The 144,179-nt window shown below is 40.6% G+C and overlaps 6 protein-coding genes across 8 annotated transcripts; 4 read left to right on the forward strand and 2 right to left on the reverse strand.

Moving 5' to 3' along the window:
- Positions 1–17,427: 17,427 nt before the first annotated feature.
- Positions 17,428–47,192, forward strand: rab11fip5a (RAB11 family interacting protein 5a (class I)). 2 transcript variants are annotated; one of them, XM_083924387.1, is made up of 6 exons: positions 17,428–18,108; positions 32,303–32,814; positions 34,335–34,911; positions 37,463–39,892; positions 41,864–42,026; positions 43,676–47,192. In XM_083924387.1, the coding sequence occupies exons 1-6, from the start codon at positions 17,729–17,731 to the stop codon at positions 43,931–43,933; spliced, it is 4,320 nt and encodes a 1,439-aa protein (XP_083780513.1). In that variant the 5' UTR covers positions 17,428–17,728; the 3' UTR covers positions 43,934–47,192. The 2 variants fall into 2 exon arrangements, with proteins under 2 accessions (XP_083780513.1, XP_083780514.1); XM_083924388.1 differs by lacking the exon at positions 37,463–39,892.
- Positions 47,193–48,423: 1,231 nt separating this feature from the next.
- Positions 48,424–70,250, forward strand: sfxn5a (sideroflexin 5a). Of its 2 annotated transcripts, XM_083924291.1 has the most exons (14): positions 48,424–48,661; positions 50,555–50,623; positions 52,347–52,424; positions 52,762–52,788; positions 54,591–54,645; positions 55,152–55,177; positions 55,411–55,464; positions 56,105–56,161; positions 56,269–56,334; positions 57,248–57,338; positions 61,538–61,653; positions 61,801–61,886; positions 67,439–67,556; positions 68,735–70,250. In XM_083924291.1, exons 1-14 carry the CDS (start codon positions 48,614–48,616, stop codon positions 68,810–68,812), a joined length of 969 nt encoding a protein of 322 aa, XP_083780417.1. In that variant the 5' UTR covers positions 48,424–48,613; the 3' UTR covers positions 68,813–70,250. The 2 variants fall into 2 exon arrangements, 1 of the variants encoding a protein (XP_083780417.1); XR_014593422.1 differs by lacking the exon at positions 68,735–70,250 and having other exon boundaries at positions 61,538–61,649.
- Positions 70,251–72,882: 2,632 nt separating this feature from the next.
- Positions 72,883–77,529, reverse strand: emx1 (empty spiracles homeobox 1; the record flags this gene model as incomplete). Its single annotated transcript, XM_083923718.1, has 3 exons — positions 72,883–73,050; positions 74,875–75,059; positions 77,181–77,529. 3 exons carry the CDS (start codon positions 77,527–77,529, stop codon positions 72,883–72,885), a joined length of 702 nt encoding a protein of 233 aa, XP_083779844.1.
- Positions 77,530–88,542: 11,013 nt separating this feature from the next.
- Positions 88,543–89,556, reverse strand: noto (notochord homeobox; the record flags this gene model as incomplete). Its single annotated transcript, XM_083923962.1, has 3 exons — positions 88,543–88,749; positions 88,870–89,057; positions 89,166–89,556. 3 exons carry the CDS (start codon positions 89,554–89,556, stop codon positions 88,543–88,545), a joined length of 786 nt encoding a protein of 261 aa, XP_083780088.1.
- Positions 89,557–111,417: 21,861 nt separating this feature from the next.
- On the forward strand, positions 111,418–119,284 carry cdc25b (cell division cycle 25B). The gene is made up of 15 exons (XM_083924480.1): positions 111,418–111,831; positions 112,002–112,084; positions 112,615–112,666; positions 113,974–114,015; positions 114,302–114,335; positions 114,618–114,755; positions 115,142–115,261; positions 115,356–115,493; positions 115,611–115,688; positions 115,946–116,137; positions 116,582–116,686; positions 116,773–116,835; positions 116,943–117,041; positions 117,292–117,537; positions 118,235–119,284. Exons 1-15 carry the CDS (start codon positions 111,617–111,619, stop codon positions 118,373–118,375), a joined length of 1,746 nt encoding a protein of 581 aa, XP_083780606.1. The 5' UTR covers positions 111,418–111,616; the 3' UTR covers positions 118,376–119,284.
- Positions 119,285–126,509: 7,225 nt separating this feature from the next.
- ap5s1 (adaptor related protein complex 5 subunit sigma 1) lies at positions 126,510–131,151 on the forward strand. Its single transcript, XM_083924930.1, has 3 exons — positions 126,510–126,777; positions 128,926–129,217; positions 130,480–131,151. Exons 1-3 carry the CDS (start codon positions 126,596–126,598, stop codon positions 130,606–130,608), a joined length of 603 nt encoding a protein of 200 aa, XP_083781056.1. The 5' UTR covers positions 126,510–126,595; the 3' UTR covers positions 130,609–131,151.
- The last annotated feature ends 13,028 nt before the right edge of the window (positions 131,152–144,179 follow it).

The raw sequence follows: 144,179 nt of genomic DNA on the forward strand, positions 1-144,179 counted from the left end.
TAAAGGCGGGGTTTTGACATCAGGAGCAAGTGGTCAGCGTGTCAGTTTGGAGGGCAGGTTGAAGGTTACAGAGAGCAAACAGTCCCTGGTAATCCTGACCTTCCCCTTTTCTCAAGCAAAGAGGAGTTGACCGTGACAGTTAAGAACCACCGTGACTCCTCGGGCACGTCTGGACGCCCCTCAACTTCGAGGGGACAGGACAGAGACAGACGGGCCTGCCTTGAAGGATCATGTGAAAGGATTCTTGTTATATTGTAAGGCTTATTTCCAGGAAACACTGACTGTGAATCAACTGTGAATGAGTCAGAGGTCCCAGATTGTGACACATCAAGTGATATCGTCACATTTTTAGGCCCCTATGAGAACCCTCAAAGATATCTTACAGCTTTCTTGATTGTCTGAGTGTCTCTCAGTGTTTCAGGTAACAAAATTCAAGCAAAATGCACTTTCTAAAGCTACGTTTTCAATTATTTGACGTCAAATTATCAATGAATTCACGAGAGGCGACAGTCTATGATTCCCTGAGTGTGAAGTGTTTCCAGCACTCTCTCTGCCTCTTTCTTCAGGCATTAATCCCATGCAAACACACACACTCAGTCCTGAGGAGGGTCACGCTGCTCTTCTGCCCTCACGACCTGCAGGGGGTCAACGAGAGCATGCTTTACAAATCCTGACTTTATAAAAACACCGGGAGAAGGTCCTTGTGGGAATTAACCCTACCCAGGCAACCCCAAACAGTAAATTACAGGGGGCTTACATGATTTCTGCGTTCCCCGGGGACATCAAACAGTCAGACGGGCTCCGTTAAACTCACCCCACTCCGCTCTTTTGTTCCACTGTATTAGTTCAGTCCCTTAAAGACGGCAGGGAGGCTGCCCACTCTGTTCACGCTTTCTTTCTTCTTCTGTTCATGAATCTTGTTTAAAAATGACATCTTCCCGTTGGTGACGACACCTGATAGAAGCTTGTTTTGTTGCTCATGTGGATAAAAAACAACATAAATCCAGAATGGCTGCAGTTTTTTCTCTCCATGCAATTGTCTGTATAAGATGTTACTTTTAATGATGAGGTGTGCGAACTTTCTACCTACTACCATACTTCTACTGTAATGTACATTTACTACATTTCCCAGGTGGCCTTTCGCACACAGAATAAATGTAAACATGTTTGATTTAGTTCTTGGTGTGGTCTTGTGTTGTAAATGTGTTGCATTCTGGTCTATTGAGGCTGGTGTCGGTCTAAAATGGGCTTCCTCCTCAAAACAGGTGCAAAAATTGTGAGTTTTTTCTAACCCATCTGTAGCTAAACTTTGACATTTTGCAATGTAAACTCATGCTGTCTTTATTATTCCAGTTATCAGGGATAATAGAAGAATGGCCCTAAAAATAAATCAATGACAAACGTTTTTCTTTCGGCATGAAATGGTCAAATGCAGCAACATATGCTAAAGATGTGTTGTAAAAGGGTTGTCACTCACATCAAACACATCAAACATGACATCACAAAATGGCGTATAAACAACCCGCACTTTACATGTAGTCGCACCTGGATTCCCCCTCTAAACCTATCGGCACCATGTGACCTGCTCAGAGCAACTGCTCCAGAAGGGAGAAGATGTAGTAAAAAGACAGAATTCCTGTCCAACAAACACAAGACTTTGACTCACGAGAAACAAGTTTTTGAAACTTAACTATCGATTTTGGTTATTTTCGTTAAATACACAAGTTAATTAACATCACAAAGTCCTTTTTTTTTTTTTAAACCTAAACAATATTTTTTTTTCAAAATGTAACCACCTAGTTTTGTTGCCTGAACTGAAGTTTTGCTTGAATTCCCAAAACTGCAACTGTAGTGAAGCTTTTGGCAAGGAAAAGTCTGACCCATTCAACGTATTCACATCAACAGGTTCATGTAATGTCATACGAAACATGAAACTCTATTTAAGGGCACCAATCGGCGACCAGAAATGGACTGCTCCGGTTGAGTTTAGGCCCCAAAACTACTGTTATGTGACCAGTTAACTTTAAGCAACAAAAGTAGACGGTTATGGGTTAGGCATCAGAACAATCGAAAAACAGCCTAAAGATGTTATAGGCTTATTCATCCAGGACTCAAACACGGATCCCCCAGGGGAAAGTCCTGTGTTTTGTAGCCTGATTTCGTTCTATACTCTGGATGTAATTTCTACATTAATAAATATGTGGGTTACTCACAAATTACAGTGCATAACCTTTCATCGTTACAGTATTTGAGAGGGATGAGAACAGCCTAGAATGAGAAAAGGGTGTAAAATGTGTAACAGGGCAAAACATGACGTGCTCTTCATACGCTTTCCCATCAGATCACATGATTCAACAGCCATTTTTTTTTATGTGCACAGATGTTTTGAGGTTTTTTTCATCGTAAACAAAGGATATTTCTCAGTGTTCATGTCTCAGTGTTTACGTCTCAGTGCCGTTTAAACATAATTCCACAAATGAGGGTACAGTACTGTTGTAATAATGAGCCCAGCACAGGAGCTTAGAGCTGCGCTGCTCACTGCTGAATGGTCTGCAGTGACTTAGGGGACAATAGCTCGTATGTCTGAGTGTTTTTTCTCAGCTCTTCATTGGGAGGAGCCCCGCTGGGAGCAGATTAGCCTCTTCATGGGGGATGTGACGCCCAGAAAGGAAGTATCAGAGGAGGACAAACACAAGGACAAATCATCCGGCCGTCACTTAATATTCACCACAGACAAGCGGACAGCAGGAGAGGGCTTCCTCTGAGGTTTTACATTTCTTCTCCTCTTTGTTTCCCCCACATTTCGATCTCTGTGGCTGCTACTGGTGATTGTTGTTTCGTCCGTGGAGGCTGGGATGTTTTAAGGAACAGCAATGGGAGGGAAGAAAATGTACGATTTATCATACGTTTATTTCATTTGATCAGAAACTGAATCAGAAATATGTTTTTTGTCATGATTTTGACTTTGGTGCTCAACGGTCAGAGAGAAAATAAAAAACAAGTGCTGCAAAAGTCAAGAATCACAAATATAGTACGTCAAATGCATCAGTTTTAAACAAAAGGAGCTTTACAGTGTGTGTACAATAACAAACACATAGATATAATGGATACAATAATTAAGAAGCACATACAGAAGTCCCCAATAAAGATGAAAAGAAAACATAATCATTGATCTTTATCAGCTTTAATGTAATTATGGATGTTGTCTTTACCATCACATAATCTTTCAAATCTGGAGTTTGCATTTTTTTTCTCCAGAATATGTCTGGAGGCTGTTCGCATTTATCCATAAAAAACATAAATCAGTAGTTTAAGGGACCTGAAGAGGAAAGTTCACACTTCTATTTTGCACTTTCTGCACATTTTATTTTGTTTAGAAGTAGTTTCCAGTGTTTTATTTAATGTGGGAAGTCTTAACTGTGTATTCTAAATCAGTGCACACATTATATATCCACCCTGAAGTCCTGTATGATTTTATTTGTTTGTTTTCAAAGAGAAAATGTGGTTTGGAGCAAGATTAGACATGTAAATCATATAGATTTATATTATTAAATTCCTTGACATTTATTTAATGTCTTTAATTTCTTAGACCTGATTTTGTTAAAGGTGAGAAAATGAAGACCTTTGTCAACAGGAGTCTTTTTCTGCAGAGGTGGATTTCATGACCAACAGATGGCGTCAGATACAAACTTACTTAGATTTCACTGATCATTGTTTTAGATCACCACCTCAGACACTGATTTGGGGGCAAACTCTAGTACAAATAGCAGTAAGGTACTTTATTTAATAGCATTTCCATTTTACTTACTTTTCAAATTATGATTACAATATATAAACAAACGTATATGATATGTCTTTATAGATCAAGCTGCCCTGCATTATATGAAGTAATTAAAGTGATGAACATACATCAATAATGTATTTTATTCTGAAATGTGCGTAATGATACTTCTTTTATAAATGCTTTTGTATTTTTACCTGAGAAAGATGTATTGTACTTGCGCTGTGGCATTGTTACACCCTGTAAGATCTTATTTCATATGATATTCTATAAACCATATGAAATATTGTGTGTATGAATGTTCAGTCCTCCTCTTTGCCGCAGTGATTGACAGCTGCTGGGGTCAGTGCTCGGCTCTTTCCCACATGGCCCTCAGCCGCAGTTTAGCAGATAATTAAAATATAACTCGGACAAAGACCACTAAGTCGCTGCTTAAGCGTTACAAAGGGAGAGCCCGCATCCCCAGAGCCGGTAAACCAACACCGTCTCATGAGCCCGCAAAGAAAAATACGCCGCTCTCTGCCAGCTGTTCAGCAAGTGCTCTCTCTCTCTCTCTCTCTCTGTGTGTGTGTGTGTGTGTGTGTGTGTGTGTGTGTCGGAGCCGCGGAAACGTCTGCAGGCCGCGGGAGGCGCGCTCCGTTCAGGGCCGTCGGAAACACGAGAATCCTGCACATAGAACAGAATAAAAAAATCTTTAGTGTCGTTGCACAAGACAAAGACATTTTGTAGGAACAGTTCCGGCTGCAATATCAATAGCTCAAGTTAAACATATGGAAACATATATACACACATATACATTAAATAACATTCCACAATATAAACAATTTCAAAATCCATAACAGTGTTAATATATACGTATATATATTATATATATATACGTATATATACTATATATACTGTATATACTGTATATACATATATATATATATATATAAATATATATATATATGGCAATACTGGCAGGTGTGTGAGGGGTGGGTCATCATGGGAGGGGTGTAGAGTTCAGTAGTGTAGATGACTTGAATCAGAATCAGCTTTATTGTTTGTGTGAACACATTTAAGGAATTCGACTCCCATTTAAAGTGGCTCCCAATGTCCATGAGGATAGAAATACGTAGATAGTGCACCCCCAGAAAATTTGGAGCATCAAACACTTAATTTCATGCATTCAAGTGGATTTCTATTCACCACATTTTGGTGGAAATGTCTTTATTTTTGTTTTATTAAAATATAAATGAATAATATAATAATAACAATAAAATATAATAATGTGACTTGAAGCAACTTGAAGCAAGCAATTATGACTTCATTCTTGAAATATTGCAATTTCCCCATATATTATGACTTAATTCCCAAAATCTGTAGCAGAAGTCCTAAAGCTGCAGTAACTGGCCAACTCCAGTCATTTGAATGAGGGGCAGAGGGGAAGTGTTGTGCTCTCCCGCCCAGAGTTCACCGTGTTGAACTTTAAATATGATTTATTTGAGGAAATGTTGATAAAATCGTTGTAGCGTTATACAGGCAGCTCACTATTGTGACGTGGTTGCCTCTCAATGTCACTAATGTGCAGACACCAAACCACTGAGGTCTCCTTGTAAACGTTGAACTGAATGCAGCGATACTTTGAAAGAAACAGTCAAACCATCCTGCAACTTGTTCACATGTATTCTCACACTCTGCTGCAGAAACTGCTTTTGAAAGTTGATTTTAAAAAAAAACCTAACCACAAGGTTTCCGAGGCTCATTGCATCCAACATTACCTTTGAAGTTACAGCTTTTAAAACTGACTGACTGCACCTGAACGCAGCATGCAGGGCAGGCTGGGGGTCTGCTGCTCTCTGTGGGGCTACATGGCTTTTGGCACTGAATTAATGTCCTGTGCTGTTAAGAAAGGATAACACTCATCTACCTTCACACAATGAAACACAGATCTGTTCACTCATTTACATCAACTCCACAAACCTTCTGATTAACAGCCTGGTGGTTGCCAACATGCATCATTACACTCCTCAAAATATATGCAAACGTTTGTTTTATGCCTGAGAAAAAAGAACAGGTTACTGCGTAAGCTTGCAGCAGTCATTTGTTTCAAATATTTTTCATTGGCTATAGCTTTATTTTGACAGTTAATGTATACTTTCTGTGTCCCTGAATGATTCAATTGTCTTAAATGCTAATTAATCAGCAGGTGAACAGCATTATTATCTTATTAACTCATAGCTTCACTGAAGCTTGACAGAAATTTTAAGAGATCTGTAAAATTAAAAAAAAATGCTTCTTTTTTCTATTACGTGGACGAATACTGTGTTTAAATATCACTGTGAGGCCGATGTAAACCACACCATCTGGCTTCAGACCCTTGATTCAGATAAGGAAAAACGTCCCCCATATAAAAATAAACATCTGAAATAAATAAATCAGATATTTGATTGTGCAAAATTCACAGTTGTATTAAAACAAACGCTTTAGCTTCTGGAGGAGTTTGGTTTAGTTTCTTCCTCAGTGTCACTCTCTTCTCCGTGATCTCCTCTAAAAACTCATTATGGTCCTGCAGACACCTGATCTCCTCCACATAGTCTAAATATTTGGATTTACATAAAGCCCAGTAACACCAGTATCACCAGTACTCACTGCCCACTAACAGCTGCAGCTCACCAGCAGTGTGATGGCACAGACAGGAGGACGTGCCATCACACTGCGTTATATACTGACATTGGTTTCTGTCAGTTTGTCCGCCCCATTTTAACCAGTGAGGGAACATCATAACCTTCATGAAGGGTGGATTTATTGCAGGACTGCTTTAGTTTTAGCTGATTTAACGAACTGGCAACTGAGATGTCAAAGCATACACAGTTGTCTACAATACAGACTTCATACCCTGGTTTTCTACTAGAACATGTTGACACACTTTAATGTTCAAAATACACATTATCTTTCTCATGTTGTCTGTCTGAATATACCTGTATTCACCCTCTGTCTGAAACCCTCCATTTAAGCGTCCGTCTCTTTAAGACCCCCTCCTGAAGAAGCCCAGTCTGCTCTGATTGGTCAGAGTTTCCAGGTCTTCAGCATCTGTGTCTCTGCACCATCATTGCAGCTGGGGATTGACTGTAGCTGCTGTAGCAGCACTTACTACTTATATATAGTAAAGTTGTGTGCATTGCTCTGTTGATTGAGCATTTTGATACTTTCACAGTATTTATACAGCACGTTTCTCTGCTTTATTATAAAACAACAACATTGAAATATCACTTTTTACAGTGTGGGGCCTGTAAGGGCCTGTGTCCTGGGGTGCACTTCATCAGTGCTTTGAAGTAGCTAACTTAACGCTGTCATAACAGAGGCTTGGCCACACAGGAACAACAAGCTAACAACAAGCTAACAACATATACGGTGATAAAAGCAAAAGCACTCATGAGCAACATTCAGTGTCTTTGTTGTGATCATTTCCTGAAAAGGAATGATGCGACAACAATTTTCTCATAAGTTCAGAGATTCTCTAGAACTAAAATTCTAGTTGTGTTTTTGAGCGCTCCGACCTTTTTGTGCGGCAGCCAGTGGCGGCTGGCCCATAGAGGGCGCTTGGGCACCGCCCCTCCTGCTCTGCATCCAAATTTGTCTTAATGTGTCGTGCACGCAGCTTGATGCTCTATAGACAAATATCTCAGGGCGATATTTCTAAACTTCAACTTAGAAGTTTAGAGTTTTTCTATTTGAAACTAAATGTGTTTAAGAGAAGATCACTAACAGACAAACTTGGACTTGGACCACATCAGGGGGATGTTAAAGTTGTCATGATTGACAGTTTAACAAATGGTTTGTAAAAACTTCACAGCTAACTGTCTGTTGTGATCAGAACTACTCTGCTTTACTATCCTATGTTCACTTCAGCAACAACGTGTCAGTCATTATCTTACAACTATATTATTGATAGGAACCAAATAGGGACCATATGAACTGTGTCTGTGAACATTATATTGACACACAATCTTCTCATGGTTTCTTGCCAGGACAGGTTTTATTTTTCTGAGAGAACTTCTGTTTTAAGACAAAGCCCCCCCTGAAATAAATTCCACCAGCCGCCACTGGTGGCTGCCCTGAAAAATTGCAACGCCTTTTCCTGTAGTTAAGTTTGGGTCAAGAATCACAAATCCATTTTTATTGACTAAAACAGAAGAGCAGCGTTCTTTTTGTTGCTTCGCTGGTCTGCTCAGCTCAGATGCTCCTTCTTTGTCTTTGTAGAAACTTGACCTCTGTGATCTCTTCACTCTCGATCGCGTGGATTCTTTATGTATTTTTGTAGTTCTGGGTCCTGGTGGATGTGTAAACTCCTGATGGTGCTTAGCTACTGTTGCATGCAAACAAATGGTTTAAACCTGTGACGGCCTCACCGGTCACGTGGCTACTTGAATTCGCTCGCCAGGTATCCCAGCATGCTTTGTGCAGCAAATTCTTCACTTCCCATAAACAATGAACGAGTGTGAATTTTGTCGCCAGTCAGGTCACGTGCAGTGGGGAGGCACCGTAAGGAGCTAAAAGTACCTTAAAGAAGTTTTTTTTTTTTAATTTTTTATTCCTATTAACTGCAATCAGCTCTTTTAACTAAGTAAAACAGTGTTTTATGTTATATCCAGTACTGGGAAACATGAAGCAACCCAAAGAAAAATGTTAATGTTAAGAATTTAATGGTGCAACATATTTCCCAGTTATGGTACAGAAAATTTGCAATATGATATTAAAAGAAAAGATATTCCAACACTATCACCAGTGCTAGATTTCCTGTATTATAAAGAGTTACCTGCATTTCTACTCCATTAGACAATAAAGTAATATTCTCAAATCATCAACAATTGTTTCATTAGTATCAATTAGTGTCAGTGTTGATATGAATAATAAACCATCCATTGCAATAAAGACAGAAGTGTCATCTTAAAGTGTCAAACTGAACAAGTCACTCCCGTTTTCCCCATCTTTCCTGTCTTTCAGGCGCTTCTTGCAGGATCTGTTTGAACACATCTGTTGACATATTGTGATGTGCGGCGTGTTTACAGGCACTCGCAGCTGTTTTGGGCCCCGGTCGGTGTCAGTGTGAGTGTCACGCATACGAGGACAGGAGCATTTCATTACGTTCATCAGGGGTGAGAAAGTGAGCCCTGATTAGGTTTCTAATTACCCCCTTTAAACTCTAAGTAGGCCATTTGCACTCTGGTGCTTGATCTGGATCCATCTCAGGGCCTCATCTATCTGTTACTCTTGGCTCCACAGATAGCGTGTGTGTGTTTGTGTGTGTGGCAGCTGCCGGCCCTTAATGTCTACCAGAGTGTGTGTTCATATCTGTGTGTCTGTGTGTGTGTGTGCGTGTGTGTCCTTCTTACACGAGGATTAGCTGTGGTTATGTAACAGCTGGTCTGATATGAATCTGTGAGCCTGATGAGGGGATGATTGGCAGCTCGGCTCCAAGAATAGATGAGGAATCTCTCTTTGATGAGGCGCTGAGCTCTACTCGGGGCTTTCTATAGAAATCTCTCTGTCGTCTTCATGATTGGCGGGGATAATATCTTAATTAGACAGATTAGTTTGTAAAAAGAAAATATTGCTAAACATTTCAGCCCCTCGTTAAGAGCCTGTTAGATGCCTTTATGGCTCTCAAATAGGTTTTGTCTCTCGTGTGATTAGAGGTCGTCGAGGGATGTTAGGCGTCCTTAAAGCCTCATATTGGTCTGCGGTGCATTAGGGAATAATAGGAAATCTGGCAATTTATCATGGAAAAAGATACAATCTCTTCACAAGGTTCTTCAGTAGCTGTTCTGTATCACACAACTTTTGTCAGCGGTGGATTTGTTCATGTTGAAATTTCTTATTTTTCAGGAAACTTTATTGACTTAATTTTTTGTATTTTTAAAAACTATTTTCTGACATTAATATTGTCGGTTACGTGACAATATTAATGTGAAACAAATGAAATATGAGTTACAGGCAGGATTTTGTGACATCAATTAGTTTGGGAGTTGTCGTCATGATCCAATATACAATTTACACAAGTCTGATGTGGAAACTCGAACCCACCAGCACACACACACACACACACACACACACACACACACACACACACACACACACACACACACACACACACACACACACACACAAACACACACACACACACACACACACACACACACACACACACACACACACACACACGCACACACACACACACACACACACACACTGAGAGACATCTTGTTTGTAGCAGTTACACTTTTGAAATGAAATGTATTTTTATATTCATAGATTATTAGTTTTCCAATTAGGGAAAGTGAGGAAATGGGATTTTTGAAGTAAGTAATTTTTAATCTGTAATTTTTTTTTGTGTGGAAACGATCAGAAACAAATTAATTGATTCCACATTGAGTCAAACTTCTAACTGTTGATGCCTGTGAGGCCCAACAGAGGGCGCTGTAAGCCTCAGCTGGTATCAGTGCAGCCCACTCATCACTGACTGCAAACTTGGGTTTACAGAGAGAATGCAGCACTTTTTTCATTTTATTTAACTTAATCTAATTGATACGCACTTTTTTCGCACTGAAATCTTTGTTTGTAGAATAAGAATAAGCATTATTTACTAAATGTGTTTGTTCTCAACATTCAAAAACAAATGAGAATACAGCAGAGAAAGAAAAGGTGAAGAAGAATGAAAGACAAACAAACAAGTGAACAAACAAACGCAAGTCATTTGTGTGTTTTCTACCAAATGTCCATCAAATCTGTCGGCTGTGTCGGTTAAACCTGAGGGAGCCCTCATAATTCATGCAAAGCGTGTCAGCCCGTCCTGCACATTCACTGTGTTTTTGACTTGCATGGATACAGCGTAGAGGTTTATATGATGTAATCCAGGTCACACTGAGGTCAGACTCTTGCAGTTTTATTCCACTCAATTGGATTTATAGTCTCAAATCATAACAAAAGTTATCTCAGGACACTTCAGTGGCAATACCCCCATGAGCAAACTGCAAGTGACTTCGAAACAGTGGCGATGAAAACCTTCCTGTGGCAGAAACATCAGACAGACCGGGATCTATCAGAATCACAATCAGAAATACTTTAATAATCCCAGGGGGAAATTGTTTTTATTTCAAACTCAGCTATACAAACAACATATTTAACAACAACAATATTAAACAGATAACAGATAATATATCTGTAAAAACTATGTTGGTTTAAGACATCGGATCAGATCTCCAAAACTCTTCTTCAGTCTCCAAGTTCATTGGCTGTCAGGTTTTTCTACGATAGCAACCACGATTCAGGGGAATCGAATATTAGACCAAATACATAGTTTGCGTTTTCAACATTTACAGGGGTGACACATTATGTGGGAGGACCAGGCAACACATCCCCCTCAATGTTTAGAGCATGTGCATTTGTTGTTTGGAGCCGTATTATACCATTTTCTTTTAAATTGTCTCCTGTGTTTTCTTTTACACTTTCCACAATAAATGAATGCTTAAAAATCCACCGAAATCCAGGAAACTGAGTGATCGATGATCAAAATTTTCTGGGCAAGGACCCCCAACTCTCCACTTAATGTGTCCCATTGGTACATCCTGCTTCAACTGTGCATAGTTGCTTCTTTGAAGGTAAAAAAAAAGTAAGATTTATTTTCTAATGCTGTTTAACGCAAGTCTGGACAGAACAACCATGAAACGGGCCTGCTGCAGTGCCCTCAGATATCTGGACTTCTACCAACCAAACCTGCTTCATCGCTCTGCCAGCATCATATCTTCCCACGGCCAAAACTCTGTCTTGGCAACACTAAAATATTTCTGTGGCATCTTCCGACTCTCAGAAAACTTCACTCCACATTTGCAAAGATCTGCATTCCCTCGAAACAAATTTATTCTCAAACCGCAATACTGCTTCAACTGAAATGAGCTTTCTATAAAAAATGGGATTTACAACATCCTTAATATTACAATCCAAAATGTTCTCTCTCATTTTATTTGCCACTCTGATATTTAATATTGTTGGCGGTAGAAATAAGCTAATGAAAGGACAGAAAGGATGAGTAATTGTGGAGGTTTGTCGATGGAAAGTATGACAGAGGAAGGGGGGTTTGCTGTCAGACACATTTTCAGACTAAAACCTCTCGCTGCACTTCAAATTTCATGGATGCAAAGATTGCAAAGTGTCTCCCTCTTCTTGATCACCACTTCAGAGAACAGACTGTTTACTCTGCCTTTACCTGAGTGGAAAATCTCAAGTGCTTCTGTCAAAATACCCTCAAAGAAAGATAATTCTCTTCCTGTCAGCACAAACTGGCCCATAAAGTAATATTTCGTATGTGGGCGGATATACACCGGTAGGGACTTTGTGTACAGTTGTTCAGTGACATAGCCTACACATGCAGGAAGCTTTTATGAATATGTGTAACTGTTTGTGTTTAATCTATTCAGGAAATCTCCTGTTGAAACCTGTTGAGTCCTGAGAACAAATGACATGGATAACTCAACACAGAAGAGACAGTATTCATCAGCAGTAAAGGAAGAAATACTCATATTTTTTTATTTTAGTAAAAGTTGGGACAACAACTTTGGTTCAGGCCTGATATTTTGGGCCTGATCATAACTAATAGTGAGCAGACTCCTGTATGCCAGCAAGACACGCAAACTCAGGTTCCCCAGGAAAGGAGACTTCATTCCTTTCATATGTGCTGTCTACTAGGCAAGGCAAGGTCAGTTTATTTGTATAGCACAATTCAACAACAATGTAATTCAAAGTGCTTTACATAAAATATAAAAAGCATTGGGGGAAAACACATAAAACATATACAAGATTTTAAACATATAAAAGATGGTTACAGTTACAGAAGTGACAGTGCATTTTACTGAAAAGCAGCAGCAAACAGAAAAGTCCTCAGTCCTGATTTAAAAGAAGTTTAAATGAGTTGGAGCAGACCTGCAGTTTTCTGGAAGTTTGTTATGTTATGTTATGTTATGTTAGGTTATGTTATGTTATATTATGTTATGTTATGTTATATTATGTTATGTTATGTCGTGTCGTGTTATGTAATGTTATGTTATGTTATGTTGTTATGTGGCACATAAAAACAAAAAAACTGTTTAGTTGTGACTCTAATACTCTGTATTCTGGATGTTCTGTTGTGAGCAAAGATCCCATCCGTGGCTACACTCCTCAAGCAGAACCATCTTTGCTGACTTGGTCACGTGCGCCTGATGGAGAATGGCAGAATCATAGACTGTGAAATATAAATTATTTTGAAAGTCTATGTGCTGAATAAGACATCCTTTATGCCTTTACGCAAGGCCACCAGGATGGCCACAGCTGCTATATATGACCTACAAACCATCAGTATGGACACAAATACTTATATATACTAGTTAATGTTGTTTTGGAGGAATTGTCAGTAACACATATCTAAAGCCTATAGCCTTTTGGCCCATATATAATGAGATATCTACTGTAATGTTATCTTCCTTGAGAAATAACTTGTGCAAGATTCCTTGATTTTTCAGAATTTCTACCAATTTGTAGGCTGCCTAGTAAATTTATGAGCAGCCCTTTTATATAAGCGTACTTTATATCTGCTCCTTGAGGCCTGTGTTAGCTGTAACAGACTGGATATCAACACCTTTACAAAAGTGAATGCCAGTCAATGTAACACAACACAACACTGCTGAGTTGCCTTTGGGCATGATGAAAATGCTCCTCAGCTGGCCTGACTTTTGGTCTGACCAAAAAGAGTGATCCCTTTCACTTGTTTGCCAATAAATACACATGGGATTTGATGTACAGCGAAGGCCGTCAACTCCCCCCATGTCGAGCCGCAGCAGATTCTTTTCTTCATTTATTGATTTCCTCATATGTAAGCTGTTCACAGTTCAGCAGTACATCACCAACACCAGCAGCAACATTAACTTAGCCTCAGTCCTCCCATCAGTCACTCTCAGGCAGGCGACGTAACCTCACGCCTCGGGTTGTACGAGGCCTTTCACAGCCGCCCGTCAAGTACATTAGGATGGATGGAAGCAGGCGAGTCAACTGGGAACAAATTCTCCTTCACAATGACAGCCGGGAAACAGAGAAACAAAACAAGGGGTAACAAGTCCACTAGTATGCAAAAGATAAAATAAATCAGCATTTGAAACAGCTTGACAAATGGCACAATTGACCCACAGGGACACGACGAGCAATTTAAACATGCGGCAGACATAAGGCAGCACTGAGAGCTTCATTTCAGATGAACACTCGCATCTGTTCCTTTACAAGAACATGGGTAAAGTTGACTTTACTCTACACCCAAGGGATTTTTAAATTTTTAAATATTGCATTATGCAATCATGATAAAGAAAATATCTTTATCATGATTGCATAATGCAATATTCGGGCATCTAGTAAGGATGCCCCCTGGGCGCCTCCCTAGGGAGGTGTTCCAGGCACGTCCAGCTGAGAGGAGGCCTCGGGGAAGACCCAGGACTAGGTGGAGAGATTATATCTCCACACTGGCCTGAGAACGCCCCGGGATCCCCCAGTTAGAGCTGGTTAATGTGGCCCGGGAAAGGGAAGTTTGGGGTCCTCTGCTAAAGCTGCTGCCCCCCCGACCCGACCCCGGATAAGAAGTTGAAGATGAGATGAGATGAGATGAATCATGATATTTGCTGTCACATCCTGGACACATTCAATATAGTGAAACCATCAAGCAAAAACACTTAACAGGATGTGCCAAAAACCTATGGCCAGAAATATCTGTCAGGTGGATGTGGTTGACTTAATGTCATGACCTTTGGGGTTTCACTTTGGAAAGTCCTGCCATCAGTGCTGACGTAGAAAACACTGCCAATAGCTTCACAGATTCCATTTAACGCCCTTAACCACATAGACAGTAATCATAATATCATATTATCAAATTCTATGTGTAGAGCACTTTCTACCATCAGCATGCTAACATACTAATGTTACCATCAGTTCAAACTAGGCTAAAAAATAAAATCCATGTGGTGCTAGAAAAAAAGTTAAATGTTCACAAAAGTTATTGTATTCACCCTGAAAGAACCACAAATGGTTGCACCAAATTTTATGGCGAGACATTTCATTCATCAGGGGATCACTAAAGTCATTAGGATTCATCCTCTGGGGAACATGAATTTCTGCACGTATTTTCATAACAATCCATCAAATAGTTGATAGATATTTCAGTCTGGACCGACGGAGTGACCATCCATCACTAAAAAACAGCCTACTGCTTCTTGTTGATAGTTTCCATTTTATAACAGCCAATACTCACTTGTAGCTCCAAAAGGATGTAATACAGTTCATATTTACATTTACTCATTTGGCAGATGCTTTTGTCAAAAGTAATGTACAAATGAAATCAATCCAAGCCATGGTAGATCAAAGGGAAGCCATTGGCAACAGGACTGCAGGGGTAGTTGCTGGTGAATACCCGCTAGACATGTTGACATAATCACTGCTACAGTTACGGAGTAAAGCAACACTTTACTGTCAGAAAATGCCAATAAATATAAACTAAAAACTACATAATGGAACATATCCTGACAGGATTATGACCTTAAAAGACAACAACAGATGTTACTGCAGTGTTTACATATTACATAAACTGCTACACGTCTCTAGCTGAATGCTAATGTAAGGGAAAGCTGCCTCTTACTTGATGATGTCAATTTCGCCCTTTTTTCAGATCACATTCCTGCTGTAACTTGTTAGGTTGAGTACTTTTTGGCTTATAAGCTTTTATTGGTGATTGGTGAATAGAAAGTGCTTCAATAACGTTACTCCAAAGTAGAAAGTAGTAGTAACGTTACTCCAAGAAAAGCTAAAATCTTGGTTGCCAAAATACTTGGTCTCCAAATTTCAGATTCCAACTGTTAAATGTTGAGATTGTGTCGTTTTTGGTTCAGAAGCCTTTCTGGGTGATTTCTTGCTGAGAAAAAAGTGCTGCATTAATAAATACCGGTGTTAAAATTGAGCACTCCACAATAATCTCAGACAAGATCCAGAAGGCAAAAAAGGAGAAGACGGACCTCCATGTCATCTGGCTCGATCTAGCAAACGCATATGGATCAGTCCCACACCAGCTGATCAACAATGCCATGGAGTTCTTTCACATGCCCTCCTGCATCAAGACCATGGTTGCATCCTACTTCAGCGACCTGCAGATGTGGATTTCACCAACGGATCGCAAAAGTTGGAGGTAGGCATCAGAATAATACTAAACTAATCTGAACTGCTGATGAAAACCATGCAAGCGATAGTAAGTGGACCTAGATTTGAGGTTGTTTTTTGTTAAGGATGAACTTAAGACCACAGGGAAAAGAAGGCTAATGCAGCGCTCGAACATGCATGTCTATCGCATCATTTCCATGACAACTAAGCAAACACGATCCCCTGATAATAACAGATAATGTGGTTAAAAGCTATGGGAAAAGCTAGCAAGTGATCTCTAGGTTCTCTATTGCTCTATGATGTATCATGTGAACTATGTGCACTTTAGTAAAAAAAACAAAAACAAATAAATACCCTCAGGTTTCACACCTTATCAGATAAGACAGCTAAGTAAAGGGCGTCATTGCTTAATCAAGCAGCTTTTGTAAAGTAGTTTTGTATTGTACTGTATCGTACATATGCACACATATATATATATGAACATGTGCTATTAATATATTAATGCATTTGTAGCATTTTTTATTGTTCGAAACTGGGACAATAAAGTCTGTCTTATCTTACTGTATTGTGTTGTAAAGTGTTGTGTTGTGTTGATAACATTAAGCCATTTGTAAAAACTTGCCCAGGGTTGACAATGAAAATTAGCACATCAGCTAACTCTGGCACATTTATATTGAAGTGGAAACTGAAATGATCGAGGTACACTGTCCCTGTATATAAGTAAATAAACAAATAAATACATTTAAGTCAAGTTTAAAGCAAGAAAAGCCAAATATGTCCTGCTCCAGCTTCCTAAAGATGAACATTTTCAGCTTTCCTTATCTTAGCAATAAAGTAGATTAAATAGATTTGGAATTTCTACAGTTGGTTGGATAAAACAAGACACTTGATATCACATTGGGCTGTTGTAATGGGCATTTTTATGATGTAATGAAAATGATCATTACTTCCAACCTCTCATTAGATGTGAAATATAATAATTTGAAGTGTTGTATTATTTAAGCCTACATATGATACTATAAAATGACTTTAATCAGCCTCACTTGGCTTTCATGTAGTTTTTCAAAAGCCTGTTTTTGCAGTTTGCAGTCAGAGGCCTCTATCAGGGTGTCTGCAGTGTGGACGGCCATCCCCACGGCCACAGAGAGGCCAGTTTAAATTCTTTCACAGGAGTGCATTTGATTTGGCTGAACTATCAAACACACCCTTACATTCCAGAACAGGCTCGTGTTGTGTGTGTGTTGTGTGTGTGTGTGTGTGTGTGTGTGTGTGTGTGTGTGTGCGTGCGTGCGTGCGTGCGTGTGTGTGTGTGTGTGTGTGTGTGTGTGTGTGTGTGTGTGTGTGTGTGTGTGTGTGTGTGTGTCGGAGCTCAACTTCCTCGTCCTGCAGAAGAAGAAGGAGGATAGAGGCGTGACGTCGCTGCCCGCAGACAGGCCCGTGTGCGGCTGCAGGAGGGAGGCAGCAGAGACACGCCGTGCAGGGGACGGACGCTGCTGCAGCTGCAGAGTACACTGCTGTGAAACACGGGGGGAGCAGCCGCCAAACAACCGGCGAACACTGCAACTTTGCAGAGACGACAGACGGCCATAATGCGGCACCGCCCGCCGACCCCGGAGCTGATGTGACTGTGCACACCACCCAGAGAGCAGGGGAGGAAGCGGACACCACCACCACCTCACCCCCGGTCGCCTCGCCTCGCCGCGGTGTGCGAGGCTGGTCGGGTCTGTCTGTCTGGAGGGGGACATGTCCTCGCTAACCGTAGAGGAGGACCAGAAATGGTTACCGACTCACGTCCAGGTGACGGTGCTGAGAGGTAGGGGCTTACGGGGCAAGGGCAAGCACGGCACCAGCGACGTGTATACCATCATCCAGCTGGGGAAGGAGAAGTACTCCACCGGCGTGGTGGAGAAGACTACCGAGCCGGAGTGGAGGGAGGAGTGCTCCTTCGAGCTGCAGCCCGGCGTGCTGGAGAGCGGCGGGCGGAGCAGCAGCTATCCGGCCGGGAGCAACGAGCTGGTCCTCATCGTGATGCACCGGGCGCTCATTGGGATGGACGTGTTCCTCGGGCAGGCGGTGATCCAGCTGGATAAGGTCTTCCATGAGACCAGATACGTGAAAAACGAGTAAGTCCAGCTGTGTGTGTGTGTGTGTGTGAACATGCAGATGACCAAAAGCTTCATGCATGTGCTTGCCATCACTGTGTGTGTTTTCCCATGCTCATTGAACGCCTCAGGAGGTTTCTAGTGTGCTTTTGTGCTGTTGTAGTTGCTCCACAGTTTTCTCTGGGATATAAACACAGCTGTCAGGTCTCTGGTGCTGCATCAGGGCCCTGCAGACACACCCTCCCTCCTCCCACAGACGCCAAACTAAACTCTGAGCACATCTGACCACTATCTCCACCTCACTGAGGCTGGAGGCTTCCCCCTCTCAAAAAAACAAAAACAAATCCTAGACCTTCTGGAAAGTTCACTTCCACCTCCTCTGTCCACGCCACAATCGGGTGTTTGTTTGTTTTGTTGTTAAGATGTTTGTTTCCCAATAGCTGAGGCATGACGTAGAGCAGGGGGATTAATGGCTGTCCCAATTCCAGGGATTATCTAACAGATTCATGATCCTAGAGCTCCAAGGTATATTTAGCACATGTTGTTTGACAAAAACCCACCCACTGGAGCTTGTAAAGTTTGGTGCTGCATACATTTATCATCTGCCAAATGTTAAAGGAATTTTCCAACCTCAGATAACTCTTCTTTATGATCAATATTGATAGTTATTGTTAGTTATTGATAGGTGAAGGGAAAGCAATGTTCTGGTGCACCAACTCTCTATTAATCTTTGTGTTGTTCTGTTCTTGAGTTGCATGTTTGATAGGGGAAAAAGCAACGTTTGAACTCTGGAGACACTTTGCATGAAAGCAATGCAGTATCATTGGAGAAATTAGACTCTTCTTCTTTGATTGATTTTTCCCTTTGATAGTAAATCAGTGCACAATTCAAAGTGTACAAAAACACATTTTTGGTTTAGAGACACTTACAGCAGAACCTGCCATTCACTGCTGACGATTTGGACAGCTAAAACGTTTCCTGCCGTCAAATCAGAATGAGATGTGGTGGCAGATTGTTTACATTCTTTCAGACTGAGGATTGAAAATCTTCCATGAAAAGCAAAAAAGCATGAGGATACTTGTCTTTGTCAATACAAGTAACTAACAAAAGTCCATTTTCTCAAGTACAGTTCTGATGTACTTTAGTTGAGTAATTCCATTTCATGCTACATTATACTTCTACTCCTCTACATGTCAGAGGAAATATGGTACTTTTATTCCACTACATCTATTTGGTAACTTTACAAATTCAGATTTTTTAATACAAATAATATCAGCTGCAACATTAAAGTGATATTTTCATGAATCTATCAATAATTTAAATCTGAAATGGGCCATTCTGCACTCTGTACTTGTACTTTTTGAACTTTACGTACATTTGGATGTTAATACTTTTGTACTTTATTTATGTACTTATTGTTGTGATCAAATTTCACTGCCTTCCTTAGAGCCACAGTGCCAGGTTCATGCTTGCACCGCTTTGCAGCAACTCACCAAACTCACTTTATCAACATTTTTATCCCACATCTAAACAGGCAGGTAAATAGTAACCTTCTGGCCCTTGAAAAAGTTGTGGTGGAAGAAGTACTCAGTGTTTACTTAAGTAAAAGTAGTAATTCCACACTGTGGAGTCAGTCAAAAGAACTGTTTGTTTGCAAACATCACATCTCTAATCATCCTCAATGACTGTGGTTAAAACACTGGGGATGAATAAAACTATTGGAGCTTAGTGTGTGGTCATCCTTTGGTGTGCATTCAGCAGACGATTCATGCTGTAGAGGTGAATTACAGCACCAATCATCAAATGTGACCTAGCAATAAAAAGTGCATCACTAGCAGGTGTATTTGTACAAGTGCCAGAGCAGTTTTGGTCCAGTAGTATGCATCTAGCCTGGAGACCAGCTCATGTTTCACTTGCTCTAGCCTAGCAGACGCATCTGGCCCCCCTCATGTTCAGACAGCAACTTGAGATCTGACGGGCCAATCACAACCGTTGATCTCATGTGGGGCGGGTTTAAGACGATGACTCAAGTGTCTTAGTTACTGAAAGTAACTGCCGTTCTCCATCCAGCGCAACTTACCAACCTAACAAATATCTGCTCAAACTCGTCAAACTAGGCAGTGTGGATCAAATAGGAATATTATGTTCCTGTATTGCCTATTTCTCACTTAAAATGTTTCAGAAACATATTTTAGTGTACTGTTTAGCTGTAATTTGATGCTGCTTCATCAAACAGAACAAGCGCCGCCTCAACTTGCATGTGACGCCACGCTGCTAGGTGGTTTTGTTGCTGCGATTGGTCGCAGGTCTATCCAATTGCAACCAGAGATGTTTCGTTCTGAATAGTTGATAACGTCTAACATTGAAAATGGATGAATCAGAAGTGCTACATGATCCAGGACATACCCCGTCATGCTGCCACCCTGTTCCCTGAGCTGAAACTGAATATTTTAGCTTGATGATGAACACAAATGTTCCTCTTCATGTCTTTTATGGCAGTTTGATTAAATAAGGACTAGCCCAACCAGCCCCACTGTGCTTTCACTGAGACAGACCTGTGAATATGAGCGCAAAGGGGAACCAGTCTCCTCCAGTTGGATCTGGACACTTGAAGGTTAGAGTCAGCCTGTGATGTTGAAGTGTCAGCAGTTTGGTGTCTTGGTACATTCAGTGTCTCCATGTGGTATTCAGTGAATCCAGGCTGGTCCAAAGCAACACTTCCACCACAGTCAAAACGGCTTACGTCATATCAACAGTTTGAAAAAAAGAAAACACTTCAAATATCTTAGGTTTGACAGAGACATCCCCCAAAACATGAGCCACATTTCAGAAGAAGAGGAGCTGTTTTTGTGCTCCTGCATACCCCGTCACAATCACCTCTACAAATGAATTCCTGAATAAACTTTCATTCTGTAGACATTATTCAGTCAGCCCCTATAATATTGTCACACTCTTGATGGACAGTTAAAAAGAAAAGGATCAAAATTCATCCAAAGATATCATCTCTTTTTCAGCATTTTTCTTCCTTGTCTAAACCTGGTGCCTACATCACCCACAATGCAATTCGACCGTATTGTTTTTTTTTTTACCAGCCCTCTTTAAAGACACAATTGAGTTTGAAATTGAGGTTTGACATACTGGTGAAACATCCACTTTGAGATCGGAAGACTAGTTGAAGTAGAAAAGGATGTTTGGCTTTCATTTTGTAGTTTTGTAGTTTTGGGCTGTTCCCAGTAACGCCCTTGAAAGTATAGCGGTGTGATTTGTGTTATCTTTCAGCTCTCTTGAGAGAGTAATAATAGGTTTTTCAAGAATGTTATTTTGTTTAAGGTGAGCTTTATTTGCATGGCGATAAAACCTAGGCGGACGGATTAATGGTGGCAGTAAATCTGATAATAAAAGTGCAATAAATTAGCTGCTCAGGTGAGAGGGAGGAAAGAAAACCATATAAACCAGGCTCAACTCCGCACAAACAAAGCAACAGCAGAAGTCAGTTTTACACACAGACGACTCACAATCCTTCATTTCAAGTATTTGCTGTTTTCAGTGACAGTAGTGCAGAGGTGGAGGACTGTACCAGGACTCCTTCACTTCACAGTTTGTAATATTTATAAAGGCCTTTGGAGGAGGTTGGGGGCGTCACAGTGATGTAGTGCTCTGGGTTGTATATGCTCAGATTTCAAATGGAGCTACGTCAGGTCAAAATGGCTCTTTTCTTCTGAGCCTCTGACTTGTTTTATTCCCTCAAGGATTCATCCGTTTTCACACAGTGTTCCTCTGAATCAGCGTGTTCCAGTCACAGTCAGTGGAAATGAGGGATGAGGTTTAAATATAGATGTGGTTATGTTGGAGAAGATGAGTTTGTTCTGCAGGTGAGATGATGAAGAAAAAAATGTCCATTAGTCTAGTCAGTGTGCCAGAGGTGGGTCGTTAATCTGGCCACTTTAGCCACTGTTTTTCCAAAACCAAAAACATGAGAGCAAAATGAGTTTGTGGTTGTGATGTATTTGAATGAAGAGCTATCACTGTAGAGCAGATTTCCGGAAAGGTGGGCGTTGGGTGAATCCCCCCCTCCCCTGCAGAGCCTGCCAGTAGGAAGCTATACAAAAAACACTGCCAGCTCAATACACTGTGGACAAAAACAAGCAAGCAACAAAAAAAATAATAGATTTGCTCGGCATACACAATTTTCCCTTCATAATCATGTTTTTTTCCAAGAGACTAATTTAGAGTTTCAGCTCTTTATTTTCTCCAGATTAGTGATTCTTCACTGTGTCGGTTGGGTGGTTTTTGCAACGCTGATATTATAATTTAAATGCTGCATTCGGTAGTTTAAAATCGCTTCTTTTTCGAGCCATTGCAGTCTCAGTTTCGCCTGTCACGCTTTTTATCTGCAGGTAGCGAAGCTCGGATGTTGTTTCAGACAAATGAGTGTTGACTGTGTGATGTACATCCAGAGAAATCCTCTGTTAAGAGCACACAGACTTTCAGTGGCTACTGCAGAGAGAGAATATGGTCTAATGGACATCAGAAGTTATATAACAGTGTGACCTGACAATCCTAGATAATACAAATGTAACTGAGAATGTTGAAAACAAGGAGATTTATCAGATTAACCTAAGCAAAGCACATTATATAGGTACCAGGGTACAGCAGGCTTCATTTTACATGGAGTCATGAGTCATGTAGAGGCTGTTTAGTTGCATCACAGATCTCCCATCAGCCTGTCTGGCATCACCGCGGAGGTACAGTGAGGCAAAGACAAAATGACTGTTGTGTTTTAGGTAAAGGACCTTTTCCCTAGCCAGAGCCAGAGGAGACAGAGTTGTTTTCAAATCTAGGTCACTGTGACACAGCAGACTAAACTGTCTTGTCTTTAGTTCCTGTCGGTACTCTGTTCAGTTCAGGTCAGACCACTCTCTTTGTGGCTAAGTAATTAGCCTGCATGCTAATGTAAGCAAAACAGCCAATGCTAAGGGATGCTAGCCACCTTCAGGATTTTGCAATTGTGTATATCTTTAGCCGGCCAAATATACATTTTATCTGACTCTGCAAAATAAAGATTCATTCCTCCTTAATTGATTCCAAATGTGCTCGAAATGATTCATATTATTAATGGAGCATACAATTATTTGTCAGAATAGTATTATTAGTAATATTTTGGTATAAAAAAGGGCTTTTTTTTTTCTTCATTTAATGTAAAAATGAATGGTATGCTTTAATCATTTTAATTCACTACATTACTATAAATTTGTTGAGAATTCTATATTTGAACCTTGGCTGTTGTTACCAATTGGATCTTCATTAAATAGACTAATAAATATTAATGTAATGGAGAAAATAAGGACATTTTGAGGGATAGTGAAAATGAATCAGATGTTTTATTAATTGTGTTAATAAATTGTCAGCTTGGTTGCGGTGATGAATTGGCCAGTCTCCACTCAATATCAGAATTAAAGTGTTTTGAAAATGCGTTGAGAGGGCGAAGTAGCACATTAAGAAAATGCCACCAGCTGTCCAAAACTGTAGCTCATGTCCTCAAAAATGATTATCAGTCCTGAAAGATTGTATTTTTTAAAGTGTTGCTATTCAAGAGATCTAACACTTCTGTTCTACATAAAAACTGGCATTACACGGTCGTTAAAAGAGTAAAGTCTGCTCAAATAGAGACTCAGCCTCAGTGCATTAGTCTCATGTAGCTCGACAATTTTGCTACTTTGCAAACAGAAGCATCTGGACACAAAGTTAACTGGAATCTGCCTTGAGCTTCACATAGTGGCCTTGTATAATAACACCACAGTCCGACAGAAGGAAAGTTGATAGTCTTATTATTTGTTGCAGCCTTTGTGAGCAATCAGACAGCAGCAGCCTTGTTATCAGCATGGAGCTGCAGCTCCTGCTTCTGTTTGTTTGTCTGTTTCCATAAACTGCAAGATTGGAGGGGATCATCAGCCGAGCATTTTTGGTACAGTTTTTGTGACTCCGTAGGGACCGGGAATCACAAAACAAAATCACATAGCAAAGGGCATTTACGGTAATACAGACAGCTAAAACAAACCTCATGTAGTCTGTTGCAGGTCACTTTGGCTGGAGAGAAGTTGGTTTCCATACCTGATATGTGACGAATAAATCTCCATTTTTTTATATCGTCCCCACCATTTTTGCTGTAAAGGCCCCTACATATAAGTCGAACCTCGTTGCCGCTGACCTTTCAAAAGCGCAACCAAGGAGATGGAAGCTTTGATTGTGATGTTTACGTTTCCTAGGCCACCAGAGAACGACATCAAGCCTGTTAGAAAGATGGAGGAAAAACTTATTGTGTGTCCGAGTTTCCCAAACTATTTAACGTTACATTAAAGTCGTATCAAGATCTTGGAAGAAAATGTAATGCTTGGAGGTTTATAAGCATCACACAAGGTCTGTGAATAGGCAGTTCACGATGCTAATGCTAATGCTAACGTTGATTTAGCCGTTTACTGGGTCTCTGCGCCCAACCTCGCGTTGAGCCCAGGACAAAACACTTATCAAGTGAAATCTGCACTCTTTCCCTGTTTCTCCCAATTATTTATATATTTTATGGTCTTTAAGATTCGTTTTCCTGTGATCATGAGGAAAAATTGCTGTCATTCTGTTGAAGTGACCAAATAATCTATCTTCTATCCCATTTCTGTTAACATCACAAATGTTTCTTACATCCTTTGATTTTGCTCATGACATACTGTAACTATTCGGGGATCTCAAGAAAACCATCTTGTCCTATGAAGAGCAAGACATTTGTCTATCTACTGTACATATTTTGCATATTTTCATAAAAACATGGTTAGATGGAGTTTAAGAGCCCATCTGACGTCTGTTTTTTTTTCTTTCTAGCTGACCTTTCCTCTCAGTCTGCTAAGGATTGTTTCCCTTTGTTTTTATGTCTGATACATGAACTTTTCACAAATAGAATAACAATTTCCTTGTTACTTTTTTTATCACTGTGGGCCTGAGGAGGTTTGGTTTTAAGACACAATGCCTGGTTGTATGAAAGTATTGGGAGGGAGTTGGTGCTGAGGTTAGAGCTCATCGCATCCAGATGTGGAATGTGGTCTGAGTCTCGCTGCTACTTCTGCTGATGAGGCAGGAATTCAGGCCACATTACCAGCATTACCCACAGTGCTCCTGGAGGGTTTGTTGGCTCATATTATTGAGAGATGCAATGGGAAGTGTCCACTTGATAATTCAAATGAAGGAGCATCACTAACCTACCTTGCATCTTCTATAAGAGGCTTGACACACTAAGCCGCTAATCTGCCTGTTTGGGCCATTCTCGGAGCGCCATCTGACCGTGGATTGTAGTTTTTACTGTGTGCTCAGCACTGTTGACTCTAGCGGGACCTTGCCTTCGACTGTTTTGCTGAATCAGGGACAGTTGAGCTTTCTGAATGGCTATTTATCCTAATGAACCCAGTCTAATGTTTCAGTCCCCATTTCTGTGGATAAAAACCTAAAGAAAAATGACGATCCCATACAACAAAACTCTGAATTATGTTTCCAGTCCTACAGGCCTTTCAGCCAGGAAGCCTTTTCTAACTTGGGCATGTTGTGAAAAACTGTTTGGTTTGGTTTAGGTTCTATTGACTTTTGGGAATCATCTGACTTTCAACAGATTTTCAATCATCTGACTTTCAACAGGTCAAAATGTGTCTAATACTTTAGTTTAAGACGAAATGTCTTCAAAACCAGTGACATTCCAGTCCACCTCAGCTGTGCTTAGTGTTTATTTCTAATTACATGTTTAGCATGCTATGCTGAAAATCTGTAAATCATAAATAAGTCATAGAGTGGGGTTTTTACCTACACTATATGTAAAGTGTCTTGAGATAACGTTTGTCTTGAATTGAAAATGGTCATGTCGAGGTGGTAACCCAAGATTTGCAAAAGTCTTGCGACATGGTTACGGTTAGACATTGAACTTGAATAGTTAAGGTTAGCTGTTACGGTTAGGTATTAACCTTGAATTGTTCAAGTTCGATTGCTGCAGTTAGATGGTTGTGGTTAGGCATTGAACTTGAATAGTTAAGGTTAGCTGTTACGGTTAGGTATTAACCTTGAATTGTTCAAGTTAGATTGCTGCAGTTAGATGGTTGCGGTTAGGCAATGAACTTGAATAGTTAAGGTTGGTATAGGTTGTCAAGAAGCAAGTCTTGCAGTAGGTTGATATGAGGTTTTGCAATGCATGTCAGCATGATGACGTTAGCTCAAAGCACCGCTCTGCCTAGAAGTACAGCCTCATAGAACTGCGAGAATGACCCTATTTGTTTTGTTTCTAAATGTGTCAGGGTGCTGAAGCTCTCGTCTTCATTTGCTTGTGCATCAAGCTCTTGTGGCCCCTGTAGAGGCCCTTGAGCCTCACAGCACACTCCTCAACCAAAAAAGGAAGCACCTCCGAGCGATCTATAGCCTTAAATACCAATATGTTTGGTGAGTTTAGTGCATCGCTAAATCCCACAGTCGACACATTCCTACGCCCTTGGCACCAGTTTTATTTCAGGGAGTCTCTTCTGCGTGGCTCTGATACCACACAGCCCCTCAGAGACTCGGTACATGCTGGATAAAAAAGGTTGATAGCCTACTTGTCTTGTAATTTCAGCCCGGTCCTGCCTTGTAGGGTGGTTTCTAGCGATCGAATTGTTCCACGGAAGACTTTGTAAGCTCAGAAGAAGGCAGCTCAGAGAGAAAAATGTTCCTATCAATTCCTCAGTGGATGAGGGAGGTGGGGGTAGATGAGGAGATGGTGTCATGCTGGGATGGGGTGGAGTGTTGTGATTTCCTGTTTTTGTAAGATGGGGAAGCAGATATGCAGTCATGCTCTGCAGCTCTGGAATGGGACTGTTTATACAAATAAAAAAAGAAGACTCCCACAAACTCCAAAAAAGCAGGCAGTGCATTTGGTCATGAAGATGTTCATACACTGTTCTGTGGCTTTTTATAACAAAACAAGCTTTCCAGCAGACATCTGTGTGGGACGGTGCTTTTGGAAACTGGGTAACAGAATCTGCCCTAGTATGTGGGCTTCACAGTGTAGGCTGCTGTTTTTGTCTCTGTTGCAGTTTCTGCATTCAGGCCTACTTACGTGTACATCTGTTGTTGTCAGGCTTTCTCATGAGTTGCATCACGACCCACAAACACAGGTGCACGTACATAAATAGGAATGTTACTTTTTACTGCAACGTCTTCAAAGATTACTTCTCAAATGTTTTCAGTCAGCGGAAAGTTTTTACATGAACCGTTTTCATAGAGCTGGGCAGTAATTCAATATGAAAATGTCTTTCAATAGAATCGCATTGTGATCACATCATATAGGAATATATCGTGATGTACAGTTACCTGGTCCGAATTTATAGCTCACAAACTATTTCAAGGGAATATAATTTGAAGATTGCAGTTTTATTTTCACGTCACACTATTTTTGTGAATACATACAAACATCGTCAGTGTATAACTGGAAAAAAATATTTATTTTTTTCTCTACAATTACCCTTGACTTTGCATTGAAGTTCCCTAATAAAATGAGAAATGCTTCTCATTTGTCAAGTATTTATTTCACACTAGAGTATGTATTCTTAGTTGATTAGTTGACTAGTGGGCTGTTTTATTCTTAAGATTTCTTAAGTTGTTAAGTTGTTAAGATGTTAAGTTTTTGTAATGCTGAGAATTATCTCCAAGAAACATCTGTCCATTAAATCCACTAATCCAATAGTAATAGTTCCTTTAATAAAATACAGATCTAACAAAAACAGACTTTACCCGGTGATTATTTCATATAAATTATTTATTCATTGAATTATCAGAATGCATGCTCTATATACAGGTACATATGCTGATATATAACAAGAAATGAAATGACCTATATTGCAATAGAACATTTCTAAGTCAAATAACTTCAACACACATGAATCACAAATTTGCATGTTTTAGCTCCATGATCTTCTAAAAAAAAAAAACAAACAGAGGTAGAGGCAGAGAGGCAGACTTCCTTCATGAATAGTGCCCTAAATTCCATTCCCTGCATGGCCTATGGTACGATGATGGTAGTAGTAGCTTTAATACTGCAAAAGAAAACCCTCACACCAGGTCCTGTGTTTGGAATTCGAGCCCCACCTTGGCTACAGGGAGTTGGCTGCTGAATCAGGAGGAGGTCTGATACTATTGTTGGAGCATCGATGTGAAACTTGAGTCCACACCCAACAGGCATGTGAGGTAGAGGCACTGGTTTTTACAATTGAGCAACAGCTTTTGTCTTTTTTGGATGCCTCCAAACAATTAAAAAGACACGACAAGTTAAGAGTTAGACTTCTCTTTATTGACCCCTTTGGGACGACTCCCGCAAGGAAATAGAAATTCAGGATTTGGTTTAGTGAAATGCTCCAAAGTTAATATCCCGATTAAACTGTAGATGCACTTGCTTCAGGGGAGTGTCACTCATTCCTACGTCTTTTTAAAGGCTGTGAATGATGTGTGGATGAATTAAAAAATTTCTGATGGTTGCTCATGTTGCACATTTGTTGTTTACTCATTTGAGATGTAATGTTGGTTGTTCCTGTGGAGCTATAAAAAGTAACTGCATTCCTCTCTCTCCTGTGCTCCGGGCTCCACCTGTTTGTTGCTTGTGGTTCTCAGTGTTTCGTGCTGGAAGGAGTTCGTCTACTAATTGTTTTCACTGGCGTTCTCCTTGGGTGTTACCGTGTTTTCAGGGCTGCACTCGAGGTCAAGACGAGGATGATTGCATAACAGCCTGTGCTGTGAATTAAAGGACTTTGCATTCATGTATTTGCTAGAGAAGGGAACTAATCTGTTTCTCTTCCTATAAAATCAAGAAACTATGTTAGAACTGAACAGGACCTGGAAATAAGGGCTCCGGGTTTAGACTAGGACTGGGTGGTAATTTCATATGATCATTTATCATCTTTCAGTGGACTGGTATTGTGATTAAATCATATACTACCTCAACATTTTCAGCACATCTGATGTCATCTTGAGTTTACAAACATTGTGCACTAAAATTGTCAATAAATTGATAAAATACTCAGTATTTTTCATTTGCTAAGGCTTAAATTCACACAGGAGTTTCTCAAATGGGGGTTCTAGTGCACCATCAATAATATTATTTATTATTGTAATATTTTAGTATTGATAAAAACAAATATGAGCATCCTTAAAGCACAATATTAATTAACAGTTTATAAAATCACATTTTGGTTGAGAAGAGAGAAGATGACCATTCTGCAGCCTTAATTTAGAAGTGTTTGTGTTGTGCCCTGTGTTCATTTTCTGCCTTGTCGAGTTTCTGCACAGTCATACTGATGGTAAGAGGGGGAAAAAAGGAGGAAATCTTGTGGGGGGGAAATAAAAAGCTCTCTGGTTTTTAAGATAACTGAGCAGTTAATGTGTGAGGTTCCTTTCTCAGATCCTTCGCACATCAGTGGGTTTGTTTCAGTTTCTCGTTTTCTTTCATATCTACTCTTTGAGGTTTAAACCTCCGTTCTTGTGACTTTTCTTCAGTTGCACATTTCCACCGCATGACATTTAGGTTTTCTTGTTGACTCAACACACTGGGGCCTTTTAGTTGTTTATGAAGCAGAATTTGGGTTACTTTACCTCCTGGAACATCCTGTTGTTTTGCATTTGTGCAAAGCTACATTTAATTGCATTTAATTGAGTTAAAGTGAAATTCCGGTAAAAAATCATCTCAGGGTCTTTTTTAGGGAAATTAGGTCATCAAATAAGCCATTGAGACAATTTTTTTAGTATATGAACGATTTTCCGGAGAGACGCTAACAGCCTGCTGCAGCTAACACGGATAAACTCAGGGCGGTGAGTTGAACGCATTAAAACACCCTTTTAACCACTAATACTGCTCCAAAAACCACCAAACCTCTGCAGTAGCATGAGCAGAGTTCTGGTACATTAACCGAGGCACCAACAACGTAGTTTGTGAACATGGAGTTTATTAAGAGTGTTTTGAAAGACTTACCTACTGGCCCCTGTACCAGCTCCTCCATTCAAGTCAATTATCAAAAGCAATCCAAAGGGAAGGAGCCCATTGATGATTTATTCCAGCAAAAGACATTGGTAATAGATTTGAATGGAGCAGCTGGTACTGGTGCCAGTAGGTAAGTCTTTCAAAACATTCTTTTTATAAACTCCATGTTCGTATACTTATTCACGTGCTTTGGTTAATGTGTCAGGACTCTTCTCATGCTACTGCAGAGGTTTGGTGTTATGTGGAGCAGTATTAGTGGTTTAAAACGGCGTTGTAATGCGCCCAACTCGCTGCCCCAAACTAATCTGTGTTAGCCGCGACAGGCTGTTAGCGACTCTCCAGAAAATCTACGTTTATAGTTCATACACGAAAAAAATTGTCTCGATGGCTTATTTGATGACTCAATTTGCCTAAAAAGACCCTGGGATGATTTCACACCGGAATCTCACTTTAGAGATGGATCATAGATTCATTTGAACCCTTTTGTGAAATTTGTGTGGGTGTGTGTCACTCAGTGCCCCAGAGCGTATTCATGAACAATAGAGAAAGGCACTGTGGTGGAGGTGTGAGGTGAAAATAGCCCCGTAGCACAGGAAGTGACAAAATAAAAGCAGGTGGTTAGTTTCAGGCCCAGTTTTCAGTCTTTGCTCCCTGAACTGATAACTTCCCGTTGGCAGCACCAAGTGTCAGAAACACATGTTAACTGGGGGAATTTTCTCAGCCATACCATGTTTTTTTGTTATTTTTACCGGTCACAACAGAGCAGACGAGACTTTCCCATGAGTCACAGTGTGGTGAAGTTGTTGCCGCGGTTACGCCCACCGGTGCACAGCATTTCTAAGAACTGCTCCTCTGTGCCCGTCAAGTGAAGGAGCTCACGGTCCTATTTCTGTAGGACACTCACTGTTAAACTGTTCAGTCAGAGAGGAGCATTGTTTTACTCCATTGTTCTTGTTTACCCGCTCTGATGACAATGACGAGAGGCCTCCCCAAGGTATTGTGGGATGTCTGGACACACACAGACTTGTGGTGCATTAGTAGGACACGCTCTTTACCCTGTGTGAGGACAGATTAGCCCCATTCATGATAACAATACAGTCATTACTTCACACAGTCATTATTTAGTTGAGCATTGAGTGAAGTGTTCCAATTAGGTCGTAAATTGTAAAAAAATGTGTCCATTTGTAATTTAATACTTTTCCCACACTGAATCCTATTTCTATCATGTTTATTTTTAGTTATTTAACCATTATTGCAGTGAAGATTTCAATGTGTTGTGAAGTGGGAGGGGCTCTTTTTTCATATTCTGCACTCCCTTTTCTTTTACATATTTCCCCCTAAGTACAGCCTCAGCGACTGAATAACATAATTCAACATAATAAGTCTGCCGTCTATTAATGACACCGGCAAATTATTTCAGACAGTAATAAAATGTATTTATCTTCAAATTAAAAGCCAGTCACATAGACTTTCACTTAATTTGGCAAGACATGGCTCCAAATGTTGTTTTTTCCTGCGACTAGTAGACTACTGAAATTTTGGTAGACCATTGCTTGCCAAAACACCCACATCTTTCGAGTTACTTAGCATAGAAAAACAGTACTGTTGCAGATAATGTAATGATCCTGAAGGTTCTGAAGGTATTTAATGGTCACTTCTACACACTAAACTTCTGTTAAATCCTGTTTTGTGTTTCATTTGTTACGGCAGGCAAGTAGGTGAAAATGAGGCGCGGTGGTGAATTCAAAATGCTTTGTCTGTGTGGTTGCTGAATTCCTCTTAAATTTCAGACTGAATTCATTTAAGCTGCAGATTGTGTTATCTTTCTCTCACCATTAACGCTGCATGTAATAGAAGCTTGGTGATTGGCTCACTGAAATGCACCTAGTAGGCAGAATAGCCTCTCCAACCCACAACTCTAGCCAGGGCAAGAAACTCAGTTTGTTAGTGTTTTTGATCCATTCATGAAAGTCAGAAAAGAATGAAAAATGTCCACCAAAGAGCCCAAGGTGGTGCGCATAACACAAATACATTAAAGGTGCAATATTAAACAGAGAAAAGCAGCAGATATATCATATTTGAGAGGCTTGAACCAGTAACACTTCTGCATTTGTGCTTGATAAATGAGTTCAACAATGAATTTCTTTTCTTTCCAACAACTACTGGATTAAATGTTGTTCTCTGTTGCAGGTGGTACAAGCTCAACTCTAAGACGGGGAAGAAGGAGAAGGAACGAGGAGACATTCAAGTCACCGTCCAGTTCACCCGCAACAACCTGACAGCCAGCATGTACGACCTCGTCATGAAGGACAAGGGCGCCTCCACCTTCGGCAAGCTGAAAGAGCGCATAAAGGGGAAGAGGAGATGCAGCGACGAGGACTCCGCGTCCGCCGTCCTACCGAGTGGTTACGGGTCCCTTCACCGGATGCGGCAGCGGTTGCCGAGTGATGGGGGCGGGGAGGAGGATTACGAGGACGACGAGGGGGGCGAGGCCCGGCGGAGCAAGATGAGGACCTACTTCCTGAGAGGGAAGCTGAGGAAGTCATCAGATACGCGTTCCAGCACATCACTGGGCTCAGAGAGCAGCGAGTCGTCATCCCGGGGTGGGAGCCTCAGTCCCACGGCCGGCATCAGCGTGGTGGTGTCCGACCTCTCCAACTCACCCAGCAACAGCAGCAACCTGACAGTCGACATCAGCCCAGGTGAGCAGGAGGCCTCGTCTTCACTCACTGAACCATATACGACTGTTATGTCATCCATCCTTTCCCTCAGTCGACACTCTTACGTTCAGATGTGATGTAATCTTTAGTGTATGAAATGTCAAATAATAGTATAAAAATGCCCATCGCCACTTTCAGTCCAAGGTGACATATTAAAGATCAGCTTTGTGTCTAAAACCCAAAGATATAAAGAAATGCATCAATTTGAGATTTTTTTCCAGTATTTTTGCATGAACAATTATTAGAGTGAATCCAGTATTGAAATAATTGCTGATTATTTTCCTGTCAATCAGTTAATCTGATTAATAGTTTCAGATCGACGCTAATCTTCTGCCTCAGCTTTACAACTTTCAAGATTCAAGATTCAAGATTCAAGAAGCTTTATTTATCCCAAGGGAAATTATTCTGCAACAGTTTCAATACAAAGATGGGAAAGGATCAGAGTAACAATAAGCATAAACATAAATCAAATCAAAATAAAGCTAACGTAAAATAAATCAAGCAATTAACTAAGTGTGACAGAGTGCAACAGACATCGTGGTTAAGCGTAGGTATATACAATATACAACAATACGCACTGTTCAGTTTAGCAGCAGATTGAAATGAAATAAGTACAAACCAAAGAAGTGAGAAGGAGCGATAAGTTATAAGTGTTAAAAATGTTAAAAATGTAGCAGCATTTCCTACAGAACTAAGTGACAGTATGGCACAGTGAAGTGTAGCAGCATTTCGTACTGAAGTAAGTTACAGTAAGTTACAGTAAACCACAGTGAAATGTAGCAGCATGTCCTAAGCACAGGCAACTTTAACCGTAACTAAATTTCGCGGTAATTTATGTCAAATGTATTTTGAAATAAACCACTTCCTCAAAATTCTTTCACGTCAGTTCACTCAGTGTGTGAGAACTGCATAAGTCATTCGAGGTTTAGTTTGTGTTCTTGTTTATAAAGTCACTTGTCACTTAAGTCTGAAAAGGAAGCTCCATTAAAAGATAGATGGATGACTGTGAAGATTTCAGCTTGTACATGTTACAGGAGCAGTAAAACAGGAAGATGCCACTTAAAATATAACTCACTATAACAAGCTAACATACTGAAATGTGTGCATCTCCTGTTATAAAACAAGATGATAATGTGCCTGCAGAAGATTTTTTGTAACTTCGGGTGAAAATCCCACCTGTGAAGCGGCTGTATTTTGACTTTATGGAGACGTGTGCTCTCCCGAGTGCCGTCAACATCGTTAACTATGATCGGAGAGATGCTGCAGTGTGAAGCACAGAGCAACAAGTCTCATTATACTAGAAAACAATCATTGTTACACCTACTGTGTGTCTGCAGGTGATGCTTATCCATCCTGTGGTGAAGATATTGTCAGTCTACTCCATTGAAAGGCTTTATGCCCTAATTAAGCGGATTTAAGTGAGTGAGGTCATTGATTATCTGCGTCCCTTTTTTCTCACGCTCTCTCCTCTCCACCTCTTTTCATTTGCCTTGTTATTTCAGAGCACACAGCAGACACGTCGTCCTCTCTCAGATGTGAGTTTGGTGACGATGAGCCCGGTGAGATCACTATCTCGGTGCCTCAGCCCACTGTGTGCGTTAACGGAAGCCATGCCCACGATGTCCAGCCCCTGGACCCAGGCTCAGGAAAACCTGCAGGTTCTTTAGGCCTGGGACTGTTGCAGAAGACTTTGCCTCTCTCCACATCTCTGCAGAACCTCAGACCTTCCACGGACCTCCCCAAAAGCTCTGTCGGAGATGGTCGTCGCTGGTCTTTCGACAAGCCCGGCGAGGAGGAGAAGGCTGCCATAGCGGCGGCCCTGGAGCAAAGCGGGCCCATGCTGGGGGATGAGGAGGAGAAGCTGGGACAGGCCGCTCCGCCCAAATCTGCCTCCTCCTCCTCCTCCACAGTAGAGTCGGAAAGCCAGGGGAAAAAGCAGAGGAGGAACTTTTTCTCCCACGGAAGGAGTGATCCTGCAAGGAAAGGGCAGTCCAAGGATGAGTCTGAACACGCCACCGCCGCCAACGAGGAGAAACACAAGGGATGGTTCGGATCTAAGGACTCAAACAGCAAACCCAGGTGAGATACACACTGTAATCACACACTCACAGTGGGGCGATAATTCACTATGATCATGAATTGTCATATATCAAGGTATCGTGATACAGAACTGATAATACCAAGAACATACTTACTCAAAGTTGTCAGGATTAGTAATCTCGACCTGGACTGCCATCATTCGTGTGGTGGTGTTTCCATAAGTGACAAGACGGTTTGTTCTTCGATCAACTGTACAAACAGATGGTTTAGGAACACACCGTGTTAACGTTAGCTCTGTAATGCTAATTAAATAGCCGCACTTGCACCATGACTTGAATACAGCATACTATCTATGAAACATACACTAGATGCTAATCTGGAGCACCGGGAGGATTCGGGCCGTGAGGGTCGATGTTTTACAGTCTATGAGCATGGTACTGTGTTGAATATCAGTTTAAATCAGAGTTCATAAATGCTGCCTGTACTTCACTCCCTGAGCCATTGTAATATCCGCGGTAATAAACGCGTTCTGTTAGCCTAGCTCCCAGGCGCTGATGCAAATGTTGCTAATTCAGGAAACGTCAGCCAGATTGACGTATTCCCTCCCCCCAAAGACACATCAATGCCCTTTTTTGTTAAGAGGAAATGAGGAGGAGTCAAAGTCTGACAAGATGGCGGCTCCCGTAGGCGAATACGATTGGATCAAGTAGAGAGAAGGGACCTCGATGGAGAGGCTACGTCCATTTTTTATAGCCCCGCTGGTTATATGTAGATCATTACCGGTTTTCTTTTCACTAAGAAATAGTTAAATTACCCAATTTTCCCTTTCGTGCAATTGGTGCTTTTAATGAGTCTGTTTTTGAACTTTAGACGGAGACAGGCTAGATTTTTCCATACGTTTCCAGTCTTTATGCTAAGCTAATAGCCCCCTTACTCCGGCTACTTAACACAGAGACATCTAACTTCTAAAAAAGATAAGCCTGTTTCCCAGAATGTTAAGATATTCCTTTAAAGTGTAGTATTCACTGTTTTATTGGTTGCAGTAAAGAATATCTTTTGTGTCCTCCGATAAACATTACAGAGGGTTAAATTGGAATAAAATTGACCAAATCACAACAGGGTTACATTTCTGTATCTTTAGTCAGAGAAGAAGCATTATGTTGAGAAGTTCTTAGAGTTTTTACTTCCTGTGTACCTGCATGGCTGCTGGAAGTTGTCTCCAGCTCTGAACACGTCCAGTCTCTGGTTACAGCAGGTATCTGCAATGCAGATGAAGGAGAGGAGCTGCTCTGGTGAAATAAACTCCTTGTGCACGGTTCAGTGATAATGTCATTTTCATTGGGAGGACGATGATGTGAGCTGGAACAATATTTGTGGTCGTCTTTGTGTGGAGAGGGGAGGGAAAGAAACGACCCCATCTCATTTTATTTCCACTTGTAACACAAGCACTTCCTTTGGTGGGTAATTTATCTGGAGGGTGTCACCGGCTGCACTGTGCTGCTCACTGTTGTGTTGAATTGCTCCTGCAGTTTGCATTGGAGTCTTATATAAAATAAATCTTTAATTTAGGTCTATAAGAACCCTTAAACAGCTGCCTTTTTATTTTCATCAATTTATTCAACCAAGACAAAACAACAACCCCGGTATCGTAGTGTTTGTATCCGCGGAGCGTAAACAAAATATTGGACTGATAAGCACCTGCTGATCGAAGGGAGGTCAGCTATTCTGGACCGTAGTACACTCAACACCTTTCTGCCAGCTCTGTAACTATACTTTTTCACGGCCTACACACTCACATGCTTTTATATCCTTAGGGAAAATTGCCAAGTTGGCACCAGCGGCACTAAGTAATCATTACACCCAGCTGCATCAACTTTCCTGCAAAATATTACATCATAAGCCAATGAATGTGTGAATTAATTTAAACAATTAATGTACCTTTCTAATTAATCTGACAGTAAGATTTAGTTTGTAGACAACAGAAAAAGATGTTCAAATTGCACCAATTAGTATTTTTTTTTAACAATGAATTAGAAAATACCTGCAATGTGAAAGGGGTCATTAGTAGTAATGAACTCACTGTATTTTTGACTCTGCTGTTCCCCTCAGACTCTACGGAGCGCTTTACCGTGTTTTAATTTATTGTTTTCCTGCCTGCAGCTTTACTGTTTTGGTTCAGTCTGTCTGCTGAACTTGCACATAAACACAGTTCGAGACTAGTTAGTGGAGCATTTATCAGCTAAAGATACAGATGTTTCCCTGAGGAGTTGGCTGAGACCAAAACAGAGCTAATACTGGACTAATCGAAGGTCGAAGAAGCTACAAATGAGCGCCGGAGTTGCTCCGTTTCTGCTGGATAATAAAGAAAACTTCAATTATAATCAACAAAGCTGAAAGAGCTCAATTAAAATAGGGTTTAAAGGAATACAAAGTGCCGTACATTTTGAATAAACGGGGTGTAACAGAAGCCAGTCTGTAAAAATGTGTCATTAAGATGTGAACTGAGACAGTAAAGGAACTGCAGGCCTGTAGTTGGGCTGTGTGAACAACCCACAATAATCAAAAGGACTGTGTGCCCTTCCTTTCACAGCCTGGTGGTGTCACCTAAACTAGAGCCAAGCACTGACCCGCACCCACCACCCCTTCCACCCAGTCACGACCCCCGGGTGCCCTCTGTAGATCCCACCCCTCTGGTTTCTTCGCTGCATCACTCTAACCCCTTTTGCCACTCACAGACCACACCACCTCCCATGTCCCCCTGCAACCCTTTCTTCTCTCCTGTCAAGCACAACCCTTTCTATGACCACATGCTAACCGCTCAGCCCCTAAAACCTTCGCTGCCTCCTCTGCCCTATCTCTCCAGTGCCCGGCCCCCCATAGCTCAACTCTTTCCGCAGGCGAGTAACCCTAACCCCACCATGGACTCCATCGTTGGCACCGTTGCAAAGAGCGGAGTGATGGCCAAAGCTGAGAAACAACCGCTTCCTCCGGCTCCCATCGAAGGGGAGAAACTTTTAAAGTTGTCAAACCCTTTTATGTCTGCCTTGGAGATGGACCCCGATTCAGAGTGGGACGAATCCTTTGAAGCGTTTGCAGCTGGCAGGCTGCAGTCTCCTGAGGATCTGACCACAGACTGCAAAACACAGCAAAACACACCCAGTGACCATCCACTGGAACACTGCAGTGATAAAGGAGCAATACTACCCATAACAGACCAAAACACTAATGTGAACCACTCACTACATCAACAACCTTGCACAGTATATGAAGCACATAAAGTCACCAGCCATCTTGACACATTTGCACAATTTCTTGAGACAATCCCAGAGCACACAAGCTTTGAGAGTGAGAGCACAGCTTTAAACACGTCCGCCAACTCACCAAAACTGGATGCTTGCACTGAAACTAATCAAGCTAACAGCACTACTAACACTAATGATTTAACCGACACTAATGTGCATCAAGCCCCCTGCCAAGCCTCGTCTGTAAAGCTCAACAGCTGCTCCCCAGATCCTGGTTCTTCAGGTCTCGGCAGTTCAGCAGAAGAAGATTTCCTATCCTGTTTCTCTTCTTATTCGGACAAATTCTCTGCATCCTCCTCCGAGGAAGCGGAGGCACAGAACCTTGAAAGCAACACCCTGGGCTTTGAAAAATCCTCTTTTGAAAAAAATGCAAAGCCCTCCGAATCAGAAGATGATATTACTGACACGTCCGGTGATCTGTCTTTAATGGATGTAGCCCAGCACTGTGTTATTCAGTGCAGTGATGGTGATGAAAAGGCAGATTTAAACGGTTTAGAGGGGCCAGCGGCACTGCAGTCCCCAGTGCTCGATAACCAGCAGCCTGTGATCGCTGCGAGAGAGACAGGAAGTGAGGATGCAGTTACTCAGGTGGCAAACCCTGACTTGTTACGGGAAATCTCAGAACTACCGCCAGTCTCTTCACAGCCTGACGATGAAAATGGAGAGAAACTTGAGGATTTTTCAAAAGTGTTAAAAGATTCCTCTGTACCTGTGAGGAACAATATGGATGTGATGACAAGTCCAGATGATGAACTCTTCTCCACACACCCGTCGTTTCACATCATAACGTCCTCCCCTGATGCGAGGCAGAGTTCGTCAGACACTCCCACTGAGAGAACTAGTTCCAGAGGGCCGGATGCAAGCCAGCATCCCTCTATACCATTTGGGCTTTTTGGTGATTTCCTCAACACCAGTTACATTGCGAACAGTCCCAGCCGAGACTTTGACGACACACTGTTGCACACTCGGGCGTCCGATCAGAGCACCAGCAGCTTTTTCCAAAGCCTTTACGTCAGCACCGACTCAAAGCTCTATCAAACCTGTGCGTCTCATCCGTCCTCCATATGGTCCAGCGGCTCGGAGCCAAACGGGACGCTGCACTCTGCGAACTCGACTCTTTGCGGTGAGGCGAGTCAGATTCAGACGCCTGCTGATGCTGTTTTGGTCCAAGAAGATTCCACCAACATATGCAAGCCATGTAATGAAGAAACCAACCACACCAGCCAATCTGAAGAATCCTTCTGTGGAGCCGAGGACAAGACGGCTTTCATAATAGATCCAAGTTTCATGATAGGTGATAACTTTGGTTTACTCCCTGTGGCACCGACAAGAAAGCTCACCGAAGGAGGTGTGGAAAGTCACCATGTCGTTTTAGGTGACATGTTCTTGAAATACCCTCAAAGTGCTACACTTTACCGCACCCAGTCTGAGGGCACACTGACACCTGCCTTTGACGAACTCCTCCAGCCCTCCTTTGGGAGCGATCCCGGTGCGATACAGAAGTCCTCCTCAGCTCAGCCTGACCCTGACCTCCCCTTTCTGACCACCTCTCCTCCCTCTCTAACCCCTCAAAGTAGCAGTTCCCCCGTAGCGTTCTGGTCCCTCCCTCCTCTTGCCAACGCCACGGCGAGGTCACCACCCAGCACGGCACACGCTGCAGCGCCAAAGCCAATGCTCCAGGAGACGCAGCAGCAGCAGGCAGCCAATCAGCAGAACAGGTGAGGTTGAAAGTGCTCAGTGAAAAGGGAGGATAGGAAACACCTTTTTTTCCCACTTCCTAGAAATGTCTATCCTGTCGTCTCTTCAGTCTCCCTCTGCTGCTCCGCTTCCGGCTGCTTTTCATCTGTGCCGCCGACTCTCAAGGGGATTCTCTTTTGTGGTGTGACCTTCTCTTTTTCATCACTTTAAGACACACACACACACACACACACACACACACACACACACACACACACACACACACACACACACACACACACACACACACACACACACACACACACACACACACACATACTGGTGTTAACAGGACTCCTCTGCAGGTGTCTTGTGTATGTCCTGGCTCTGTGGTAACAGAAGGGGGAAACAGAGCCTCGGGCCAATTAGCAGTTATTATTTTGCCCTGATTCCTACCCCACACACACAATCACACACACATACACACACACTCACTCCCTCCCTCCCTCCCAACACAACTACACGGATATACACATCAATGCCACCCCTCCCTGCAGGGCCAGCTAGTAGAGTGTAGCAACACTCATTTGTCAAGAATGTCAACCAGAAACCAAGTTTTCCACGAGGCAAAGAAGGTGTTGTTGTGTCACTGATGGCATTTCCTTTTCACCTCGTGGTATTAACACATTGAACACAAATCTACATGTTTGATTGCACCAGCACATGCAATTAGGTCTTTCAATTTTCACCAGTATTTCCTTTAATGAAGACTCTTACACGTCTCACCTTCTCTACTCCTGATCACTAAAATGAAGAGTTTCTGGGGATTTCAAAAGGTCGATCTGTAACATCCATGTCTGGTGCCATCCTGGAGGTCCACAGGACAATCTGTTGTGTTCAAATAACAGCTGAACCTATAAAACCTAAAGAAAAGTATACGTGATAAAGTTTGTGGTTGAATGAATGCAAGTCCCTGCAGTAAATAATTAAATAAGTGAGAAGATCCATCAGGTTGACCTGAACAGAGAGCTGGTTGTTTGTCAGTGAACTGGCCAGCAGGCAAATTGATTTAATTTAATAATTTAACAACGCAGCAGTGGCATAGTTTAGCCCGTGCAAGAAGGCTCTGGTATGAAAAAACAAACGCTCAAGAGAGAGACTAAAATAAGGGATGTGTTGTGTGTGATTTTCAGAATAAAAGCTCAGTTTTGATCCTTTTAAGGTTGTGACCTCTGTAAAACAGAGTCTTTTGTGACCTTTTATCACAAGCTGTGGCCTCACTCATTTTCACTAAAGAGGGATTTGTTCCTTTCTTTTAGAACTGATAAAGTGAAAGATTCCGGTATTTGAGAAAAAAAGCTTATATTTTGTTATTTTGTAGGAAAACATTAAAAGAAAATCTTTTTTATCATCTTGGGAAACCTCAGATTGATTTTAAGGTCGCCTGAAGGTTCCAAACCCAAGATTGAGAATCTCTTCTGTAAAATAATAACATCTGAGTTTGTATCTGTGTAACAACAAAAAGTGTTTGGTGGATAACTGTAGAGGATTTTATTATTTTAATAAGATTTAAATGCTTAGCAGTAGGAAAAGTATTATACCTTACATTAATAAAAACAAGTCTGAGTATCACCTACAGCCAGAAGCATGTTTACTTATTTTTTTTTAGCAAAATTTGTGTTAGTTGCCACTTTTACTTTGAAAATCACACGCCATGCTAACCATTCCCAGACTTCCCTTCTGGTACTTTTTAAATAAAAACAGACAAATGAAAAATAGAAGTCTATTCAAGTCCTCTTTTTTGAATTAATGTAAGATGAGCATTTCAGACCTGTTGCTGAAATATAATTGTCTTTTTTCACCCCCGCGAATATCAAAGAGCTTTCGACCTCCAGTATGGCAGCCAGTCACCTCAAAGTCGTCTGTGTAACACTAAAGGGCCACAGAGGCATTGTCGCATAAATTGGAAGGCCTGACCGTATACGTGTGCTTCTTGTTGTTGTCCCCTCCAGCCCTCACCCAGTGAAGCCCCTGACCACTGCCATACAGGCCGAGGAGAAGCGGACTGAGGGCCGGTCAGTGCTGGCCACCGGCCTGGAGAAGCTCAAGTCCAGCATCACCATCCACCAGGGGAGGAGCAGCCAGCTCAGCGAGCAGGAGACAGACAGGAAGAAGGTACAGTATAACAATGTAAAAAAACTGCAACACTGCCCTTCAGGGGCTAACAGCAGCCACTATGTGTTTGTATTTTGAGTTTCAATGAAATTAAACTTCTGCTAATCAAACAAAGTGCTTTCAATCAGATTATCCAACTCCAGCTTGTTTACTTTTTAGAAGCACAACAATAATGATTAATAATAACTTCATTAAACAGCAATAAGTGTAACAAATGTTGCTCAAATTGCTTTATGAGTAAATATATTTAGAGGAAAAACAAACTGGAAATTCGAGGGAGTAACAACAAAAAGGAAAAACAGGACAACCCACAGAACACCTGTCTTAAAAATGTGTAAGTAATATTTTAATAGGTGACCAATAAATGAGAGAGGAGCAGAGCAATGGAGAAATAAAGTTTATCAAGCTATGTGTGAACATGTACAGCAGCTACAGTTTTCAGTTTGAGAACTAATAAAGACCAGCAGAGGAGTCCCGTGTGTTGTAGAGTTTCATCTTAATAAAATGCTCTGAATAAATTTGAGTTCCCTCTGGTAAACGGTTAACTACGTAGTGTGTGTCTACGGCTTTTATTGTGAAAGGTAAGAACGGAGTAATGAAGCTATCTGCCCGGTTTTTGTCAAGGATGAAGTAGAGAAGTAGTTTTCCGTCTGCACACAGCAGATCTCTGTTGTTGTCTTATAATCCTCCGAAGTAAACAACACAATGAGATAAAATAACAACTTTAGCATGGGGCTAAAAAATAAGTAGACCTCCACATTATGGCACATTCAGGTTATTTATGCACCCCTATAACACGCAACACGTCAGGCTCACTGCGCACAATGCATTTACTGCCGTTGTGCCTTGTGCACGCCCTCAGTCGCTGACGCATCCTTCATTACATTGGTTCCCACAAAACTAATGGTAATGCGGGCTCGTTCCCTAGATGGCACCAAGGTTAAAAAATTCTGAATGGAACCGGTTCAAGAACCCGTTCCCTGTCAGTCGAAAAACACTATAAGTAGCTTGTGAATGTTCTCTTGTGTCCAGGTCATCGTTATCCCCAAAGCAATTTCAGTCAAAAGCCACTGGACTTGGTTATTTGTCTAGGAAGACGTTTCACCTCTCATCCAAGAGGCTTCATCAGTTCATGTACGCATCTGACCAGGCTGGGACTGGTCTGGCTATAAGTAGCTCTACTAGAGAGGTTGGGGTTAAGGGCCTTGCTCAAGGGCACTTCAGTGGTGGTAATGAGGGACACATTTATCCTGCCGGTTATGGATTGAATTGCCAACCCTCTGGTCAAAAGCTTCCTTCCCTAAACTGAATTACCTATTAAATTCTGCATCGTGGGTAGAAATCCATCTTTTCATTTACTTTGATTATCTAAACACTGTCATTTTGTTTGCATTTATGGATGACACTGATGTGTCCTAAATTATTAAACCACTGGATTTACTGTTTGAAACCTTCTTTTTGGGGTGAAATCTTCTGGTGCACAGGGTTACACGGTACTAAATTTTTGTTGTGTTTGGAATAAATCAGCATAACTACTGATCGCCACTACGGCTGAGCAGACAAACTCAATTTCATCAACAGGAGCATGGGCCCCCCACCACTGTGCTACACCTTTATTCTTCTTCCTGTCTGTTTCTGTGTGTCTTCAGTTGGTGACAGAAGGGGCCGGCTCGTACTACCACCTGAACCACAGTGAACTGGTCGCCCTGCTGGTGCAGCGGGAGGCGGAGCTGCAGAGGCACAAGGCGGAGTTCGAGCGTCAGAAATGTCTGCTGGCTAAGCGGGAGGTGGAGCTGAAGAAGTTGAAACCGCAGGTCAAAGATCTGGAGGACTACATTGACACGCTGCTGGTGCGCATCATGGAGCAGAAGCCCACCCTCCTGCAAGTGCGCTCCAAGTTAAAGTGACGAAAGGGGGGAAAAGGGTTCGCAAGTTCGGTTCACTCTGTCCTCCACAACAGCTCTTTAGTCTTTTCACTGCTATGCTGTCCTTTTTGATACAAATACCTAGGCACTGAGAGATGTCGAGGCGATGTTTTCCAGCCGGCATGCTTTACTGTGCTGAAACACGTCCTCTTGGAGGGCTTCAGTTCGGGCGGTACTGAATGTAGCGGGTCCTCAGGTTGTTTTCAGGTTCACACAGCCACTTGGTTTTGAGCTCACAGAGGAGAGCCCAGATGCTTCCATTTTGGGATCCTGATTGTAGAAACATTGATTCCTCCTTTTCACCTCACTTCACTTCTATCACCTTATCACAGAAGAGAGAAAGGGTAGAGTCCAGTCCATAACAGTGTATATCCAACTAGCTCCTCACACAGTAAAGTGTCTCAGCTCTGCAGCAAAAGGAGAGGGAACATCTTTGCCACTCTGGTGATTTTGCATGTTTCACATTATTAACCACAAATTGCGTATACTTCAAAACAATGCTGGCCATTTCTGTAGCATACCATCAGGTTTAGATTGATTTCATACCTTCAAGGCAGTTGCTCGTTTCACTTTCAGTTAAGCGTGAAACTCAACTTGCAGGGACTTGATCAGTGGACATTTTGAAGCATTTGTTTTTATTTCATAGTTGTGTTATGAAGGTAGTGATGCAATTGAAACAAGGGAACCTTTTCAAAATACTGCAAAAGTGCTCTATTATCTGAGCCTTAACAAGCTTTACTATAGGTCTGCAGCTAATGTTAATTTTACAGCTAAAAATCCAAAGATATTAACTCTATTGTAATGTAAGACAAAGAAAAGCTGCAAATCCTCAAAATCTGGGAAGATGGAAGTATTAAATGGTTGACATTTTTGCTTGAGAACTGGTTCAAACTATTAATATCTTATCAAAAACTGTTCATCAATCAATAAATGGACTGAAAAGACTATTAATTTGTAAATCTCAGGCTCTCTGTCAGGCTTTGGATTTTGTTCAAGATACGCCAAAAAGGCCCTGCTCACACCTGCTGCATTACACAATGTTAACTCATCTATGACAATATTTGAAATAAATGTAACAAAATGCAGTTTCTGCAAGTGGTTTTTCATGCTTAAAGCAATTTGGCTCTTTGGGAAGTTAGGGAGTTAGAGGTAGACGTGATTGATGCTGTTCTCATGTCTGTATTATAAACATGGAGATGCTGCTGGACAGACACTTCCTGGAGTCTACGCTGGTTTGAGATGCAACCTTATGCTGACAACAAAACAAGCAAGTCCAAGAACTCCACGAAATCACTGTGCCCTGACGCTCGGTTATTTCTAGATGGTAACTCAAGGTTTGCGAAATTCTGGCGGGATGTTTAAGGTTAGGCATTGAATTCGAATGGTTAAGGTCAGTGAGTCTCAAGAGAGTTTTTGCAAATCTGGTGTTACCATCTAGACACGACCCAGAAGCTGTTCGTCCAAGAAATACTTAGAGCACATAACTCCCCATGAAACCAACTCTTAGTGCTTTAGACATGATGGTCAGCAAAATGTTTTAACTTTGGAGAGAGCCAGGCTTTCCAGTCCTAATGCTAAGCTAAGCTAATAACCTCCTGGCTCAAGATTCAAACGTAGAGATTTGTATCAGTCTTTTCATCTAGCTCTCGACAAGAAATCAAATACACTTCCTAAATTTTGTGATACTCATGAAACGGTTGCTAAGAAGGAAGGAAATAAATCAGTGATCTTGGAGTATGCTTTGGGAAATAATCTGCTGCATTTTTATGAAGTATACACAATATTTGGTTAATTAAGTAAATTCATGCAAAACCACCAATCGGTTTCTAATATAGTAATGTACTTGTGGCTTTTCCACATGCTGTATATGTTGTTTTGGATTGACACTCTACAAATGTTCCCTAAAAACTATCGAGAGCTCTGACTAGTTTTTGAAACTACAAACCAAATGAGCAGTGTGAGAGTTCAGCCGTGTCGCGTGAACATTTCTGGGAACTGATGGTCGCTTCTGAATGTTCAAAAGTGTTCTTAGCCAGCAGGTGAATGGTTTTATTTTCCACGTACGATAAGTGCGCTTTGTCTTTTGCTTGCTCCTTCCTTTCCTTTCTTCCTTCTTTCTGCTCTATGGGCATGTCTTGAAATGACCCATAATGCTCAGCCACATAAGCTAACTGATTCTTGTATGGGTCACGGTGTTATCAGGTGAAGACAGTATCCACTCAGTATCAGATGAGCCATCACAGCGTCTCTGATCTCATGCTTCTGCCTTCCCACGTGTGTGTGTGTTGTCAACACGACTCCACTGCGGAGAAAATGCCTGCGAACATGCTGGTTCTTGACTCCCCTCCCTCAGTGTCTGTGTCACATCCGCTTCTGCTCAAGCACGCATATCGCTACTGCTTTCAGGTGTTACAAAGGGATATATACCGCATTTTACAGCATATATGCCGTATTGAAATGCCAAATGCTGCCTTAGTTTTGTTTGGTTTTGATGCTTGTCAAGAATCTAACACTTGGTTTTATTCGTCTGTGCAGGGTCTGAAGAAGAAAAGCCATCTCTTCACTTTTTTTTACTTCTTCTGATGCTTTGTTATAATATTGTTTAGATCACTGCACAGTAAAAAGTTATGCATACCAGTAGAAAATGAGCAGTTAGTGATATCCAGTGAAATGCCAAAAAAAAGCCTTGAAACTGAATCTATGGAGCAGATTGATACACCGCAAAGTATTCAGATATGATGCCACTTTTAACAGCGTTCGTGGATGTTCCTGCACTACTTAATCGTCAGAACATAACTCTACTGTTCCCGTCTGTTGATATCAGTATAGTTAGATCTTCTTTTCACCGTACTGCACTTTCTAATTGCTCTGTGATTTAAGCACTCTGCCTACTTTGACACCACAATGATGATTTGCCAGTGAGCTTGAAGCATACAAAAACATCCAAAAACCCCTTTGTCATCTCAGTTCTGCTGTGCATCTGCAATATCAAGTGCATAGATGACTGTAGAGACATATTTACATGTGACTCGGCACTTATGAAGCGCAAGAATTAAAGTCCTCTACCATGTCTTCCATTTTTATTTAAGTTTAAACTGATTGTCTTTTGTCCTCGAGTGTGTAGCCGGTGGAATGTGCTTAAAGGTATGTGAGATTGGAAAGTTTACAATTCGTGATGCAATTCTGTTTCACAAATTTTGTATATTTAATAAAGAATATTTTGTGTTTCTTGCTCACCTTATGTTTGGTTGTAAATCCTTCTTTCGGGTGTTTAAATTGATTCTTTGTTTACAGTGGGGTGTCATGTTTGTTTCTGATTGTAAACTGTAAGTTGGTAAAATACCTAACAAAAAGAACCTTAACAAAGACATTGATTCAATTTAGTTCAAAACACAAAAATGCATAAAGAATTCAAGGATAAACTGTATGCATTATGAACCTAGTGTATTGGTAACTCACACAATCATAGTTTGCTGCATCTAAATAGAAATTTCAAAAATGGACTGAAAAGATTTTATGAAATATATTATATAATATATAGTATATATTGTTATATATAAATATATATATATATATATATATATATATATATATATATATAGTTATAGTAGCTGTAGTTATAGTTATCTTAACTCCTGGTACTTATTTTATGTATTTATAAATGCTGTGATTACACATATTTTAACATAATTTTGTTTAATGAGTTCTTCAGTGAGGAGATTCATAATCAAGTCCAATTGGGAAAAACATCAATAATAACATCTGAAATGTGCCTGTATGTGATGTGATTTAATCACATCTGTACAGTGTGTGCATAGTGGCCACAGTGAAATTGATGTTTTCAAGTTTGATGTCTCACATTTCACATGAAATATCTGAAAATATGTGTGAATTTTGCACATGACACGATACATTTACACATGTTTTTCTGTCGGGCTAAATACACAATGTTTAGTCCAAAAACACTGGAATCAGCATACAGTATACTTCCCACCAGTGTGTCCTACGTGTCATGGATCACAAACACATATCTACCTACAGATGGAGATGAGCAGAAGAAAACCCACACATACAATCAAATGTAACACAGCTTGTTTTTTTAATGAAAGTGGGGGGTTCATGTTAATTTGTCCAACGCCTGCACCTTTTTGCACACTTTACTACTGCTGACTGTAATTCATAACCACCACTAGGGGGCTATGTTATCCTCTATAAACTCAAACATTAGCGCTTTAACCATCAACATTAGCAGTAAAAATGTCTCATTTTTATTATCTGTTGACTAATAAACATTTTCACCCATGAGCTCACCCTGTTCACTTTAAAATACTATCAACAAAGCACGTCCTCATGGGAAATGGAGTCCACTTAACAAAGGTTCAAAGCAACTTTCCGTAGGAGCAATGTACCCCGGAAAAACTACATTACCCATAATGCCACCTGGCAAGTGCTCAGCTGAACGTTGACCGCGCAGCTGAGCACTACTGTTTAGTAAAGTGTTGAAGAACAAGAAGAAGAAGTAATAGAAGTAGAAAAAGTAGAAGAAGAGGAAGAATAGGAAGAGGAGGGAGTAGAAGAGTGTAGAGTGCAGAAGAAGAAGAGTGCAGAGTCAGAGTCGTGTGTGTTTGTGTGTGTGTGTGTGTGTGTTTTCGTAGCAGCAGCATGTCTGAATATGTGACATTTCAGCATGGAAAGCCTCGTTTCGACCAGGTACTTGTATGTTTTAATCGATTAAAAGTTTGCCACAAGAACTCTACTGTTCACTTGAAAACACCAGCAGCACGGGCAGCATATGTTAGCTGTCGTTAAGCTCACATTTGTTTAGTCGTTAAAAGAGCTTTACATGTTGAAGTGTAAAGCCTTTAGTTCGTCTCTGTTGTATCTTGTCAACAGCTGTATGTAAACATTAGCATTAATAGTGTTAGCTAGCGATGTATGCCCGAGTAAAGACTATATATATATATATATATATATATATATATATATATACATTTATATTAAAATTAAACTAGTGTTATCACATTTGAAAATTTGCCTTTTTTTTTATTTCGAGCCTATTTGTCAACTGTAAAGTGAAAGTTTAGCAGTGGATGGAGGTTCACATACTTTGAACTTTGACCCTTGAGCTATGTTTAGAGTCAGGATCATCTGTATTGGGCAAGTGTTTTTAAAGTTAATCATAAAAGTCATTTAACTCTGATTTACATTAGGATCTAAGTTACATCTATAGGCATCTCAGGTTCTTAGCCTGCATATTACTTTACCTTAGTATTTCAATTTTAAGCAACTTGATACTTCTCCACTACATATCAGAGGCAAATATTGTACTTTTTACTTCACTACATTTCCCCACATTTGGTGATTTTCAAAAGAGACTCCTTCTGATTAACTGAAAGACTTATTTCAGCCTACAAATATACCTTATTAAAAAAACCTTCAATTACCTGGGACGTGCATTGTCACAACTTTATGCAACTATTAATCCCTGGAGTACACATTTTATTAAAGATAACTGGTAGTAAATATAGTAATAAAGTAATAATTAATTAATTACATTAAAGAAATACTGGGGCTATGTTTACCTCTGTAGGTTTGACAACTTTTCATTGTTTAAAGTAAGAATTGTTTGCATATATTTTTTTTAAAAATATGAAAGCAGAGTAAATATACTTGAATGGGGAATTTATCCAAGAAAACTATCATTTTAACAATAAAGAGGTGCTTGAATATATTCATGGCATAGACTTTTAAATCAAACAACACATGTTCAAAACATAAAACACGTTCAGGTCAAAAAATACTGTCCATGACAGTTATCAAAATGACTTTTGAAATGTAGAGTGTGTAAAGGGTGCACCAATGATTGCTCCCCGGTGTCGGCTCAGGCTGGTCAAGTCTGAGTGGCTCTGGTGAGTAATTGAATTGAACAGATTAAAAAAAAACTATTCCCCCACATCATGTTTTTACCAACCGTCCATATGTTCAGGAACACAGAAGGCGCAGCAGTGAATCAGATACCAGATTTTCATCCAAATTAGCAGTGTGTGTAATTAAACTAAAGTTTGTGAGGGATGGGGGCCCTTCAACGCTGCGTGGTGTGTTGCTTTATCTCTGAAATTATTATTCCTTATGTTCAGTTATGAATAAATGATTGAAAGGTATTTCTGGCACAGTCATTATAGAAATTAATTGAGAATGGTGTGAGTGGATTCGGGTCCCTAAAAGATGCAGATAGGAAACAGTTTGTCGGAGGGATTAATGAGGAGGCTCCACGCGGCGTGTTAAAACAGCTGGCGCTCTGTAATATCACTGTTTACTGGGTGACAGCTGGAATCTCTCAGCCTCTCTCTGCTTAAAGAAGCAATGCAGAATCAGATTGGGCTCCTGATATTTGAGCAAAAATGTGATTTATTTGACTGTAAAAGTCGATGAAAAGCTATTCCTTTGATTACAAATGGAAAACGCAAACTTTAAAGGCCACACGTTGCATCTAATATCTAATGTTTAGGTTTTTTGGAAAAATGTATGTTTCAATTTAGTTTTTTAAACATTAGTATGGCATTTAAGATAATGTTTGTGTGATGTATTTTCTTCTTCTCTTAGAACACATTCTTTGGTCGGTTCAGGCACTTCCTGGATGTGATTGACCCCAGCACACTCTTTGTGACAGAGGTACACAAACGTAATGATATATTGAATGGATGTGGTCTGATAAAAGCTAAACTGAACCGTATGTCAGTCTGCATTTAGCTACAATAGGACAGTCCTCTCAGTACTACTTTTTTTTAAGGGAAGTTGTTTATTCACTGATGCTGCCCTGGAGGATTTGAACTCCATCAGAGTAGGGCTTTTTTTGCAATTTAGCTATTTTTAGTTTTGCATGTGAGAGACTGTAGGAAGAAGAGGCACTGCAACTCTAACAAGTGCAGAAAAACTGTTTGCTTTTATTGTGGCACAGTTTAGAAATGACTCTCAGATGGTTCATTAGAATTGCTTAGCACTGAGCTCAATATGCATATAATAGGAAAGTAAAACTGCAATATTTTTTAGGTGGTAAATCATGTATTTTCCACTTTAGTGTTACAACCACCCCCAGTGTTCATACACCTGCTTTGTATGTCTTCTTTTTGAAATATTCTGATGAAACTTGCAGAGAACAGTGTGTCTGTATTCAACGTCCTGCCCGTTTTACACTTGCAAGGTAAAACTGTTGTTCATGATGTTACACCCCGTTGGTTGTGAGAAGCAGCCGTTGATTGACTGCAAGAGCTGAGGTTTTATGGGCATCATCTGCACATGTGCTGTGTTGATGTGTTGTGGTAAGATAACAGGCAGGCATACAGACTCATTTTTCATTTTTTATTCAGCCCTTATTTAACCAAGTCTCTTGCACAACAGTAGCACTATAATGATACGTGAAACAACGCAGACAAGAGTATTTACTGAAGAGCAACAAAAGGAAGAAAACTTAAAATGTCCTTGGCTTTTTAACATAACTAATTAATTACCCTACTAAGGGACTCTCTGTTACTGGGAACAAATCAATAACTCTTTTGGTTCCATACTTTTCTCCCTAAATGCCGTTTGGGCCACTCGTCAAAACATTTCTCCAGGTCTTTGTTGTGTTTTGGTAATTTTGTTCATGGAGTCATCAGTGCTCTGGTGCTCTGGGTAATGAAGCTGTTAGCGGGTCCTCTTTGGTGACAGTAATAGCGGCAGTAGCTCCTGGGATGTGATGAGGTGTGGACATGTGGGGCAGCTGTGAAGGGCGGAGAGTGTGTACGCACACACACACACGCACACGCACACACACACACATACACTTCGCACCCTGCTGAGCCGGGCGTAGCCTCAACTTGCCCCTAATGATGAGAGTGGAACAAGGATGGTTGTGATTTTGCATACACACACACACACACACACACACACACACACACACACACACACACACAACCTCATGTGTGCACGGTCAAAAGGGCACACCTAACACTCACACTCGCACACACATAGAGAAAGGAACACACACACACACACACACACACACACACACACACACACACACACACACACACACACACACACACACACACACACACACACACACACACACACACACTCTCACACTCACATACATACAGTTAAGCTCATTAGATCAAATTGGGCCACATGACCTTGTATTTTGCTCAGCATTAGACAATGATCACACCACAGAAAGGTGCTCATTACTCTTTAGGAAACTCATTTATCAAATGAAAATCAGCATGAAAGTTTTAGTGAAAGACAATTATCATATGCATTGAGCCGTGTGGCTTATATAGTGAAATATATACATTTCTAAGACAGGCTTGACTTATCTTTACATTTAACTGACTTTTATCTTATTTGGTCCAATCAGAAACGTCTGCAGGAGTCAGTAGATCTGCTCGACCGCTTCAAACAAGGAACTATGCCTCCAGGAGTGACAGATGCTCAGGTAAAGAGAAAAAAAACTTGACAGTTGAAGTTGACATTGTTCAGGGTATGTTTATTGACAGAAGGGTTAAAGAAACATGTGTGTTTGTGAAGCGTTGAGAAGTCAGAAAAGCAAGGATAGTGAGGGAGATGTATCCAAAAACAACCAAATATCTCCTATAGACATTTAAATGCTGCCCACGTTTTATGTCTTTAATCAAGTTATAAATAAAGGCATATGTTTCTATTTCACTCATTTTAAAAACAGATGTCAACTGACCTGTAGTGACACTTGAGGGACTATTCAATGCTCACAAATGAAAGTTTTTTTCATTAGAGATGTTTGTTTGTCTCTACAGCTTTGGCGAGCTCAAAAAATAAAGCAGGTAAGATGTTTCTCTCTTTCACTTGATCACCAACGCACACGCTTGCATGTATACACAAACTATGATCACTATCTTTTATCATCTCTGGGTGTTGGTATGGTGTCAGTGGACTGGCAAACAAATCTGACACCAGTCTACACTTTAGCCTAACCCTTACCTGTTTACACTACAAACATACAGCAGAGTGGACAAAAGCAGGAAGATGCAGCATTAAAAAAGAGAAGTTACTACACTGAAATGACAAAGACGGTGAAGCAGGCGATTGGTATTAACTTCAGTGCTAATTAGTGCCAGTGCCAGCTTCAAAAGGCGTCAGATAGCCACTGAACTGCAGGTCCAGTCGCTCAAACCAACATAAAAATAATTTACAGTAATATGGATACAGCCGCAGCTTTACTTCTTAAAATGACTCATCTTAATTAAACTTTTTTTTTTTGCAGTAAAGTGGAACGTCCATATGGAAATGTCTGAAATTGACTTTTTCTTACCCTTTTTTTCAAAATGTGTTTTTCTGTTTGAAAAAAATTGTTTTAGAGCCATCAAATCTCAGTGTTTTGTTCACACTTAACTCTGCACTAAAATGTGTCTTGCATGATTGGATTAGAAGCTCTAAATACAGATGTGAACACACGCACATCTCACCCAGGACGCACTTGTATTTAAGATGATTGACATTGGTGTGCAATGTGTTGGGCCATATATTAAAGTCCCAGTCGGCAACATTTGTCTGATCATATTCACCGAAGCCGACACTATACTCCGATAGAACAACATAAATCATCTGCTTTTAGAAAAAAAAGTGCCTCTCTGTGCACGTAGAACCTGTTGTTTGTTTTGCAAAAATCCACAGCGCCCTTGTCATCCTGTCCACTCATCGCAGGGCTGCCCCTCCGCGCCTGCGCATGTTACAATATCAAAGGCACACGCCTCAAGCTAGGCATACGCTAAATTACGTTAGCGGTTGCTATATATGAGTGAGTTAGCCAGCCTACCTCCATGTAACGTCTACCCCATGCCGTTTATTCTTGAGAGAAGACACAGGCGCGTTCACAGGACTCTGGTGCAAGCGCACTGACGAGCATTCGATGGGAGGGAGAGGAGGAGCTCGGTGGTAGAGGAGGAGGTGCGTGAGAGTTGGAAACATTTGAAATTTGAGCCAACTCGATCTGCCAGACTTGCCGACTGCAGCTTTAAGTCTATAAACATGTCCCTGACTACAAATAAATGTTGCTCAGTTAAGTTTGTTGTGTTTGTATACTAAAAGAGAATGCAGAACTGTATCTGTAAGAGGTTTGAAGGTCAATTGCAAACTTTTAAACATGATAATTGGTCTGTAGTTTTATGGGCTGTATGACTCGACTGTATAGACCAAATAATATATGAGGCCATTTTTACAGACTTTTCAGACATGATAGTGCCCTCATTCGGGGTACTTCACATCTTTACGATTGGCTCCATGAGCATCAGAAACATTCCCGTTCCCTCCAATCAGCAGATCTCATCACCACTGAAGCAGCAGGGGAGACAGATTTTCATCTGCCTTATCATGGCAAACACTTGTGTTTGTCTTTGGTGCGTACTTATGAGAAGACTTGAAAAAGCTTACCCACGCACAAAAAAACATAGAACAAAACCTTAAAAAGTAATATAGCTAAGATCAAAAGTTTTGTCATTTTAATGTACTATTCCAAAGTGCATTTGTGCGTAAAAAGCAGAGCCAGTTATCAAGAGTAGAACAGATCTAACCCAAATCATTCTGTACTCATTAGCGTCTGATTCTTATCATTATGCTCATTTTACAGGCCATCATCCACCCTGACACGGGGGAGAAGATCCTCATGCCCTTTCGGATGTCAGGTACGGTAGCTTGGTGTGGAAGCCTTGAGGGAGGTGGGATCTAGGGGCTTGTTATGTGGTCCAACATGGAGGCGTCGTTCACCCTGGGAACTGTCACGGCTCAACGGGGCTCTTCAGGTTGTCTCAGGCCTGAAAAAGGTCACACGCAGCTGGGCGCTGATTAAAACCTCTCTCCCATGGTGACGGAGAAGTCCTCAAGGTTCTCTAAAGAAGCAAACAAGTTTTTGGTCCTGTCTCAAACGCACCTTTGAAGTGTTGGAGAGTGGGTGAGAGAGAACGAAAGAGGGAGTAGAAGTGGAGAAAGGGACACTAGCGATTAAATACTGGGACCAACATTCACTATTTATCAGACAAAGGGAATAAGATTCAGAATCCCGTTGCCCTGTTCAAATTATACAGATTAACACACTGATGTGTTTCTAAAGAACTTCACAACTGTCAGCAGAATAACCTCAAACAAAAGCAAACAATTGGTAATATTGATAATACTGACTGTCTTTTACCAGGTTTTATCCCATTTGGCACACCAGTGGTAAGACCTTTTTGAATACATTACAGTAATGCAAAGCCAGTCATATTATTTCTGATTAATCTAAATGTATACGTTTATTCATATATATATATAAATATATTGTATGCTGATATGAATATATTGTTTTAAACTAAGACTGGCTTCAATATATCATTTAGGCTCTGGTTTTTCCTTTTAAATAATCTATCTGTACTTCTGTAGTTGTTTTGTAAAAGGGCGTCATGTTTGTGCAGGTTGTCGGCCTCCTTCTCCCAAATCAAACACTGGTGTCAACTATCTTCTGGCAGGTAAATATATCTACTTCTTGACCTGTAAAACTCTGACTGACATAATATTATCAAGACATCTTTTCAATTTCATGCCATTAATGAATGTATTAATTTAAAAAGAAAACACACGCTAATCAGCGTTTCCGTAAACGTTCCAGCCGGACAGTTTTCTGCTGCAGTCCTGGTAAGATGTTTTAAAAACCAATGAGGTGACAGGTTGTGACAAAAACAAAAGCAACAAAATTAAACGTCTACTAGCTTTTCCATAACTTTTGACTGCTCTATTCATTGAAGAGGACCTTGGGATCCAGTTGAAAGCTCAGGGCTAGTAAGTGAAGGTTGAGCTTCACATATGGACTCATTAGGATATTTATGGGGTAGTGATCAGGGGCCTGTTGTGGGAGGGACTGGGGAATCATGTACCCTAAATGGTTTATTGCTGCTGTCTGAACATTTCTCTGTTTTACTTCTAAATTTGTGTGTGAAAACTATAAAAATCTATCCACAGATGTCTGTTTTTCAGGGTCAAGAACCTTCATGGTCCCATGTTTACACACTAATGAATCAGACAGGGACATGATGTTCAAAATGCTAAAGGTCGCACCTGTAATTCGAGTAAAACTTCTGGTTTACTGACGACTTCCTCTCCTTTTCACAGTGGTTAAACCAGAGTCACAATGCCTGTGTGAACTACTGCAACCGCAACGCCTCCAAGGTACTGCATCAGTAACGTGACCCAGTCCCATTTAGACAGATACTGTATACAACCAGAGCTGCATATGGATGCTTTCATATTGTAATCTCACTAATGTTCCACTTCAGCCGGCTCCAGCTTCCAAATTCTTCCAGGGATACCTCGGAGCGGTGACGAGCGCAGTCTCCATTGCTGTGAGTTCCCATAATGCCTCTGCTCTTAACTGAACACGCCCTGTGACTCCAATGATTCATTGCACAGCAATAACTGAGTCACTTATTAATCCATTACGTCGTTTATACCAGGCGAAGAACAATATAGGAGCATCATATTGGACCTCTGTCAACTGCAAATTGAACTGTAGGTTTAATTTTTTTTCAACATAAAAAGCCGGTAAAACCTGCATTCACATTGTGGTTTTTTTGCAGACTTTTGTCTAGTTGTTATATGCCAAAGGTTCCCCCAACCACCCTGCTTATCCAATAAAAATGCCATTAATCAGGGCTTCAGTGCAGAATTAGTTGTTTCAGATTGTTTCCACGCTGAAAAGAATATACTTTCAAGGTTTGACAGGTTGAATATGAGCATACACCTTCATCTACCAGCCATTACAATACCTTTATCAGTTGAACCCTTTTTTTTTACCTTTCTGTCATCAATGACGCAAATGTCAAGAAGGTATTACACATGTTCACACACCTGCCTGACACAGCCCTTAGTGTGGACACGGGGCTCAAACCGAGCCAATTACTGGTCTCGCTGGGCACTCATCCGGCCGCTGTCCTCAGGCTTGACAACAGCAACAAGCACAGAAAAAAATTGCAGGGTGTCTTGAGGGCGGAACGACAGGCAGAGGGGGGCAGGAGCTGTCCAATTAAACGTCTGCTCTGGTGACGACCCCCCGATGGGCTGGGGAGAGCCGGAGGCTGAAGTGGGGTGGTGGTGTGTTATCTGAGAGCACATATAGCCTTTTGACTACAGCCCTCAGTGTGGTAAAATATTGTACTGTTTTTATATCAGTGCTTCTGTGTCCTCAAAGGCCAAAAACACTATCTATTCAGATATTCGGTGATTGACTGAATCGTGTGCGTCTGGTTTTCCCTTCAGGTCGGGTTGAACGTGTTAATCCAGAAAGCCAGCCGCTTTAGCCCCACCACCAGGCTTTTGGTGCAGAGGTTCATCCCCTTCCCAGCAGTGGGTGAGTTCAAAGAGCTCAGCGAAACACTTCATGGGACAGACAGGGATTAAGCCCAGTTCTCTACCAAAATGGCCTTTTAAGCTAAATGAGTGTGTTTCTTAGCTTAGATTTGGTCTTGAATTAAGTAACAGGAGTTGGAAGACTACAGTTTCTCCAGCTTAAAATAAACCTCTGAGGTAGAAAATGAAGCCGTCACATCTACATTATTAAGTTATTAAAGTCTGTTTTTATGTTGCTGTCCATTGGCAAAGAAATTATATGGAGATAATTTTGTTGCTTAATTGCAAACTTCTTTAGCATACTAAAGTTAGGGTTAGCCAATGCTTCAAATTAGCATGTGACTGCTGGATGTTAGCAGGCTGATTATTTAGAATATGACTGAGCATGATGCTGCTGTCAGTGAAGTAACAAGCCTTCAGTTACTGTGTTGGCATAATAATATGTAGTGTGTTAATACAGGGTTCCTACGCAGTATGGAATTTAATTTGAGTCATTTCCAGGTCTAGATCAGTATGGAAAAAGGGAAAAGAGTCTGGAAACAACAGCAGCAGTTTTCCAGACTGTTATCTCACTTTCTAAAAAAAAAATGTATTAATATATACAAATCAAAACAAGTTTACTAACGCAACACAGCCGACCTGTAGATGATATGAAACTGATCAAGCTGGCTGTAGAATGGTGTTGGGTTACCATGGTTACCGTTTGCCGTGCAACTGCGATTCTCATTTATTGAATTTATTCCATGCGTGTCGTCTACATTTATTTATAATTCTGTTTTTATTCATCTTTTTAAAATGTATTTACAGTGTGTTTACTCCATCTAAAGCCAATAAAGCAAAGACTTGTGTTTTCTTTTGTCGTTCCTGTTCCATAATTGCACATAGTCAGAATTTAACACGTGTTAAAAGTTGGATTTTAAAACCATTTATTTACATAATAAGCATCAGTTGGTATTCAGATGTTTAATATTGACTGAAAAATCCTCGGAGAAGTCTGGAAATTTGAGTCTGACATAGTATGGAATTTTGAAATGGAAAATGTGTAGGAACCCTGTTAATATTTAGTTTGCAAGCACGATGACATATAGTATGTAAACTTCAGTGTGCCGGAGCCAGTATGAGCATTTCAACAAGCTCGAGGTTAACATGATATCACACAAACATCTAATATATGTTAAAATAAAATGTAATCAGGGTTAATTTATTCACTTATTCTAAACATTTAATTCAGTATGTGGCTTTTCTTATGTAGTGTTTGCTTGTTAGCGTGCTAAAAATAACCCTGTTAGTGGAACATGCTAATGTTTACCATGCTGTGTATCTAGGGATCTAAAACTACAAGCAGGGGACAATAATTTGGTCATTCATTTTTGAGGTGTGTTGTAATAACATAACGTGAAGTGAAGTGACCTGCTGATGGGGCTAGATGAAAAGTCAGGGCGTCATCCAAGTTTTAAGGGATTCTTTTCTGGGCACCAACAATATCGATCCTGTTTGTATACGATACAACAAATATTTCTGTATTTATTTACGCCTGTTTTCCTTGCCGCTTGTTCTTTTTTAATGATGTACAAAATGACAGACCTAATATGAATTTGAATACAGAATGAGCTCATTCATTGATAAATGTAGCGTGTACCCTTTATACTCTTCCGTGATCATCATAAATGGCTGCATGGGAGCCAACCACAGCTGAACGATATCTTTCACCTCACGGTCCGTTTCCCTCTCTGCGGGGTTAGAGACATGTTGTGCGCTCGCTTCGTCAGACGTTTGTGGAGCCACAAAGCTGATTTTTATGCCACTCTTCGGCAAACACACACCCAGGGGTATAGACCCGTGTCCCAGAACGCTGCTGGCTCATAATTAAATTGTTTGCCCCCCCCCCCCCCCCCCTTTTTTTTTTTTTTTTGCCATGGTGGTTATTTTAATTAAATCAACAGGTTTCTACAGCGCAGCCTTTGCCTGGTAATTGGCTGCTTGTTGGAACTCTGCTGTCTCAAACAAATTGGATAATTACCCCTAAAGTGGCGTCTACAGTATGTCATTTACCTGATTTATGTTTGTTCATTGTTGTTGCCGTTGTTGTTGTGGTAGGCCCATATATAAGGTAATTAAAATGGCTAATTGAAGCGAACGAAAGTAAAGTGCTGTTTGAATTTTCACTCGCTTCGTTCTGTTTGCTTACTTAAGGCTTGATTTATTTGTAATAACCTAATCAAGCAGCGGCCTGTCATTCAATTAGATTAGGAAGACCTTAACCGGAGGGAAAGACGCGCCCCAGAAATGTATGGGGAGAATTAATTTGTTGTCTTTAAAGAAATGCATCATTATTTAATTATTATTAATTATCAAGTAATTACGTCAAAATATCTTTAATGCATTTCCACAAATGTACCACGAGTTATTAGATGACAATTAGAATGGACATAAATGTAATTATTTCAAATAATTACAAATTACAGCAACACATTTCAACATTTTCATTATTGGAGAATATGATCTGTTTGCTGTAGTTTTTGTTATATTATATTCTTTGCCAAAATCCCACTATCTGTCCCTTTTTATTAATTGGTCTGGATTAAAAAAAAAATCCCTTGTAGGTAAAAAGAGCTATTTGCTCAGTCAATTGAATTCCCCTCACAGAGAGCCCTGCGAGCCCTGCAGCCCTTAGTAAAGATAACTCTGAACGCTGTTGTCTTAAATTAAAAAGCCTTGCGGCGCCAACACTAAACTCTCTAAAATGAGTTTTTCTTATTCCTATTAGAGTCAAGGAGAAAGGTCCATCTATATTAACATACGTTTATGTTCATTTTGGCTGTCGTGAATAAATCACAGGGTAACATCACCGCTCTTTGTCGACCTATCAGTCACCTTGGTCACAGTGTTGGCTGCTGATTTGACTGACTGAAGTTGAAGTTACTCACACACGGTGACACACACAGACACACACACACAGACACATACACACACACACACACACACACACACACACACACACACACACACACACACACACAGACACACACTGACACACAGACACATACACAGACACACACACACACACACACACACACACACACACAGTGGCGTGGTGTATTCAGTGTTATGGAATACGACACAAATGACATTGATGTACAACATTTGGGCTTTTCTGTGAGTAAAGCAAGTTCGGTTTCAGAAAGACATCGGTTTGTCTGTCGGGAAGATTACGGGAAAAACTACTGGCCTGATTTCCACGAAACATATCGGTGCCAAGGAACAACTCATTACATTTTTGGAGCGGATCTGAATCCCAGTGCAGACACACACATTAATTTTCACTTCCGTTAACATTGTGAGATTATGCATTCATGTGGTGTCGGAGTAATGTGAAAAATGAGCTCCCGACTGGGAAATGGCATGCCTCTCTGAGTGCCCTTCTATTTAACCATATAAAGTCTAAGGTGACTTAAAATATACCATTTTCTTAAGGAGGGACGAGAGGACATGGGCAAAGATGATTTCTTCTTGATTTTCTCCTGATCCAAATGAACGGTATATTGATTAACACATATCAAACAGGACTCTCTCTCTGCTTTGAGCTAATGCTAACGTCCTCACACTCACATGCTCAGTGACTACAATACCATGATGTGAAAATGCCTTGAGATTACAGCTGCAGTGATTAGTCAATTAATTTTGATAATCAAGTAGTTGTTGGGTCATTTTTTGAGAGAAAATGGCTTTCATGCTCTGTGACCATAAACTAAATATGTTTGAGTTGTGGACAAAACGAGCCATTTGAGGACGTCATCTTGGGCTTTAGGAAACACTGATCTAAACTTTTCACCGTTTTCTGACGTTTTATTGACCAAACAACTAATCCAATAATTTAAAAAAAATGATGGGCAGATTCCTCCATGAAGAAAATAATCGTTGTTTGCAGCCCTAGTTGAGAAGACCCAGTGAAAAGTCGATGACACAACAATCATTCAAGATCCTCCTTACCCCCAACAGTACCTACCGCACTACCTTTGAGCAAGGATCTGAACCTCTTCCTGCTGCGACGCTGGCACTGCACAGGCTGCCTGATCTTAAACCCCAGCCAGAGAGTGAAAAGACAATTTGCTCACTTGTGAACTAATAAAATATGCCAAATTCCTAGAGGTGAGACAGTTCCCTTTTCATATTCAAAAAAACATTCTCACCTTCCTACAGCGAGTGCAAACGTCTGCAACGTGGTGCTCATGAGACACTCTGAGCTGTCGGAGGGTATCAGCGTGCTCGACGACAACGGGACCGTGGTGGGAACGTCGAAAATTGCTGCCAGGCATGTATGTTGCTTTTTATCTGATGTGAATCCTTCAGGTGCAGCTTTCTTTGTTTATGCAATATATTGAACTTGATGAAAATGGTTGGTTTCTTTCTTTCTTACTTCCTTCTTTAAATGTCTCTTTGCGTCTTTTTTATTTTTGTGACAGGCACTTTTCGAAACAGCTCTGACCAGAGTGGTCCTACCCATGCCAATACTAATCCTCCCTCCCATCATCATGTCTGCACTGGAAAAGTAAGAGACTGTTTTACTTTTTACCTTCCATGAAGTGTTTTTTCTCAAACTTATTGGTTGTTTGTTTGGCTTCTGCTAAGAGATTTAGATATATAGGGACGGTGGTGGTCTTTGGTCTTTTCAAGAGATTTGTTCACAATAAAAAAAACGTTGTTGTGGAGTCTTACAGCCTCTTTTGCCACGGATACGAAATAAAGTAGACCCTCAATTTTCACCGCTTATCTTCTGATTGTCTGCTGATTCAGTTTCTGGAGGTGCTGCCATTTCCTTTGTCCAGTCAGTCATTGTGACTTCTGCCTGTTTCACCTGTGTTGCTGCTGTTGAAAACATCACATGCATCACTTGATGTGGGCAAATAACATTTCCTCACAGGAAAAGGAGACCAACACTTTGTACATGATGTTTGTATCAATCTGTGTTAGAGAGGAGGAATTTCTTAATTAAATACGTTGATTAATACTATAATGAATGTGGTGCTTTGGCATAGTACAAATTAGATTAATTAAAAAATCAAATGACCCCTAATTAAATGATAATTGAGAAATGAGTAATAAAGTCTCAGATTGCTTCATCCTCAGAACTGCAGCCAGTGAACCTTTTCCACCACTGAGATTCAGTGCTGTGTGATATGAGTGTAATGATGTCTTAATGATGCAATGTGTTTATACGGACGTCCTGTGATCGATGGTCTGACTGTGCCTGCGGTGTGCCGAGGAATGCAGCCATCTCTGTAAATCCTTGACAGCACTTGTCCCGACCGCTCCGAGCAGGCGGGCTGAGACAGCGGGGCCGGCTGCCCAGGTGTGTTTGGGATTCCTGGCAGCTGCATGACTGAGCGGGAAGAGAAAGAAAGAAAGAGAGAGAGAATATGTGTGTGAGAGTGAGGTTGACTGTGGTTGCAGGTGAGTAGTGCTCAGCTATCCTCTATGTCAGCTCGCCTTCACTGGCTCTCAATGGAGCGAGAACAAGGGGCCAGAGACGGGTCCCTGTGCGGCCCCTCCATGATGGATTACACTGCTGAGAGCAGATCCAGGGCAGTGACAGCAGGTTCTGTCCTTCACAAGGGGCTACAGACCCATACGTGTATTCAAAACATCTATCTGTTTTTGTGAGTTTTGAGCTACATCTGAGACTCTACATTGATGTTTCAATTACTTGGAAAGAGTGCTGGGCAATATAGATAAATCTGTGTATCGTGTTATGTTATTTTGTATCAGGATAACTATAAATAACGTGATATGGTGTATTTTTAGATTTTAAAATACCTGGTGCATCAAGACGCTTCATCCCTTTTAAAAACATGAAATTTTGTTTTTAAGATGTCTATATGGTGTTTTTTATCAGCTACAACACAAATCATGACTGAAATGAGCGGAAAACGCATGGCTGAGCATGTCGGCCTTGAAACTGCAGTGTACCAAATATTATTATTGCCTCGTTTCTAAATTGTGGATTCAGACAGCCAGGGTGTCATACATCACGTACCTAAGGGACCGATCCGTGTAGGTGGGCGTGGCTCGAGGCCATATCCAGAATTTCTCAGAGGGAGAAAAGTAGATGTGCCTTCTGTCCCTTTTCAGATTTTTTTTTTTTTTTTCAGGGAAAACCATGTTAACAAAATATTTATCATAGCAGAGTATTTTTACATACCCTAAAATGTGTCTGGAAGAGAACTATAATACAAAAATCCTGCAAGAATAATATTACCAAAAAGTAGATGTGTGTGTGACCTGTGTGTGTGTGACGTATCCAAGTTTAATCACTTGTTTTCTTCTTCCTTACTTTTTCTGGCACATGCTTACATCCCTTTTGGTGTTCAGGAAATGTGTATCACTTGACCATGTGTGTCCTCAGTGCTGTGCACAACATACACATACAGTAAAACAGGGCCCACTGGTGAAGACATCGCTCCATCGCTCCCATTAGTGGTCAGATATTCTACAAGGTAACGCTAATGTTGCAGAAGCCCAGACGGGGAAATATGCAGAACTATTACAGAATGGGAGCAGAAAAAAAACGCTACAGAAATTAAACAACAGCTTCTTCTGCTTCTGACAAAGAAACGCCTTCTGGTTTGTTTTTATTGCATTTTCGTGTTCATCATCACCCCCACCTCCTTCACGAGGTGTTTGTTTAGTGTAGAAATTGGAAACCTGATTTACAGTTTATTTCCTGTTCACACTCCGTATACACAGAACAACGGGCTCTGCAGGACTACAAAGTTAAGGTGGAGTTTAAAAAGCAACGGATTGGGTTGATTTATTTGTGGCCTTCTTGCAAACAAACTTCACATTCAGCAAATGTATTGCAAATATTAAACATATAATATGTAACCACTATTATACTTTGTTTTTGTTTACAAACCGCAAAAGAATGAACTACACAAACCTAAAACAACATACTTTCCTTCCCGCTGCCTTTATTATTAATGTTTGAATTGAAATAAGTTATTTTTGAAATTAAAGTTGTACACAAAAAAAAATCAGCTTTTCTTAGTTTTAAATCTCTGGATGAAAGATTCTTCAAAGTGCAGCGATAATATTTCTGTCTCCCTAATGCGCAAAACAAATCATACAATACAATCCAAAGTATGGGCTTGTTGAACCGTTGCACCCCTAGAACCTGCTCCTTTTACACCTGCTGTTGCTTTTTGGCTTCATAAATAGTCTTTCAGTGACAGTGTTGTGTCTGTGTTTGACACAACACAAGTCAGCAGGGATATCCCATTAATTGGTCTTCTCATGGCAACAGGGATGCTCAGTCATGGTGTCAGAGGTTCAGGTAAACCGTTAAACTCAGGTAATACCTCAACCAGAATATGGCCACAGTGCGTGTAAACACAGCCACTGCCTGCATAAAATAGTGCCATTAACTATATATTAGATATTATCAAGCTTTTCACCTGAGTTGATGGGTTTCAAACTTCTATTCCTCATCGCTTGCATTCCTTGTACCTCACAACTTTTCTCCCATAGACTTTTCTCTTTGTAACTGTGTGTGTGTGTGTGTGTGTGTGTGTGTGTGTGTGTGTGTGTGTGTGTGTGTGTGTGTGTGTGTGTGTGTGTGTGTGTGTGTGTGTGTGTGTGTGTGTGTGTGTGTGTGTGTGTGTGTGTGTGTGTGTGTGTGTGTGTGTGTGTGTGTGTGTGTGTGTGTGTGTGTGTGTGTGTGTGTGTGTGTGTGTGTGTGTGTGTCCTAATTAAACCATGGCAGCCGTATGTGTTAATGAGCTCCCTCATTAGGCAGTAGCTCTCCTCGTTACGGGGAGAGGCGTTGCTGGTGGAGGAGAGATGGAGCGGCTCTTTCTCAAGCTCCTGCTGAGTTCACTGTCCCACACACTGAAGAGGGGATTATCCTACAGAGGGCAGCGAGGAGGGAGGAGAAATACGGGCTGAGACGAGAAAATATATTGATGTCGATCTTTTAAAAGTCTGTTTGGTTCAGATGGAGAAAATGCAGCTTTGGCAATAAGTATTAGAAACCGTCACAGTGAATTGGTAAAGGCTTATTTAAGTCGACACATTGAAAAGTGGACATGTACAATGCTTAGCAAACTAATATAACAGCAAACAGGAATTGACTGGATTTAAGTAGTTTTAAATTGCTACAAAAGCCTTTTACAGCTGATTCAACTGTGGAGTCAAACTTGTCATGAACAGAGAAATGCTGTTTTTAGAGGACACTTTGGTAATGCAGTGTAATTTCATCGGAGGTTTTGTAGCTTTGTGTTGGTTCTTTGAGCTACAGTGCCTGAAATAGGCACACTTTTTGTTTTACAGCATGAAACAAAAATATATTAAAAAATATATACATTTTGGCCTACAACATTCAAGGGAAAACATTTTTTTCAAAAATGCTTAATTAATAAAAAACATAAATAGCAGTGTTGGAAAAGTGAGGAGTCCCCATATGTAATCCTTTGTGGAGGCACCTTTTGCTTTAATTACAGCCATCAGTCTGTTTGGATCAGTCTCTACACCTTTGTGCACCCAGATTTGGAAATATTTCCCCATTCTTCCTGAAGAACTGTTGGAGTTCAGTCAGATTCTGTGGTGAGCGCTGATTGACTGCTCTCTTCAAGTCCATCCACAGATGTTATGTAGGATTCAGGTCAGGGCTCTGACTGGGCCACTCTAGGACATTCACCTTTCAGTACTTTAGCCACTGTGTTGTTTTTATGGCGGTGTGTTAGAACTTGTGAAATTGTTGTCACATGCACAGATCGACCAACCTCTGTCATTTAAACTTGTAACTCCTTCAAGGTCACCATGGGCCTCTTGGTAGCTTCTCTGATCAATCTTTCCCTGGCTCGGTCATCCAGTTTGGAGGGGCGGCCTGATCTAGCCCAGGTCTGGGTGGATCCATATGCCTTCCACTTCTGGACAATAGTCTGAACGGTCCTCAGAGGGATAGTTAAAGCCTATGAAATCTTTTTATATCCTTCTCCTAACTTGTGCCTATCCACAACTTTATCCTGAGCTCTTTTGAAAGCAACATTCCAACCATGATGAGTTCTTTGTGTTACTATGCACTAATGGAGTGGAATCATCAAGAACAGCTGATTTTATTCTGAAATAATCAAAAACTCCACAGTTGATGTCAGGTGGAGGCCAATTAAGTTGGTGTGTGATCTGGAAGGTGATTGGTTATACCTGACAATGTTTATGATGGTTTTTCTGAAGGGACTCATCACTTTTCCAACACTGCTATTCTAGTTTTTCATTTTTTTATTCATTTTCAGAAATTCAAAAAAAAAAAAAAATCGTCTTGAATGGTGTAAGGCAAAATGTGTAAATCACGCGTTTATGTATTATCATTTCAGGCTGCAAAACAACAAAAGTTTCTATTTCAAAAGGGTATCATGACTTTCTACTGTAAATGTTCCTGAAATTATTTCCATTGATTCTGTTAATTGAACAACCAATTTGTGTTTGTTTTCCCAGTTTTCACAAATTCACTTCTGATAAGAAAACAAACAAAAATAACCCAACTCTGATCTGTTCTCCTCCTGATCCAAAGGAAATGCCCCATTCACACTTCATAATCAAGCACCTATGTATTTTCTCGGACCATGGGTGGATAATCCAGTGAAGACATTAAGGGGCTGTGGACAGGATGTCATGTTGCTGTCACATCAAGTCTCTTTATCTGGGCGTTATCTTCTTGTGTAGAGCGAATGAAATCCTGACGGGTGGAGAGTTGATATTTCTGCATTTTGGCATAATTTTCTTAGATTTGTCACTTCCTGTCAGGACGTTGTCTGCCAGTAAGTGACCGTACCTGATGCTTGAAATTGGTTTGGCAAAGAGGACGAATACTCAAGCTTTATTCTTCTTAACTATACTCTGTTGTAATATTTAAATCATTCACTGTAACTTCTGCTTGTTGTTCATTTGTTGTGATATTGGTATCTGCATAAAAAATACCAGTATCAATTATTCTGTACATTTGTGGACGATGCATCCCATCACCAGTGCCACCACCACAACACTTATTTGTACATTAACTGTGAAGAGAATAAAGTGGCGGTGTTTCGTTCTCCTCTGTCTCACCAGGCTCCCTCTCCTGCAGAGACGGCGGAGGCTCATCCTGCCCGTCCATAGTCTGGTGTGCCTCGCTGCCTTCAGCCTGGCTCTGCCTCTCGCCATCAGTCTCTTCCCACAGATGTCACAGGTACATTATCCCAAAAAAGAGGGAGTAGAAAGCCATTTGGCAGTAGCAGGGCATAGTGGATGGGCTTGGGTGTAAGGTTTGACCATGCTCTGGATGTAGAAAGTGCCTAAGACAAGTACCATTGCCTTCAATCGGATTGGAGCCGCCACCAGGAGCCAGTGTTGTGTGTAGAGCGGTGTAGTGTGGGAGAACTCAGCTGTTTGACTCAGTGAATAGCTCCTTGTGTTATAAATTTAATGTCGCTGCATTAAATATCTGCTCATGTCTGCCATGACACGGTCTTAACCACTGATGCTGATGACCGGAGTCTCTTGACCTCTTTATCGTTCCCCGTTGATATTCACAGAGACTCTCCCCTAATGAGGTGTAGCCCTCTGAGACTTAACCTCCTCTGTTATGATCTGCCCAGAGTCTTCATCTAGGCCAGCAGGCTGAGATCTAACTTTAGCCTGACTGCTTCAATGTGTGTCACTCTTCTCATTAAGTGGCACTGGTTTGGTTTTGTTTTTCACTCCATCTCTCTCTTTGTCTCCTCTCTGCCAAATGACTTGCTGACACAAGCCAACCAGCTCTGGCTTTAAAATGTTTAAGATTTAATTACCACTGGAAATAGCTCAGACAGCCATATGGCAAAAAACTTCAGACATATGTGCCGCCAACGGTCCCGTGAAAAGCTGTCTCCCGCTACACTGAGGGGCCTGTTTTTCTCTCACAAGTCCTTTTTGCACTTTCGCAAAATAGCAGGTGAAAAAAAAAAAGAACTCCGTAAAAATTACCATGAATGCCCTGCTCCCCTGGACCCCCTGCCTACTCAATTTGCCCCACTTCCCATTTCACACCTACCAAGATGTCTGATTAGGATTCTGCCTCCAACTCCAACAGCCATCTGTTTCTGCATCAAATATTAGGAGATGCAAACCTCAAATTAGACTTCCATTTGCCAAATTGGCTCTTTTTGCACATTAGCAGTAAATACAGAACATTTAGAGCCTTTAAGAATGATTTAGTTACAAATGAAACTGTTTCGAAATTTTCAAGTTGCAGCTCCCGTGGATGATTATGGTTTGCATCTCCACAGACAATATATTAACATTTCTGATACTTCATTTCTGACAGCTTGTGACAAGTATTCCCATTTGCACTATATTGACCTTTTCATTCTGCTTTGATTCCCACAGATCAGTGTGAATCGGCTCGAGCCGGAGATCGCCATGGTAACAGATTGTAAGATTGTGACATACAATAAAGGACTGTAAGTGATCTCTACTGCCCGACTCATGAAGAAAGGACCCGCCGCTCATCGGGGTTCAAACCCCCTGAAGCTGCCAGAGAATGAATTATGGCAAACTTGGCTGCGTTATCCGGTGAGAAGTGAACATACGTTTACAGAGAACAGCAGTGGAGGCTGAGAATACATGTTGTTTACACCAAGACAATGGTTGCTAAATAAGCATTAACACACAATGACATGTTGTGATATAGGAAAATATCATATCGACGCCTCAAAAAAGTATCACTGTGACATGGACACTTACCAAAGAAATAATACAAAATAACTGAGCCACTAATAGAGACTTGCTTGTGTCCTTTCAGTAGAGAGAGGCCTAGTAAGCTAAATTAACTATCTACTAAGCTTCTTTCTTTCCTTCTTGTGAACAGGCAGTTAGTTGGAGATGATTTTGAACAAAAATGTTGAAGAATAGGTAGATTGTTAGGAGCAGGACACGTTTACATGATTGTGGTCTGGATTGTATCAATACTATGAATGAAATCAGGACAAATGCCTGAAATGTATTTTTGTGAGCGTTCTTTTTTTTTTTTTCTCTCGATTATTTTTTAATGAAGGGGTTCCCGACATCCGCTTGGGATGTGGTTTAATATAAAGCAACATCCAACAACCCAATGTCATAGGTGGCTTGTCTGTAAGATGCCTGAATGGGTAAAATTCTGATTTAATTCCTTTAGAAAGAAAAGAAGATGCCCGAAAAATAGATCCCAGTTTACTTCAGATCTGAATTTAGTTATTTCTCACTTCCTTACTTTCAACCCACTTGATTAATCTTGTGACCCATTTAAGGGTCACGACCCCCCTGTTTGGAACCACTGATTTAATGGATGTAGAAATTCGACCCCACCTGATTTTGTTATAGTGCCCCTAAAGCTGAGAAATCATTCGTTTCAAAACAGATCAGCATCTCATTTGAAATCATCCAACGACACCCTGTTTTGTTCTGTACTGAAACCTCATTATGAAGTGACTTTAAATCCCACTACTGTCAGTCATGATTCATCTTTCACATTTAAATTTACAATGTTGAAACTACATTTTGTGTAATCAAACCAAGTGAACACTGTATATAAACACATAAAAATCACAGTCAGGATATTTTTTAAGTCTTGAGTCATTTTTATTCTCTAGATGTTTTCTGAAAGCAGTGGTGGTGTGTGTGTTTGCACTTGATGTATATAAACTTCCTGTCTTCAAGTGTTATCTTTTGTCAGGATCTGTGTGATTAGTGTGTGATGGTGAGCTGTTATTCAACAAGAAGCCACATGCAGGACCAGTGGAGGGTGCTGGCTGAGACGAATAAAACCAAAATGCAATTAAACATCGTGTTTCTAGTTTAGATTCTTCAGGGTTTTACTGTTGGAGTCAGATATTAGCATCACCTTTAGGTTTCCCTAAAGAATTTCACTCTGCAATGCTATTTCCTCAGACTATGACTTTAAATAATAATCCATAGTGAGTTCAGCTTTAGTACCAACAAATAACACTTTTGTAAAGATGTTTACAAATATTGATCTTTTGAACAAAAAGTCATTTCAAATTATATTAAAATTGGATCTGATCTCTGGCACACATTAGTTTAATTGCGGTAATGCAAGCATCTCAAATGAGGTCATTAAAGTAATTTCAGTCACAATCCACAGTGATTTTGAACATTATTCAAAATGAGCTTTTCTTGTTCAGTGATGAGGCTGTTTGTAATTCAGTGTGCTGCCTGACTGAAACTGATGCAATGAGACAGCTGTGACTACGCTGCATGATTTATCACTCGACATGCAATTTTATAACCAACAATAAAACACGTGCAGTTTGTGGTGTTAGCCGAGAAAATAGATCAGCCCACAGAAACAGGCAAATCAAACTAATGATCAAACCAGTCGTTGTCTTTCAGTTCACTTCTCCAACACCTTTGCAGGAGCAGCGTGGAGGTGGCGCCTCCTTCCCCCACCTTGCAGCACTATGCTCCTCTGGGGAGAATCTTGTTTTTCACCGTGGATTCCTGCTCTCACCCTCGACTCTCCTCTCTGCTGACTCGGGCGACAGGAGACGCAGCGTTTAGGGAGACGGGCGTGATCTTCCCACTTAATTGTTTTCCTAACAGACAAATGAGAGGTGCAGCCTCTTGATAATCATGCTGACCTTTTACCTAACTGAGATGTGATTGGCCTTAAACACACCTGCTTGTCAAGAGGGCGGTTGCAGTGCTTAGAGTGTCAGAGCAAGCTACTGTACTTGCTAAAAAGCACCTTTTAATGGTGTTTATTTGGACAATAAGGAATCTCTTTTGCTGTGTATTTGCACCTGCAGTGAGTATTGGATGTCTTGGAAACTCAAAACAAAGCATGTGGCCCCTTTTGCGTCTGCAGATGTTGGTAAAAAGGTGAGACTACTGCAATGGATTTTACCTTCCCGCCTCCCCCCTTGTTCCTCGCAAGCATTCTGTTTCTTAGCTTACAAAACAAGACATCAGGGTCAGACGTCAGGGCTCATCTCTAAAGCCTCGGGGTCATGAGGAGGAGATTCCTTCCGTTTCTTTTGACAGGTGATTACTGAGGCGGTTTGATGAAAGGCCCGCTGCACAATAGTAACTACTTTCCCCCTTTTTTTTCAGGGGTGGCACCCTCTGGATGGGAATGATTTCTGTGTCCCTGTTGTGCTGGAATTCAGGAAATACCAGCCCATAGGTAACGCACACCTGACACCTGTGCAACTGTCCCGCAACATTCTTGACACCTCAGTCTCTGTCAGCGGTTCCCAACCTGAGAGAGGGGTGTCATGGAGCATTCACTTTTGTCTTATTTCTCCCAGTTTGTGGTAAGGGTATATTTTTTGGTTTAAGGCATAAAACAACCTGCTCATGGAAAATATTTCTCTGGTTGAACTGTTCACCACTTCATGTGCCATGGTGGCCCAGATGTCTGCATGGTTTCATTCCAATCAAACACTGCAGCGGCATATTTCACACTGATTTACACAGGCGCCTTCAGCTGCAGAGGAACTAATGAGTGAAATCTGCTGCTGTAATGCCCGGTTAGAATAAAAACCTGCAGACTCTCCAGCCTGGATGTACAAAGTGAGACCTGAATAACACAAAAAACATCACATTTCTCATGAGAGAAATTCTTTTTTTATTCCTAAAACATCTTTTTGTTATCACATGTTCTGCTTGAAAAGTATGTTCTTATATATGTTTTATATTACACACGGCGAAATCTGCAGACATTCGACAAATGGAGAGGTCATCCGTCATCCAAGAAGCACAAAGCGCTGAACTCGCTTTTATTGTATGGCACAACTCGCCCCTAACACCAGAGGTCTCTGCAGCTTCTCGTCTGTCCCAGAGTCATGCACAGCTGGTCATGAATCGCCTCTCTGTGCAGAATCTTCATTCGGAAGCATAGCAGAGCGCTGGAATGGGTGTCAAGTCGCCAGTGAAAATAAAATCATGCTGCGAAACTTGGATTTTCTTCGACACATAGTTCATTTCCTGTTTTTGTTCTCCTGGCCGGTCACCAGCCCGTTCTCTGACTCACTGGGGGGATTAAAAGTGTGCGACAACGTTCTTGTCATTGAGGAGAAAATAAATTAACATGGTACACAGGTGGTGAAGTGGGTGGGGTGAGCAAGGAGGTGTTAATGACCTAAGCAGGTGGTAAAAACAGCTTTAATGAAACAAATAGCTTCTTTCAAAACAACCTTTATAAGTAGCCTATGTATAATATTTTTAAAAAAACAGACTATGATAGAGGTTGACATTGTTTTTCTTCATCTTTGGACGTCAAACACCAAAGAACATTAAATGACGGAAGGTTCTGTCCTCATCCAGAGACATCCAGGGTGGACGTCTTTAAATAACATGTTCTTTTTCCAGTGTAGCACCTTGATGAAGAGATGTGCGGTGATCACATATTCAGTCCTTCTTCTAATGTGTCTAATTATACTTAATAATATTACATAATAAATAGTGTTGGTCCTCTGATGCGTCAGAAGGGGACGCAGGGTTTTTAGGGCAGCATTGGTGGAGGTCGGACCGCGGTTTTAGTCCTCTGAGGTCACATCTATGTCCTCGGAGCTGGGCTGCTTGGTGGCGATGCGCCATCTGTTAATGTGGTGGTTTCCCTTCTTCTTCTGCTGACTCTCTGGTCCCTCCTCTTCCAGCTTCTGTCGCTTGTACTTGGTCCGCCGGTTCTGGAACCACACCTTCACCTGCACAGAACAATAACCAGGGTTAATGGTGATTATGCACTTTTTTAAGTAGACTGTAGTGTCATTTCAGAGAGGCACTTATTTACAATATGCAATAGATCTTTCTTAAGGTGGATGTTCTGACTTGTCAGACACAGGTGCAACTTTAGTTCTAGGGCGCTGGTGTGAATGCTGGCACAGTTAAATGTAGTGAGGCTGCAGCTAAAGATTATTTTTGTCATCTGTTAATCTGAGTATTTTTACAATTGAGCATGAATTGCATGGTCTATAAAAGATTTTCAGGCAACGTTTTTGCCTTGAAAATTGACTACTTCAAGTGTCTTAAGGTCAAGATAAAATGAAAAATGACTGCCACTGTTTTTTAAAATTCTTTTTAACATCATATGTCATCCCAGCATCTCTTTCGCGAAAAGGCTTTTAAACGTATTCTTGTTTAAAAATGAAAACGACTTCTCTTTGCGTTCATGATTGAGCATGGCAATAATGCACAGGAAAGGTCGACAGGCTGGTGTTGCTATGACCTTGGAATATGAGCTTGGCTGACAAACCTATATGTAACAGTTTCATGGCCAGGATGCATTTTTAAAAATAGGACATGAGCACTTATATTGGCACGCTCCTCTATTACTTCTTGACTCTGTCTATGGTTTGGGCTAATTCTACACAGTAAAAGCTGTTGTCACTGAATCTATCAAAGAGACACGTATATTTCCCAGAGAGGGAGGGCAGGGATTATCTCAGATGGAGGCAGCACAGAGGATGAAAAGTACAAATGATAGCTGGAACCTGCTCTCTCTAAGAAAGCACACCACATTTTTCTTTGAGTGAGTTCATTCATATTCAGTTCACTGTCATTATAATTTGCATAATGCAATGGGTGCTTAATTGCAAGCGTCTTATTGACTGACACAAAACTTGCGAGCAGCATTTATCCACATCGCTGACTCAGTAAACCCTTCTTTATATTGCCTATTAGGCCTAATTGACACCCAGATGTGGACTCATTACACATAACCATCAATAATATTTACACTCTTTTATCTAATCTAATTTTTAATTCCTTTAAGAGAATCTTTAACACACAAAGCTGCAACTATGAATGTGACTAGAATGCAATTATTTAAATTAAATTGCACTGAATCATGTATCTAACAAGTTTGAATTTGTGTGAAGTGTACAATACAGTCCTAGTGTCTAGTGACTACCTTAGTGACTACCATAGTGCTATCTTGCCATGGGGCCTATCAGCAAGGTTGTGTAAATGTATTCATTAAATTTTTTAACACACCTACATTTGCTAACAATGCGTTGCATTCATGTTAATGTATATTTTTGGACATATTTTTGAAGAAAAACATTGCAGACCCCTGATCGCGGATGTTTTTGTCCGTTGCATTCTGTCACATTTAGTTAATTATTTGATTTATTTTATCTTAGCTTTATTTGTATTTGATTTATGTTAGCTTATTGTTACTCTCATCTTTGTATTGAAACTGTTGCGTGATAATTTCCCTCGGGATAAATTACGCTTCTTGAATCTTGAATCTTTACTGTTCGCTTCTCTTTTACTTTATTTCATACCAGAAATAAATGTAGGAATTCTTGAGAGAAAATACAGGAAAAAAACAAGCTAACTGATACTGGAGATAATCTAAATAATAGTTTGTTTTAATTATCGCGATATGTGACAGCTACGAGAACACGGACGTTCGATCCTAGAATGTTGTTGCCATGGCACTTAATTGGCCGTGTTTCGTAGAGGAATCCAAAAGTGGACCACCTTAAACAATAGGATTTGTTAGCATAACACTGCGTTAGCCTTACCTGTGTTTCGGATAAGCTCAGGCTGTTCGCCAGCTGCTTCCTCTCGGCTCCGACCACATAGTGGTTCTTCTCGAAGGCTCTTTCCAGGCGGAGCAGCTGCGACGGGGAGAAGGCTGTCCGGATGCGCTTGGGTTTCCTGGCGAAAGGGCCGTGGAGGAGCAGGCTGTCCTGGGACACATCGTTACCTGACACACCGGGGGCAAAGAAACAACCAGGGACGTCACTTTGCGGCTGGACAAGGTAACTGTTTGCCTGGACTCCGTTATTAGAAGTTAGGCGACCTCCTCAGAATAATCTGTCATCACAATGGTAATGGAAAGCTTTTTAAAATAATGTAAATATTATTTTTGTATTATTAATAGTATTACCAGCAGTCTATATAAGTAACTTGGCCAATAGTTAATATACTCCTACTAATAATAATAATCGAAAGGGACTATTAAATAAAAAATACCCCATTAAAACAGCTTTTTTGTCAAATTGGCTTTAAAAAAATAATAATAATAAGCCTACCATTGGTTTTATAAAAGCGACATTTCTATTAGGCTACTTTAGTTTTTGCATAGGGACTACACTGCCCTACAAAGTGCAGCAACTACGAAATCGCATGGTTTATAGAAAAGAGAAATACTTAATTGATCCCAAGCTGGGAAATTGCAGTTTTCTGCACAATTATGGGCCTGAAAGTATATGGGTAGGATTGATTTGGATAAAACATATGTAATGGTAAACTAGTAAACCATAGTCCGTCAGTGATGTGGAAAATATTCATTTGTTGGAACAGGAAACAAACTTTAAAGCCTTTATTGCCTACATTTTTTCTTATCGCAATGACTGCACTTATGGCTCTGTATGGCAGTGCTGCAAAATTCTGTATTTTAAGGCATAAACCTGCAGCGTTATGGAGACGGGACCTTTGCAAATAACTACATAAAATAGACATCAGGTACTCTAATTGTGTGATAAATTGAAAGAGTATATACTTTTTATTTAAATAACTGAATTAAAATTACCGAAAAATACAGCAAATAAGATAGTATTTGCTGTATTTTGTGTTGTTTGAGGATAACGTTTTACTGTGAATTGTTGTTAATTACCTGACATATTATTTCGCTTTTACCGTGATATACTCCCCATTATGTTGTCAGAAAGGTGCCATAGATGAAACAGAAATTATTCTGAGAAGATGAGATGTTTATTTTATGGTAAAACATTTTTATTTTAGGGATATAACACGCTCGTTCTCTGTTGATAGTGACCTTTTGTTTTTTAAGTTTTTATGTAACTAGAGGATATATGTGATATATTCATCAATGAGTCTGTATTGTAATTAGGATGTATCATGAAACTGCCGTTGTGAAAACATCAATTTAGATTTAATTCAATGAATACATTATTATCCAAGTATTTAGTTCAAAAATGATTCTTATATATTTTTACAAATGTACATCATTCTGTCTTATTTGTAAAATATATTTTCTGTCCAGTAGTTAAAGAATGCAATAAAAATCAATATAAAAATCAAAGTTGCTTCACACAGTATAAACAACAATAATAGGAGATAATAGAGATGAATGTATAGGATAATAGTTGGTGCACAATTGCGCTGAGCTTTGTCTGGTAAATAAATCACTGCAGGCTGTGTTCAAATCCTTCCTATTCCCATTCTATTTAAATGATTATCCTGGATTTGTATCACTTTTGTCTCTAAAGCCTGGCTGTTGTGTTAGATTTTGAGAATGAAATGAGCCTAACCTAAGGCGAGTTTTTTCGTATGGAAAAAAACAAATCTACATCAGAGCTTATCTTCTCCTGACTGCGGCTTTCTGAGAGTAGCTGCAGGGCGAATGAGAGTGGGAATATGAGCGCGCTGCCAACTCGGTGGTCTTGTCCTTTATTTATTATCCGTGGCTGCAATTAATGGTTCAACTAAGGGATAGTTTCAGTGACAGCCCTGTACAGGGATCTGTCATCTCATTAGAACATGGAAACCTCTCAAAAGCAGAACTTGAAGCATGCGTTTACCACCTCTCTGAGCTTATTTAGAATTATGCAAACACACACACACACACACACACACACACACACACACACACACACACACACACACACACACACACACACACACACCTTTGTCTCGCAGTAAACTAACACACTTAAACCTGGTTTATTTAGCATTTAACGCGCAGAAGCCTATTGTTTGGCCTACTTTATTTTACTCTAATTACTCAGGCGTAAATACTTGCATGTATCAAACTAGGTCGCTTACGAGTGAAGTCTAAAAATCCGTTTTTCAACCCTCTTACCTTGAAATCTGTGTCCGAAAAACCTGTTCCGTAGCACCCAGGGATAGAAGTTGAGCGGGTCTCGGTGTTGCGTCCCGAAGAAGTGCGGATGCTGTAGGTGGGAGCCACCGAGCTGGTGTGGGGCCACGGTGAGGGAGGGGTGGTTCACCGTCTCTGGGAACACCAGGTCCGGGCTCTGGTAGAGGGACCGGGCCGGCGGAGCCTGGTAACTGTTCATTAAGACATCCGTCGTCGGGTTTGAGTAACTTAAAGCCGTCGGACGGATGGGTTCCTCAGCGATCAGAGGGTTCTCCTTGGCGACCAGAGACTCTATAGTAAAGCAGCGCTTTCCCGCAGACGAAAACATCATATCTGGAGAGAAATAGAAACCAAGACCAGTAGAAAGTGATCGGTATGTGTCCTTCCTCTTGCTGGAAAAGCAGGAAAAGATAGCTTCCCTCTCAGAGATGCATCATGCCCAAAGATGGAGGGGTTTTGCCTGCACAAGCTCGTCCAGCGGAGATGCTGCTACAAAACTCAACAGTGCTGCAAATTGTCCTGATCCATCAAGTGTGCACGCACTCAGAGGGTTTCTGTGCACAAGTGCACCAAGTAAAAGCGCCTCCAACCTTCAATGTGGCTTGACGCTGCGCACGGAGAGAGCTGATTGGACCAGAGCACCTGCCAATTAAAGGCCTCCTCAAGTACCTGCTCCCTAGGTCACACAGGACCGGGCAGCTTAGTTACGGAGACAAGCTGAGAAAACATGTGTGCCCCAATTAATGGGTCATTGTGTGTCCTGTTCAGCAGTAATATCTCATTTTTCTTCAGGGAAATAATCTGCCGGTGGGGGACGGGGACTTTCATCTGTTTCAGAGACGATAGTAGTGGACACCTATCTAGAGAATTCTGGGTAAAGAAAATGTCTCATGGAACAAGAATTTCACTGTTATTTTAATCACGCTTTTATGTGTTTGAACCCTCGTGATACAGCGTTAAATATGTGCTGAACATAAATACGATATTAAATGTAACAGCCCATATCTCTCAGTTATTCATTTACATGCAGTGGTGCTCTAAAACAACACGCATCTGACTGACTTTCGAGTGAACGTGCAAAACTGTAATCAATGTAATCTTCTTTCAGCAGTAAACTCAAACAATTTCCATCAAGCAAAATTATTGCTTTTGTCATTTCAAACGCTTAAATTGCAACTTTATTTCTCATGTGTGCTTTACAGGCTACATGTTGATCTTAACGCTCTGTTACAAATAAAGAAAATGAAAATGTATATTTGTAGTCTACCTCATGAATGAACAAAGGCGTCAATTTAATAATAATTATTATTATTTGAATGCCTTTGTGTTTCCATTGTTCACTCAATTGATACATTATTTTAAATGATGATATTTAGGTTTTGCATTAAGGTGTGTCAAGGAGCAAAATAAAACTCCCCTTTATGCTTTTGCGAAGCATCAATAAAAAGAAATAATGATGGCAGGGAAGCTTGTTTTGAAATGAGTTTTAAAGTTTAAACGCATATGGAGACGCTCGTGAGAGAACAATTGAGCAGCATGCAGTCCTGCAGGAGAGCAGAGCGCGGGCAGCCTGGGATTGTGTTTGCAGCTCACCGCCTTTATCCCTGGGCGCTCCGCTTCCACGGTGCTCTAACCAAGTTAATAATTATCCTCTTAATTCGCTCGTCTGCGAAGAGGTTGCATTAGAAAATCATTACCGATGGAAATTATAAGGTAAAACAAGTTGTTGATTAGGCTTTTAGAGCTAAAGGCTCCTAAAGACAGCACTATAGGTTCTGGGAATGCGTCCGTGTCCAAACGAACTCCATCATTTCCTTTCCCAGTGTCATTGTGTGTGTGTGTGTGACAGATAATCATCTGCAGGCTGTTTATTTACTGGGTGAGCCCTGGACTTCTTGATGCCGTTTCCCCTCACCTGCATGACTCAGAAGAGCCACTGCTGAATATTACACACCGTTTCGATCCTAATAAAAAGGCTCTTTATGTCGATTAGATCGCCGAACTGAAACGAGTGCCCAAACCGATCTGTTGCATGTTCTGCGGAGTTATTTCGCTTCAGGAGACAAACATATTCGTTAGTATGTTTTGTTGTGGAGTCCCGTTATAAAGCTTTCGTAGTGACCGTAATTATTGAGAATAGACGCAGTGAGATATTAGGGAATAACGAAAAATCACTCGCATATCCTATAATAATAATGATAATAACAAAAGGCTACGTTGTATAAATATATCGCCATTGTGGGGGGCGTGAAAAGTGGGATATTCCAGCACACGTTACTTTTTATTGCAGGATTTTATATACAAACCGTATTTTTACCCGGAGTGCATTAGCGGCAGCAGCAGCAGCAGCAGCAGCAGCAGCAGCAGGAGGAACTTGTGGGCTGACCGAGCCGGTTGAGTTTATGGTGAAAGCCTGCGGGCCTTTACGCACTGACCCTGATCGCTGCTGGTTAATAGATGTCCAAATCGCTCTGCATTAACAAAAACAAAGCAGAGAAGTCTACCTTTGTTCCTGCTGTTGGTTTCCCCCCGAGGCTCCAGGCTCCGGCCAAAGTGATCTTCAATAGGAAACAGCGCGTTAGTCTTCAGTGGAAACACGTTTTAGAGTGAAATTCCTCTATAGCAATTTAATATTCCCGAGATATTTTAGCCCATGTGTGAGACAATTAGCGTTGAGTTGAGACCTTAATATTCATGAAATACCCTGCATCTCACTCACGTCATAATGTCTTCATTCAGATTATATATTAATTATGGGATTGCCACAGTAGAGGCTTGGGTGTAGCATGTTACACATTGGCCAATTAAGAGAACTAAGAGAGAATAGTTAACACAAATAAATTAAGGATCAGACGCAGAGTTGAGTCACGTTCCTCTTTATTTTAGGTCATCGACAGTGCAACATGACTCCACTAGTTCTGTGTGAAAGCCAAGTTTACATTTTAAATCAAGTGTTAATTGACCCAAACTGTTACATGTTTTCTCATAAACACAATTGTATCATTTTTGGAGAAATCACTCCTCCTTATTTATTCAGTACAAATTAGAAGATAATATTGTTCCTACAAGTATAATGTCAAAGCTTAAAGTAAGAATCTGACTGAGAACATTTAGGCACACATTTTTTAGGAACAGTTGATGTAAAAAAAAAAAAAAAACAACAACAGCAACACTTATTTCCCAGAATGTGTAAATTATAAAAAATAAATTGACTTTACTTGACTATGAGAACCCATGAGTATCAGTGAGTCCTGGGTCAGAAAGGAAAAACATGAACATGATAATATATTGCTGCTGACTTTTGTCTTTTTACAATTTGGTAAAAGATAAAAAGGTTTACAAATGACTTTCACCTGCGCTCAACAACTCAATGGGCCTCTAACAGTTCAATCTCATTTAATTGAAGACATTTTACAAGTGAATTGTCCACAATGTTGTTTTTGGGGATCAGAGGAAAAGAGGCACGAAAAGGAAGAGACCACTGTGGAGACAGATGCTTCAATCTAATATAAGTGCTGCCCTCTAGTGGCCCAAACAACATGCTGCTATTCTGCTGATAATGAGTGAGACCATTCTGATAGTTATATTTTACTATACTAATGACAGCTTTAAATCCTTGTTACCAAATGTATACTTACACTTATAGCGTGTCCCATCTCTAGAGATAGAAACACATGATCGTCCTTCAGTTCGTTCTAACTTGACAAAATGCCCCCACTGATGAGCGATCTGACTTTCTCTACATTTTCTCTCATTTCCTTCTTCTAACTTTATGTTAACACCAAACTTGGAAATAATGTTCTTTTCATACTGTTCACCTGCAACCCTCTGCAAAACTACCTGAAACCCCCCACACTCTTATCATGAGCACAATTTAATCTCATAACTGCATCTTATTTGACTTCCAGCTGCTCCTGTTTTTAAACTCGATTTCTCTGTTTTCAGTATTCTGTGTCACTTTACTTTTCTGATATTTCAGGTTTGCCTATGTATTTTTCAAACGTTTTGTGTTTGGTCCTGTCCTCAAATGTTTGTTTAAGTCTCGGCTATATTGCAAATGAGGTTGCTCCTCAATATACTCCCAAGTTTAAATAAAGGTTATAAATAAATAAAACTTTGTTTTCAAAATTAGAGGCCCGTAGTTGGATAACACGTTTCAAATCAACTGTCTGACGTTTTACCTCCAAAGGCAAGTCTCTCAGTCAATGAAACCAAATTCAGTGTTGCTGTTGTGTCTTTTAGAGTAATGCTGCCCTCCAGTGGCTGAAGGGAGTCAGAGCATGTTTATAGGATTGAAGATTTCCTGCAGAGGTCAACTGGAGCCTTTGACCGCAGTGGCTTTTTAGTTGAGTTCCCAAAGGCCCCACTCCGCGTTGTTTCAGGGGATTATGTGGAATATTACCCTGATTAGATATTTAAAAACTGTGAGGTTATTAATGAGCATCATGTTCTTGGTCTTCCATGTATACAGTTGAATGACCCATGTGGACTGCAGTACCATCTTAAATCTATAAAACCAAACAGCCAAAATCATAAATGTATATTTTTACAGAAATGTACCATCACTTGTAGTGGAGTATGCTTCAACAGTTGTATATTTTTGCTTGTGTGGTGTGGAGTTAATGACCATCACAGTGAAATGAAATGTATATTTGTCTGCAGGAAAACAGTGGTCAAACATCAGGCAAAAGCAAACTCCTCTGGGAGGTTTTCTTGGACAGTAGAGGAAAATGAACAGCAGAAGAACCATACACAAAGCTCAAAATAACAAGAACTGATGCAAAAGAGAGGAAGGCCTCAATAAATGAAGTAAAGTCATTTTTAACTGAGATACCTAAAACAAAATATCAGCCTGGTCTTATTTTGTCAGGCACCAATGAATTTAAAACAATCTTTTTAATGACTTGTACATAATTCCACAGTTATAACCTACACTTAACTGTTTGAATTTAGTATATGGCTGATGGGATTTTCACCAGGCATGTGATCAGACAAGTCGTTTCTTAATGAAGGGCTCGTTTGTGAAATTCTCTTTTCCAGCCTGATGAGAGGCCGCGGAGGCTCGCGGTTTCCCCTCTCACCTCCTGCGTTCATTAATAAACTAATTGGCCATTTTGTTTCGCATTAGCGTTGTGTGCTCAGCTAATCTGACCCACTTAAATACTTGGAAAATTTCACCCCATTCTAACGAGATGGGAAAAGTAGCACGTCGCTGAGTTTGTGCCACCTGCACGAGAAGTGCGGTCGTTTAGCCACCTGTACTCCGTCGGCTCCCCTCCTCAGCATAAACAAACATGCCACTTTTAACACGGCCTGGAGAAAAACTACGTGTTTATATCAAGAGAAGGTATCCATCTCTATCTGCTTAGTTTAATCTCAAGTCCGATATATAACCATTCTTTGACTTATTAAAAGTGCGTAATGCCAATATTAAAGCTATGAAAGCCACATCACACGGTTCCCCAAATGAATGGCATGGGAACATTTTGGAGAAGTGATATGAGATATAATGTTGTTCAAGTTCTTCGAAGCAGCTATTTAAAGTACCTGACATTCATTTTGCAGCGATTTGGATACGTTTTTAGACCCCCCCCCCCCCTTAATTTTATTTGATTGGTGGTGTGCGTAAAAAGACGCACGTTGGCTAAATTGCGCGTTATTTGGAAAGCAGCGAGTTGTTTCTTTTTGTCCGGCCTTTAACTTGCTTCTATCTGTCTCTGAACAGGAACCACTGTTTCCTGGGAGAAAACAGGTCCGTTCTCCACACATGTCGATGAGGAGAGCTGCTCTTGTCAGTGCCCGTGTCAGAAGTCATTGTGCGTCTCAAATGCGGCCCTTTCACCACGAGACAAAGGGCAGCTTCTACTTCAAACGCGAGTAATGAAAGCTAATGACTATTAGATGGAGTAGAGGGGCCCTCGTCTTTGCAAATGAAATGCAAAGGAGGATTTTTTTTTTTACAATCGCCTACCCTAAAACGCGCGTTGGTCAAATGAAGTGCACTCTCCTATTGGAGCTGGAGGTTATTGCTCTCCATGAGAACTTTCACACCTTCTCAGAGCATCTGGGCTGAGTCATGTGACCAAGGGCATTTTAATTTAGGGAGAAAACTCTTAGAGCTGATGAAATGTCTTAGGTATTTAGAAGAAACGGCCAACAATATAATATAAGATTTGAATGTCATCATTTCATGTGCTTTTGCTGAATGGATTCAACACACATGAGCGAAGACGGAGAGAAACATAATCAGTCTTTAGGATTTAAAAATTTGCATTTCTTATAATAATACAATTTCAAAAAAGTAGATATTAACTAGAGCTGAAACATTCAGTTATTTTTTAAGAAAACATTCTCTGGTTCCAGATTCTCAAATGTAAGGATGTGTTGTTTTTTTTTGTCACATACAATATACTGAACATCTTTGGGTTTGAATATGTAATATGAAATGATCTCCTTCTTAAATGATGAATGGTCGCAGCCCTAGAAGAGTGTAATGTGTGTATTCACACTGCCTTTATCTTGATGTTACAGACTGTGAGCAACATGTCTTAAATAATGCTTAATATCTCCAGTTTTTGTATTTTCACTAAACGTGAGGTGTTGCAACCTGGTGCCATTTGTGTTATCATGAGTTTCAGGTTCAATTAGTAAAGTTGGCCTGTGAGCGTCTAAATCCACGTCACTGCTGGACAACCAAAACATGGCAATGTTAGTGCAGTTCATTTTGCTTGTACATGACTTATCTTATTTTCAGATCAGGGAATTTATTTTTAGAGACAAAAAGAAACATTGAAAATACTTTGGCTGCAGCTAAATTATTGTCATTATCAGTTAATCTAATTCTATAATCTATAAATTGTCAGGAAATGGTGAAAAATGCCGGCCACAATGTCCCAGAGCCCACGGCGTCGTCTTCAGGTGGCTTCTTTTGTTTGACCAACAGTTAGACTCTAAACTGTATTTAAATGATCATATGAGACAAAGGAAAGCTGTAAACCCTCCTGTTTCTATGTCTTTTCTATTACATAAACGATAAATCAACTCATCAAAACTGTTCATTAGGCAATTGTTTGAGCCAGAAAAGACAATACATCATATTAAGATAGTGTGGATAAACACATTGTAAGTTTTTGCAAAGGGAATGAGAGGAACAAGTCTGGAGGGAAATGAAGATGTGACAGTTGCTTTCACGAGGAGCTTCACTTCAGACCCTGTAGAGAGTCTTAAGAACCCCAGCCAGCACTGGCATGTTTCCAGCCGTTAAGGTGCCCTGTGCTAATTGGGACGATGAGCCCGGTGACCCCCACCCCTCCCAAGGACTCCAGGTTTTCCCAGGCCTCTGACTGCTTCTTTCTTTCCCTCAATGGGATTACGTTGGGCTGTGGCGAGGGGAGAGGAGGGGGAGCTCTGATTCTCAGCTGATCACATCAGAAACGGCTCTCTGGGGTTTTTACACAAATTCTGCTCCTTCAGCGGCGCTTCAGCCCTAATCAGGCCGAGCAGAGACACCAGGGAGAGAGCAGGCAGGGGGCGGCGGACAAGAGAAAGAGATCAGCTCCGTTACTGTTTATTAACCTGCTCTCTTTGATACTGTTAGCAGCCATCTTCTCCCTCTTGCAGCACCTCTGCAAACATCGCTGCTGCGCTGTGGTTACATTTGTCTTTGACGTGTTTACATATTGAGAACAGGCCTACAAGTGTCCCAGTGTGCACCAACATTACAAACCTGTTGGTTAAGTATGTAAAGGTCAATGTTCATGCGAGCTGATTCAGTTAACTTCAGGCTCTCAAGATTGCATTTCATCTTTCTGCTCAGTTTCTTATCTGACTTTGTTTTCTTTGGTTTTGGTAGACGTTTGCTTGGAAAAGAGACCCAGGAAATATTTACAGTTACATATAAATAATAGAGCAAAATAAAGGGAAGGCGGTAGATTGAGTCTGTACCTCTTCTATAGTACAATTGGTCTGATTTAAATGGAATCAGCACACTTAACGGTCATGTATACTGCCTTACTGAGACAGAGAGCTGTAACTACAGAAACAGTGAAATTGCGGGGAAAGGGGGATGAAGTTTCTTAGCCATGGTTTCACAGATCTATAAGATGTAAAACCATAATTGTGTTTGTAGGAAGATTATTGATAGGGTTGGATATGATCTAATAATAATAATACATTTATTTTATAGAGCGCTTTTCAAGAACCCGAAGACACTTACAATGACAGTGAAATGTTAATGACGGTCTCAGGAATCAGTACGATTCCAATTCTCAAAGTCCAGAATCCATTTGTTTCACTTCTGTTGTTATTTTACACACATCAATGGCATAAAACCCTTAATACTGCAAAGTATATCGAGGGATAACATACCCCAAAGTATGTTTATTGCACTCACTTTTTCTCTTGATTCCTTTCTGTTTTGAAGGCCATTATACCTGTGGTATTGTCAAGGGTCACAAACAAAAGGAGTTTGTCAGCCATTGATATAGATCAGTGCTGAATCCTTAGAACCAAACATTTTTGGCAGGAAAGCACTCAAGTACATGATTCATTCAAATTGCAAGCTGATCCTCAGGCCTCTTCCATTTACATGCGACGCGTGTAAAGGTAGCTTATTACTCTGAATATATGGGCAAATATGTTCTAAATCAACCTGTCACTGGCTAATTGATCACCGAATGTCAATATTAGACATCAGGTTTATACATTTTTACTGTTTTCTTAAGTCATTTAAGTTGTACGTATGAATTGTCAAAGGAAAATGGACATGAGACGTGGATGTACATCTACATACATCAACAATAGGCACATTAGAAACACAAAAAAACAGGAATCCTCCAGAAAAAACACAAAACAATACAAGACACAGACTGATACACCAAAGCCACGTATCATTGAGTTCTGTAGGTAAGGAATTTTGTCATAATGGTGTTTGACATAAGGACCCCCTTTTCTGCCTGTAATATTTTTACTGAGCATCTTTAAAGGTGAAAGGATGAAAGAGATGGAAACACTGCTCTGTGTTCCCCTCCGCTGTCTTTGTTTGATATGTCAGAGTTATCCGCAGGACAGGACTTTCAGGTTGACCACCCCAATTAGCTGCTCTGATGGACTCATTTGCTACATCCCAGTCCTTTCTACACGCTGTCTTCCCCTCGGGTTTTATCCCTCATGTCTGCCAGGCAGGCTTCAGCAGACAGCATGGGTCCCTTTCCACCTGGAAGGAAAGACGTGGAGTTTGAATAGAGCAGAGACAGGACACCTGCCGGGGTTGGGTGGGCATGTGTGAGCCCCGTCTATTGAGAAGCAGTGAGAACAGGCATATTGACCGTTTAAACAGATTAAAACAGTGAGACCCAGCTCTGTAGCCCCGAGACAGACTGACCCCTACCACCCCGGGTTACAGATATCCACAGCTAATCCCTGAGCTGGTTATTTATTTGCTTAGCTTAAATCAGAGGGGAACCCGAGTCTGTGTCCCAGACTTCAACTTAGATCAAACCCGGGAGGAAATGTCTCGCCATGTCTCCATCATCTTCAGAGTGAGATGAGAGGAGCAATAAAGAGAGGTCAAAGGGCACGAGGATGATTTGAGTGGGATGCATTAGAGAGGATTTCTCTTGAGCTAAATCATTCTCTGATAATATGCAGATTAATTAACCCTCTTGTTTATTCACGGGAAACATTTAGTTTCTAATTTAAATCATCTGGTTGTTCATTGAGCAGAATTCCATCAAATGTTGTGCGTTTGGTTTACTCCAATAATTAAACTGTTCTCATAAAATTGCTAATGTGTCAAAATGAGTCTGACATTAGCTCTTTATTGGACAAAATGATGAGTATCTGTCGCTCTGTGTACCAATACCCATACAACCATACTATTTAGTAGGCCAGAAAAAGATTTTGTGTGTTCCAATGAATAGCACGTGAAAGGCAGTATGCCGAAATGACCAGGTTGTCCTCCTATACAGCATATTCCCCCCAACCAAAATGGCCCCTTATGATATGTAATAAAAAGTTATGCACAACAATTTGTAAGATAGCTTACGAATATGGTGTTGTATTTAACGATTTGAAACAGGGTAGTATAATATCTTATATTCTTTTTAACGCCTTGAAACGTCGGGTGAAAGGGGACTGATGATTAAGTGTAGGCATCAAAACTCTGACCCTCCTCCCTATGTGCAGTTTAGCACTCTTATACTTCGTCGTCTGATTTTGTTCTCTGTCCCGTGCGTGGTAACTATGTGGATTACAAAAGAATTACAGTGCATTTATTTTGTAATGATTTGTTAGAGCGCTGATTGAGAGCAGCCCGTCTACTGCCAACGGTCGGATTTTGAACTATATGCAAGCCAGCTTTCTGGCCCACAACCCTTTGCACAGCACATATGAGCAAGAAGTGCATATTGCATGTAACAGTATGTTTTGAGGGCAGCTGCAGCATAAACTAAAATGCAAAGGAAAAAATATTTGATTTTGAACTCAGTCCTATTTTTCTTTAAAGTCCCTAAAACTGTGGTTTCAAATCTTCTTATTTCAACATTAAACACACCAAAAAACAGTTAAATAACACTACATTCGCAACAATTAAAGTTCAAATTTAGAAAAACACCTTGTTATGTTTAATTTATTAAGAATTAAATGCTCAGCAACTGAGCTATTACCCTTCCACAAGACTATCAGATATAACTTGACTCTCGCTGAACGCTAAAGCCTGATTGGTGGACAGGAGTCAATCAACTGACCCCCGCCAGTGTACTCTGTAAAATCTTACAAGCTGATCTTACTTAAAAAATCTAGCCTGCTATATCTACTTCAGAGCAGAGTTAGAGTACGACAAGGCACTCGCTTTACTAGATTGTCCTAAAAAAGAAGAACCTGTCAGATTTTACAGTGTAAAAAACACCAAAAAAGCACAGAGGTAAAAGGCTAGATCAGATATCTCTCATGAGAAATAAATTATTCTAGCTTTTGTAGAAAGTATGTGCTAATATGGCCTCTCTTCTCAACAGAAGCTGATTAAAGAAATGTTTCCCCGGACTTTTAAAATGTCCAGTGAGTTCAACTGTGTCACGTGCAAATAATAAATGAGAATGTCTGATTAAGTGGCAAACACTAGACTGAATAAGATAGAATGAACAGGACAAGTTAGGCTCATTAATGTCATAAAATATATTTCATTCAAATGTACAAAAACAAGTGAAGTGAACTTATAAAAGAGCAAGAACATTAAATATATAACTATACATCTATTAAATATTCATAGTTGGAGACAAAAGCCTCCTTTCTCAGCAGTATGTACATGAAGTCTTTTCTTTAAAAAGAAAAGTCCTGTGGTGTTCGGTCAACAGTGGTCAGCAGAGTCATCGGACACGTCGATGTCCACGTCTAGGTCAGAGAACTCCTCATCCTCATCCCCTTCATCTCCGTGGCCTTGAGATCCGGGACTTTTCAGCGGAGCAGCCAGGCCCAGTTTGGCCAGCTTGGCCTGCTGCTGCTCCAGACTCTGTTTGCGCCACTTGATGCGTCGATTCTGGAACCAGACTTTGACCTGGAGAGAGAAAACAACGTGCACATTAGGACTATTGTAGTAAGGATAAACGTGTGTTAATGTATTTCTGAGGATACAATTTAAACTTTCCATTTTCATTTTCAGTATATATTTTCTTACCTGAGCTTCTGTGAGCTGTAGAGCCGAAGCCAGCAGGAACCTCTCTGACCCCACCATGTACTGCTGCCGTGCAAACTCCTTCTCCAGCCGGGAGAGCTGCTCGCTGGTGAAGCTCGTTCGCATCCGTTTCGATTTCCCACCTTTAGTTTTGAACGAATGTAGCCCTGCGTTGACTTTGGACATTGAAGCTGCAAAGAAGAAATGACACTATTAATCCCTCTGCCGCGTGAATTTACCGTTGACATTTAACTTTTGCTCTGATAGTTTCAAGTAAATAATGAAAACCTCCTTTTTACCTTGTGCGTAAAAAGCTCCACGGCACGATGCCTGGTAGGTGAAAGGCGGGCAGCAGTAGAGTGAATATCCAGGTTGTGAGTGGAGCGCTGAGTGCAACATGTTTGGAGAATAGACGTATGGTGCTGTTCCTATGGGTAGGCCTACGTGTCCGGCGAGAGGCATAACTGGGACTGCCTGTTGATATTTGTCCCCGCACTGTGTAGGGCTCGCCCGGCAGCTGCTTGCGTCCTCCGGCTTGGCGAGCAAAGCATCAATGGTGAAAGATTTTCCACTGGGAGGCTTCGTTGTCGACGCGCACTGGCTCCCCTGGTACTGCGGGTACAGCGATGCTGGTGCGTAATTACGCACTGAGTATCCATACGCTCCCACTGGTCTGTTCGGCACATGCATCCTGCCAGATGTTTAAAAATGAACAAAAAAGATCTCGAAGGTCTTTGCAGAAACAAGAAGTTGTTGCTCCAAGTGCAACAGAAAAGTGAATGCTGCTCCTTTGCGGAGAGTCCTCATTTATACCCCGGCCGGACACAGAGGTGTCAACAGCCCCCCGTCGGTCCTTTGTCTTTCTAAGTAGCAGATGAGAGAAACGAACATCCCGACAACGTATCCAATTAATCGGTGGAGTAGTACAAGCTGGGATTGTCAAACATCCTAACCCTTTGAATGACAAGGCTTTTGAAGAGCCGTGGGGGCAGGGACCTCAGGAGATTTACTGGCCTACAAATTCTTGCATGGGTCTTAAGTCCAAATGTAATCATTACCGCTGGGAAAGCCTTGATGTTACCAAATCATCTTATTTGGAGCCTTTTAAGTCCTGGCTGGCCGACAGATGCTTTAAGCAGCGTAACAAGTCGCTTCACAATTGGAGGCGGACTCCAAGCTGCACAATTAACAGAGAATCTACTGTGTCGATTTCTTTTATCATCGAAACATTTGACGCAGTTTTTCTCTTTTTCTAATTTAGGTATAATCAGGACTTTGGTTTATGTTTATCTCAACCAGTTGTAAATCAAGAATCGCTCCTGTATGTAAACAGTCCATAATCTTTTTCCTGTATAAAATGAATGCGAGTGTGTCTTTTAACAGCAGCGGTGTCGCTCTTAAAACGGGAATAACTGTCGTGCGTAATTGAGGCGTCAAATTCAGCGGGTCGGGTGTGGTGACAGAGTGGTGCTGCTGGTTTTACCAAACTGCAACTCCACTAATCTCAGCCACTGCGTTAATCCACAGGTTGATCCATCCCGTCGTTTCAATGTCAGACTGGGAAAGGCCTCTGCTCTGGTTGACTCCGAAACAATCCAAGTTGGCCTAAAGCCTGATGGTGGATTAATGTTTTGTGTAGAAAGAGAAGACGGGTTCTGAACTGAATCAAAAACAAAGGTGTACACTTGCGTTGCACATGGGAAATCGACCTTTGATCCGAAAAACTTTTCCACCGGAAATGCTCTACTTAAACCGCTTTGTTTTATCGGTTTCTCATTAAAGGTTTGAAGATGAAGCGGCTTCTTTAAAGGAAGTCATTCACACTGCCCGAGCACAAAGACATCATCTCTTTCAACTTGGATTATTGCCAGCTCTGCAAACTTTCCCGGCTCATTTCCATCATTTGAAGGTGGCAGAGAGGCTCTCCAGAGCCTTAAGTAACTGTTAAAACACATTTAAACACCGGGGCGAACCGCTCCTTCCCTTTGACCTGGGAGCGTTTTATTTATTCTCTTTCACTGACACTAGAATGTCTAATGAAGAGGGCAAACACAGACTTTGTCAACCTGCCCTGAACAATAAGGATGCTTCTTCTGATGCCTCTACGAGCGGACCACCCACTCCACGGCCGATGTTTGCAGGCGTGCTCTGTCCTTACAAATCACTTGAGTCACATTTAGTGTTGAAACCTTTATTCAACAAGTTAAGACGATATTCCAGAATTTTCTTAGTTTAAATGTAAGGTTTAATAAGCAATTAGATACGTTAAGATAATAAGTGAAACGAATCAAAACCAGTGGAATTACCTCACATTTTCAAAGACAGTTTCAAGCTTGTCAGACTGAATAGTATACTGCAATTGTCCATGTGTGGATGCCTGTTGCAGTGTCAAATGATGTGTCAGTTAATTAAAAAAATATATATAATGAACCACTATTTTGATAACCAATTAATCCTTCAAGTAAAAAGACCAGAAGATCAAGTGGTTCCAGTGTGTGAAAAGTGAATATATACTGGGTTTCTATGAACACAAAAGTAGTATTTTTTTTTTCTGGTGGCTAAAACAACACATTTAAAGACATCATCTTGATCTCTGGGAACTTGTGATGGACATGTTTTGGGACATTTCAGAAGCTACACGATTAATCAATAAAATCAAAATAATCATTTATTGCAACTGTGATTGCCACAGTAAAAAAAAAGACTTGAGTAAAATCTTTATTTCACTCATGCGATCAAGAGCTGCTCCAGTATTCTGTCTTTTTTTTTTATCATTCCAGCAGTGAGGCCTCTAATGATGCTGCAGTGAAGGCAACATGTCCTCCTCGTGTATTGGAGCCAGACAAGGAATACACGGACCATTGTCCCAGAGAGTCCTCTTTTCATAGTCATGGCCTGAGAGGAGAAAGAAGCTGAAGGGGCTGCTCTCTAATAGCTCGATGGGCCATCCTCCCCAAATGAGGCTCTCACCAAAAGCTTGAAAGCCCTCATCGGCGCTCATTCATTCAGTATCTGCTGTCGATTACAAAATGCAAAAAGTATTCCTTTATCAACTTACAAAATACACTGATAAAACCATGCAAAGACTAGAAGGGCACTTGGAGAGCGCAGACCCCCACCAAGGCTAGCCCTAACTCACAATATTAAAGGGGCATTCACATGAATTTAGTCAGCTGCTTGTTTTTCCAATTATTCACACACCACACGAATGCAGCACACGTGCCCTATCTGACAATATTAAAGGGGCATTCACATTAATTAATCCTTGTTTTTCCAATTATTCACACCCCACACAAATGCCCTGCCTGAAATATTAACAAATGAAAGATCATTTGTGTGTCCGCCCTGTGATTCAGATCACCACCCAAATTGATTGCGTTCTTCTTTGGCCCATGCTGCACACTTTCATTAAGTTTCACCCAGTTTCATTAAAACCGGGCCACTAGTTTTTCCCTAATCCTGCTGACGAACAGGCAAGCTGAGCCGAACACATAACCTCCTTTACAGCGGTTAAAATATCAAACTATATCTATCAAATGCTCACATCTCTCCTGCGTACTAGAATGAGTTGCTTTTGGCATGTGTTGGATATTAAAGATACAGAAATGTTTCTTTAGGAAATGACAAGCCTTCCCTTTCCTTGAAGGAAAAAAAATCATAGTCTTTAAATTCTCATTTCACCTGTGATAGAAATATATATAGATACTAAATATATTTTATTAAAAGTGGCAATACAACACTATAAAAATAATGTATTCAGGTTTTTACTGCAGTAAAAGTACTGCACAGGTATTATAAGCAAAATGTGCTCAAAGTTTCAAAAATAAAGTACTCACTACGCACGATGGCCCTTGTATTTTTCGAGCGTTATCGTATACATTTTCTATTATTGTACCTTACTGATGCATTAACATGTTATCTGATGTCTTATTTTAGGTTATTCATGTAGCTTTAGAAACAAAAAAGTTTGAGACTATAACCGTCTGAAAAGGCTAAATGTATTCAAGTCTCAAGTGCAGTATTTCCCTCTGATATGAAGAAGAAGTCAACATATTAACACAACTAATGCATATAAGAAGCATAAGGTTTAACCTTCTTATCTGGAGCAAAGTGCTAATACAACAGTTACCTACTGTGAGATTGATGCATAGAACTCATGATCTCCAAACAGAGCTTGCTCCAAACATTATTAACATAGCAGTTATGACAGAGAAGTGACGTCGATCAGAAATAAGAGCGACAGAGAGGAGAAACTGTCTCACCTTCCAGCTCAGTTCACATATGATTGAATGAAACAAAAGCATGGAGAAACACCGTCATTATTATTATTATTGAGGTGAAAGAGGATCTTTTTTATCACCTGCCCGACACATTTAACAGGCACTGTAATCTGGGGCCTTTCCTGTCCACGTCCATCACTAATGAGTTTATGAAGCCATTTACAGGACGATCCAGAACGGCCTGCCTCCGTCGCCTTGCTGCTGGGCCAGAGGGCTCATTACCGGGACCTGCTGGGTCTTGGCCCTCACCTTGACTATGAATGGGGTCCATTAAAAGGCAAGGTATGCTCCGTCTGCCCCTAATACACATTCAGGCTCTGCTGTGGGCTGATAACTGTGTGGTTGATTCTTTTTTCAGCAGCATGAGGAGCAGGATTTGGTGTAAATTTACAACTGAAACACCTGCTCTGAAGCTACTGGGAAAAACATTTTTTAAATTTAAACAAGATCTCCCTGTTGCTAAGTCAAAGTTGTTTTCGTTCAGAAGTGCTGCAGGTGAAAACTACATGGTGAAGGAAAAGAATAGAATAGAATTTCTCTAATGATCCCAGACTGGGAAATTATTCAAAAGGAGCATCCAAATTCATAAAATTGGATAAGAAACAAGTTAAATAGAGTTTTCCAATTTAGAATAAATATCATTCATTTCGTTTCCACTGTAATTTACATTGATTACTCACTAATGATCCTCCTCTCTGGGTAACCATTGATAGTACACCACACAACCACAAACATGTCCGAACATGCACACCTGTCTGCAAAAGTCCACCTGTAAACATCTCGTGTGGATCAATATTATGAAGTATTTCTGTTGGTAAGAGGGTTCTGAGAGTTTGTGTTGTTGTTTGTAGATCACACACATATACCAAATACAGTATTTCACCCCAGTGTTAAATTAATCATATAAAAGGATCATTTTATTTTCATTAAGTCCATATTAACCCTTGCACTGATAATTTGTGTTATTAGTGTTTTTTAAAGCAGACACTATGTTTCAATAAATATTTTTAACATTTAAACATTTCAAGATGTGAGGCACAAATCCTGCCTGACTCTGTCTTACAGTATATTCTTCCAGGATTTCACCAGACCAAGTCCTGGGACTTGAATATATTTCATTTTAAGTCTCATGAAGTCTAACCTCACAGCAGACAAATCCTTGAATGTACAGCTTTTTAAAAAGAAAGAACAAACAAACGTATGATTCACACCTCATTAACACTAAGTGCCACTGTGGCTGCATTAGAGCCCTATTTTTTTCCATCTAAACACCGACTATGTTTACATGCACACACACAAATAGTGTGATGTGAAAACAAAACTGCAATCTTCAAATGATATTTCCTTAATTTCGCATCAGAATTTACATGAAGTTTGACTTAGTATGTGGTTATTATTATTAATTTAGATGACGTTATTGTGTATCACGATATCTGGATGAATGATTTCATCCCAATACGATACCAAAGATGATAAATTAGCTCAGCCCTGGACAGAAATAGTGATAAACGTGAGAATTTGTAGCCCTTTATCAGTCTTATCAGCTGTTAAAGTGCGAGGCCCTCTCTGCCCTACTTTCTGTCTGTAAAATGAGCTAAATTATCACCTAAGTAGTTAAAATGTGAAATGAACTGACTAATTCCAGCACTGATGCTGCCTATTTTGCAGTGTCACTATGCAGATTGTGTGTGTTTTTCATTTACACGCGTGACAGAAGGGAGGACCTCCAGTCACTCCAGCTCTGTCCTCCATTAGCATCGACACCAGTGCTGTGAAGCGCTACTGTACGAGCTGCTCTCCTCTGGGCTGTTAATGGCCACTATAGGCCAGAGAGTCCTCCATCCATTCAGAGAAATGACCGTCCATGTCATTACCAACTTAATGAGGGATTAACTTTCTCCCTGAACGGTATCTGTTGACGGTTCTGTCCTGGGAATAGATGATGTGTGTATTCGACCTGTCTGACACTCCATACAGGCCGCTTCTCCACTTAGAGATAGCTGCAGTAAAGGCCTCGTTTATACACAAAAACAACTCAACCACATGATTTTCTGCTTCAGAATAGTTTATCTGGCATGTACAGTTCATACAGGAAGTTGGGTTAGTAATTTGGTAAAATCAAGCTTCAGCGTTGTGCAGAGAAATAACAAATTAATAATTTGACATGGTAACTTTTCATAGTGGTTCTAATGTTGGTCCGTCTTCCATCAATCCATTAAACATTTCTTCCAGTGACAGAAATCACATTCACACATTCAGTTTTGTGGTTCATAGTGATTTGTTGTTGTGTATACATTCATGTTCCCCTTGGTATGAATGATATCCTGATTGTTCCTCTAGTGCCATCAGATGGTGAAAACATGAACCTATATTTCAAGACCACACACGGTGATTTTGTGTTTTGGGCTTAGTGTTAGCATGCTTAACCAACATTGTAGATACTAGCTAAACATTGGTATTTTAGCATGTTGACATTTTAGCTCAAAGCACTGATGTGTCCAAGAGATGCCTCACAGAGCTGCAAGAGAACGATTTCTCATATGAACTCCAGACAATGTCCGACGAATCAGATGCAGAAATTGCCTGAAGATTCCCTTTCTCACATGCAGCACACAGCGGGAGATTCTCCGTATCAGACGCATTCTCACTTTCTAGAAATACTGTTTGGTTTAGGTGAGGGGTGGTGCCCGGGCAGAGCCTGCAGGAGGCAGGACACGACACGGATTACCCCGTGGTCATGTAGCCAGTTCATAATTTAAGAGTCTCTTGCTGTCCTTGAATTTGTCTGAAGTTACTGAATCTTGTCTTCTCTCCAGTTTGACATCATCGTTGGTGTCAAAATCACATTTGTTCTCCACCCTCCGACGTTTGTTTTCTTCTTGTTTTGTGCGAGTTGCTGTGAATTTTCCAGACAATGAGCTGCTCTATTCACACATGGGCTCACCCTGAGATGACACAGACTTTGTACTTGGGAGCTGGCAGGGAAAGTCATGTTAATGTCCGGTCCAACTGATTCACACACGCGTTCTCACCTTCTCTCTGCCGGGTTATGTTGAGATAATTTCAGGTTGGCAGTCCACCGCACAAAAGAACAGCCAGGAGATGTTTAGCTTAGCTTAAACGCAACTTGTTTTTACACTTTAGGGCGCACTCACACTGTCCTTCAGGACCGTGCCCCGGGCTTTAGGGAACTTGTCCCCCCCTCCCTTTCCCCCCGCTTGCCAGCCCGTTTGTACTCACACTGCCTGGGCCTCGGCCAATGCTTCTTGCCTGCCTATACGTCATCACGCTGTAACACGTCACACACATTGATGACCTCATCGCGATGTGTCGCTTTGTTTACAAATCTTTCCATAGAACTCAGAGTTTTTGTCGACTGTTTTTGAATATTTTCATCCGACCAAATCAGCATTAAGCACTCCACCTCCGCATCACACCAACGTGAACCTTTCGCCGCCGTTGTTGTTGTTAAATGTCCGCGCATGGTCCGTCCTTCTATTTTCTATGTCCGAACAGGCGCACATAAATGACATCAGAACCGCCGTAGGCCTCGTGCCCGTGCTCATGCTCGTACACGTGCGCACGGTCGTGCTCGTACGTGTGCAAACCTGCTTTACAAAAGCCCACCTCTCTCAGACGGGCCGTGGACGGCCCCCTGGCCGCAGCTAGGCGCGGAGCGGGTGCACTCACACTGGTCAAACACACTAGGCTTTAGCCGAAAAACCTGTTTTGGCCCGGTGTGGAAGGACAGTGCGAGTGCGCCCTTAGTGTTTGTACAGATTAAAAAAAACAAGATATATTGTGTTAATTAGTGAGTTGTAGAGGTGCTGTTTGGCATATTTTCTTACTTATTTTTTTTTCCAATCTTGATGCAAAACTTGCAACTTCTTCTGTTTGAAAACCTACAAAAGTCTGACCTTGAAATTCACTTTCTGGGGTTTAAGGCCAAAGTACAGAGCGCAAGGTGAAAACAGGTTGGAGGTTCCTCTACTTCACTGAGCCCTTTCACTGCTGTACCTACATGAACCAAAATAGCAGGTGCACTTGGAGACACACGTTGCACAATTGCACAATAAAATAGGGCCCTTTGTTTTAAAGCTCTTTTTGCCAGTTTATCAGTTGCATTGTTTCCTGCTACTCTGACATGAGATGGAATCCAACAAAAATGTACATCAACTCTTAGTTGCTGGAGGTTTAGCAGTCTCGTATGTTTGATTAAGAGGTCCTCTCTGACAGTTTGTGTCCCCTGCTCTGTTTGGCTTAACCTCCTCTACTTAAAACAGCTGCTGGCTGTAGGTTCACGAGTACCCTACTGGTATGAGACAAAAATCAATTCTGTTTAACTCTGAAGAGAGACAAACAATGAACAAGCTCAAGCTCTTTTGACTCTCAAGAATAATCCAGTGGGTGAATGCTCTCTGTTTTCTCCAGTTATTGGAAGCTTCCTTTACATTTCTTGTTCTCATAAAGTTCACGTTTTGTTTCTTTATCCCCCATTTCTATGGATAAACATTAACATTTTTAGGACACAGAATATCTGATGTGATTCTAAAATCAATCGTCAAGCTTTTATACCTGAAATATGCTCACTGTCATACCTACAACTGTCAATTAAGTGTCAGTAAAAGTTAAAGGTCAGCTGGTGACTGCGGGGGGATTTAATTAATGATTTTGTCAAACTTCTAGTCTTTTTTCTTACTCCTGTAGTCAAGGTAACAAAGCCATCGGTGTCTTGATATATGCATAGAATGTAAATGTCCTGTAGACATTTCACATGTGTGCTGGTTTGTAAAGCTACTTTATGAAACCAATCACTGCAGTGTTTTAAAGGGGCTCCTTCCCAGGTGCTTTGAGCGCTCTGTGGAGACCCCCTCCCTCCCTCCCTTTTAATGGAGGTGAGAATTGGCGGGTTGGACTTTAACACTTGACCTCTGTTTACACTTCCTGTGGGTGTCAGGGCTTGTCCATAAAGCGCTGCTTGCAGGACTGTGCTGCATTGAAAGGAGACAGAGAGCAGCCGAGCACCCCGGCGCTGCGAGCTGAATGCACCGCTGCTCCGGGGCTGTGATTATTAGGACAGGCCATTTCCTCTCTTCACATTCTCTGTTTGCTTATATTACTGCCACACTTCCTCGACCCCCCACACACACCTCCTCAGGCCTTTTATAGGAAAATGATGACAAACCTGCATATTCAACCAGGCTGTTGTCTGAGCCCCAGTCTGGTCTGTAATGGGGATTTAATGGATGTGGTCAGAGACTTGTATTTTTACGTCTAAGGGCTGCTACTTGTGATTATTTCCTGGATTAATGGTCTGGTTTATAAAAGAAGAAGCTGTGAAAATGACCATCCCAGCTTCAGAGAGCCTGGTTTCATGTCTTTGAATATGTTGTTTTGTCTGATCAACAGTCCAAACTCCAAATGTTAGACAGCAGTAAATCTTACATTTAACAATCTCAAATGGCTTTTCCTATTTAAAAATGAATTTTAATCAATTATCTAAATAGCTCCCCAATAACTGTAATATTTGCCAGACAAATTGTGTGAAAATCGATCTAAAAAACACAAAGTTTCTGTAAAGTTTGCTTGTTTTCAGTGAACGTGCAGACCTGCATTAGCACCTGTTGAACTGTTACACCTTTTTTGTTTTGTTGTTTCCAGCCCACATAACATCAGTTTTTATCAGTCAAGACTAGTCTGAAAGTTGCTCACGCACAAAAACTACAGAGAAAGGTAAGATAGAGGGCTGCAATGGCTGTAAATATCATACATCAACATGGAAATATATGACATTCACAATCAATCGGAAAGATAAATTATATCATTGTATGGCTGCAATTACTTAAACAGAATATTAGTATTTTATTATATGCAATTCTTCAAATAGCATCATTTTATCTTCACTCTTACATGGTAGAGAAAATCACAAAGTCTCCAAATTTGGTGTTTTTACTTTGTCTGATATAGAATGAAATACTCCTTTGCACGTCACAAATATCTTAGCCTAATAAAAGCCATTATAACCCATTGAATCATCTCAATGCATTCTATGAAGATAATGAGAGTTTTGACAGTGCAGACATAAATATTTAACACTATATAGAGTTGTATTCAAGTGCTTACACTTGGAAATGGATGGTACGGTATATAAGTTGACGTGTTTCTCTTTAAAGACACCTGCAGGGCTCTCAGCTGCAGCTGGTGGAAGAATATTCAGACACACTGAAACACTGAAACTGAATCTGGATCTAGAAAAAAGAATCAAATCTGTTTCTGTGCTGTTGCATGTATAAAAAAAGACCTAATAATGTCCATGAGGTTTTCATATCACTACTCTTATTCATCTTTTCTTTATGGTCACCCCGAACTGACAATAAAGGCCTGAAGACGAGTTTCCTGTTGGAACATGTTTCCAGAAAGAGTCTGAGTTCATCATCTGTTGGAATTAGACAAACAAAAATAGGACTGTATTCGTATTATAATTACTTACAGTTACTAGCTATCTCTCTAACTGAATTCATTGATTACTTCCACCAAAAAGTAATCTGTTACTAAGTTTTTAGTTACTTTAAGGTCTAAGGTGTTACTTTAATCAGAATCAGAGTCAGCTTTTTTCGCCATGCAAACATACAAGGACTCTGGATTTTTTTCTCTCCTCTGTGTACACAATACACAAATATACAAAAAACACAGAAAAATACCAAATAAAAATAAAGTGTTTACCAAAGATGAAAGATAATGGTTTTCTATTTACATTTAGTCTTGTACGTCTTTCATTTTCTGCTTCTTTCCTTAAAGTGTGAGTTTTCTTGTCCTAGGCCGCAGAGAGAGAAGCCTGTGTTCTAGCGTTCACTGGTCTCTGCAGTGATGTAGGTTTACAGTCGTAGCACCTTAGGTTGTAGTCTATTGTGCCTGTGCGTGTAACGCTGAGCCGAACACTAGATCAAAGCAGCGGTCTCCATAGAGAAATGCCAAACAAAGACAGATATGCTCACACTGTGGGCCCTGATGGACTCACTTCCCTGTCTTTTAACTTATGCAAAGAGCGAGGGACATTTTGGCTAATTTAGTGTTTTTACAAGAGCTGACTGAACACTTCAAACAAGACCACACACACACACACACACACACACACACACACACACACACACACACACACACACACACACACACACACACACACACACACACACACACACACACACACACACACAAACACACACACACACACACACACTGACTGACAGGTACTGCAGGTTTGATTAACATCTGGGGACATCTGGTGGACGAGAGAGGTACAAGCAAAAACCTGAACAAGCAACAGCTCAGATTGTGAGGTCTTAATTCAGAGATGCTCACATATTTTTTAATTGACCAAAATAATATCAATCAAACAAGCGATTGCAAAGATCTTCACAAAAAGCAAACATAAAACAGTGAATAATACAAGTACACAGTGAAAAATAAGTCAAATACGAAGACCGACATAAGGAAACCGATGCACACACAAATATTAACAAATATAAAGATGTCAGCAGATGTTTCTGGAGGTAAAGTGAAGACCTTCATTCAAACACAGATGTCACTAAAAACACTCTGAGTTGCTGGAATGCAACCATCATTTATATGAATAGGTGACTGGGCTGGGAACCGGATGGTTGCTGGTTCGAGTCCCTGTGTGGACCATGAATGGAGTGTGGACTGGTGGCTGGAAAGGTCTCAGTTCATCTCCTGGGCACTGCCGAGGTGCTGTTGAGCAAGGCACCGTACCCCCAACTGCTCAGGGCGCCGGTCACTGGCAGCCCCCACGCTTTAACATCTCTCCATTGGTTGCATGTATATAGGTCTTGTCTGTGCATGTGTGTGTATTTCGGGCCTGTGTGTGTGTTAAATGAAAAATAATAGAGTGAAAATTGAATTTCCCCATTCGCGGGACTAATAAAGGAATTCTTCTTCTTCTTCAGGCACATACCTTTTCATTTGGAAGTAATTAGATTCATTTGACTTTATTTTACTTTGTCAAAATGGAAGTAATTATATTTTTATGGCAACGCATATAAGACTGAATAAATGGGATTTTTGATTTCTTTTATAAGTCTAAATCCCTTGTGATGTGTTAAAAAAGAGCGACCAGCAGGAGTAAACACTCAGAACAGTGTCCACACTGCCCCCATGTGTTCATTACACAGAACAACATCCTGTCATATAGTGTGTCTTGAGTGCTCCCAAGGCTGCACAGTCATCTTAATTATATAATTGTCTATATAATCTTAAGTACAATAATGCGTGTAGGCTTATAAAGACATAACCACATAATCATCTCTCGATAGCTGTAATTCTTCTAGACTCCTCCTCCTCTTATTTCATTTTAGCAAATGAGAACCACCATTTTTGTAGTCCAGAATTTGTTGTAGTCCTTTCCTCTTTTTTGTACCCAACATACAGTGCCACAAATCACCAGCAGGTGGCACCATGCTATAAAAATGGATCAACGCCGTCCGTTGCAGCTGCTGTCAGTGTGGATTGTCGTGTTGTCTTGAATTCCCTCAAAATGAAGATTAAATATCAAAAGGCGTTTCCTCTGCAGTCTGAATGTACTTGTCTTGGGACATTCAGAACCTTTTTTCAACTTCCTAATACAAAACAATAAGTTACTTACAGTCATTTGGGGAAAACATTAATTTCACAGCATTGAGTGCACCAGAGTCTTCCATGAAGTTAAACTTACAAGTATAAAAATGTATAAATAAATGTGCAAAATGTCCATTGTAACTTTATTTAGTTTTTGCAGAGCACACATGCATACCCGAACATATAACACCTCAGAACGTTCCTGTTTGATGGTGAAATACTGTCAGAGTTTCCACTTTGACACACAAAACCTCTGAGATAAAGAGAAGACACTAAACATCCAGCATGTTTGAAGACCTTTAGAGTTTGCGTCAAAGTTGTTGATCTCATCCAAAGACGCCAAAAGGACAATGAGGTGGTGCAGTATCTCAGGCGATGGATGTGGGGAATATAATGAAGAGGTCACATTTGAATGGTAACTGACTCACTAAATGACTCTTGATGCCCCGGAGGAAATGGAAATGTTCTTCTCTGACCTCAAACGCTCCGCTGTGGGGCTCTTTTACAAATTGGCTGTGAAGTATAAAATGATGGCTGAATGTCCCCTGAACAGGATGTTTAACCCCTGCAGGGAAGAATGACATCCCAGCCAATTAATGCAGGATTAATACAGAATCAATCACACAGGACATTATATGCAGGGGCTGCTAATTGTTGAGTTTATGAACATTTAATGACGTTACCTTTGATACACGTTGAACTTATTAACGTTTAATCCCTGACCTCATCCATGATTAATAACTCTCTGTCTGATCCTTTTTTAAATGAGAGCCCCAGCTCAGCCTCTGACAGATGGGCAGCCCAACTGCTGCCAACTGCTTCCCATGCAATATTCAAGATGTATGTAACACACACACATAACACACACTCACACGTGTGCCCATCACTCTTATTAGCAGTCAGAGAAAGGGGGAGACTCGCTGCCACAAGGGCGCACTTCTGGACAGGATATAACTCTTTTCTATGAGTTCATCGGGAAGAAGGTGACACAGAAATCATTTCCATAAGAACAGCGGGCAGGTACAACAGAGTGAGAACTACTCAAAGTCAGTGTAGCAGACACTAAACTGCAAACTCATACGCATGATCTTACTTGCGCACTTGTTTAAATAACTTTGGTTTCTTTCATTTAAAACTTTAGATCCATTTCACTGGAATCATGTAATGATTAGTTACATGAAAAATATCTGACCAAAAAATTGCTCCACCAGGATGTTTTTGTACATTAAAGTGAGTAAAATCCAAACAAAATGATGAATTAATCCTTAACCACAATAATGTATCTCAACATTTTCACTTTAACCCCATTCAAATTACATACAGTTAATTAAACTAGATTGAATTTGGTCATTTGCTCAACTGCCAATACGACAAAATACAGTTCAACAACATCCAACCGAGTAGAAAAAGTGCAAACATATAAATATAGTTTTATATATATATTTAATCCTACTAAAATAATGTACAGAATTAACAACAGAAAGTGTTAGAAAGAAGGGCTATAACTGATATATATACAAAATAAATGAAAAGTAAAGCAGTTATGATGTGTACAGTATTAACAAAATTATAATGAATATTAATAGTAGTACTGTTATTGACAGTTTAAGAAAACATGTACGCACTGTAAAATAGGTAATATGTATAGTAAGTGAGCAGAGTTGTGTACAGTTTTGAACCCGCCTCTGTTTTATAACACTTTCACACTTTCCTCATATATCTTTGTTCATTTTTCATTAAATATAATGAAGTATGACAGTGTGGTGTCACAAAAAAGTGTTACAAAAGCATTAACACTTAAAAAGTCCTTATAGTCACTTACAATTACATCAGAATGTGTTATAAGATTATCCCAAAGATGATAAAACTGCAGCTTTGACTGATGACACACACACACACACACACACACAGGCACACAAACACACACACACACACACACACGCACACACACACACACACACACACACACACACGCACACACACACACGCACACGCTGCATAGATTAAGATCAGATAATTAAAGGCTTTAAACAGCCGAGTGTATTCACACACAAATTGTCTCACTCAGCCTGTGTTTTTTTCTGTTTGCAGGAGCGGGACTCATCAGACAGACACGTCCCTGTCTCACATTTGTAAATGTTCAGCAGGGCGGAGGTAGAGCGATGAGACGTTCACACTCACAACTCAATCTGTAGAGTTTAAAGTATGCTAAGACTGTACTTATCTGTTTGTTTGAGTGCAATGTGATGTGAGTCTTTACACTTATGCTGATGGTCTTAAATGGATCAAAAGTGTTTTCTGATTTATTTAAAAACTGGGATAACTTGTTATTAATATAGCTAATATAAGTGAAGTCAAATTTTATGTATGTAGCCCAAAATCAATAATTTGCCTGAAAAGAGACACGGCTTAAAAGAGATATGTTTGTCACATTTGCATATTTATTTATCATACTTGATGGTTTAATGTAACATAACATTAATTTCCTATGTTATATAATAAGAAGTGATATAGTGTGAGTGATATACTACTGAATTTGTCTGCTGACCCAATCTTAATTAATCAATAGCAAAGTTGAACTTTTTTTTGTCTTGTTTAAAACTTCCTCTACATTGCTTTTATAACTTTTGATTGTGACGCCGGTGATGATGTGTTATTCCTCAGTGAGGCGTCTACCAGTAGTTCACATCATAGCACCAATCGATTGTAAGTAATCATTCTTCATCATCCTTTTAGGGCTGATAGCAACATTTCCCAATGCTACTGCCATGACCATCTTTGATATTCAACAAAGACTCCAAAGTTCAAACTTTTTTCATACCTTGTTTTTGTCTAAACAAAATAGCCCAAAGTTGTCGAAATGATAATTTAACTCAGATATTGTCTGATTTAAGAAAAAGTAAAGAATCGAACGTTTTAACGACAGTTTCTGATACTTGTTGCCATAGATACCCAGTTGTAGTGCTTTTGATGCTTCTGAATCTCCTCTATATGATTTTAAAATATACTCAAAACCGTGTCACTGCACTCTATACACCTCCTCCTTCTCCTCCTTCATTTCTTTGACCCCGCCATACATTCACCCCAGCCTCCCGTCTTCGTCCCCTCCTCATCTTTTGTTTGTCTTTCCCTCCAGAATTCCTGGCTGGAGACTCAAGCCTTCTCCCTCTGTGTTCCTGTCCATCTGTCGGCTGCCGGGGCCTTTTTCCACCAGCAGATGTGTACTCCTTCTTCTTCCCTGACCTGAGCCTGGAGGTGTGTGGGGGTGGTTGTTGACCGGTGAAGGGGTGACCTATACCAGGGGAGAGTCTGCATTGACACTGGTGGAGACAATAAAGGGGAACAATGGTATGGATGAACACCAGGGAGGTGGTGTTGGGGGAAGCAGTGGCTGGCTGACCGTCTCCATGCATACATACATACACTTCATTCCTCTGTTAGGGGAAGAAAAGTCTGTGTGGTTACATATTAAACTTGGTGCAGCTTCACTGCAGCAGGAGAGAAGATGATCATTTATGCTCATCGCCTGTTTTCAGATTTTAAAAGTTTAAATGTTTTTGTGCAAAGCTAAAAATGCAATATTTCCCTTTGCTCGTCAAGTCAAATGTCCTTAAAAAAAGGTTGAGTTAAGTAATGAATTTCCCAACAATCAATAATAATCCCCACTGTGTACTTATCCAAAGTCAATTTATTTTATTGCAGTCTCAATCTTGACCCGTGCCCATCACATAAACTGGAATGAACTCAGATCCTTCACCAAACTTAAATTAAATCAGAGGACTTTATAAAGGTAACAGATTATGCTACATAAGGTGTTCTCAGATTTACAGTGGTCACCCTCTTTATATCCTCCTATTGTGCTCTATGCTGACAAGAAACTCAATGTTTTGGCAACATGCGTCTCTGCAGCAGCTCAGTTTGCGCATGCTTATCTTGAAAATCCTCTTATCTGAAAAGTATGCCGGTGGGAAACCAGAAATCCTGTGATAAGGCGAGAAAAACACCGGGACAATATTTTAAGGTAGTTTTGTCATTGTAGTTACAGGAAAAGTTTAGTGCATTTGGGAAATATGTTCATTGTCTTCTTCATGCTGAGATTTAGATGACAAGATCGATACCACTCTCATGTCTGTAAGCTACAGCCAGCGGGTGATTAGCCTAGCTTAGCATAAGTTATTTTATTTCCGAAAGATCCAGACTAACTGTTTCTCTCTGCTTCCATGCTAAGCTAACAACCCATTGACTGTAACTCCATATTTATCATAGACAGTGGTATCAATCTTCTCATCTAACTCACAGCATGAAAATGAAAGTGTATTTTCCAAAAAGTCAAACTATAACCCTAAACTAGAATGAAAAACGACCTTAAATTTATTAGAGCCTCATACACGGTTCTGTTTTCATATTAGCAGAGATTACTTATCCCATTGACACAAGATTTTTCCAGATAAACATCTTCAGACTGAACAGATGCCTACCCCTGGCTTCCATGCTAGACTTGAGAGTGCATCGATCATCTCATTCAACTCTTTACAAGAAAGCAAATAAGCACATTTTACAAAAGTATGAAAAATAAGGTAAATCAAGACAATTTACAGCAGCATTTGTAATCTAGTCCCAACTGAACAATCTAGTTTTTAGCTTTTTAGTTTTGAAAATCAGGATTGTTAATTCAACTCCCACAGTGTTCATTTAAACATTTTTCAGTTCATACAGTTCTCACAGATTTTGAGTTATTACACTTTGAATAGTGTTAATATTTTAACTCTTTAATAGTGTTAAAATGTGACACCCTTGGTGTTATTATATGACACCACATAAGTGCACTCTTAACTCGAAATTGTGTTATTGAGTTTAGAGGTAAAGAGTATGAATTCTTAACATACACAGTGTTATTTCATGACGCATTAAAGTGTATTTTTAACCGTAAAACTGTGTTGTTTCTTTTCACTATGAGTGTAATTTAAACGAAGGTAAGGACGGGGCTTCCAGTGCGACATACTGGGCCGTTTACATCCCCGGGGCCTTTTAACGAGCACCCCCTCGCGTTAAAACACAGGGCAAGGTTACACTGTTACCATTCATTCATAAGATAGCCTGTGAACACAGTCATGGTTGCATGTAATCCCACCCAACTCATATAGTTTCTCCTCCTTTTCTCATGTTTATTTGGTTTCAGTAATGATACTTTGGCCGTGATTTAAAAAAAATAGAATTTGGAATCAGTCAGCCACCGTTGGTCCTGGATATAATGCATACTTGCTCTCGTAAGAGGACATAAATAGCTGTGAGAGAAAACATGATTACACGCTGCTTTGGAATGAAGTTGGGAGACATTTTTTCTCGTGAGCAGCCTGCCATGGTAATTAGCCGAGGCAGGGTGTCATCAGCGAGGTCTCCTTAGTCCACGTGACAGTCTGGGTGCTCTAATGTGGCTGCCACCGAGTTTGTGTTAACGGCCTGTTTGAACTTGTGTCAATGTTAATGCTGCTGCAACAACACATTTACAGATAAGACAAATGCAAACGCACGAGTAAGTGTCCACTCAGCTGCCCACTGACCGCTCTCCCATCAGCACCCTGCACTGAGTCAATTGTCCAGCGTTGATCAGAAGATCCCTCTCTAACCAAGTGGGGGGAAGTACTTTTACCCAAATACTGTACTTAAATAAAATATTGAAGCACTTGAACTTGTGTATCAGAGAGGTATAGTTACAAGTTACTTTGCTCATTAAGATCTTAGATCCACAAAGTTAATGATTGGTACTAATAATGATCAATATAGAAAATACATTGTAATTGAATGCTAGTTCTGCTGCATAATGACTAATAAATGTTGACCATTTAAGTACATCTAGCTGATTATACTTTACTCATACTTAGTTTTGGTTTCAGCAGAGAGTTGAAGTCACGTTGAGGATCTAAAGGCAGCTTCAGAGGTCGTCTGTGTTGATAAAAAAACTGAGACACTGAATACTGATTGTTCTATCTTGCAAGAAAGTAGCGAAATGCTGTTTTCAGTTTTCACAAATCATCTGCAGCCTCTGCAGTGACAGAAAGGTAGACCTGAGACTGGTGCTTCTCAGCTACAAAACTATACTTGGCAGCTAGTGTGTGTGTGTGTATGTGTATGTGTATGTGTGTGTGTATGTGTGTGTGTGTGTGTGTGTGTAAAACCCTCCCTCCCTTGAAGCTACACCCTCTACTCACGGTTTGAAAGCATCTTGCATTGTTGAGTATTGAGGCCATCGGGCGGAAGAACCCATTATGAGTGCCCCAATTACAGGTTAGCACAACCCAACACAACAAACTTCCTTCAGATAGCCGCACAATGTGTGTTTAACGGACTCACACTGAGTCACTGAGTCACTGAGATAAAACCAGATAAGATTGGGCCTATTAATGATACACTGCAGCTATAATCTTGATCCACAGGGCACTTTTTATAGCAGCATTTACAGTAGTGCAGGTTGTTTGGGTTGGATAGTAAAATCCTCATTTTAAAGGAAATAGTTCTAGCTCTTTTTAAAAAACATTATTATAACACATTTTTAGGTGCATGAAGTGCAGTTTTAAGCTTGTTTTGTGTGTTTTCATTTCAGGCAGCCATTGAGGTTGGAACCCTTTCGCCAAGACAGCAGTATCAAGAGTTTCAGACAAAACGATACTGATATGTTGCTCTGTCCAACAAACAGTCCAAAGATAACTTAAAAGGCTCAATAACAAAGCACAATACTGAAAGAAAGAATAAAGAAATTTGGAGTAATGTCATTCTTCAAATGCATGAAAGGGTTTAATGCACAGTATGAAATTTCTCAATCAAAACAATAACAAACTGCTGTGAAGTAGTGTGGGGTCAAGTGAGTTGTTGCCTTCATTAAACAACCATCACTGCCCAGGTCCAGGCAGAAAGTCCTCACTAATAGTCTATTTCCTTTTAATGAAACAGCCACAACATTGACTTGCTGTAAACCTGAACAGCTACTGCTGCTAACATTATGTGTCTGTGGTCAAAACAAACATGCTTAAAATAACCTTATGAGTGTTGTTAAAAATTAAACAACATTAAAGGTTACCGTACGTATTAGCTTAGTGGCTGGCATGAGCCACTTGTCATATTAGCTGGATCGCTATTGCAATATCATATCAATAAATTAATTTCTACTGGATTACTGTGTTGCAAAATGGCATGAAATGAATGAAAACAATGTTGCTGTGATGCAGAAAATGATCGATGTATATAGTGTATAACTCTGAGACATTCATTTACAATATCGGTCTGATCCGTCTGTTTAATGGTTATGTGCCACGTCATTGACACGTGACCAAAAGACACGAGTCGTGTCATTGAATAAAATGACAGATTTCTGCTTTTTGAACATTGTTGGAAACGTCTGGGATAATGTAAACGCACAGCTCAACCAAATATACAACATAGTCATTTGTATACATTTTAATGCAGATATGCTATGTATGGTAGTCTTGGATACTTGTTTTGTATTTTATGGTAGCAGTGGCTTTGGTACATCAACGGGTTGTGAATCCTGCCGCCTTGTTAGCTGTGTCTGTTGGTGTGAGCTTGTGTAAAGAGGAAATCGGTCTCTGCAGGTTTGGTGGGAACAGAAGGTGTCGGGAGGTTTGCAGAGGCTTTTATTTAGGAAGGGTCAACTGTCTCTCCCCCACCTCTTGTCTCTTCTTTTCAGATGTGGGGTGGGGAGCCCAGAGTCACAGGCCCGTGCTTGGACCTCTCCAGGGAAGTTCATTAAACTTCATTTACATTTGTTGATGCAAATCACGCAGATACTTTATCCGAACAAAGCCTGTTCCGGTGAACAGCGGTTCTTACACAAGCCAAAGGTCAGTACACCCCCGTGCTTAGCCTGCAATTCCAGGTTGGCTCAAAACGATACTGAAAGACCTCCTCGTTGCAATAGTAAAGCACTCTTGTTGTGCTAAAATGGGTGCTGCCTGCCTGATAAGGTATCACATTCTGAATTAAACATAACTGCACATTGATCATTGTAAACTCAACCACTGTGCATGAGAAACATGGACTACTGGTGGGAGAATTTAAAGATGAATCAAACAGTGAGTTGCAGAAAAGTTGCGGAACCAAAAAAATCACTTAAACCTCAGGCAGAATACTGAGGAGCCTTTACTGCAAACATCGGCCTGGTTTTGTCAGTTGGATCGCCTCAGCAGTCTGGTTGAACTAGTTACAGGCAGGTGTGTAACTGTTGGTCAGACATGTTGTGTTTGACTTTACAAACATGAGTTCTGGTCCCCGTTTGCAGGGTTACTAGACCTTTAAACTTTTAAAATGGAGTCCGGAGGTGGAAGCCTGTTGTGACACAGCTTGAGGGCCTAATCCAGAAGATCATATAACCATATGTTTCATGCTTTAAATGATTGGAAATCAGAACAAGCCGCATGGAGTATTGTTTCCTACTTTAAATAGAAGCATATTGTGACTTTTTTACTGGTTTCTGGTACTTCAGTTGCAGTTTCTCTCATATAAGAGACATGAAGTGACATTTATGTAGGAAAATATAACTAAAACCACTTTAAAAACCTGCTTACTCCCTCACAAAATCACACACGCACACATAAACATGACATAACATCGATGCATCTTCTACCTGTTTCCATACTGTCTTTCACAGTTGTAATCATTAATACATGTAACATGATTTTAAAAAGGAGAATAATGCGTGGACAGCAAAAAGGAAGTACATCAGTGAAATACTTTTTTGTCTGAGTCACTTTTGTGTGGGTGGTGTATGAGCTTGGCTTGGCTCACCGGTATGCAGTCAGTCAGTGCAGGTCACAATGTGCTTTTCCAAAATGTTGCAAAAAGATGCATAAATAATCTTTGATTTCCCTTGTGTGAATGTGTAAATCAGTATCTATCTGCCTGTCTGTCCGTCTGTCTGTCTGTCCGTCCGTCCGTCCGTCCGTCCGTCCGTCCGTCCGTCCGTCCATCCATCCATCCATCTATCTATCTATCTATCTATCTATCTATCTATCTATCTATATATATATATAACAATGTGCAATGACATTATGCAAGAATAGGTTTCAGTTGCATGTGAACCTCAGTTTAGATGAATGACCAGCGTGTTTATTGTGGACTTCATTATGTCTCTGTATATGTAGACATACATACTTGCAAAGCAGCCATTTTGTAATATAAGATAGATTTGTTGCAAAAGCTCTGTCCTGTTTTACTAGTTTTTTTCCCCCAAATCTCTTGTCAGCAGCCAAGTGAATGTTACTCCATACATTTGAAATAAAAAAGTCCTTAAAGCGGGCATGTTGAGTAGTACGACATTTTGACGCATACATTGATTAAAATTAGTCTAGAGTCAGGAACAAAAGACATCTTGAGAAGAAAAGATGAAAATTTTAAAAGGATTGTGTCACATCCTCCTTCTTCTTCTCCCTCATCCGGTGAGAGGGACAACAGCGGAGAGTCGTTCCGCGCTCTGATTGGTCCACAGGATGTAACAACAGCGCTGATTGGCTGAGAGATTGCCGCTCGTGAGCTTCTATTTTGAACATAAATACAGCAGCTTCGGTCTTTTTCTCAGAAACAAGGAGGCTGTCAGAGAGGGAGTCTGCTGCGCCGCAACCCTCTCACACAACAAACAACTATGTGGCTTTAGTATTTTAGTTTTACTCCACAGGGAACCACCGAGTCACATCCAGACGGTGTTTCGGATCGTGAATTCGGAAATGTTTTCTTGAAACCGTCTTGCTACTTCGTCACTTTTTTTTCGACCCGAAATTCAAACCAAACCACAAAACAATAACGTCTGCAGGATTTGGGCTAGCTAAAAGATGGAGTCGGGTAATGTGTTTGGCTGCACTAGTCCCGTCAAGACCGTTATGAAAACCAGGCCCGACTGCATCCCCGGGTTTTCCTCGCTGTCTCTGCCCGAGCTGAGCACAAAGAACTCGCCGCACTGCAGGGACCTGTTCTCTGGGCCCGCCACCGTGCTGTCTCCTGTCACCAACTTGGCTCTGGACATGAACAACTTAGCTGGACTAGGAAGGTATTAATATAACATTTTATGTGGCATTTCCTCTAAATATATACGCTTACATGCGAATGTTTTTTTTGTCTTGCAGAACCTACATTTATGCCAACCCTTTCATAGCATGTGAAGTCTGGTTTACTGTCCACAACACTGATTTCCCTGTTCATCTTTTTCCCTCCACACAGCCAATTTGATACCCCGAAAAGGAGAAAGCATGCACCCCTTGAGAAGGTTCCCTCCTTCGCCTCTGACGTCTCATCTGATGCTGGTTCGTCTCCCTTAATAGCTATTGTCTGTGCTAATTGATGCCCGAGGTGCTAATGTGTAGCTGTTGCATCTCATATTCTCATGAATAATCATGTCCTCTGCACACAGATTTTTCTGTACTAAAAACCAACCAACTATTCTGTTAATTTTTCAAGCTCATATGCCAATCATTACCTTGTTCTGAACTTCTCAATATGACAATTTACCACTTGTATTCGTCTTATATGAAAGTTATGAATTTATTTACAATCGAGTGTTAGTAGGACAAAACAAGCTATTTAAAAGTATTTTTGTTCACCGTCATAATCTTAAGATTGCTCAATAATGAACATATTTGTTACTTGCAGCCCTTTCAGTCCTTTTAACAAATTGAACTGCCCTTTAGTGTAAAATCAAATCCAAATTTACTGTTAAACTGGTTCAGTATGCAAAATTCACCAGTCACGGTTCTTATCGATCGCTATTCTGGTGCCGGTTTACCACCTGACTCTTATGGTTTTATTGATCTGTGTCCCAAATGTCTTTCTACAGGCCTCGGCATGGATCCACCCAGCCCCATGGATGCAGTTGAAATGGAGGACACGTAAGTTGCACTGTCCTTGTCATGTCTGTTCTGATCAATCAGCCTGTGAGCTGTGCCTCTCCGCTTACCCCAAACACCACCACCCCCACCTCCTCCACCCTGCGCTTGGGTTCAGCTGAGCCAAGCACTATTTCTCATCTGTAGGATTATGTTTCTACCGTTGGCTTTAAGATGACAGCTTCACTTGTTTTTTCTTTGCTAAGAAGATTAGCTGATAAGGACACGTGAGCTTAACTTTCTTTAAGTTATTCGGTAAAAAATACATGAAAGTAGATGCTTTACATTAGCTTTAAACGTACAGGTCCCCTTTGTTATCTTGATCAGTTTGTCAGCATAGCCTCTGTTAGAGCCATATTAGCTTATCTTGGGTGGCCCTTTTTCGCGATTCTCCGTTGGATGAGTCTTTGCAGACATCTGTCGCTGTCCGATGTGCAACTTCCTTCACAGCAGCATTTGGTCCTCAAGACCTCACTCACCCCCTCTTACAGCTGCTCGGTTGCTAGGAGTTTTCCAGGCTGGGGGAGGACATGGCCTGCGCTTGGGTTTAATGATAGCCCACCCCCTCTGGGTTTTGGCACACTCTTCCTATGCACTGTTATTTCAATAGGAAAAGGGGGGCTGGAGTTTTGTCTTGCCATTGAAATGAGGGCGCCCCCAGAGAACAACTGCCCTCCCTTCTCATGGTTTGCATTGAATGCGACACGCTCTCCCCTCGACGAACAAAGGGTTCTTGCAGGAGAGGGGTTGGCGGCGTTGGCTCCAGCAGGCATATGGTAGATTAGCTGATCTCTGCATCCCTTCTTCTACCCCCCCCTCCACACACACCGATTGGCTCTCCACTAATTTAGCATACAGGTGGGCATTACTTCATGCAAAGACCACCTCTTGCCTCTATGCATTCACCCAACTTCCTCTAGTCCAACCGTTCCCCTCACTTTCTCAATAGAGCTCCAGATTCTTTGTAGTTTATGAGCACAAGGTGTTCTTTGACTGCCAATAAAGGCCTCCCAACCTCTTTCTTCAGCAGGTTTTATCATAAAGACATCTTACTTTTCATTAAGACGGAAATAGTTTGGTGATATTTGATTAGTTGAAGAACAAATGCAAATTGAGCAATTTGAAGACATTCAATTGGGCGCTGGGAAACTCTTTTTTTTTTTTTTTAGACTACCTTATAGTCTTATATTAAACTGATCAATGAATTTAGTCGTTAGTTACAGCCCTACTTTTAATTTGTGTACAATATGTTTGTTATATTTCCAACCATCATTTAATTTTGAAAGGTTTGTCATGTTTTTCTGTTGCAGGTTTGAAAAGGCTATTCGAGAGTCAAGCAGATTCATCAACGAGTAAGTCATTTTTGTGGTCTTCAAAGGGGAACTTAGCAGATTTTCAAACCTGCTTTGTGTCATTACAGTGTGGGTAGTGCATGCAGATGATTTGGCTTCCCCGCATGATGCCATAGCCTCCTGCTCATTTAAAGATTCACTTTAGTGTGTGTTTGGTTGCGTTTGCTTCCCCTTATTTGAGCGATATTGCTCTTCAAAGAGTATTTTACTCCACAAACTAAAACGGCCTCTCTGCTTTTTGATTTGTATTGACCAAAGTTCTTCCTCTCCTTTCTGTCATTTACAGCAGGGTGCCAATTCGAAGAATCAACTCATTGCCAGTAAGTAGATTTATCATGTTTTTTTTGTTTACAGCCATGCATTTCTTTTTTAATTGGTCACATTTTTGAGCTGATTGATGCTGTAATAATTTGGCCTGTTGTAGTGTTCATTGCGTTGTCCCATCTCAAAATATTCCTCTAGAGGAGTTTAAAGTCAAAAGATATAAAAAAATATTTTTTGGGGGGCGGTTTTGTGATTATTAAATGAGTTTGAAACATCCTCCAGCCACAAGACTGCTAGTGTACAGTTGCTGACCTGGATCCCTCTTCTCTCCTCCTCAGCTCCAGCTCCAAAGTTCCAGTCCGTCTCTGAAGGGACAGGAAACAGATTCTCGCCGCTATGGAATATTCGGACAACAACCCTCCCAAATGCCCGCCTCCTCCACCTCTCAATGTGACAACAAGGAGAACATGCCAGAGGTCAGTGATGCAGTTTATGTCTTTGCTTAAACACAGCACAGAGAAGCTACAAGAGAACCTACATTCTGGTTAGAAACAATAGTAACCATAGAACTGATCACAGAAAGCTGATTTGTTGCCATGGCAAAGGCATTGTATCATTTGTCTTAAAAGTTGGGCCTATCCTTCGATTTTATTATGCCACACAGAGTTATTATTAGAATATTTTAGTCAGTGTTCAAAGGGAGATTAACCCAAACTCTTAAGTTCTTAACTCTGTAAGTTTATGGTTCATACAAGTGAGCGAGTTAGTAAAGTTGGAAAATTTGGAAAGACATTTGGGTGTTGGGAAAACTGTTATTAAAGTTGAGCATTGATTAACACTTTGAAAAAACATTTTTTTTCAGGAGGTTTTTGAATTCAAGAAACCCACCAAGCCGGTGTCACGGTGCCGTGTGCGCTCCTTCAACGGCGGCCATTCAAAGGGCGCGTTTTCTCGACGTCCAAGCTCAGCGCCGGCCCTCATGGTACGTGTACCCATGAGGAATCGGTGTCCCAACTTTGTGCACAAACCCTGGTTCTAGAAAGATGTTAACAGTCGTCATCTTTTCCCTCGTCCAGTTTTCTTCACCTACTTCAGTCCAGCAGCTGGACTTTCATGACTCCAGCCCCATGTTCCTGGGACGTACATCTCCCACTTCCCCTCTAAACGACGACCAGGACGACGGCTTCCTGGAGGAATTGGACAACAACATGGAGGTGAGGCTTTGTCACTTACGCTGACATCCACAGAAGTGATGGATTTCTGAAATCACTCCTTTCCTTCTGGAGAATTAAGAAGATATCTCTAAATATTTGTTATCTCGCCACCTACAGAACGACTCTGAGATGCCGATGGGAATGGCCAGCTTGCTAACTGCACCACTGGTGGCAGACAGTCCAGGAGCAGACTCTGTAAGTTTGTCTACGAGGGAACAAAACCTCTGGTCACTTTCTCTAAATGTGAATAAATAGTGTGACTTCAACAGCAGTAACAATCGTTGGCTTTTTTACAATTTGAAGAAACAAATGTTGCCCACACCTTTTTACATTATATCCCATGAATCTAGCAGCTGAAATGTTCAAACGTTGTGCCATTCAAAAATAATCATACTTTATTTATGGAGCACGTCATCTTAAACTCACAAAATGTACATCTCTGTTCCCGTCAGCCTGTGATTCGCTGCCGGCCACGGAGCCTGTTTCGCTCCCCCTCCATGCCTAGTCCCGTCCCGTCCCGTCCCTCCACAAAGCGCCCCGACTGCCCCGGAGACGAAAACACGCCGATCAGGGTGAAGAGGCGACGCAGCGTGGCAGGATCACAGGTCACCACCCTGGAACAAAACCCTGAATCCCCGAGAATGGTGAGCCCTCACTGACTGGTGTGACTAGGTCCTTCAATATTTAAACCTGGTATAATGGGATTAATGAGTGATACCAGTGTTAGCATGATCTTACAATTAGTAAGGACAAAATTAAATTTGTGACTTATAGATCTTTTCTCTCTTGGATCTGATCCAGTCACTTCTTAGGGCTGTTGTTGGAAACTTTGTAATTGATTCATTGATGCTGATTATCATTTAATCACCTTTTTTTAGAACAAAGAAAATGATCAGTTTAGACAAAAACACAAGCTGTAGGTTACGTGTTAAAACTCAGTCCCCACTGGCCATCTGTGACCTTTTAAGTGGAAGTGGAGAAATGGCAACTTGAACGTCCGAGGCTACTGGCACCGACTTTACAGACAAAATTACCTCATTTTCTCCACGACTGTCTCCTTAAATGCTCCTCTCCGCTCCTCCTTTCAGAGCTGCTCACTGCTCCAGAGGTCCAAGTCCTTCTGCCAGACAGACATTGAGAAGCTGTTGGATGGCGAAGGTGCCTCCAATGAGCTAATTGGCGATTTCACCAAGGTAAAGAAATCACCGCTGTGTTTTTCACTCTGAGCTTAATGGTGTGAAATGACTTGTCTAATCCAACTTCTGTTTTTGTCTTCCAGCCTTTTGTGCTTCCGACAGTGGACGGCAAACACCAAGACCTCAAGTACATTAACCCAGACACGGTGAGCAGAGTTATTGGTTTCTCTGTCTGCGTGCCGTGGCTCAAAATGGAGCAAACCATATTTTTGAAATTTGATATTCAACGGTGTTCTTGTATTTGTGGCCCTAGATGGTGGCAGCTCTGTCCGGAAACTTTAATCATCTAGTCGAGCGAGTCATTGTCATGGACTGCCGTTACCCCTACGAGTTTGAGGGAGGACACATCAAGGTGAGCAAGAGTCTCCAACATGTTTGTGTTTTAAAATATTTTGAGAACAACCAGCTTTAAGAACTTTTTTGTTTTGCAGAGAAATGCTTCAGTTTGATAGTTTTTCTCTCAAGTAATTGTTGGTTTAAGGCAGTCCTACTGGGTTTTCTTAATGGAGAATTTTCTGAGTGTGTGTCTCAAGTTAAAAGCCTCTTGGTCACTTCCTGTACTTTATAAATTAAGTGGTTGGGTTCCTCTCTTGTCACCTCAGGGTGCCCTGAACCTGCACCAGGAGGACCAGGTGGAGGACTTCCTCCTCAAAACGCCCATCGTTCCGTCCTGCCCGGACAAACGCGTCGTCATCATCTTCCACTGCGAGTTCTCGTCAGAGCGCGGCCCTCGAATGTGCCGCTTTATCAGGGAGCGAGACCGCGCCGTCAACGAGTATCCCAACCTCCACTACCCTGAGCTGTACATCCTCAAGGGCGGATACAAAGACTTCTTCCCTCATTTCCAGGTTAGTTTTTGCTTCAGGTTCTTCTTCATCAGTTCATGTACACATCTGACCAGGCTGGGACTGGTCCAACTAACTGGTGTGGAGATCCAGGTATTTAACCTCTCACAAGGCCGATGATGTCACTGAAACACTTTGTGCCCCAAGTGCCAACGACCGTCGTTAGAGCTCCGTTAGTGCTCTATTGCGTCTTAACGACAGTCGTTGGAGTCACAGGAGGCCATTTGTGAACAGTTGTTCTTTGAGGTTAGATTGATGAATCTCCTGAAGGGATGGAAGGGCAGCATTGTAAATTGGAGATAAGTGGTGTCTCAGACCTCCTCCTCTGTTTAGCGATGGTTTCTCTACTTTTACATAGATGGCTTCTTTTACTCCTCTTTCAAGCCATCTGTCATCTCTGTGCAGGAGACAAATAACCAAGTCCAGTTGCTTGATTGAAATTGCTTTGGGGATAACGATGACCTGGACAAATGAGCACATCAAATGTGCAGACACTGTATTAAGACAGGCTGTGTGGTGAAAAGTTTGACAAACCTGTTAAAGTAATGTACAAATTGAATAAACACTGCCTGTAAAGTTGTAATTTTGTCATGTCACCATCGAGCCATGTAGTGAGTAATTCTCCCTCTTAGTGATGGTTGAATGAAACCCTTGATGGCTCTTCAGCACTTTGAACTCTTCTTGTTCTCTTCCCCCACAGTCACAATGTGAACCTCAATCCTACCGGCCCATGCACCACGAGGACTTCAAGGAGGACCTGAGGAAGTTTCGCCTCAAGAGCCGCACCTGGGCCGGGGAGCGCAGCAAGAGAGACATGTACTGCCGGCTGAAAAAGTTGTGAGCGCCTCCTCGTCCTCCCCAAACTGCCTCTAAAACACACGGCCTCCCCCCTGAACAGACTCCTCTCAGAGCCTGAGGCCTCGCCCCACCTGCAAGGAATTACCTTTGTGGGATTTGCTCCAATAGAAGGGGATTTTATAAAGTCCTTAAAAGTTTCATTCAACTATAGCAAAGTTAGTTATTTATGCAAATTTAAAGAGGGGAAAGACGTGACACGATGAACGCTTGACCTAAAGCAGTCGCTGAGTGAACAGACTTCATTGAGAAGCGATTTGATCGTTTTAAAACCACTTGGACCTACTGCCTGTTTTACCTTTTTATCATGCTGGCATGCAAATCGCTGCCAGGTTGCAATAATCCAAACCACACTGCCAGGTCTGAAGTTTGTCTTTCAGTCTCCTCACTGGATATTTTTGTTCTTTTTATTTTTTTGCATTTGTCATGTCCCACCTTATTTAAGCACTTAATTTAAATACCTTGAAATGGTGCGGTGGTTTTTGTTTTTTTAGACTGCTTTTTTATGGCTTTTAAAATGAATTGTTTACCCCCAGTTAGACATGGATCTGTTGGAAGTACGCCTTTTTTCTAGGCGCCCCAAAATGCAAATTGGATGATTTAATATGGGCTTGTACATTGTAAGATTTAATGCAGAGGGGTTTTTTTGTCAGTCAGAAGATACCAAAACAAACAAACTACCTGTTAACTTTGCAGTGAGATTTTTCTGATGCTGCAGGTCAGCAAGTGTGAGAGGATTTTCTTTGTTTTGCTTTGATTCCTTTTTAATTTCCAGAGATAAAATCTCTTCCCCTCTGCAGAGCTAATGATGTCGGTTTATAATGAATGGGGTGGTTTGAATATTTTGGTTCAGGATCGTGAGGGAGCTGCTGAAATAAAGAGCCAGTGTGTTGAATTCTTGTGCAGTATCTTTATTTTCTTTCGAAGTATCAGATATTTGTTTTTGTGCTGTGAGTGTACTCTTGGGACGCAAGCGTCTGCAAAAACTTAACCCAAATAAAATGTAAATCTAACATGTACAAAATATTTGAAAGGAATAAGTGATCCAGGCTTTTAAAGTCAACTTTGAATCATTTTTACTTTAGATATCTGCTACAGACTTCTGCATATCAGGGGCGTTTATTGAGTTCTTTGGATAACTGCAGATTAAAGAGCTGGTTTCACAGAGACAGACTTTCTTTGGCTTAGATCTCTGCTAGTCCAACTTAAGAAAGATGTCTAAATTCATCCTACGCTGTTCTTAGCCACCCTGCTCCAGGCTAACTGGACTAACTTTTAATGTTTTATATGTCAAGACTTATCAGGCAGAAAACGTACTGTAAGACATCTGAAATATCTTTGTGAAACCAGCCCTAGGGCTGTGTTTTAAAATGACTACCATTAGCTTCACAGTGCACTACAGTGCACAATCATTTTATGTTTCTGTATTTGCAGCACAGAACTTAAATCTCTATAAAGCGCCCTCAACAATCCCCACAATGAAAATATCTGTAGCTTTTGCTAAAATTCTCAATGTTGAAGACTGAACTCTTAACGCACTGCCCTCTTGAAAAGCTGTGATTATAATACAGGCAGGGAGTAATGAAGCAGGCCTTTTTTAACATGTATTTTTTTAAATGGTTAGACCTTTCGAAAGTTAATTCACCAACAGTTTTGGTCATTAGTTTATCAAGAAAACATGTTCTGCTTCATTGTGAGGATTTCCTGCTTTTCTATTATGTTGTTTTTATTGCAGGATATAACAATCATGGTTCTCATGTGTGATGAAAGTCCTTGAAAACCCCTGAATTTTAATACGGTGGTTTTAAGGTTTGAAAAGTGCTTGAAATGTAGGTCAAGTCTACTTACAAACACCCTTTTGTAGAATGTCATGAAACATAGTAACATAACATTACATGACCACACAATGACATCTGATTTAATGTGATAAAGTGCAATAATCACCACTGCATGTTCTGTAAATATAAACATGCAATTGACCACAACTTAAAAGTGCTGGAATTTGACTTGGAAAAGGTGTAGGATCCTGATCGTTTGGAAATTGTTCATCAGTCAGCGTTCTAGATTTGAGGCACTTTTATGTTTCATTCAAAGTTGTAAACCTGCCAGCCGGCCTCAGGATTCAGTCAAAGCAAACTGGATTTTCCACTCCTGAACTCTTAATAGCACATCTGCAGTTGTGTTTGGTCTGCTCTTCTGCATGGCGGGGACACGTTTTCCTGCACACGGCAGTTCCTGTTTTTTCAAATTCTCCCTCTCTAGCCAACCCTGGGAGTGGCCTCTCTCTGCTGCAGCACGTGCCCGTGCGAACGTATCCACATTCCTGAATGCAGAGGGAGTGGTTTTGCGGGGACTGCGCCTGGCAGCCCTGATGTGACCTGACACGAGGGGAAAAATCAGAACCACCACGTGCTGTAAACATGTGACCCATCTAATGGAGAGGTTGTAAAAACACAACTCCCTCCCTCCTGGCACTTTACCAAAGTTTGAAATCAGGCAGTTTCCCAGCTGCCGTGTGTGCGTGCATGTGTGTGAAGGGTGAGTGTTTGTTTGCATTCCACGCCAACAATTTTTAGCTGACACAAGTGTCAGTTGGGTGTCTTGTGAAACTCTTTAACTCTTTCCTAAACCGTGGAAATAAGCGTTGGCAGGATGGTAACTTAGATAGAAGGGACAAAGGAAAAGGGAAGAGGAAAACAACCTTTACATGTATTTGTCAGTGGGCCTTTTCCATTCACATCAAGTGGCATCCTTTGTCTGAGCAAGACTATATATAGGCAGTTGTTGAGGTTATTAAGGGCCTCGCACCTTTACACGAAGCATACATAATGCAACACTTGTAAGAGCCTTTCAAAACCAGCTTCATTTTCCACTTCAACAGTTGGTTTCAAAATGTAGATGAGTCCTCGGCAGGTTTCCCAAAAGAAAACCGAGCCAGATTTACAGCTGGACTTATCCAATTAAGATACAAGGACATTTTGTAAAAACATGGACCTTTTTCCCTCGGAAGATTAACAATTCAAAGCCACCTGACTCACTTGTTTTATGGTGTTTGCTTTGCGTTGTCTAAAATCACGTCGTGTAAAAGGAAAGCTAAAGATAGTTTTGGATGCTGAAGTTCAGACCAGTTGTCTTTGGTGAATGGTCTTTTTTATTATCTTAAATTTGACGTCCTTAAATTTTCTAATTCTAAGTTAGAAGAACAGGAAATACACTTTTTTTGTTGAGTTAGACAAGAAGATTGATGCCTGTTTGATTAAACAGCATATAACATGCTAATGAGTGATCTTTAGAGGGGCTGGTAGCCACATTTTGTTATGCACAAAGCTGTTTCCACTCTGCATGCTAAAATAAGCTAAGCTAACCAGTATTTGACCGTACAGATATGGTGTTTCTATCTTTTCACCTAACCCTCGGCAGGAAAGCCAATGAGTGCGTTTCTCAAAAACGTTGAGCCGTTCCTGTACTTCATGTTTTGACTTGTGGCTTTTTACCTTGGCGAGGAGTCACAGGAGCAACAAAGGTTGGTATCACTGCTGTAGATGATGGCTGTAATGAAATCTATCCCTCAATACAGCAACAACACCAAGCTGACTTCTCAGACTTTGCACCAACACCCTTCAGAGTTGCCCTAAAGCTACCCCACCCTTCGTATCACCACCCCTTTACCCCAGCCTGTCCTGTTTAACACGTGCAGTGGCGGCTTCAGCCTGGTTGTCACCTTTAAACCCCTGTTTGCTTTGACCCGCTGACAGCAAACTGACAAAACCCGGCTTGTTAAACAAGGTACTAACAACCAGGGGATGGTGGTGACACATTGAGCATAACACTGTGGTTTCAAAGGAAGGGTGGGGGGTTGTGGTTTTGTGAAGTGAGCTTTATTATTTAATCTTATGGAGGATTAGAAACGCATGCTTATGAGTGTTTCTGCTCCCTGCACATCCTCTGCAGGCTAAGATGATTTCACCATAAGCTCAAGATGTTTTCCTTCTCCCCGCCGCTGAGAATGCAGACCAGGCAAAAAGATATTTTAATCCCATGTTGATGTCTTTAGCTTCCTCTCTTTCAAAGATGCGGGCCTGGCTGTCATTGGCCCCTTTCGTCACCCACATCCTGTTGTTCTCTCATCAGAGGGAAGCGTGACTCATGATCAAAAACACTGACACTCGCTCAGGCCTTTTCTTGTGGTGTTTTCATGACACGAGCGGCAGCACGTCCTCCATGCTTTAAAATTTAAACATTGAAAATCTGATCGTCTACAAGCGTTTGCTGCAGTGAACATGACAGGTTTAAGTCCTACACTGACAGTGAACTCTGGCGTCACTTTTTTCACACTGAATTTTCACACTGATCTGAGCTAATCATTACCTGCAGTGATCCCGCTCATTTACTCCTTTATAATTGCAGAGGAATGCCTGCAGGTCGCTCCAGACTAATTATTACACACAGCGTTGGTGTTCGGGAAATACTACTACTATAACTCGACTGAACTTTAAGTGTTGCCATCCCGGGCAGAGTGTAAATGAAACGAGGACATAAAGTGAAATTCTGGTGTAAAATCATCCTAGGGTCTTTTTAGGCAAATTGAATCATAATATCAGCCATTGAGACATTTTTTTTGTGTATGAACGATAAACGTAGATTTCCCAGAGAGACGCTAACAGCCTGCCGCAGCTAACACTGATTAGCTCGGGGCGAGGGGTTGAACGCATTAAAACACCTTTTTTAACCACTAAATCTGCTCCAAAAAACACCAAACCTCTGCAGTAGCATGAAAAGAGTTCTGACACATTAACCGAAGCATGTGAATAAGTATGTGAACACAGAGTTTCTTAAAAGAGTGTTTTGAAAGACTTACCTACTGGCCCCTGTACCAGCTGCTCCATTCAAATCGATTGCCAAATTGATGATCTCTCCCAGCAAAACACGTAAACGTTGTGGTTTTTGGCAGTTTGGTGAAATGTCCCACACAGCTTTCCCTGCAGCACCGAAGCATTACGAATATCTCAGGGGTCAGGGGTCAGAGGTCAGGGGGCGTGTGTTGCCAGAAGACGCACAGTGAGTGCAGGCACAGGTAAAGAAGACTAGCCTGACTAGGTTCGTGTTTGTATCTTTACCGGCTGCGAAACAAAAAATGAAACCTTCCAACCCAAAAACTTTTCATCGGCTGCCATTGCCGTACGACGACTGTGCTCTGATAAACCAGTGGCTTATTAATTTGAATCTGGACATTGAGACGTCGGCCGAGACGCTTACGTAGAGGGATTACCGTGTCTACAGAAAACCACAACGTTTGATTGTCTCGATGGCTTTTTTGATGACCCAATCTGCTTAAAAAGGCCCTGGGATGAATTTCACTTTAACCTTCTGAGACCCTGCATCCTCATTTGAGGACCTTACATTTTGGGTTTGCTGCATCTTATATATACTTTAGTCTACATTAGACCTTTTGTCCTCTAACATAGACATGGGGGACCATGGTAGCATCAAAGTCATTAGGATTCATCTGCTGGGGACCATGAATGTCCATCCAGTAGATGTTGAGAGACATTGATGGTCCCCAGGGGATGAATCCAAATGACCTTGTTGATCCTCTGACTTTTCATCTGGCGCCACCAACAGGGAAATACCAGAAATGCCAGAAAATAGTCTTGGAATTACTTATTTTTTTACAACCAACACCCCAAAACCTAAAGACGTTAAACTTGCTATCATAAGATTCCAGAAAAAAATGCATTTGTGATGCTCAAACTAGTGATGTTTTTGCCGTTTTTGCTGAAAAATGTCACGAAAACATAAATTAGTCAGATCAAAAACATTTGGCCACCTAGTGAAATGTCAAATGATCAACAAAGTAATTTAGATTCATCCATGAATGTCTCTAGAAGTTTCAATAGCAATGCATCCAGTAGTTTCTGAGATATTGTTAGTCTAGAAGTTGTGGCCAGACTGACATCTCCATCCCCTAAGCCAAATAAACTTTGTGCACTCATGTCGCATACCGCTCTCATCTCACAGCTGTAACAGTGACAGAAGCAGAGCAGAATGTCAGAAAATACGTTTTTAAACTGGAAAAAGAAAGCACAACTAGAAGCACCACATCCTCAGGTCTTGTTACAGTGCGTCTCAGTCTCAGCAGCAGGTCTGTGCAGGGCAGAGGGTGAGGAGGTTAACAGGACGGTGGAGTGAATGCTAACAAAGCTGAGTGAATGTTTTCTTTCTTTCTTTTCCCCTCTGCCACTTCTCCACACACACACACGCACACAGACGCACACACACACACACGCACACACACACGCGCACACACACACACACACGCACACACGCACACACACACACACTGAGCAGGGCCTCTCAGAGTAAAGAAGCGTGACTAGCAGCAGCTGTTGGATTAACAGCTGCCTCTGTTTGTCTGCTGAGACCCCCTCTCTGATCTCTGATCTCACTCACCCTCTCTGCTGCCCCCCTCTGCCCCTCACTCCTGTCTTCATCCACATCTCCTTCACCACTCTACACTGTCGCATTGTAATTCTTTCCTTTTCAACGGAGGCTGATCTGATCTGATTAATTAGGCATTTTACTATATTTTTCAGCAAAAATGCCAAAAATGTAGTGGTTCCAGCTTCACAAATGCATTATCCGGTATTCTATTTAGGTTTCAGGGCATTTGTCGATCTTTAATTTTTTTCTGGCATTTTAGACAAAAAATAAATAAATCAATTAATCAAGCAGATTGTTGCAATTCTATCTACAGCTTCCTGACATCTGACTGACATTTTCACGATTAATAGATAATATTATGAAACTTATATTCTCTCTTTTTTCTTCTTGGTCAAAATCACATTAATCTTGATATTACACAAGATATATCAATAATAATAATAATAATAACACTATATAACAACCATTGAAATCCTTTGTATATGTTCCAATAATATAACATAATATAATATATAACACAACATAACATGATATAATAAAATATAACATAACATGACATAATATAATATAATATCATATCACATCATATCATATAATACAACATAACATAACATAGTATAACATAATGTGATATAATATAATATATCATAACATAATATAATATCATATAACACAACATAACATGATATAATAATATATAATATGATATAATATAACACAACATAACATGATATAACATAATATGATATAATATAATATATCATAACATAATAAAATATCATGTAACACAACATAACATGATATAATAATATATAATATGATATAATATAACACAACATAACATAATAAAATATAATATGATATAATATAATATAACATGATATAATATAATATAATATAACATAACATAATATAACATAACATAACACAACATAACATGATATAATATAATATAATATAATAGCATATAACACAACATAACATAACATAATATAACATAATATAATATAACACAACATAACATGATATAATAAAATATAATATAACATAATATAACATAACATAACATAATATAACATAATGTAATATAACACAACATAACAAGATATAATAAAATATAATATAATATAATATGATATAACACAACATAACATGATTTAATAAAATATAATATAATATAATATAATAGCATATAACACAACATAACATAACATAATATAACATAATATAATATAACACAACATAACATGATATAATAAAATATAATATAACATAATATAACATAACATAACATAATATAATATAATATGATATAACATAAAATAACATGATATAATAAAATATAATATAATATAGCATGATGTTAGAGCTGGTTAATGTGCCCAGGGAAAGGGAAGTTGGGGTCCCCTGCTAGAGCTGCTGCCCCGGTGACCCGACCCCGGATAAGAGGTTGAAGATGAGATGAGATATTATATTATATAAAATAGTATAATATAATATAATATAATATAATATAATATAATATAATATAATATAATATAATATAATATAATATAATATAATATAATATCATGGAATAGACCATAATGTACTGCGAGCGCCATCTGGGGCTTCAAACAACGCATAGCAACGGTAACCATGAAAAGTCAGCTGACAAACGCGGAAGTGAGCAACAGTAGCAACGTTACCATGCAAAGAAAACCCTCTCCGTGAGAAATTAGAGGCTTTTCGGTTTGTGTGTGTGTTTTCTTTGCCACATGACAACATGGTTCGATGTTTCCTGATCCACACAGTGTGTCCGGTCAGTGCTCTCGGTGCCGGGGAGAGTCGGCTGCTTTACTCCCGGGTCTTCGGTCCAGATGAGGGCATGTTGTCCGGGCAGGACCGAGAGCTCAGCCCGGAGGAGAGACGACTTCTGCAGAGGGAGAAGGTCGCTGTGGTAGCAAGGTGACACGCATTGAATAGATGCTTTCTGCAACCCTCTGTTATCTTGGATGACAACATGTGTGTTTAAATGCAGTCCCCAAATCTAAGTTCAAAGCATTCAAATATACTTAAAGGTACCAAAACTAAGAGAATAAAAGAATGGCTAATATTGAATGTTGCAGGCTGGGAGTAGTTAGTAAACCACTACATTACGCTCCTGTCCAGTTGGCTATGGAGGGCTGAACCTGCCATGATAAACAATAAATACATGAATAATGACTTGATAAATACATGCATAAAGAAATATGGACACAAGAAAAGAATGGCATATAAAGAAAGTAATACGGAAATAATTAAACATATTAAATAAAAAAGCCCAGTGTTAGAACAAATGCAAAAATGCATTGTATTTCTGTTGTTGGAGTGAATGTTTGGAATGATTTGGCCATAGATTTAAAAGACTGCAGAACATTAATTTACTTTAAGACTGTTCTAAAGAGGAACATTATCCAAACATATGTTGATTTTGTATGTTGACAGCAGCAATAAATTAATTATTAGACATTTTCTTTTTGACCTGTGTGTAGCAGCTACCTAAGTTTATGTATTTGAAAGGGTAGGCGTTATAAGCTTTAGATTCTGCCTATTCCCTTTTTTCAGACTTTATAATTTTTTTTTTGTGTTTGTCAAGAAATGTCTTTGTCTGAAATGTCTGAAAATAAACTGAACTGAACTAAATACATGTAAAATAAATTAAATTAATAAATGAATAGATGCGAAAATAACATTCACAAATTACAACAGATAAATCTATAAATACATTAAAATGGAAAATGAAATCAATATGGCAATTAATTCAAAGGTAAACAAAAATAAACAAGCTTATTTTAACATATATGAATTTTAGTCACATTTTATCAGTTATTTAATGCTTACATTTATTTTTTATTATTTCTGGTGCATTTAAAGGCATTTTATTTTATATAAGTCTTTAATTTTGGCAGGTCCGGTCCTCCATAGTTGGAATTTGTGACGCAAAAATAGACACCTGGTGATGAAGTCAAATGATTATAAATATATTAGCAAGTATACACTTCCAATGTCAACAATGCATAACTGTTTTAGCTTTGTCTGAACAAGTGTCAGCAAACAAACATTACTCTTTGTCCTAAATGAAGGATATGCAAATTATGATGTAAATGAACCCAAATTCAGGCCATTTGCATGATTCTTCCATGGCTTTCTGCATGCAGTAGTTTGTTTTCTTATTAGCATCCTGATGGTGCTGCTTGTAAAGTTTCAATTAGATCTGATACCCCTTCACACACTTCCTGTCTATATTTGTGGTGTTGCAACACACATTCACACAGCTGATGCATGTTAGCATGTTATTTGGTCTTATGACCACATTTCCCATAAACCCCAGTGCTCCCTGTGTCAAGAGGATGTTGTTCCTTTCCATGTCTGTCTTCATGATGTTGCTCTATTGACAGTTGTGGACACATTATAGTGAAGCCCTTCACCACGTCTCACATAGACACTCCAGAAGAACAGCCCCCTCGGGCTCTTCTCCACTTTATTGCATCCACTCCTTTTTTCTGCATCCTGCTGATTCCTGATGGGGACATGTGAACAGCATCACAGAGGCTGTCAGTCTTCTCTGCATTCGTCTCATTTGTTTTCAGTAAATGTGGATTCATTTGTGTATTTTTCCTCTTCTCCCACATGACAGCCTGTAACTGTTGATTATCACTGTCAAAATAAAATGCACTGTCTGTGTGTGGCGGTAAAGAATGACAGCGTTCTGCTGCTACATGTCAACCAGTGACAACAATGTGATACTTTTTCATATTTATTCACCAGCATGAAGGAGAAACAGCCCTGAAAATAGTCTGCAAAAGGCTTCAGTTATACTTATTTTTGCATTTAATATTATTGTCTGTTTATTAATGTTAAAGGGCAGGAAAGCCTCAGAGTTCTTAAATACATTTGCTTGCTTTCCTTCATTTCATATCATTATAAATAAAATAATTCAAATCAAAGATTGGGTGGAAATTAGCATTATTACTAATCCAAGTTATGATTCAGATGATGTTGATTTAGACGTTAATCTCTGGGTGATGTGTGGTTACCAGTCTGTTTCTATATTTCTGATCCTGTGTGACTCAGGCAGGTCCGGAGCGCCGTCTCTCTGTCCCGGGACGCTTCAGGCCGGCAGCTGGTGGAGGCGTTGCCCGGCGAGGAGGCTCTGGCCCTGAAGGAGGCCGATAGTGGAGTGGTGCGTCTCAGAGCCGGAGACCCCTTCCCCGAGGAGACGAGTGCTCTGTGGCTGGGAGTCCAGAGTCTGGGCTTCACACTGGTTTGCGAGCCCCACGAGAACCTCCTGCTGGCTGAGAGGACTCTGAGCAACCTGACCCGACACTGTCTGGAGCACCTGCACATGCTGGGGCCGGGCAGCGAGGTGAGCACCAGACCGACCTCCGACTGGGGGTTTCACAAAATGTGAAGGTTGTTCCAGTAATGTCTATGTAGTATCTTAAAACAGTGTGACAGTAAAGATTGACTGAGAAATACTATTATCCCTTAAGTTACCCTTAACTTTAAAACTTAGAACCCATCTTCAGCCTTGTACTTTGACACGCTGACACATTAAAACGCCCACCATAGAAAAACATGTCTGTGGTTATTTTTTAGCTTAAAGTTGTACTCCATAAGATTTGTTTCTACCGGCCTCTTTGGCAGTAAGTTGTGCAGGAGAGCCTGTTCCTTCAAAGCCCTCCATCTTGTCACGTTCATGGTCACTGTGTGTTGACAATTGTATTTTTTTTGGGCTCTTTTGTAAACTTTATTGAAACACATTCACATCTCTACTTCCAGTCCGTCCCCTATATGTTCCCCTCTTAGATTCACACACAGACGTTTCTATTATACTTCTGCCCTTACTACACGCCTGACTCAGAAGCTGGAATTACCAATCACAAGTGAACGCAGCATAACCGTTGGTGAGGATATGGGCCGACAGACCAACAGCTGTCAGCAGTGTCACTAACATGGTGGATTATTCACATCTAGCCCGCTTTAACTGTATTAAGTGAAGAATAAGGTCAGACTAGTGTCTTGAACCTTTTATAACCAGTGTTTGTATTTGAATTTGTCTGTTGGCTGTATTCTGTTTGTGAAGCAGGGATTAGAGGAGGACAAGATTTATAATTCTTTTTCATTTTAAAGTTAAGCTCTGTCACTGCTTCTGTTTCTGTTTTAAAGGAGGAGTCTGGTGATATTTGACAATTCCCATGAAAAGACCAAAACCAATAAATAATAGTAGTCAAAGCCTGAAATATCCTCTTCCTCCGTGAGCTCCATTGTTGTCTGAAACTGTCAAAAACATATCAGTGAGCCACACTGTTGCACTGAGTGACAGGTTCCTTCATTACAAAGAACACACACTAGAGTTTATTTTGACTCAAGAACACACAACGTTCTGCTGCTGGAAATACTCACTAGCACAAAATGTGTATTAAGTAGTCCCAGACTTAAACACTATTGACTCCTGTGTAGATCTTTAATAAACCAAATGCTCAACAGCAACAATTCATTATACGTCATGGAAATGGCAGTAAAATCAGGCAACAGGAATGAAAGGAGAATGCAGGCGCACAGGTTTCATTATCATCTGTAACTGAAAGTCTGCTGCCGTCGTCCCTAACAACACTATCCCTCCAGGTCCTGCTGAGGAGCAACCGCATCGATGCCCTGCTCAGCCACCTGCTTCCTCATGGGCAGCTCCTCTTCCTCAACCACCGCTTCGCCCAGAGTCTGGAGAAGGACGTAGCAGCTTACATGGCCAAGTGAAACCAGAGCATCCCCGGTGTTCGGCTACCAGTTTGAGATCAATTACTGCTAGCTGTGAATGCTGGCTTTAAAACAAAGTGGCTGACTGTTGTTTACCATTGGTGACATTTCTGCGGCGGCGGAAGAAGAGCGGACTGCTGGCAGCTGCTGCTTTCTGATTGCATGAGGTGGTAAACACACAGAGCGGTAAATATCTCCCTCAGCCACTTGCAGCTCAATGTTGACTGTTTACTGCGTGGGAGGCTTCAGTTAAATCCTGTTTGTCAAATTGAAGAGTGGAAAGGAAAATGTGGCAGATTAAAGAGTGCAGCTGAAGAGGCCGGTTAAAACCTACTTGTCAACATCAAAGACTGCTATTTATCTGATTCCCCATGCTTGAAATGTCGTAGTGTGACCTTGAGGAACCAGGCTTGACCTGTTTGTTTGTTTTTGAGAATTCTTGGAGTGTAAGTGAATCTCAAAGTGCTTTATCTCCTCACTGTGACTTCTAAGGCACCTTTCATTCCTGAAGGGAAGGAAATAAATGCGTTATGCTTGTGTGCAGTACAGTGTACCATTCATCTCAAAGTGACTAACAGCAGAAGTTAAGAAAGATCAATGTCAGAGCCGCCATTTTGAACCAAAAGTGAGTCATTCTTGAGACATTGAGGACAATTAAAAAGATGGGAAGTGACATGATTGGTTGAAAGGATGCAGAGATGCTGGCATGAAAAATAAAGGATAAAACAAGAAAGGATGAACTACAACGGAAACATCCAGACACAACAAATAACAAATGCTTTCCTGTAGCTTGTGAACGTGTGTTGTATGACTGCAGCCCCCCCCGTGAAGCCAGACTCTCCCGCTCCTCCTCCTGGTCTCATGAAAGCCTCACAGTATTTGTGCTGGCAGCAAAATCCAAACACCAAAAAAAACAACTGTCTGGTTGCCAACATCAATCGCTTTGATCGTCTCCTTTTTTTTCTGTATTAAAAAAATAAAGCAAATTTTTAGCATTACCCGAGGCATATTCTTTGAAACTTGTGTACCCTGCAATCAAGGACACACGGTGTGTTAGCCCAGAATGAGACACTGGGGATCGAACATTAAAAATGATAGAACACACAAGAGGAGGATTTAGAGGTTGTTCATCTCATGGGGACTAAAAAAAAACCAACCTCACATCAGCTGGATAAAAACACCTGTGAACTGAATAACCTGACTGAATGAGATAATCAGTAAGTTCCACTGTCACACCAGCAGAAGGCGCTGTTGTTCCTGTCTGTATCGAGAAAACCAAGTAGTATTTCAAGTAAATGTTTTCAAAAAAGGTCTTCAGATGCTTCTAGAAGAGGAAGCAGGCTTTGTTGTGTACTGCGTGTGTTCACCCCTGCGTTCACTTTCTGTCGTGTCTGAGGCTGTTCTCCATGGTTTGGGGAAGGTCCTTTAGTTCAAATAAGAAGAAAACTTATTTTTGTGAAATGTTCTTATAGTCTAAAGAATCACCTAATAAATAAATACATATATTTATCATTTCTAGTACTATGTCCATGCATTTTTTATTTTTACAGTACACAAATATAATGAATGGACTAAAAAAAGAATACAAAATCATTTAGATAAATAAATAAGATAAATATATGAACATTAAAGTGCAAAATAGAAAAGCAAAACAGCAAATAGAGCCAGAGCAGCAGAGTGTATTAAAGAAAATGATAGATATGCAGTTGTAAATGTACAAGATCCACCGTATTTTCAAATAATTGTCCTGTTGCCGTCTAAAAGATGTTTAAATTGCGTCAATCCGATCCTCCCTTAAGGATGAATCTGCCCCTGTGCCACAGTCTTGCTTATTTGTTGAATTGTATGTACTCTTCTTGACATTTTTAGGTGGTATCTTCACGGCTGAATGCACTTATTCTGTCACCTTTGGGTAATAACGTCAGCTAAATCAATGTAATGATAAAGATATTTCTGGTTTCACACCATCTCCTCTGTTCAGCTGTGTGGGAAATGTGCAAACTAGTTGTTGCTACACCATTTTCCCCCCTCACCTAAAACACAGATGGTAATGGCCTTTCTGCCAGCAGCACTTAGACTCTGGAAGAAGTGTCTCGACTCTAGAGGTAACATCTTCTGAAAGCAGACCACCCAGATACAGGCTTACCAATTTAAGAGGGATATTTTCTTTGCTATCTGTCTACTTTGTGCAGTCATCTTGGCTCTTTTTCTACACTTTCGTGGCGTATTTCTCTCTCTGCAGCATGTATCCAGTGCACTCCTTTCATTAGTGTACTTAAGCTGTTCCCTCTTGTTATTACAGCATTTCATAAGTCACCTAAAGACTTTGAGTATACCTTGACCTTATACCTTTGGGGGACATTAATAAAGCAGCAGATTAATGCCCAAGGCATTAAAATAAGATACTCTCAAATGGACGTAATGTTTGTGTGGCCATGTAGTGCGCAAAATGTCACTTTGAATATCAGCATCAGGAAAATTAGTTTTTCTCATAGGCTTTTTTTCAAGAATCCAATGAAGCACAGTGAGTAATTGATACACACATGTTCCCTTTTAATGGTAAAGGTTTCCTTTAATATTGAAAAGATACTTTTGTTTTTTTACAATTTCTTTCCAAAAGGACTATATTGTCTGAGCAGGATTTGAAGTAGGATGAAAAATCATCACAGTATAAGTCCCCCAAGTCCACAACCCTTAAACACTGAAAATGTGTTTTTCTTATTTTCACCTCAGCTGGATGTTTGAGCACAGTTTTTACACTAGAGGACTGTTTCCACATTTATCTGTTCATCTGAGCTCACCTTTAATCAGTTCAACACATGCACATATACACCTGATAATTGTGCACAATTATCAGGTGTATATGTGCATGTGTTATATTTAAATACCAGTGCACGACACAGAGAATGGACTTTTTAATTAAATGGGAGTGTAGTAGTGAGTAAATTTTTGACCAGGTTATTTGAACTTCATTGCGGAAAAAAGATACCTGACACTAATTATTACAACATGTCTGGAAGGAATCTTCAAGTCAGATTAGAGTCAGTGGATAGGATCACACGGCGATGCCAAATCGGGCCAGGGATGTGAAGTGTTGGGGCACTCGATGCGTCTCTACTTTCTACTCCCTGCTTCAAGTACCCTTGCTCGGATCACACCCACATTTGAACTTGACCTTTATTTCGATCCAGATTTCACACCTGTTAAGTTCTGTGACTGTATTTTGCATGGTTGCAAAAATATGGCCACAGACAGGCATAAAACAAACAAAGTAGCAAAATACTCAAAATTACCTTTAGTACGTATTAACTCTTGAAATGCTACATTTGGATTACTTGGCTCCTTTAGCTCAACACAGTCAGTTATTTGGCTTCATTAACATCAATGTGTTAAACTGTCAGGACTGACAACCCTGCAGGGCTTCTCCACTAGGGGGCAGTGTGTCGCCAGACATGATGAGAGCTGCAGTCTGATAATAAGAGACAAATAGTGACACCAGAGCATAAATCCACCAGGCTCCAAAATCAGAAATGCTTCGGAAAAATTTGAAAGGAACCGCCAGACATCAAACAAGCAGCGCTAAGGTTGTTTCCATGTGTGTGTGGTGTGCAGTGTGTTGGTTATTACAACTAATTAGTGATGCACAGACATAGGATGATCTTCACCTACAAACAGCCCTTTTGATAAAATGCACAAGTTAATGTTAAGTGGAGATTAAAATTTCACTTTTATCCCCTGTAATTGTAAGGTCCACTTTTCATTCCAGCCCCGCCTGCTTTGTAAGCGTGATTAACAATAAGGACACGTGTACAAATACACATAAGTAGGTAATAAAAAGGGGAGGACAGGGGCGTAAAAGGTGCTCAGTTTAATGCACAAAGAACTACCAGGGCTGCAAAATACAGAGATGCTACAACATGAGAATAGTTGTCTTCACTTTGAAAAAGGGGCCACAGAGGTTAAAGTCACAAGAGTGAGTGGATAAAGGTTAAGAAGGAGTTCCGCAAGTTTTTATTTAAGCCAAACACTTCAGGTGATTACCACCTGATTGGCACGGGGCACGAGCACTTTGGTGAAATCATCAGCTGCTCAGCTGAAGTGAAAACCTGGACACTCTGGGGCTCCGATAGCTCTTAGAGAGGGAATAAACTGAAGTGCATCAAATTCTCATAGCAAAAACAATCTTGTACCAGTCGCAGACTTTGCAGCACCAACGTCGGCCCGGTTTCTCGAGGGGACCCAAAGGTCAAACTCCATGCACCAGCAGAGCCAGCATCTAAGTCTTTGAGTGCACTGCTGACTCACTGAGTCAAGAGTGAAGGCGCAGCACCTGATACTGAAATGGTAGGAGAGCAGGGAGGCAACCTAAACTGCCTCGTCCAGCCGCCTCCTGCTCTGGTTGTGTGCTTCGGCCCTCCCCTCCCGTCCCCTCCCCTCCTGCCTCTCTGCTGCCCTCATATTCACTCATCATCTGTGCAGGCTGACCGGACCAAAGCTGACATTGTCACAGCCCATCTCAGTCACTCGCTCAATCTTTTCTTCTGCCTGCGTTTTGTTCTCTCTCTCCCATCCGCCCCGAAGCTCCAACAAAAGATTTTCTCATTGAATTTAGAGACTTGCCATTGAATATGCCAACTCCTCGAGTTTAAGGATTTTCCTCTTAATATTTTTTTTCTCCTGCCTCATTAGACATCTCACTGACTATTGTATGGCTCATGGCGAGAGCACTGTGGAGAAAATGGGCTCAGCTCCAGCCAGGGATACAATATGAATTTCAATGCAAGTGGACGACTTATTCACTCCAGCCTCTGTCAGGGCATGCGGAGTGAAATACCTGAACGTCACGGATCCCATTCATATACATTAGGCATCATTTCTATTCCCTTTCAAGCATATATCACTAGAATTTCAAATATTCCTCTCACAGGCGAATGCTAAGTGGAGTCTCTATTGGAGTGGAGGTTGAGGAAGGCTCAGTGATAACAGCTAAACGCCACTCATATTAGGTGTCACAACAGATCTATGTTGATCAGCAGATTTCTATATTCTTCCCTGTCTGTGTAGGAGGCAGATTACATGTTTGAAGTACAATATGTAGGTGTTGGAACGCTGAACTTGCATTAATGGCCTGAATCATCATTTCCTCATGTTGGTTCTTTGCCATATTTCTGCAAATTGTACCTGAAATTCTCCTTCTAAAACACCCCTTTCACACACAAACACAGGCACAGAGAGGATTTCCCTGCCAAGCTCACCTCGTCTATCAAGCATCAGAAGAGAGATGTTCTCTCTTAGCGTCTCAAATCGTGTTAGATTTCCAATTTCAAGCCATTTATTTCACGTTATTTTTCAAGCCCCTGAAGAAAAAACCCATCTTTTTCCACTTTTCATACAATCTGCATGAGGCGCCTGCTGTCTTAAGGTGCAGCTTGTCGACGTGAGACTATCACACCACTTCAAACAACTCAATTAATTTAAAATAAAAGTCAATTATTTCTCAAGTCAATTCTCTCTTAATTAAGCTCCCTCTGCAGTGCCATTCCTCTGTAGGTTTTCTTGTTGTTGCTCATTATGAATGAAAAGGCAGCGCTGTCCGCAGGGAAACAGTCGACTCAACAACAACTTCACAGGAAGAAATGAAAACTAGGACTTTATCTTCGATTCTCTGCGTTCTTTTTGTTTTTCCATCCACAAATTGATTTGTTGATCTGTAAATAAGCTAAGTGATAAAGTAGTCTAGACTGAAAAAGGCCGCATGCCCCTCATGCACTGATAGTGACTCAGAGGGGATTATATGGCAAACAGGATGCCATCTGCCTCTGCACGGAGAGGCAATCTTATTATTTTTCACCATTATTTAACTCGAAGATGGACAGATATTTTTCCACTCGGCAGAAATATTGTGACAGGCTTCTTCAAACCCAGTGCCATAATTAAGCTGCAAGCTCATTAGTTAAACATACTCCTGCAGGAAACCCTCTGCTTCTTTATTGCTGCCAATTGGTCATTAATTGCAATTTTTTAACAGTAATTAAAGTAATTGTACAGGAGGTTATGGCTTGTTTGCAGGTCAGCACATCAACCAGGATCATAATCTTAACAGCTTTGAGCAAATGTGATCATATCCAGTACAGAGTACCAGCTGTAAAATGTTACGACCTTGCTCAATAAATTTACATCCGAGAATGGCTGAGGCTTTTATGGTAAAATTACAGTGAGACTCTGTGTCACTGTATTTTACTCCGGCCTGGAGGGTTTAATGGGTCATACCCTTTATCGCAGGAACACTCCCTTAGGTCTCCTCCCTGCTCCTCACATCCAGCACCATGTAGGAGGATGAGACCAGTGGAAACTCAACTCAAAGTATTGTGTTTAATAATTATTAATTTGCGCAAAAACAACACCAGCAGCTCTGACTGGTCTTTGGCCACTAGAGCACAGTAAATTTCAGAATGTTATGACTAACATTAGCAAAAATAATTGCCTATTAACATATTCAGCAGAAACAGAGCAACAGTAGCATTCATTAAAAACAAATTTCATCCAAGTCCGTGTCATGCGTTTGGCCTATCTCTGCAGAACAGAGCATTGGAGATTTAATAAGAATAATAATGGATTGGATTTATAAGAGTCCAGGTTCCATTCATTCACACAGGCATACACGGTGGTGGTAAACTACGTTTTAGTCACAGCTGGCCTGGGGCAGACTGACGGAAGCCTGGCTGCTAATCAGCGCCTACGGCCCCTTAAACCACCTCCTCAAACATACAGCAGTCATACACATTCACACGAGGCAAGGTGCCCAAGGATACAACGGCCATGACGCAAGTAGGGGATCGAACCGCTGACGCTTCAGACGTTGTCCGACCTGCTCTACCAACTGAGCCACAACCAAAATCTGCCAGTAAATGCATATCTGTGGATTTCAGCAGCTAATCCGGTGTTCATACGCAGCCCTGGCTCTGTAAAGAGGGGAAACAAACTATTCTAGCCACTCCTCCTCCTTCATGTCTAGTTATGAAACCTAAATAGCATTGGAGATATTACCTTGCCAATTTGGTATAAAAATATTTATGTGTTTGGATGTTGAGTCCATCTTTCTCTAGAATCGCAGCCTCCACCTTTAAAACAACCTGTGGTGTTATGGTGAACTCATTCATGTTTGTCGCCATTTGTGACCATTGAAACGTGTCAGCGAGACACCAGATCTACCTGAATCACTGAACTCAGATGCAGGAAGTGATTCAGAGATCTGGGACCAGGCTAAAACATTTTTTACATTCTTCCCCAGCTAGTCGCTAAGTGTGTCTTTCTGTCCTTCGGTCGTCAGCAGGTGGTGTGCAGTTGATATATTGAAGCTTTTTTTTGCTGAAAATACTGTTTATGGGAGCAGTAGGACTGAACCATACTCTAAAGCAATGAGCTAATACTGGCTGAAAATCTCCAGAGAGTAGCAGAGTTTGTTATGAATTTGTCATTATAAGTGACACCTTCCATATTACACAGTCATTTGACTCAGCATTTATATTTTTAATAGATGAGTTAATGGGGTTTTAAAATGCTATCCATAGTTCTTTTAAAGAAACTTTTTAATTTTTGATGAATGTGTTGTTGGGCTTGAAATCAACAGTACTTTCCAAGTGCCAGAAGCCTTTGAGCGCTGAGTTGGACAGAATATTATTCAGATGCACCCCCCCAAAACATTCCTCTGCCCTTTCTTGGATTCAAGCTTGCAGTCTTCACAAGATCACTTTTCTGATCTTCAGGCTGCTGCCAGTCGGAGTTCATTTGCGTAAATAAATAAGTCAATTTGCACCCCCTTAAGATATGGATGTATGTCTCTAGCTTTTTGCCCTCTTGCCAGTTTACCACAGTCCATTAACAGCTTCAAATTTAACCACACAGTGCTTATGGCATGTGAGAACCCAGACCGGGAAAATACTGTGCAAAAGTGCCTCATTACGGCTGCTTTCCAAATTAAATGGAGGAGATGTTTTATTCATTTGTGGAGAATCCCTCGCGAGTGAGGCCCAGCAGGAAAACAGGAAGTGTGTGAGCTTTTCTCACAGCCATCCATTTAATAACTGGTCGGAGCACCCAATTCTGCAGTTTAGACCCACGAGAAACAATGCAGCATTACAGGATGTCCAGGAGGGGTTTGCAAATTAGATGTTGCTTAATAAATGATAACAGAATATTTCTGTCCACACAGAATTAGTTTTTCCAGTCAATTCCAGTAACATGCCATGAAAAACAACGCTGTAGCTCAGTTCAGGGTCTGGATCCACTAGTTCTGTAGCCACGAAACACGATTTCAAAGTAACACAGCCTTCTTTTGAGACATAGCTGGTGTATAATTTGCCTTTCCCAACATCCTTGAATCCACTGTGCACTGATACGTTGTGTTTAATAGAGTATTCTGGAGAACCTAATCAAAACGTAAAGTCAAGATATATCACAAGACCGCATCGTACGCACCAGGAGTTTGGATGCATGTGGTGTCTTCAATATATCACCTGAGCAAGACCAATGAAACTGCAGGGTGTAAATAATGGAAACCAGGCAGATAATTCACTGTGTGATCTTGTTAGCAGCCTGAACACGTTGTCGAGAATGAAATCACAGCAAAATGGAGGATACATGGATATATTTACCATTAATGGAGTGAGACCTAAAACACAGAAATGACTTAGAATTTTGTACTTCTGGTTACCCCTTCTCCAATATGATGTTTTTGGTTAGATGCATAAAATACAGTCTGTGGTTAAGACAGGCTTAAGAGATTTGAATCTTTTGTTCTACAACATACGTCAGTAAATCCCCCACTCATGAATTTTGAATCTTTATGTGTCCTAAAAAAGGCCGTTGCTAACAAGTGGCTACTTGAAACTACAAACGTCATTGTGGCGAACAAGTGCTATCTTACTTTATTACTCCTAGTGACTGTGTTTACTCTTCAAAACTCGCCCGAATAAATTGTGTATGTATCATAAACCTTTGTTTATGATAAAATACATCATTCCTGTAGCTCTCTGTATGGCACACTATTGGATGAATGCCAAAGCTCACACTGTAAAGCTGGGTGCTATGCGTTTTACAGTTTGTTGGCCATTTGAGGACAACTTTCTTGAGTTAAATTGGAAATTTTGAACCTACAAGTCGACAAGATTTGCCCAAATGCACCATTATTTTTATTTTTATTTTGGTCTGTGGAGTGAGATGGTCTCATTTGGGGAGAAGGTGCCGGTCTGACTGTGTCCCCTTGAGGGGCACTTTATTCAGAGCATCTGGCCCTGGAATTTGCTGACAGCCACAAATGTATTAACAAACATGTTCTTTGCAGCATAGAATAGCATCATTATTACGTATTTGTGTTTTACGTAATGAACACGCGCCATTCTTCTGACATTAAAGATGAATTCCTCCTTGCGTTCTATGTGATCTTCTGCAGACTGCAGTCGCACATTAAATTCTCCTTTGTGCATAGTAATACAGTTTTAAAGAGGGAATTGCAATTAGAGGAGGGAAAGTGGGTCACTCATGACACCAGGGATGTTGCAGCAGAAAGCATTATGTGCTTGTCATGTCATCTCTCACTAAGCTGCAGTCACTCCGGAGCAGCCCCAGTGTCAGCCGTGTCAGTTTGTGCAGGTTGAATCCATTTTAAAAGCAAGATTGTCCAATTTTCTCCTTACTGGCCATTACCTTTCACAGTGAGAGCCTCCAATATGTTGGATGACAGCTGTCATGTCTCATACCGCCCATTGACTGCATACATTTTCGGAGATTAGAGCTCTGTCCAAGCTTTACTTGTGATAAGAATTCTCATTAGAGCCGCGTGCAACATTTTGAAACATCAGCCTACACGGTGTCGAGGTTTCAAGTATTAAAACTATACTTCTTATTCCATATATGTCATAGATGTGATGTATGAGGAGGATACACAGTAGGGGCCCCATTCATTTTTAATGCCAGATTAACAATGTGGGTAGTAATAGTGTGGGTTGCTGCATTTGTGTCACCCGTGTGATGGTAAACGTAATACCATCACACTGAAAATATCTTTGCAAATAAGAATTACACTTTTGAGTGATGAGTTTTTCAGAGTTTTTAAGATTCATTATACAATTGATTCCAAACCAACAAGGTGAATGAGCGCAAGGGTGTTTCTAGGAATTATGGAGGCTGTGGATTCTACCAGGGAGAACACCGGGTCTTTCTCTGCATGCAGGCTCCTGAAACCGGAGTTTTTTGTATCCGGAGTCCAGTTTTTTCGAAAAGTCCAGTTTCAGCAGTGTTGTGTGGACAGGAAAACCGAGGAAAACCGCAATTTCTTGTTGACGTCAGACTGTGCGACGCTAAACGGTAAGTTGTATCCATGGAGACTTGAGGAGCGCTCGTGACCAGCTGACGGAGGCAGATTTTGCAGTTTCATGTGGACGGAGATATATTTTTTCAGTATCGAGTGTTTTACGTCATATGATTCAGGGGAACCTACCTTTTCTTTTTGGTGCAGTGTTAAGTCACCACCAGGCATTACCTTTGTGTGAGCATGTGAATTTAGGTGTTTTGGAGCTTCATGTGACGTTTAGTAAATACACCTTTTCTTCTGTGAGTTACAGCCATTTATTGGATACTGTCCCATTAATGGCAATGTGACAATAACAAATGTGACTGCTGTCTTTATAGATTTGTCAATATCTCTGAGAGGAACAATTAAAGTGTTATATATCATTGGAAATAGACAACCCAATCAGTCGATATATCTATATTTCTTTTTCTTCCTCTCTGCATTGCGCCTCTCTCACCTGTAATGATCGGGCTGTGACAAAATGCTTACACATCATTATCCTTGAACAGTTGAGGTATAACTTAGCTGCTTGGTTTTCCTGTCCTGTACCAAGCCTGAAAAAACATTAAATGAAACATTGCTCCTCCCAGGAGTCCTGCAGCATCCGCGGGACCCTCAGATTTCACTTGGAGCCAGACTGATATTTCTGATCCAATGCAGTCCCAAAATGACAGGCCTAGAAGGATGGCCAAGTATTGTTTTCCTTCACATGATGCTTCAATTCTTTACTAACAGTGGGGATGGATTTACAATTTGTGCTAACAATGTGGGCGTCATCCATCAACTCCAAATGACTTTCTTCCTGGCTACTGTAGACAGCAATATTTGATAGCTCATTGCTCTTTACTCTCAGTCCTAATGAGAAATATTTCTGTCCACAGTTTCCAACCGTCACAGCTCATTATAGCAGCTTTCAAAGCTGTACCCACCTGATTTTGATGTCTTTTCAAACCGGAGCTTTGCTGACTCGCTCTTAAAGAGAAAAAGTAGTCAGGTGATACACACTAAATATAATTTCCTGAGAGTTCCTACTGTTTCAAGTACTTTTAATAATATGATGACTAGTTTTAAAGTGTCCAATTATTGTCAGGAACAGGCAAATTCCCATTTGTAAAACTGTTTTTCACCGTTTACATGCTCACTTGGGCTTTTTCTTCTCCTTTCGTTGTTGCTCTTTTTTATATTTGGGTTCATTCGGCCCACACGCATCATACAACGTGATTGCTTTAAACGTTTTCATTTCAAAGTACCATTTAATGAGAAAGAGATGGTTCATATTCCAAAATAAAAGCATGTATTGTAAAAGAAACTTTATCTTTAATTTGAGAAGTACCGGAAGAGATGATGTGATCAAATATTCACTCTAACCCACCAGAGTTTTGTGTTATATTTCATATTTTTATACTGACACAAGCTTCATCCTGTATTCGCCTCGGTGAGCTCTAATTTGGTCTTGTTTAGCTCTATTGGTAGAGAGGTACATTAACAAGGGATAAGGTTTAGTGCTTTGATTTGCACAGGGACTTCCCATATTAAAATTTTCCTGTGAAATCATTTAAAACCCACCAGTTTAATCAGCTTCAATCAGCAAGTTAGGCTGCAGCGATACAAATCTTCCTATCTCCCCGATGACATGCCCTATCTGCTCATATTAAATACTGGGATGGTGCATGTGCTTCAGTATCAGAGGAAGAAGCCTCATATTATGATGCAAGAAAGGAAATGTCTGTTATCTCAATAGTGTCTTTTGGTATTAAGTAATGATAGTGATGATTTCTGTTATATGTTTTGGTGGTGGGAGGAAACAGAAGACGCAGAGGAAACCCACACAAACATGAAGAGAATGTGCCCAGACTGAGGATCGAACAGGACCCTCTTGCTGTGAAGAGGCAGTGCTAACCACTGTGCCGCCCACTGGGCCCCTTTCATCCATTCTTTAAATCAATATTGAATTATCTGTAGGGTCGCCATTTTGTTGCTATTTTATGACTATTTTATGGCTATGACTATCTTTGAATGGTTTAGTGCTAGTGTGGTACGTTGTAGTATGTTTGTTGTATGTATTCTTCCTTTTGTTTTGTCTGGCAGTGTTTGCTTTACAATCCGAGTACTGTAAGGTCTTTGTCTCAATGAGACTATAATAATAATGATAATACAAATAATAAAACAATAGTAATACACTTTATTCATAGAGCATCTTTCATACAAAAAATGCTGCTTAAAGTGCTTTACATTAAAAGCATAACAATGAGAAGACAACCATTTAGAGGATTGAACATGAAACATGCGCAAATCAATAGGTGGCACACAAGAAGATAAGAGAAGATATTCCTTTAAATGTGCTTATAGCATTGAAAAATAAAATAATAGATAAAAGAGAATAAATAAATAAATAAATAGTTAAAAAATATAAAGGAACTGAAGCAACGAGCAACCAATGGTAGAAGCAACCAAAACGACTGAGCAAATCATACAATAAAACACCAAGATAGAATAAAAAATAAATGAATTACAGTAAAAGTTAAAAAAAAGCTATAAGAATGCCTTCAGAATGGTGGGAATAGGTGTTAGATGCATAAGAAATAAAGATAACTCTATACCGGGCTACAGACCACCACACAAGCCATTATATGAGCCTGTTTTAGCAACATTTTAGCAGCAGCATATTAGCCTGAGGCAAATACGTTCTAGGTAACTATCAATGTTATACATCTTTATTTACTCTTGTGGACTACATGTTCTTTCACTCGTGATACCGACACTTCCTTTATTCCTGGAATGAGGAACGATGTAAGCTAACTCATTTGTTAGAAGTTAGCCTATAAAATAATATAAATATGGTATAAAATGATTTTCTAATTGGCATTCATCCCAACTGCATTAACTTGGACCCCTGGATGCGCAAAGTCGTAATGACGTCAGGGTCGGCGTTCAAGAACCCGGTTGGGTGATCGAAGAAGAAGAAGTTAGCTAAAGTGGAGCCTGAAGTGGATTTAGACCGTCTTAAGTGGAGATGTGGTTGGACAAATTGTGTTTCTGTATCAGTCTTCAATGTGGGCTAATTGTGGATCCAAAGAGAGTTTCTGGGAGGAGGACGGAGCCATAAATGAGAAAAGAGTTCACACCTGACGAGTCCTTTGATTTTGAACCTAGAGTCATGAATTAGCTGCAGGGTGGAGAGTAAAAGGACTTTTGATGACGGGGCACCTGCGCCACAAGA

This window comes from Echiichthys vipera, assembly GCF_963691815.1.
Source record: "Echiichthys vipera genome assembly, chromosome: 12".
Lineage (NCBI taxonomy): Eukaryota > Metazoa > Chordata > Actinopteri > Perciformes > Trachinidae > Echiichthys > Echiichthys vipera.

Excerpts from the sequence above, each read along its gene's own strand:
- rab11fip5a (XM_083924387.1), top strand. The coding sequence starts at position 17,729 with ATGTCCTCGCTAACCGTAGAGGAGGACCAGAAATGGTTACCGACTCAC. Across the intron at positions 32,815-34,334 it reads GACAGTCGACATCAGCCCAG|AGCACACAGCAGACACGTCG; the intron begins GTGAGCAGGAGG and ends TTGTTATTTCAG. Across the intron at positions 42,027-43,675 it reads AGGAGACAGACAGGAAGAAG|TTGGTGACAGAAGGGGCCGG; the intron begins GTACAGTATAAC and ends GTGTGTCTTCAG.
- sfxn5a (XM_083924291.1), top strand. The coding sequence starts at position 48,614 with ATGTCTGAATATGTGACATTTCAGCATGGAAAGCCTCGTTTCGACCAG. Across the intron at positions 55,178-55,410 it reads TCCCATTTGGCACACCAGTG|GTTGTCGGCCTCCTTCTCCC; the intron begins GTAAGACCTTTT and ends ATGTTTGTGCAG. Across the intron at positions 56,335-57,247 it reads CGAGCGCAGTCTCCATTGCT|GTCGGGTTGAACGTGTTAAT; the intron begins GTGAGTTCCCAT and ends TTTTCCCTTCAG.
- cdc25b (XM_083924480.1), top strand. The coding sequence starts at position 111,617 with ATGGAGTCGGGTAATGTGTTTGGCTGCACTAGTCCCGTCAAGACCGTT. Across the intron at positions 116,687-116,772 it reads TAATTGGCGATTTCACCAAG|CCTTTTGTGCTTCCGACAGT; the intron begins GTAAAGAAATCA and ends TTTGTCTTCCAG. Across the intron at positions 117,538-118,234 it reads ACTTCTTCCCTCATTTCCAG|TCACAATGTGAACCTCAATC; the intron begins GTTAGTTTTTGC and ends CTTCCCCCACAG.
- ap5s1 (XM_083924930.1), top strand. The coding sequence starts at position 126,596 with ATGGTTCGATGTTTCCTGATCCACACAGTGTGTCCGGTCAGTGCTCTC. Across the intron at positions 126,778-128,925 it reads AAGGTCGCTGTGGTAGCAAG|GCAGGTCCGGAGCGCCGTCT; the intron begins GTGACACGCATT and ends TGTGTGACTCAG. Across the intron at positions 129,218-130,479 it reads TGCTGGGGCCGGGCAGCGAG|GTCCTGCTGAGGAGCAACCG; the intron begins GTGAGCACCAGA and ends CTATCCCTCCAG.